This window comes from Polypterus senegalus, chromosome 6 (genome assembly GCF_016835505.1).
Source record: "Polypterus senegalus isolate Bchr_013 chromosome 6, ASM1683550v1, whole genome shotgun sequence".
Taxonomy (NCBI): domain Eukaryota; kingdom Metazoa; phylum Chordata; class Cladistia; order Polypteriformes; family Polypteridae; genus Polypterus; species Polypterus senegalus.
The window spans coordinates 19,085,741-19,229,919 of NC_053159.1; the positions used below are offsets into that span (position 1 = coordinate 19,085,741).

Genomic DNA, 144,179 nt, shown 5'->3' on the forward strand with positions numbered 1-144,179 from the left:
CTGTATACACATACATGAGTACCTATAGGCACACCATTAACACATCTAATTTCAGAAACCCCTTCAACATAGATTTCTAAATTCAAGTTCACAGAGTACAAATTCATTAAAAGCTGTTAAAAGTCTATTATATATAAATATAAAATGCTTATGAGCCCCACCTGTGTTATTTTATTCATAACAGCATACATTTTTTTTTTACTGTTTTATCTCTTTTTTTTTTTTTTGCTTTTTCTTAAAACACCTCTTGTGTAAGAGCGAAGGAAGACAAATTATGTACAATCTGTACATTTGAATGTATTATTAGGAGACACTTGGCAGGAATGAAAGGCAGGCGGCTCCGGGAGGCTAGAGCAGACCCTCTGACCGTGGCGTCCCCGACACCCCTGCCTTTCAGTTACACACGACAAGGTGACATGTCACCCTGCCACTGCTCCTGCTGGTTGTGGCTTATTACTTTCATATTAAGACTACAGTCTCACACACCGCTCTGCCTTTTGAGGAATCACAAGGAATGCTCAAGGCTTAGACTGCCCCCCCCCCCAAACAAAGCTTGTGGTCAGACATTTAAAGGAAGAACAACTTAAACACAAAAAAGGATTTACAGGGTAATAAGAGTGGGAAGCTGACGTTTAACTCATGGGAATGGAAACCCGCTGGGGCCGATGTGGTAAAAAGTGCCAAAATGGACGTCCTTGCTAAGCTTTATGATTCCATCTTTTTTTTTTTTTATCTCGGCTGGATTTCTTTCTTTTTTTTTTTTTTGTACCTCGCTGTTCAAACGAGGGCTCCAGTTCACAATTTTAAACTACGGCTGGAGAATTGAAATACGTGGTCATTAAATATTAGTCCAGACGCTGTCAATATAATTGCGGGTATTTCTTGATGCTTTGAATATTTTAATAGCTGTTTTCTCTTGATCGCTTTAGTTCCAAACAGTTATTACAACTGAACTAATGACGAGTGGTGAGCTCTTATTAGTCGAACGGCTTATATTCGGAAACACGGCCCTGAATGCTAATCAACACACCAAGTTAATAATGCATCAAGATTGTTTAAACGTATTTAATTTGAAGGCTAACTTTATTATCTACTGGATTCTTGTAAAACCTATTTCTTGAATCTTACAGTGTACGTTTATTTCGAAGGAATACTACACCCTAAAATGATATTTGTATATGTTACTTACCTCACGCGACTTGTATGGATAAGAAAAAAACAAACTTTTAATCTCACAGACAGGGAACGCGGGAACGCGCTTCGAAATTGAAGCCCCGCCTCTCGCGCTCATTCATTGGTCAGAAGTTCATTCAAAGCCTCGCTTTAGTGCCAGTGCGCTTCCTGTTTATGTCTGGCGCTTATTTTAAAATATTTTAGCAAACACTGCATGCGTTGTGAACATAAAAACGGATATCTGATGTGTGGATTATGCAACTCTAATAAATATTTACTATCATGGACGTTAATATATTTCTTGCTGTTTAACAGCTTTGGTCTACGTAAATGTCCCGTTCAATCACAAAAGTTATCCGCGTTCCATTAAAAACGTGAGATTAATTTTTTTTCTCAGCCATCACTACGAAACACTTAAGGTAAGTAACATTTAAACAATATATTTTTTTTTTTGAATGGTCACATAATTTTTAGTGGTGGTGCTTTTCACCTCTGGAGACGTGACTTCAAGTCCCGACTTATTTATTCACAGTATGTGTGGAGTTTGCATGTTCTTCCTTAGCTTCTCATCAGGTATTTCGCTTTTTATCCCCATTTCCCAATGATTTGACTGTTGGTGACTAAACTGTCTATGAGTGGGCATCTCGTCTAGAGGTGGTTCCAGCCTAGTCTCCAGTGTTGGCAAGACAGGCTCCTAAACTGAAACTAGAACAAGGTGTTACTGACAAAGCTGACAGTTTTATAGAAACACAGCTTGATGAGACATGCAGCTCTGTGGGTGTGAAGTCATAATACATTACAGAAGAGCTGAATGCTGCAGGTGTTCAAAAAGAAAAAAAAAATCAGTGTATTTACTGACAATCCACTCTTTCAGGTAAGATACTGGGCAGCCCAGACCATCAAAAAGTGCTCTGAAACCACCATATTGGAACGATTATTTTATTAGTGTATTTAGAGCTCATCATTTTGAGGTTTTATTATATGTTTTGTATTGTCATTCTTAATTCTTATTACTATTTTTGTTTATTTCCAATCCCGCTTTTTATTTTCTGAATTGCGAGGAGACAGAGCCTGTCCTGGCAGCATCAGAGGCAAGACAGGAACTGGGATGCCAGTCGATCTCTGGGTACAGTTACTGGCACACGGAAATCTTAAATTATCAATCAGTCCATTCATTTGTTACTAGCTCATGGGAAGTCAGGACCTATTACTGACTTAAATAATGGTCTACTAAATGAGGGTATTCAGTCTGTCCATCTCTTATCCCTTAGCTCAGCCAACAGGCAAAGCTCTCAATTTACCATTCGACTTAACGTTCTCACCCTCGCCTATCGCCACAAGTTTTGGGAACCTGATCACAGATAGAAGCGATGGAAATGAACTTCTTTCTTGGGTTGTCTAGTCTCAGCCTTAGAGATTGGATGAGGAGCGAAGACATTCGGGGGGAGCTCAAAGTAGAGCCGCTGCTTCTCCACATCGAAAGGAGACAGTGGAGGGTGTTTCAGGCATCTGATAAGGATGCCACCCTGTTGAGGTGTTTCAGGTGTGTGCAACCCGGGAGAAGACCTGGGGGGCACATCCAGAACACGCTGGCCTGGGAATGCCTCGGTATCCTCCTAATGGGGGAGGTGAAGGAGATGACGGGGAGAAGGGACGTCTGGGCATCTTTGCTTAGACTGCTACCCCTGCGACTAGAAAATGGATGGCAGGGTGAACAGTCTGACCACTCCACGTTCTCCTGGGGTGCAGACTTGGCAGCACACTTTTCAGGCTTGTTTTTGTATGTTGGAGGAAAAGCAAAGTAGCATGAGAAGAAGCCTCATGGACACAGAGAGAATATGCAGACCCCATAAGTGTGTTTTCAATTGATGCTCCTCTACTAATCATACCGAATTCTCTCATCATACTACCTCTTTCAATTAATGATTTTTCTTTCCACTTCCTTCCTTCCTTCCTTCCTTTCTTCACATATCCTCTTTTTCCCCCTTCTACTGACTTTATACTGACTGTAATTTGAGGCCTCAGTGATTAGTGTTCATTAGGAATGGTTCTATATTAATTGACTGAAGTGGTATAAAATACTTTTCTCTGCACCCAGGTAAAAATATAACACATACATCATCAAATTCTACATAAATTATTTACTAAATAAATTATTTACATTTGTTCATATATTTAAAAAATAACACAGATTCTTAGAATTGACCAGCTGAGCATTAGGGATGATTCATCTCCTACGAAATGAGTTGTGTTAGCGATGCCCAGCAGCCATTTATTAGTCTTGAGGGCATAAAGGCACCAAGTGGAAACCCATTTGCAGAAAAATGGAGGCACTTTATATCCAAAAAAAAGGGGGTGGGGTGGAAAAGGCCACCCACCAATTAAAGCATCAGTCCTGCATAAAAAAAAATAAAGTGTCGGAATGAGACACGGGGTGGCACAGGTGTCGGCTTTTCCATACCCCAGTTTGAGAAGACCCCCGTGCGTCGTGGGCATGCTTGTTCCAAGTTCCCAATCAGGAATGTTGGAGTCTTAAGTCTGGGAAAAAAAAGAGGATTTGTATCAACAACGAAGCGGCCTCCACTCGAAGATCAGATGCGGGTGTAGAGCAGGACTACAACTTCAAAAAAAAATAGAGCTCTTCTGCATGTCTCTCATTTTTATAGATAAATAGAAATATTCTGTTTCAAGTTTATAGGCAGTGCCATTGTAGGAGTTGGGCTGACTCAGTCCTCTCTGATCGGAAACAGCCAGTTTCTGTCTCTGGTCAGCCACCCTGAGGTATGAAGCAACTGGACCTGAACCTCCTGTCTGTTTTCCGAGCACTGGAATTGGGCGTACACTGGCAGCTACACTGCAAAGACACTCATAGTGCTCGTCTGGTCCTTGAGACTCACAATGCTGTAGATGATCCTTTTCAAGTGGCCAGGCAGTCGGACGCCCACATTCCGAACATCCCTGAAAGACACAAAGAAAGATCGGACTTACCATATAAGCTCAAACCAAGCCAAGCTGCTGGTTAGTGGGGAGGCACAATCAAACCCCAAGGCTCGTTGGTCAACAAACCAATATTATTTTTATTGTGCCTTTACTAGCAAACATTGTCATGAGGCGACTATGGGACTCCGAACACGAGATCTTGTGTGCTGCTAATCATGTTGTGACTGGAATGGGGGGCTCACCATCAAGGCTGCTTTGTAACAAAAGTTTGGAACGTTCATATTTTTATGAGTATGTAAAGAGCATGAAAAGTAACATTTTTCTCACTTTGTTTCTTTCACGTTTTCTTGCACATTTCCAGTGTCTTCTGCTCCTCTGCCCAAGTAACACAAGCAGAAATCTGCCCCAGTCTGTCCTTCATGTGGCTAGTAAAGACTGCTGGCTTGAGAGGTTCCCCTGCTTCCAGGCACTGGTTTTTCTGGGACCAGGACCCCTAGACAACACTTCAGGGGGCGTGCCCTGCCGTGATCTGGAGGTCCTTTCCCTGGCTGATGTGTAATTTCTTTTAGGTTTGTTCATTGTGTACTGCAGGGGTCTCAAACTCCAGTTCTGGAGGGCCGCAGTGGCTGCAGGTTTTCATTCTAACCCTTTTCTTAATCAGTGACCTGTTTGTGCTGCTAATTCACTTCTTACAGTAAAAGAGGAAGGCCATGCTGCACAACCCACAGCACCCCGTATTGGCTCCAACCCAATGACAGGAGCTAAATGAACATACTTACTCTGCCTTCATCTGCACCACCTGGTCCATAGACGTGATTCCGGCTGACAAGAAGTTCTCACAGTACTGGCTCATCTTGATCGACTCCAGCCACTCCGGCACTGACTTGAAGGGAGTTCCATCAGATCCGCTTGTGCTGGGAAGACGGATGGACACACTGCAGGTAGAGAGAAGTTGAGATGTTCAGGTTGGACATGGGAAGAACATATAAACTGCATGTAGCATTATCCCAATGTGAATACTGATCTTTTAATAATAATAATAATAATAATCAGATTGGATTCTCTTATCATGCTGACTCTTCTGATTGTTCATTCTCTCTCTCTCCCTCTCTTTTCTCACTTCTTTCCATCCAGATCCTCCATTTCCAGTCTCCATGTTTTAAGTTACAGTTTTCATGAGTGTAATTTGTTGACTTGGTGATAACAGACATCGTACACAATGCTATATTAACTGGCTGGCTGGTAAGTGTCGTGGTACACTTTTTTTTTTTTTTCAAAACTCACGGATAAAAAACATAACGCAATCATCACAAAATTCTATTGATTCTTTAGAATCAATTCTAAATATATTTATATGTATTGTCACACATGTGCGCATGGGAGGCAGTCTAAGGGCTTAGCTGAAGGTAAATCACAGAGACAGGGGTTGACGAACAGCTTTCTTCCTCTTTCCAAGACCTTCATAAGGGAAGACCAGCTAAAGCTCCTCCTATTTCCAGGGCCAAACCACACCTTCCAGCCACCTCACTTCCCCTCCTAATCCCGCCTCTTCCTGTCCTGCCAAGAAAATATAAAGAGCTGCCCTCCAATCACCAGTTCAGCCTATGTTCAATATGTTAATGACACAGTCATTGCTAGCAGTGGGTGTCAATAACTTTTAGCGGGGGGGTGGGGGGTGTCAATATAAGAGGTGGAATCCCCAAAACTCTATCTTTTCTCCTGTATTTTGTTCACGGTATGAATAGAGCCTGGGGCTATTGTTAGACAACCATGTGTGAGGCTCCACCCCCTCATACTCGTGCCTGGGAGGCCCCACTCCTTGTATGTCTGTATGGGAGGCCAAGGCCCCTTTATTGGTCTAGAATGCTCCACCTTCACCATTAAGCCTGTCTCTGAGTGTCCATCCTAAATATCTTCTTATTAGTCGCAAAGCTTCTTCTGATTTGCCTACTCGTGAGTGCAGTAACAGAGTTGTGCCCTCTTCAAAAGGCTACCCTAATCCAACTCTAAGGCCACACCACTTTACCAAATAAGTTCGAAGGCCTCATCCTTCCTCTCCCACGCTGGGAGGCTCCGCCCCCTCAGCTCCCCTGCGTATCACTTGAGGGCAGCGGCAGCAGCAGTTTAATGACTTTCATGAGTTAAATGGCCAGCGTAACAATAGTGTGAATGAATTCTAGACAGACAGACAGCTGGAAGGACACTGTTGGCTTTTAAGGGTCTGCCAAGTCCTCTCCTTATCTCCAAAACACTACCTTTCTAAGATTTCTTACCGTGGGTCAAAGTCAGCAATAGCTTTCAGTGAATCAGGATTCATCATGAGTTTTTCCAGGATGCTGACAATGTCGGGGAAGCGGGGCCGCTTGCTGCGATCTTGCCTCCAGCACTGCACCATAAGTTGATACACGGCTGACGGGCAGTCCATAGGAGCGGGTAGCCGGAAGGCCTCGTTTATCGCCTTCATCACCTGTGAATTGGCAGGAAGAGAAGAAGAAGCTCGGTCAGTTTGAGAGCAGCATGCAGTGAACCAAAAGGCAGAAAACCTGGAGGAATCAGTCACGCTTCCCTGTCAGTGTTCGTCTTTATCCTTGCAGACCTTCCTCATCCTCACCTGACCAGAATTTACTCTTTCCTAAGCTGTCAGCACACTAATAGAAGCATTAAAAACATTCTGTACGTAGAAGAGCTTGAGTGCCCACATTTGCAGGGTCATATTGTTACCCTCAAAGTCCACACAGCAAAGCAGCTCTGTGAAGCTGCTGGATGAAGAGTCACTAAGATGGCCGGCAGCTCACCTCATGGTTAGACATGTCCCAGTAGGGCCTCTCTCCATAACCCATCACTTCCCACATGACTATGCCGAAGCTCCAGACGTCGCTTGCCGAGGTGAACTTCCTGTAGGCTATGGCTTCTGGAGCTGTCCAGCGGATCGGAATCTTGCCTCCCTGTTTAAAGGAAAAACCAATGGAGTAAGAAAACGAGAGGAAAAGACAATGATGTCACCAGCTGATGTGAGGCTGGGGTGAAACAGAAGAGGAATAACATTTATGATACTGAGCACATTCAGCAAAGGCACAAAAATATCAGGCTACTGACTCGAGGAAATGGATAAGAAACTAGGCCGCTACTTGAGCAGCAGTGTGACCTCACGGGGAAAACTTGGACCACAGGGATGCAGGTTCAGTCACGCTGTGTGACCCTAGATAACCTGTCAGTGGTCCCACTGTGAAGATGGATTTATAGTTCTGCAGGTACAGCATAGCTCCTCCAAAAATGTGACAGTGCGACACGTTGACATGACCTCTGTGCAGCTCCCACGACTCCAACCTGCCAGTTTGAAAACTACGTATTTCCTGAAACGTGTTTCCATTTGTCTTCTACTAATCTGATGTACACATGGAGCAGATTGAGGAAAGATTTGCCGAGAAGTTAGAAAATATACACGTTTATATGATATCTCATCAAAGACAAACAGAGGACGGCCAGCTTGTGCGGTACGAAATGTCGGCTAACATCGGTTTGGAAATCGGAGAACGTAGGAAAAAGTGGAAAAGTGTGAGGGACGAATCTGGTCGCCTATAGAAGAAAATGTCTAGCAAGAGGAGCGGTGACCCTGGAAGGGTGCAAATTGCCTGCATTTGAGTGGATCTTTCACTTTTCTCGTCTGCTACAAACAGCAGCAACTAGCGTTCAGCATGGTGTGACGTGACCCAGAAGTATAAACTCCATTCAGCAGATTAGCCTAATGTGTAGAGGCATTGCTGGATGCGGGAGGATCAAATTGTGGAAATGTTTTATACTTAAAAGATGTTTTGAGTTGATAGTCTCCACAGAAAGGCCCTAAAGGTAAATAAAAGCTGTTCTCCTGCCCATGGAAATGTCATCTCAGATGCTGGGGAGCCTTCAAATCATCAGATTGAAAGATCCAGTCATCAGATCGGGTGGCCCAGCACAGACTCTCCTATAAAACGGTCAGGAGGGGGCGGGCGGCTAGTTGGTCAGGGTCTCCAGGACTCTGAGTGTGTCTGTTATCACTGATCGTGGACACCATTTTCTCCATTGATGCTGCCGGCTGACGTTTTTGGTTTCCTTTCCTCCACAGCAACATTCATGTCTCTGGTGACTCGTCCTATGAAGTCAGTAGACGGATTGGGAGAGCATGGGGGGTCGTGAGGTCACCAGTAAGGTGTGTGTGGCACTCCCGATATCTGTAAAAGCACCAAGGTCCAAGTCTTTAGAGTCCTGGTGCTTCCTGTCTTGCTATATGGTTGCGAGACATGGACGCTATCCAGTGACCTGAGACGAAGACTGGACTCTGTGAAAGAAAAATGAACTGCTGGCCAGCTACTAAGGGTTAAAAGGTGACAAAGCTGTTCTGCTCTAACAGCCAGTTATTCATACAGGGGTCTGTCATAAGACAGGGTGCAGTAAGCTGACCAAGGACAACTCTTTAGGAACGCATCTGTTAGACACAGGAAAGATGGCCTTTCCTCTTTAGAGCCCCTCTGACACGTACAACAAAACAGAAATGGTTGGATGATTTGTGCAATATAAGAAGAAATGCTTAGATAAACAATATTATGCTTATTGATAAGTAAAAGGGAAGTGGGGGGATATAAAGTCAATCAAAAAAGGAAATCTGTGCTCTTCTGCCTTGCAAAGCATGAATCCATGAATAGATTGAATTATTCCAGCCTTCCTCGGGGGTTTCTTCCACAACTCCTTCAGTACGGTGTCTCTTCGGAGAATCCTTGGGTACCGCTGGTTTGACTTTGTGTGGTTGGCCATGGAGTCCCACATGAGGCACAATACCTGCATTGTGAGGGAGCGTTAGTTATGGCACTACGGCCACATGGTGTCATTACCCGAGGATGATCCGGCTTGCAGGACCCTCATTGTTGAAGACCTGAGTGGCTGGACCAGGCCAAGGGGACACCCACAAAGCACCTGGTTGCGGTAGATAGAGGGTCATTTCCGGAGAGTGTGACTAGACCGTGTGTCTGCCTGGGGGGTTGCCAGCTGGGGTCCTGAGCTGTTTCGTTGTGTGGTGGGTGGGGCAGCACACCGTACCAGTGCGTGCTCCCCAACCAGACCTGACCTCCTCCATTGTCAACTGGCCATTCGTGTATAGACGTTGGTTTAGTTTCCATGTGTGTTAATCGGGTTCTACTTTGTTTTCTGCGTGTTTGCGTCTTTACGTGTTCTACTTCTGTATTTATTACATTGTGAAATTTAAAACTGCCATTTTACCTGAGAACTCTGTAAAGATCTCTATAAAAAAACGAACTGAATTGAATTGAACTGAACATGAAGTAAAGCAGAACACTTTAGCTGCAACATCCAGCCATTCTTCTTCTTCTTTTCAACCCCCAGAACGTGTTGCTAAAATTTAGAAAATATTGCTGTGCCTTATGCATAAAACTATTCTTGTAATGAATAATATTATTCACAGTGCAGGAAAGAGTCCCATTCAAGTCCTCATAAATGCAATCCTTATCTTTGTTATTTCAGTAGTGCGCTACCAGACTCTCCCCATCCTCTCCATAGAGAATTAAAGATTAGCAAAGATGGAGGTCAATGGAGATGGGCAGCCTCAGAAAAATACATGAATGCTGCCCTACGATGGATGCAATGTCGGCTGATTCCTGCTTTGAGTCTGATAAGCCCCGAACCTGAAAAAAACGTTTAAGAAAACGGATGAACGGATTCAATTTAAATTCTTTTAACTAGAAAAAAAGGAGTTTTTTTACAGTGCCGTTCTTCTATTTAATCAAAGAAGCATTGTGGCTTAGTAGAGGCTGGACTGTCAACCACAAAGATGTCACTGTCTGAGAGTGGGCAAGACCCTAATGTGGCTGTGCTCCAGGTGCAGGGAAGATTTGTGGATGACTCCGTATTTGTAAATCACTTTAGGAGCCACCAAACACCTACAAAATATATAAATGTGGCGATAAAAGTTAATGGCGCCAGCTTCCAGAGCTCATTCCAGCAACATCCGACGCCACGGAGGACCTGGCACTGGGTGGCATATCAGACCATCACAGCATCTCATCCACATGGACGTAGGACCACTTCAGACTTGCCAAATCTCTGTCTTTGGATGGCATCCTCGCGACTCCAGCAAACTTAACGTGAATGACTGTGAGCTGTGCTAAAGCTTATGTGTGTCCCTGCAGACATGAGGAGCACCGGGCTAAGGATTCAAAGCCAGACCACGGTGACCACTGCATGCTGCTTCTCCTTTAGTGGTAACACACTTTGAATGTAAAGTCACAGACTTAATTTGCTAACATGTCCTGTTTTCATATTGCCCCTTATTCTCATGAGTACTTGCTTTTGCTCATCAACACTTGATACATCACCACTCTCCTTTGTCGCAGTCAGCGAGTGGAACTACGTTATGGTGGCGCGTTTATACTCGGGCGCCGACAGCTACAGACGAGGTCTTGTGCACCCTGGTCTGTTTATAGTGCAACTGTTCAGTGTGTGACATTAACTTTATATATCGATCACGCAGATATTTCCTATTCTGCCTGCACAAACTTCATCTTGACCCAGAGTCTGGCCAATTTTTTGCCATTTGGCTTTCTCTGTGTGTGTTTAATGCTGAATTGTATAGGTCACGGGTGGGCAATGTTGGTCCTGGAGGGCTGCAGTGGCTGTAGGTTTTTGTTCCAACCCACCTTCTTAATGAGAAGTCAATTATTGCTGATGAAGAAACACTTACTGCTCAAGTGACATTTTGATGCTTCATTTTAGTGGTCTCGCTTGTCAAGGTTCCCCACCCTTAATTGCTTATTTCAGTCTTAATCAGCTGCATTCAGTGTTTTTAATGGCTCCTTATTAGCAATAAGATGTAAATGACAAAGCAGCCAGCAGTTCTCCTTTCTTTGTTTCCATTTACATCTGTGTGTGTTCATCATGCACTGTTTGATTTAATAAAACACTTAAAAGAAAAATGTGACAGACTGAAAATTACCCATTTAAGGCTTCAAATCATTTGGATGACATCCTTGGAAAGGAAAAAATCTACGATATAAGAAGCATTTCAGACTAACAAGCCATAAAATTAAATAAGGCCAGAGTTTGGCAAGGATTGGTTTCTAATTAAGTAACTGGGTTGGAATGAAAACATGCAGCCCACTGGGGCTCTCCAAGACCGAAATTGCCCACCCCGGTATAGGTGAATGTCTAGTGCATGCGCAGTTAACATGCACAGGACGGGACAGTCACACAATTCTGGAAACACACCATTGCCGGCTAGATGGCCCATGTACCCTGACTGCTGACGAAATGTATGTCACACGTATGCCTTAGTGGACCCTTGCAGCCACCCCATGGTCCTGTACGACTGTCTCCCTTACCTCAAGACTTCTGTCTTCATAAGCCAACACCTTATTATTTTCCAGTCCTATTCCTAATAAAGGATTAGGCTATACAGGTATAAGCAAAGTCTTATCATATCAAAATGAGGCCCAAGGCAGCACATATCCATCTCAGGACACCCGCCTGCACACTCTTGATCAGTTCAGGATTACCAATCAACCCTACCCACATGAAGCGACTATGCAGAGCTTAGACTGGACAGTTGCCCCAAAATCCCTGGAGAAGTAAGACAGGAGTGCCACCAGTGAGTCACATTTGACCGTCATTCCTTAGATTCGTTCAACTCAGGTACTTGCAGGCTAACAAATGCCACCAGTTTCTTAAAAATTCACCACAAATGTTCCTCCGTTCCCTGACTGGACACACAGACAAAGCTGTTGAGCTCTCCTAACGATTTCAGAACACGTCAAGGCTTCCAAGTTTATTCCTCCTATCAATCCCATTGTTTAGCTTAAGGCACAAGAACAAACTGAAGCAGACTCCATGAGAGCTCATCCTGTGCTGGTGAAACCAAATAATAATAAAAAAAAAAAAAAGTGTGCAGAATTTTGAAACCCATCCCACTTACAGTGGTGGTGTAGGTGCCCTCGGGGTCGTCCTCCAGCACCCGTGACAGCCCGAAGTCGGAGACCTTGCACTCGAGCTTGCTGTTGACCAGAATGTTACGGGCCGCCAGGTCCCGATGGACGTAGTTCATGTCAGACAGATACTTCATGCCCGATGCGATGCCGTGCAGCATGCCCACTAGCTGATAGGCCAGAATCTCTCCATCACGGCCCTAGGAAAGAGAAACAAAAAAAAAGTGTGTGAGCGTTCATTGAATGAATTGGACACGAAAGCAGCTGCTATTTCATCAATGTTCAATTCATGTTATTGTTGTTGAGCTCTCTCCACAGACTACTAATCACATGATGCATACACATAAAGACACAGATGTGTTACAAAAGACCAGCGACAAAGTGGTTTGAAACGGATTATAATAATAAAATCCAGCAATATCTGTTGATTCACCGATTGTGGAACTATTGAACCATGACATCCATGGTCAAAAATTAAAAGCAGAAAGAGTCGTTCTGTTGTGTCACTACAAGAAAGTCCTGTCTTCAGGTAAATAAAACACCAAAGGGTGCGTCCCATCCTGCCAATAACACTAGAATCACTGAAGCCTCTGATAAAACCCGTAATGCCAGGCCACGTTAAATTCCTTCGCACCTCCTCATCAACATCTTTTGTTTTGCAAATGTGTTGATCAGCACAAGCAGCCTGCTATCCTACCAAATCGCCGCAGCTCAACTCGGACAAAAAGTTCTCCTCGCTCAAGGCTCCTTATCTGCATGTGAGATGCCTAGAGTTGTATTGAGTAAATAATAGATCGTTATTTTTGAACACATGCACTTCGTGTTCCATGTCTACAACGATCTGTGGAAATGTAGGATGACAGGAAATGTGAGAAAGGCAAAAAATATCACGGTTATGCGTATGTGTATGATGTGATGAGGGCATTTGAGTTAAAGATATTCATGTTTTGGAAAAACAACACCACCCCACCCAGGCCAGTCAGGAAAAGGTGAACAGAAGAGGGCTGAGCACACATCCCTGGGTGGGCTGCAGTGCTGAGCATTGTGTTGTTGGAGATGTAGCACATAGCTAAAAGAGAAACTTTTTTCATGTTCTGCTAATAATTTATGTTAATCGGTTTTGAACTACTTTGTTTTCAGGTGTGCTGAAAACAACTCTGTGTTCTTTATGTGTATGCATTATGTAATTAGTCAATTGTACATTTTGTAATTGGGGTTTCCGGTGAACTTTTCAGCTTGCACTCATTGAAGAGCACTACAGACAAACAAGTGAACTGAGCTGATAGCAATTGAGTATCTGCTAAACCAGGGGTCCTCAATCACGGTCCTGGAGGGCCACAGTGGCTGCAAGTTTTTGCTCCAACCCAATTGCTTAATAAGAAACCCTTATTGCTCATAGTAACACTTCTGCTTCACTTCGTTGTCTCACTCGTTAAGATTGTGAACCCTTATTGCTTATTTTAGTCTTAAACTGTTTTTAATGGCTCCTAATTAGAAATAATATGCAAATGACAAAAAAAGAGACCAGCATTTCTCCATTTACTTTGTTACCATTTACACCCGTGCATATTTATCGTGCACTATTCAGTACTTAGAAGGAAAGTGAAGAAAAAAAAGTTAAGGACTGAGAATTACTTCTCTGTTTTAGCCTTCAAATCATTTGGATGATATCTGTCTATTATAAAAAAAAAATCTTTGACGGAGACAAGACATGATTTTCTCTGAGAGACACTTATATGTCCCGCAAGATGAGTCCACGCCTGGAGCTGGAAATAAAGGACAAAGAGTAGATGACAAAGTAGAACGTCGTAAAGAATTCAAAAAAGGCGCGATAGACATGCAGAGCATGATGGAAGTATGAAAATTCGAAAGTCTTAAAAAATGATAGTAAAGATCGCATTAGCGTTAACAAATGAAAACTTTTACTCTGTGAAATAATGGAACATCGAAAAGAGATCGAGTGTTGTTCGGGTTTAAACTTTAAGTCAGATCTTTGTAGATCGTCTAATTTGTGTTGCCAGCGAGAATTAAAAGATTCCAAAAACGTTAGCGCAGTATGAAGTCCCATGAGACTTTTAACATGAGATTCTTTCAAGTCACACCCTACTTACAACTATTTTTAAACAAGACCACGGTCATCTAACCTCTCAGTCGTGTGAATGCTTTTGTCAGACTCACTTCCTGCGCTCTCAGCTCTTATAAATTTTATCAGGATAATAATTCTATACATTCTAGATGACACGTCAATGACTACGTGAAGAAGAAAGAGCATAGACAAACCTTGGAAAAAGTTGGTTTATTTATTAGAGAGAAAGAAACGATATTCGCTCATGGGCAGTTATACGTTGCGTTGTTACGATGTAAGTCCAAACACGGAATCAAAATTCAACACGATCTGGAAGAATTGTTAATTCCAAATATTGTTTTTACTGAGGTTTTAAAGTGAATTTGAAAATAAGGCATATGTAACAATTCCCAAGAAAATAAGAATCTCTTGAAATTTTATATCTGGTTAACCAAACCCAGGGGTGGGCTAGCGAAGCGGGCGGGGGCAGAGCCCCATAGTCTTTAGAAAGGGGGAGAAAATCTAGGATATGAGAATTACCTAACATGGCAGAGTTCAAGCACTAACAAGCCATGAAGTTAATTAAGCCACTGGGTTAGAACAAAGACTTGCAGCCACTGCGACCTTCCAGGACTGTGATTGAGGACCCGTGTGCTAAACTAAGGCATTCAGGATTGTTTAAGTCAATAGGCTCACAAGAACTCCAAGAAGAAAATCAAGTGAGAACTCACCCGCAGATACTTGTCCAGTGCGCCATTCTCCATGTACTCGGTTATAATCATGGCATGTTTATCTGTGGGAAGATATGTCGTCTTTTTATTAGTATGTTAGGACACAGTCACTGGTTATCATCCTGTTTTTCCTTACCCCCATCCAGTAAACCACCCCTCCAAAGCAGTAACTCACCCGGTACCTCACACATCATTCTATCTATTCATTCCAAAGATCCCAAAACGCAATAAGGTGGCTCACAAAACCTTCATTACACCCCTGCTCAGGAAAGAAAGCCCACCAAAGAACCCCTGCCTCTGACCAAATTTAAAAAAGACAAAGCCGTAGTTACTTTTGGTGACGACGCCCTCCAGACGGATGATGTTCTGATGAGAAAACTGGCCCATGATGCTGGCCTCGCTCAGAAAGTCTTTGCGCTGCTTCTCCGTGTAGCCCGGCTTGAGTGTCTTGATGGCCACCGGCGTCTCCTTCTTTCCAGAGAGTTTCAAGATGCCCTTGTAGACCTCCCCAAATTCACCTGCAAGGAGAGGGACACACATGCATTGTGAGTAGGAGTGGGCCCTAGTTCAGGTTTGTGGGGGGAGCTTGATGACGTATCTGAGCGGTACACTAAGTAACAGCTGGCAGGTTAGGGAGGTGATTGACAGGGCAGCAAAAAGGAGGGGTGGGGTTCAGAGGGGGATATGGACCTCCTTACATGGCTCAGAGTCAGGGTGCACTCCCAGCCTCCTCTGACTCCTTTCTCAGCATACTGCTTGTCTTTACAAAAGGAAGTTATTTTGTTTATTTTATTAATAAAGCGCCTTTCACAGACAGAGTCACAAAGCGCTGCATACCATAGAAAACAATTAAAACACACAATTACAAACAGTAAAACAGAACAATTAACATTTAACAAAGGAACCATAATCGGAAGAGTCATACAGCTACCCATACGCTAACCTAAACAGGTGCCTTTTTTTAAATATACCAAGTGCATCTGCAGCCCGTAAAGCAATGTGATAAATCCAAAAGGTAAAGCGTGGGCCCGAGAGACCACCTGATATGAAAGCGAAGGCTGCTGGTGCTGCAGATCTCCCCTTTGTAACTGGAGATTGGACTTCCTTAGTAGAGAGACGGACCACAAACAGTCCGCGTCGGCAGTAACGTGTCCAACAACACAATGCTCAGCACTGCAGCCCACCCAGGGATGTGTGCTCAGCCCTCTTCTGTTCACCTATTCCTGATTGGCCTGGGTGGGGTGGTGTTGTTTTTCCTAAACATGGATATCTTTAACTCAAACGCCCTCATCACACCACACACATACGCATAACCCTGACAGGCAGCTGCTGGAGAAGGACGTCCTCTACATTTAAACCTACAGTACAACACCCACGTCATACCAGCCTGGAACAGACAGGCCTACAGGATGGATGGATGGATGCCGATTCTCCATTTATCTTGTCCTGGTGGTCCTCAGCTGGTGTTTTTCTAAACATGGATATCTTTAATTCAAAAGCCCTCATCACTCTAAACAGATACACATAATACAGACAGGCAGCTACAGGACAACCCCTACAGTTAAACCCACCATCATCCACATTATACCAGCCTTGGACAGACAGGCCAGCAGGAGGCGCCACCATCTCACCAACTCTGGCCACTGCTGTGACTTCAGCTTGAATCCCAAGTCTGGGTGTTCAGAGCTCTCTTAAATCGTTTGTCTTCATTAAAGGTGAGCGGCTCCTCTGATTTATTAGGCCCTCACCAAACACCCAGTGCCATGTGCTTGACACATTTAGCAGGCATATGGAGTTCAGGCCCTGAGCAGACCCTGCTGAAGTGCCAACTAGATGGCTGAAAATGTGTGGCTGCTTAACTCTTTACCTAATTTGAAGTCTTTTTCTTTGGGTGGGGGAATCCCGTTTATTAGTGTGAATTAGTGGAATGTCTGCGCGGCTGATTTGCTTTTCTCTTTTATTTAATCTGCTGCTGTGCACATCTGGAAGGACAGGATATGTAAAGCATCTGCTGCCACCTTTTAATGTGAGCTTTAATAACGGCGACGCACTCCACTTGCTTGTAATTTGCTCCTAGATTGTAATTAAGATAAGCGGCACATAACGGCTTTCATTTTTTTTCCTCAACCCCCCAAAGATCTCGTTCAGGCAGCTGTTTTTGACTTTTCTCTCCTCGTAAAAAGATTGGCCATAAAAGACCCATCTGAACGAGCGAGCGGCGCTTCTCAGGAAAAGATTTGTTCTCGGCCTTCTTTTTTTGTCTTCCTAAGCTTGCCAAGCGCTTGGGTGCAAAAGAAAAGCTCTGAGCGCGTCTTCCCAGCTGAGTCCCAATTCAATACCTCGGCTTGACACCAGTGTGGGAAAAAGGGGGAAAAAATGAGAAAAGGCCGAGACGAGAGAGGAGGCATCTGCTGGGCGGCTGGGTTCTTAGGTGCCGGCTGTCTGCTCTCCGTCTCTCCGCGGTGTGGCTTATGCAAATCCGGGTTTGTTCACTCGGCACCTCCACGCGATAGCCGCTATGTGCCAGTCTAGTTCAGGATTATGGGGAGCCTGCACCTATCAATCTGCCGTGCCATTGCTTTATACTGTATAGCGCCTTTCATGGTGTGGCCAAACAGTTTTGAGAAGGACACAAGTATGGGTTTTCACAAAGTATCTTTAGATCTTTTTGTCAGATGTTTCTATGGTATACTGACCTAGAATTACAAGCATTTCATACATTTCAAAGGCTTTTATTGACAATTCCATGAAGTTTATGCAAAGAGTCCATATTTGCAGTGTTGGCCCTTCTTACTTTTTCAAAACCTCTGCAATTCACCCTGGCATGCTGTCAATCAACTTCTGGGTCCAATCCTGACTGATGGCAGCCCATTCTTGCATCATCAGAATTGGTGGGTTGTTGTTTGTCCACCTGCCTCTTGAGGATTGACCACAACTTCTCAATGGGGAGCTTCCTGGCCATGGACATCAAATTTCAAAGTTTTGTTCCCTGAGCCACTTAGTTATTACTTTTGCCTTATGACACGGTGCTCCTTCATGCTGGAAAAGGCATTGTTAGTCACCAGACTATTCTTGGATGGGGGGGGGCAGAAATTGATCTCGGAGGATGTTTGGATCCCATTCTTTATTCTTTATAGACAGACGGACAGATACAGTAGATAGATAGATATGACAGGCACTATATGATAGATAGATAAGTGCACTATATGATAGATAGATAGATAGCTACATAGGAAAGGCACTATATGATAGATAGATAGATAGATAGATAGGAAAGGCACTATATAATAGATAAATAGATAGATAGGAAAGACACTATATGATAGATAGACAGATAGATAGGAAAGGCACTATATGATAGATGTGAAAGGCACTATATTACAGATAAAGAAACATTGCTTTTCTCATAGGGTCTTTCACAGTGATCATGCCCACAAAGGACCCTCGTCAAAGCAGCTCGTCCATCCTGATTTTCTCCAGTGCCAGTCCTGTCACCAAGCTGTCACTTCTTTCCCAGTCAGCACTAATCTTCATACCTGCCTCACCACTACGACTACTGCTGTAGTATGACTGGGATTTATTTTCTGGGATTATGTCCGCTAAGTCGTTTTCATTATTTTGGCTTCTGCTCATTTCAGTATTCGCGGATTCCAAAAATGATTAGTTTGAAACTACCAGTACACTTTACTAAAATTTAGCATCTTCTCTGTAATTTGTTATTTTCACACCATTTGTCAGGGTGCCCCCCAGACGGCCACCAGTCCATCACAGCACATCGCCTCACGCTAAGAACAGGGCAGTCTCACTCGTCAGTGACTTTGGGACGGCGCAGTTAAACCAAACGTCTTGCGGCAAAGCCTTATGTCAGGGCTCACGAATTTCAAACAGATTTTTGTTTTATTAGTTTTAAATGAGAGTTTTGATTTTTAAAATGTATCCCCTCTTCATGGGATATCAGTCACTCATAGGCAAAGAGGAGAGGAAAGGAAAGCCATGTCAGCCTGTCATCTCTCATCAGGGCTCTGCGGCCCCTCGCTTTCATAGCCGGCTGGATCAATGACCGGAGAGTCATGGGAATCACCTCTGAGGGTGAAGGGCCAAATTTGAAACCTCGACAAGTCAAGTGAAATCACAGAACCGCGCCATTAAGAGTGTATGCAAATAGCTCTCGTCTGATTGGCTGTCCAGCACTGTGGCACTTGTCCCTGTGCTGCCTTTCATTTTGTAGGCTACTGCTGGTCACTTAAAGGAACTCACCAGCTCCGATGACCTTCTGCTTGGTGACGTTGCTCGGATGGATCTCTCTGGTAAACTTCAAGATAGCCTGGTTGGGGTCTTCATAAGTGTGGGGGTCCACATAGAACTTCAGGGGCTTCAGTTGCTCTGTATAGAAGGAAGAAGGGAGGAAGATTAAAAGGAGGTTGATTGCTTGGGGGGCAAAAGTGGCACCCCACTGGGAATTTCACACATTTTTGCAGAATGGAGGATGAATGGCAAGTGGAGAGAAGAAGGGGGTAGCGGGAGTTCATTCCTATAGGTGAATCTCTTTTATCCTGTGCTTCTCAACCATGAAAATGACGGGATGTTGAAATCAAATCCCTTCCAGGTGCCAGCTGTACCGACCACGGGGGTTGGTGGGGGTTGGTGGGGGTCTGGGGGCTCGAGGGGGTGTTGAAGACTTTTTATCTGTTCTGGCTTTGTTGTTGTCAGCCTCACTCACACCTCCTTTCTGTTTGAATGAAGAATGTGGTCAGACTGGCCAAAGGTGTGGGGGGGGTTTGCGAAGTTGGCCCTGATGTGACCTGTCACCAGCCACTAACCTGTGTATAAATACAAAAAACAAAAACACCTCGGAGCAGACTGTGGGCATAGTAACCATTCATTTCCATTTAAAAAAAAAAAAAAAGACCCCCAGGTGAATGCTGAAGGGCAGGAATCTGATCGGACCCCTTATCTATTAACAAGGATGAAATTTGGAGGTCTTATTTATTCCCCCGTCTTCTCCAAACTGGGGTCCACCCACAAAAAAAAAGCACTCGCCTACCTCCCTCCCCCCAAGGAGCTGCTGGCGCTACACGACAAAGAAAGCTTTGAAGATGGGTGCCCACCCCGCCATCCCTCCTCCTCCTCCTCCTCCTGTCCCATGGAGTGAGATTACCATCTGTGACCTGTCAATCAGCCCACCGTTGAATGGATGACACTTCTCACCACTGGACGCCACACTCTCACGCTACTGAGGGGCTACTGGGACACAAAAGTGCTCACAAGTGGGTGACCCCTGAGTAAAGGCAGCTGCTGACCCCTGGAATGGCTGGATGATCATAATGATGGCTGCTCGAGTATCACAGGAGTGTCGGGATTCTTACCAGGGTTGAAATAAGTGTCCTCGACTCCTTGACGACCGTGGGGGCTTCTCTTTCTGTTCAAAGGAAAGAATCATATTAGAAAAAAAATAAATGGCTTCTGTTTAACTCTACAGCATGTCATGGCTAGCAGCCTTATAACATATGAGCAGCTTATTAATTCATACTTTTATATTAAAAAATAATACAATCATTTTACCTTTCGTGCTAAAAACACTTCGCGTACAGCAAAATAAAAATCTGAATTGGACGATATCCTGGACAAACAGTTACAGGAATATCTAGCAATTGGGAAAATGGATAACCACGAGGCTCTCTGTCCACACTTCTAAAAATATGGACAATGAGTCTCCATTGTCGCCTGTCGTCTGCAACCCCTCGAAAAGGAGACCCCAGAGCTGCAAATTCACGATTGCAACGTGGACGGGTGAAAGGAGACGTTTTTAAAAATGCAGGCTCTGATCACGCTCCGATTGGTCAGTGCATATTATGTAGCCCTTCCCTGATTGGCTCTCACTCATTATACAGAGTCTCATTCCCTGATTGCTCGCCCTTCACAGAAGAAACTCGAATTCCTGCAAAGTGGGCATCCAAGAGCAGCTTTTTCTGTTGGTTACCCGCATGCATACATCTTGTACAGCTGGAATGCTGCATGCATGTACAAAAGGACAATCATTTACCACTTGCAGTGATCGGTGGTCTTACCATCCTTTCAAGGATTGTCCCGCCGATGTGTGTACCTCCTGTGACGGTGAATGTCTGCATCATCTGCGTTTTTAGTTGTTTTAGCATGTAATGAGAACGACGTGGAAACGTTACGGTGGACGGAGATCGCGTCTGTATAAAAGTTACTGCTGCTGTTTGCTGAAGCTGGCATCCCAACCCAGGCTCCTGTCTGTCTGGAGTTGACATGTCCTCCTCACGTCTGGGAGGATCTTCTTCAGTACACACTTTCCTCCCAAACAGTGGGGCTTGCGACATAAATACATAAATAAGTTCTGCTCTCAATGCTACTGGGGGCAACTTGAGTGGGCCATCACCTAAGCAAACCCCTCACTGTTGATATTGGGGGCTTTTCTAGGATGGAACATTCTTACATTTTTTTCCATGTGTATCTATTTATGTCACTCTTGAACTCTCCATTCTTGTGGCTCTCAAACTCAGTCCTGAGGACCCCTGGTGGCTGCTGAGGTTGATGATCCAAGCTACAGAATCAGTGAGTCACCTGACTGCAAAGTGACATCATTTAATGGGCTCATTAATGTCTTGTCTATCTATCTATCAATTATCCTGCCGACTATACCAAAATTACTATATCTATCATATAGTGTCATATTTATCTGTCTATCTGTTATATAGTGCCTTTCATATCTATCTGTCTATCTATCTATCTATTATATCTATTATATTTTAAAGCACTTTGAGCTACTGTTTGTATGAAAATGTGCTATATAAATAAATGTTGTTGTTGTTGTATATCGTACCTCATATCTATCTATCTCTCTCTGTTGCCCCCTCCTTATCTGGATTGTTGATTTTTGTGCCCCATAATCTCTATTTTAGTCCCCCCACGTAGCTCACTCTGAAGTGTACATTTTGCCTTTCCTTACTAGCACACAGTCGTTTGTTCACCCAGCACATGACAACTCAATCTAAAGTGGCCCGCGTATGGCAGGGCTGTCTGCCGTGTGGCGTCCACTTCTGCGTATTTCACTTTAAGGCCTCTGAAGAGGAAGTAAAGGCGCCGTTCTGGGTTCAGCATACTTACCTTTACAAGGCGCTGTATAAATCCATGAGGAATGTCAGCACTGTGTAACTCGGACCTATCGAGTGTGTGTGTTTTTTTTCAAGTGTCTGTTTATTTTGTGTTTCTCCATCTGAGTCACAAAGTCCACATCCGCCAGCTGATAGGATTGCCCAGTCATGTTTGCTTTGCATTCTGCCAGTTTAGCCCCTCGGACTTTGACCACCACACACTGATATGCGCCGATTTATTAAAGGCAAATAAACATTCCCAGGAGGAGGTATAAGCCTTGAGTCAAGACATGAGATGACACACAGTAATAATCTTCTCTTGCCTTGTGGAATTTTAACTTTTTTTTTCGTTTTTAAATCTTTAACAGCAGAAGGACGTGAGGATGAAGGTGGTGGCATTGCGGGTGCATTGGCCAGTGCAATCAGTTGCTTTTAAAGCTAAAGCCAGAAATGTCAGAATGCTTTCTGTGAATTTGTAGGAGAGCCGAGTACAGAGAGCTGCGGGTGACCAGCAGGGAGGAATGTGGATGGCAGTGGTCACCTGCTTGGCCTACAACTCCACGCCACTCCCCAGCCTGCAGGCTCCAACAGAGTCACCACTGTCCGCAGTCAGCTGCGGGTGGGTGCTGTGGGTGAGTGGGGTTTCTCTTCCTCAGCCTGCCCGCCCACAAACAGCGGACTACATTGGACGACCCGCCAGTCACAGGAAGTGCCAAGGCGCTATATATCCGAACCCGTCACATTCGGGGGTCACCCCCACAAAGCTCCACGTCTTCAGACCCTAAGCGGAAATGAGCATTAGTGGGACATGCCAGTGAGCAGCAAGCCAGCTCTCATTGTTGGGACAGAAGTAATGTGCTTATTACAGAAAAATGTAAATTATATGGCTCAGCGTTCCCTGTCACAAAACAGCGCAAGGCATGCATCTGAAAAATGAGGAAGAATTTGAGCGGTCGAGTACAAAAAAAAAAATATATATATATATATAAAAACTACACCAACCTCCTCCTGAGGAACAGAAAGATTCCCACAAGCAGCAACATGGCAAGGCCACCGACGACAGCGCCAGCAACGATAGTCGAGTCGTTCTGAGTTTGCTTGTCGGCTGCAAAAGAGAACAGACAGGAGGAGTTAGGAGTAATGTCACCAAAAACGAGCAAGCAGACAGCCGGGTTTACATCATGACAATAATAACAATACATTTCATTGATATAGCGCCTTTCCAATGCTTAAGGCAGAAAGCGGCCCACGCCAGGGCCTTTTATAAACAGTGGAGCAGATGAGAAGGGGGGGCATACTGTGGGAGACACAGACGGGCAGAGCAGGACATGAGCCACTGAGATGGGCACCACCAACAGTTATGACCCTTCGTTTGCTTCATTTATACCAAGCAGGTCATATTTAGGGGGGGCACAGTAGTGTGGTGGTAGGGCTGCAGTCTCACGTCAAGGACACAGAGCTCTCCTGCATGGAGTTTGTCTGTTCTTGCCGTGCCCACAGGCACTTCTTCCAGAGGTTTTCCAGTTTTCTCCCACTGTAAAAAGACATGTGGGTCAGGTGGCATGTGTGCCTGAGCTCACCCTGTGATGGGCTGGCACCCTGATCAGAAACTGGTCCTGCCGTGTACCCGATGCTTGCAGGGGTAAGCTGAACCTGACCTGCAAACGGATCAGCGAAAATGAGAGGGACGGATGGGTGGTCAGGTGGAGTGAACAGGGGGGTCAAATATTAATGCCAGAGCAGACATCTAGCTACCTATATAGTGCCTTACACATCTATCACTCTATTACATAGTGCCTTTCATGTCTATCTGTCATCCTGCCAACTATACCAAATTAGTATTATCTATTTATCTATCTGTTATCCTGCAAACTATACTAAATTAGTATTATCTATCTATCTATTTATCTATTATCCTGCCAACTATACCAAATTAGTATTATCTATTTATCTATCTGTTATCCTGCAAACTATACTAAATTAGTATTATCTATCTATCTATTTATCTATTATCCTGCCAACTATACCAAATTAGTATTATCTATCTATATTATAAAGTGCCTTTCAAGTCTATCTATCTATCTATCGAACTGGCACCAGTATGTTATACAGAGCAGATGGCATCTGTGTCAAAGATGCCTGGTGAGCTAACAGAGGGTCTGACGTCAGTGGCAGGGCAGACATCTTTTAAGTAATTAACTGCAGTTCTGACATTGGTGGCTGTGCAGACGCCACAAATGCAGAGAAGTTGGCATTTTTATAACAAACAGGCATGGCGAACAAGCAGTGGGTTTAACATCAGCAGCTGCACAGACTGCTTTTCTACAAAGCGTGAGCCTGATGTGAGTGGCAGCACAGACAATGCCCATACCCAGCAGATAGCAATTATACAGTGCGGGCATGGTGATGCAAACTGCTGGCTGTGCCCAGTCTCTGGGGACCTGTTATGTGGATCAAGGGCACTTTTTTTTTACCTGATTTCTGTGGGGATGTCAACTCACCGTCTGCCAGGGTGCTGAACTCGTGCTCTGAGCTGTAGGTGCCAGGCCCCTCCGCGCTTACGGCCTGCACACGGAACACATACTTGGTGGACGGACTCAGGTTGGTAATGGTGACAGAATTCTGGTCACACCTCAGCACCGTGTAGCTCTTCTCATCCACCTGGAAGCAAAGGCGTATTTTTAAAACAAACTGATGATAGAGCTTAATAACTAACACTCACTAAGTCATTAGTTAATTATAAAGCAGATTCCAAGTCATGCTGTTATTAAGTCATGTGCTCCCTGAAGAGATGAACGTGTCATCGGCCTGCCACTGTAACAACACAGAGCCTGGTGGGGGAAAGGTCAGGAACATGACAGAAATGCAGAAGTGACCCCCAGCCTGATGGAAGTCAAAATACAGTTATGGAGCTATGAAGACAGGAGCTCTGGAGAACACTGGAAAACATTTGATGAGAACAGACAGTGAAACTCGACAGGCCTGTCCACTCAATTACTCCAAAATAACATCTAGTCAAGTTTTGAGGGTCCCTAAAGTCCGACTGTCTACCACACTACCTGGTCACTTATTCCATGTGTCAGTGGTTCCTAATGTTTGTGTGAAGTTTACCCTTAACAAGTTTCCAACTGTGTCCCCGTGTTCTTGATGAACTCATTTGAAAGTCACCGTCTCGATCCACTGGACTAATTCTCTTCATAATTTTAAACACTTCACTCAGGTCTCCTCTTTATCTTCTTTTTTTTAAACAGTAAAGGCTCAGCTCTTTTAATCTTTCCTCCTAACTCATCCTGTGTAGCCCTGGAATCAGCCTAGTTGCTCTTCTCTGGACTTTTTCTAGTGCTGTTATGTCCTTTTTGTAGGCTGGAGACCCCCAGTACTCCAGATGAGGCCTCACCAGTGTGTTATAAAGCTTGAGCAGACCCTCCTGTGACTTGTACTCCACACGTCAAGGCGCTATATAACCTGACATTCTGTTAGCCTTCTTCATGGCTTCTGAACACTGTCTGGCAGTTGATAGTGTTGAGTCCTCCATGACCCCTAAATCCTTCTGTACTTTCAATTGTCAGACCACCCATTGGGTTTTCACACCTCACATTTTGACTTCCTAAGTGTAATTCTTTACTATATCTGCCTCAGCCTGTCTGCTGTCCAAGTCCCTCTGTGATGACTCCACTGATTTTCGATTCTCTGCCAGTCCACCATGTCTTGGTATCATCTGTTAACTTAACCCGCTTGTTCTTTATATTGCTATCCAAACTGGTGACCCTTCAGCTCCTCGATGGCCATGGGGTCTTCTCTTTCTGTTCAAAGGAAGGAATCATTTTCTGTCTTCCTCACTAGCATGTCACGGTCTTATAACAGATGACTGTGGTAAGCTAATGTAGTAATCAATGTTTTAAAAAATGATACCATAATTTGATCAAAAAATGTTCACCCTAATCACGTTTAGCCTATTGTCACCCACGTGCACATGGGAGGCTCAAAAGAAGGTAATTCCCGGTCAGACCAGGGGGTGGCAGAGTGCAGCAATCCTTTCTCTTGACGTCACTTCCTGGCTCCGCCCCAGAAGACTTCACTTTCGGTTCCGCCTCCTAAGAAGTCGCAGCCCGATGGCCTAATTTCCTGTTCCTGTCCCAAGATCCCTCCTCTTCCTGCCGTTCAACTATATATCCGCCATGTTTACTGACCTGTTCAGTTCTGCTTTGGACTCTTGTCTCTAAAGACCCTTTTCTCATATTTTGCAGCCTAGTATACGGGAGGCTGCCCCCAAACCTCTTTGTGTACCACAGTGTATATAAAAAAAAAAAATGAATTGGACAATATACTTGAAAAGCAGTTAGCGACATGTCAGTCAGTTGGGTCGCAATGAGGGTCCGTACACACTACTTACAGTGCCGATGCTGGGCGTCGTTTTTGCCTTTTTGTCCTCATGACAATGCTGCACCGAGCAAAACGTAAAGTAGGTGGGCAAAAAGTGAGAGATCTGGAAAAGAAGAGTCTAACTGAGCTCTGATTGGTTTATCTGTGTTATGTAGGCTTTCCCTGATTGGCTCAACCTCTCATTCTTTGATTGGTCGCCCTTCATGGAAGGAAACCCCAAATTCCAACATGGCAGACCTGGAGGAGTTGTTGTGCTGCTTCTAAATTGGGTTTTGTTCATTCTGAATACTGCATACACGGCACAAAATGCAAATCATTTACCGGTCGCTACAGTCTGGTGATAAATGTCGTGTCCAACATTGGCGTTGGTGCCGCCTTGAAGGATTTTTTTGGCCAATGCCCACACGCCCAGTGCAGGCGGTCACCTGTGTTGGATGGGCATGTATTGATTTCATTGCAGTTCCGGTACCGCTACTGTGACACCAGAGCTAACCCCACGGTCTCAGGTCAGGCTGAAATAACGGCCAGCTCGAAAGGCACCACCCACCTTCTTGCGGTACATGACTTCATAATGGCCGCCACGGGCAAGGTGGCGATTGGACACCGGCCAGGATACAGTCAGGCTGGTCTTGCTACTCTCTTCTAGAGTCATGGAGGTCACCCTTGGAGGTTCTGTGTAAGATAAAGATGGGAGTCACTTCGGGTGGGAGAACATCGCCCTTGGGGGCCACCATTGCTCTAACCGCCACTCACCTGTCTGGTTGATGCTCACTGTGACGGAGGTCACTGCCCGCTGCGTACTGAGATGGGACACCCCATTTTGGGCCTCGATCCGGAAGGTGTAGTTGACGTGGGCTTCCAGGTCCCAAACCGTGACGGTGCAATCCTTGAGGTCCTTGGCCTGCGGCTCGAATCGCACGTTGGTTTCGCACGGCTGACAGGCTTCCCCCCTCGTCGTGCAGCGCTCGCAGGTCACGCTGTACCTGAGGTCGCGGCGACCGCCCGTGTTCAAAGGGGGCTGCCATGACAGCTGCAGTCGGGTGCCGGACACCAAAGTGAGAATGTCACGAGGGGCCGAAGGAGGTGCTGCAAGTCAAGGAGAATTCGAAAAGAAACAGAGAAAAATGAGTGTCTGAAAAAGTGATGACCACCCAGTCGGGAGGAGAAGGGATGGGGGGCCACTTGGTATAAATGGCAACAGAAGGTGTGAACCCCAGAAGACGACTTACCCGTACAGTCCTCAGTGAGAGGGTCGTCAGGCGCTCGATAGTAACTGTCCTCACAGAGGCAAGACGAGGAGCCTTTAGGGGACGGCTGTGTGTTCTTGGGACACTTCATGCAGCGGCCGTTTGACACATCGGGCTTGAAGAAGCCGCCATTACAAGCTGTAAGAGACAGAGAAAGCGAGACTGAGTGGTGCAGGGGGTCCGACCTGAATAAAGAAATGGCGGCCGAGAATGCAAATCACATTGTTTGGCTTCTCTGTGACATTCTGCTATATGAGCTGAGAACCCAAGGGGGCCCAATAGATAACTGCCATCGACCCACGCTCAGCGCCAAAGAGGGATGTAGAATGTAATATTAGAAAAGAACACAATATCAGGCAAATTAGCAATGCAAAGCTAGAAACAAAGTGAGTCACACTTAATATATACTTACTTATCAGTATGACAAGCATCCACAAAAACCACTAAATTACAAGTGCAAAGTACAACCATCTCCAAAGTTCTTCAACCGGATGCCATGGCCACTTAAGGGGCTCACTCACCGGGCACCTGCATCAGGACACGCCATTGTCACGTCACGGCCCCCAAAGTCAAGCCGTGTCTGCTTTGTTCTCTCATGTCACATATGACTGGCACGTCTAACACCCCCCCTAACTGAAGGTCCGCGTTTCTGTTTCGTGCGTCCCCAGTACAAGTGTTAGTGGAACAGGAAAAAAAATGGCTGGCGTTCACCCTGGGAGTCGCAACTTGACAGTGTCACCCTGTCACAGTCACTTATGGTCCTCTGCCATTAATAGCTTATTTCTAGCACAGGGACTTCATTTTACAGATGGGACATCTCCATCCATCCATCCATTTTCTAACCCACTGAATCCGAATACAGGGTCACGGGGGTCTGCTGGAGCCAATCCCAGCCAACACAGGGCACAAGGCAGGAACCAATCCTGGGCAGGGTGCCAACCCACTGCAGGACACACACAGACACACCCACACACCAAGCACACACTAGGGCCAATTTAGGATCACCAATCCACCTAACCTGCATGTCTTTGGATTGTGGGAGGAAACCGGAGCGCCCGGAGGAAACCCACGCAGACACGGGGAGAACATGCAAACTCCACGCAGGGAGGACCCGGGAAGCAAACCCAGGTATCCTAACTGCGAGGCAGCAGCGCTACCACTGTACATTATATTATATTATATTATATTATATTATATTATATTATATTATATTATATTATATTATATTATATTATATTATAATTGCAGAATAAGGCATAAGGTGTAAACCCACCTTGTAAGAGAACACACAGTGATAGTGAATTTGAACTCTGAAAAATATATATTATATTATATCATGTTATGTTATGTTATGACTGCAGAAACAAACTGCAAAATGTTTGTGTGTGTGACAGACTGGCATCCCATCCTGTGCTTGTTCTTGCTTTGTGCCCCACGACTGCTCCAGCTGCCCCGCGCCCCTGCCCTGCATTAGCAGGTTATGGAAGCGAATGGATGGACGTATATTATGTTCCACATTCCACCCCCTGTGTGACTGAGCTTATTCCAGTTCTGCAGTCATGATGGATCAGTGGCCTGGCACAAACTTTGGCACAAATCAGGAACATTGCCCATTTGCTGCAGGGCGCACGTTCTACTATCACCCATTCAGTTCAGGGTCCCGGAGCCGATCTGGCCAGCCCCAGACTGGGCAGTAGTTGACCCGTAGGGTTCGCCGACTTGCACATGCCCAGTTTGAAATCCCCAATTAACGTGACCTGCACATCTTCAGGGACGTGGGAGCAGACTTTCAGGAAGCACCTTGAGAATAATAAACGCTGTTAGGTTAGTAGGTGACAAGCTCTGAGGGTCCAGTGCAGGAGGCCCCCCGCTTCACCTTCTTCTGTTTTACGGCTACAGAATGCCAGCAGGGGGGATGTCGATTCATTTGCAGCGGGGCTCTGGACAGACGTGCCATTGTGCGGAGTGGCCCTTGCTCTAGGCCTTTGTCACCCCGACTCTGTGAAGCTGCGGCGCTCGCTCGGTTCCTCCCTCTTGTCTTGTAAATGAGTGCCGTCGCTCGCCTTTGTTTTTCTTTCCCTCGTCTACAAAGGGAACAGCGGGCCTTGTGAAGTTGAAGCAAAACGCTTTGTTTATCTCTCCCTAGGTTGTAACGAGCATGTTAATCCTTCTCCTCCTCCTACTCTTCCACTCAGTCCTCTGTTCTTCTGAAGACAAGGAATTAGACAAGTGGAGAACAGCCATTAATTAGCACAAGAAAGGCGGCCGTCATGCCTCAAAGCTGAGAGTGCCCCCTGAACATGGACCTGTCGAAATCCAGTCCTGGTGATGGCAGACTAGCCTCTCATCTCGCCGAGGCTGCCCTTTTGGCAGGTGAATAGCACCCAGGTGGCCACTCTATGCATGTATTGGGGGACTACAGTTTGTGTCCTGGCATGAGAACCACGCATCTGCAGAACAGTGCAGGGGGTGTGGGCACAGGAGCAAGATCCCATCATCACACACACACACTCAAACTCATCTCCCTACATACGCATGCCCACTCACGTCCATGCAAGTATGAAAAGCAGAGACACCTACAGAGCTTGTGCCCACACGCAGTCTTAACCTCCCATACTGGGATGTCCCCTCGCATGCCAGTCTCAAATCTGAATGTGCCCACCCACGTCGGCACATGCCCAGACTTACCCACGCACATAGAGGCAGGCCACCATTCTCAACACCGCCATCCGGGCTCACCCATTCATACATGTAAAAGACACGCACCTAAACAGACATGCCCACACGCCAACAATATCCACCCACAGAACAGCATTGGCGCCAACACACCCACAAAGAGGTCTCAAAACTCACGTAATCCAACCATTCAGGGGCTGCAATCAGGGTCCGTGCTACCATTTAGGTGAACTAGGCGGTCAAAGAGAGTGGCACAATTTGAGGGGGACAGCAGGGGTTATTAATCAATACAGGCCTATGAACATTCGGACTCAATCCAACTGTCCAATCATATTGTTTAAAATGATTTACCCCTACTAGCTGCGTTTGGTCTTAAAGTCTGACGGTAACGATAATAATAATAATAATAATAATCCTCAAACTGTAGCGTAGAAGACACAGACATCACAAAATGGAATGAAACAAACAAAACAGCAACAGGACGGCAGCTCTTGACAGACAATTTAATTGAGTCTGTCGTCGTCTCCCAAAGGGGCTTACGTTAAAAACTTGTGTTAAAACCTCTCTGCTGTTCACCACCAACTACGAGGTGTTGCTCTTGGCACGCTGAAGTAGTCCTCCATTGTCCATCGATTGCTGGAAAAAACTCTTCAGCAGTTGTCCACTGATTGGACAGTTATATTGGATTATTTGCATATATTATTGCAAGGAGAGAGGAAATAGGAATCATGGGTGAATGTTTAAAGATAATCATTAAACTTCCATTTCATTACATTTTGTGCTTGTTTTAAGCTTGCGGATTAATTTTATACATTTAAATGATAAGTATATGTTACAGAGATGCCTTATTAAGATTATTAAGTAAACTATTACCAACACTGTAAACTGTATGTTTAGATGGAGGTTTAAATAGTGAGCTATAGAGAGATCTTTTTACAGTTAATTGACAGTGTTTGACATATGTGAGTATTAATGCCTTTGAAAAATGTTAATAATCTCTACTTGTTTTTTGAAATGGACCCCCTCAAGCAAGTATTTTTCCTGCTATAAGTAATGAACCATTCCCATCGACATTCTCAAATTGTTAATTGATGGTTTGGTATCCAAACCGTCCATAATTCGCTCTCTGTGCCTCCAGGTTTCTATGTACAGGTCTGGCCATAATGACTCTGCTCAAAAGAAAGGGGCAGTGCCCCCATTTGCAGTTTCACCTTTGGCGGGAAAAATGCCCGAGCCAGCACTTATACACGTACATATATGCATGCCCACCTACACACACATAGGCACAGAGAATGCCCTTAGAAACAGAGTCTGGGTCAGAGAGAGCCGTGTGGTACGCCAGTGCTCACTCATGTACTTATCCATATGCCCGCCTGCACTATCACACACACACTCAAACAATATGTTCTCAGGGACATGCCCACACATTAACAGCCAGGCACAGTGGTGCCCAATCACACGCACACAAAAAGAGAGCCACATGTCGATATCCTTGCCAGTTCATTTGGAAGGAAGCCCACTAATGATTTCTACATTTCTACAAACAGGCCCACCACCTAGCTCTGCCCATTTATAAGCCCACCCCATAATGATAACTACAAGAGTTGTATCCATGGGTTAACAGGGCACGATGATGCCTGCTCTCGCAGAAAGCAACAGGCCTACACATCAATAAGCCTTCTCATTCATTCTCAGAAATGTCCAGGCACAGGTACTATTCATGGCAATGCCCACACACAGATTTCTACAAACAAGACCCACCATCCAATCCTGCCCAGTGATCAAATATTAAAATCATATTTCTCATATTCAAATATGGACACCCATACAGACATGTCCGCATATTAACATGACACGGTGATGCCCACTCACACACACAGAAAAAAAAGAGGCTCACACGTCAATATGCCATCCAGTTCATTTGGAGGGATGCCTACACTTGCGTACCAATCACGACAATATCCAATATGAGTACCAATTACGACAATGCCCACACATGAGTACTATTCACAATAATGCCCATACATGAGTACCAATCACAATCCCAGCGTTGTACCCAGGGTGGTCTTAACAGCATTATAGGCAAAGCAGTGCATTGTGGGCCCAGCATGCCCATATGTTAAGATGGCCCTGGTCGTACCAACTTTTTAATGCCATCAGCATTGAGCGCGTAGCTACTGATGCCCTGCTGCTTTCATTCCTGTAGCTGGATGTCCGGAGTGCGCTCTGCACCTGTCACACTACTATTGCCTTTTTCGAACATTTCAATCCACTCATAGATGACTCAACGAGAGGGAACTTCATCCCCATACTGGGCACACATGTGGCACACCTTCTGCCCACTAAAAGCGTATGACAGAACGCTGTTCCTCAGTTTCGCTGCCATCTTCACCACAGGGTGACAGCTTTGATACTAAACTGCAAGGGCTTGCCAAACAGAACTAGTCACATGACCCTCTCAGATACGACCAATAGCTGCTGCTCCTCCCGCCTTCTCTGTTTCCAACGACAATATAAAAGGGCGGAGACTTTTTGAATCTCCCTGGTAATCGATGATATCGAAAATAGGGGGCAACACATGCTGACGACAAACAGTGGATCGGGGGTCTTTTCAGCTCCAGAAACATCAGAAGCCCCAAAGAGATCAGCCGCCCTATAAAGACGAAGCTCTATGCCACAAATGTTAAGTTGATGACGCCATGCGGAGCAGAAACATGGAGGACTACAAAGCATGAAGAAGAAGATCCGAGGCTCCCTAAACCACAGTAAGCATCAAATCCTCTGAAGTCACAGCAGTGCTGGTGGGGAATGTACGGCTGACAATGTCACTAGGAAAGAGGAAGCAAGCGGACACCCCGAAACACCTGGAGGTGGGACCCTCATGGTGACACCAAGCTAACAGGACTCGGGTGAATGGCAGCATTGAACAATCAGAGCTTTTGGGGGGCTGCCATCGATGACTGATCCCCCAGAATGAAACCAAACAAAAAATATGCAAACAACCCCCCCGTCACCCCACTCACTCTCAAACACACAAACATCCACCCTCATTTCTATCTGCGTATGCCCACCAAAAATACCTGGGCAATACCCAGTCAGGCCCACTCAGCTTCTTACAGAGACGTGGGAATGGCCACACACATAAAGACTGGCACACAGCACCCGCAGCATGGTGATGTTCGCTCACACGCACAGTCCAAAGCAGACATGCCCACACAGCTCCGGCAGAGTTATGCCCACTCTCTCACACACACACATACACGCACGCACGCCCACACAGGCATGCCCATACAGAGCTCCATTAGAGTCATGCCCGCTCTCACACACACACACACACACACACACACACACACAGAGACTGGCCTTCATACAGTAGTGCAGCCTCCACATCCAAGCATGGCAATGCCCATTCATGCACAGTTCTTGCCCACGTAAGCCACTGGCCGCGTTGCCCTGCCCCCCCTCTTTGCCTAGTGCGGGTGCCGTCTGCGATCGCCCAAGAAGCCATACAGCAAAAGAGACACAGTAAAAACTTCAGAGTCGGTCTGCTCTCAGTCTCTGCCAGCTGCAGCTAATTTAGCCTGAAATGAAGAAACCGCAGGTGACGGGAAGAAGCCGTAAAGAAAGTGCCAACGAGGCCACAAAGGCAGCACTCAGGCTTCTAACATGCATTAAATTAAGGAACGGGCGTCTGATGCCGCCTCTCGTGATCCCAGCAGCCGCCACTCGAGTCGCCTCTCTGGGTTTCCAGGTGCCTGCCATATGCTAACGCCTAAAAACAAATGCGACACCAATGCACCACCCCGAGTATGACTTTAAAGCCATCACTCCACATGCCAATTCTTGATTCCATTTTCTTGTACCCAGATTACCATCCAAGTGCCCACCTGAGATCATAAAATGATTAAAAAAAAATGACCCCAATCTGGGTCTCTAACTAGCCACAAAGGCAAGCCTTGGCAGTGCCAGGCTGTACTGTGTAAACACACTCTATGCGGCTGAACAGCAGGGCGACACATGCCAGGGAGACAAGTGAAAGCTGCCAAGACAGCATTCCGCACTACAGACACATGGCAGACCACCCTGGCGCAGCGCAAATCCTCAAGGACAACTTGGAACAACAGCGTAATAGGAGTGCTTAATCTCTCTCATATTGATGCCAGGGTGCCCATGCCAGGAAGTGTATGTTTCCAAGGTAACTTTCTGATGCAGTGAAAAGTGAGCACCTCCATCTCTAATTGGGGGCAGCACCTTCATCCATAAGGGCATGGGGGTGGGGGGGTCCTGTCTTTACGCCATAATTTACGCCATCTTAAGATACGATTCCACTCCTTCATACAAGTCTTTCCATTTTTATTGTCCTCAAGGCAGGATGACAGAAGTTGTGAACTTCTCCTGGCATCACAGAGGAATGCCTTGTGTACAAGTGGCACCAAGCCCTAATGTTAGTGCAACGTGCCAACAGTAACGAGCGTCATCTCACCTCCGGGTATGCCCTGGCATTTGCAATGAGGAGACAACACTTCTATTCTTAGATGAAATTCTCCAAACAAACACTGGCACTTTTGCTTAGGGCAGCTGGCACTTCTCACGAAAGAATGGCGGACTCGATGGCCTCCTGACAGAATCCTCTGATGTCGTTCTCATGTTTTCTGGTACATGCTGCACCCTATTGTCATTTTTTTGGGGTAACACAATCTGTTTCTATCATTACTTTCGACCTTGGATTATCTAATAATATGGATCTTGATGCCATCTTGTTTTTCATGTGTGCTGTTAATTTGAGCAGCAGTTGTCACAACACACGCGATGCAACGTCACCCCGAAATGCTTGGCAGTGGTGACGGGATAAAAAGGTTGACATCGTGAATAAACTTTCGAGGCAACTCAGGCCCCTACTTCAGGCAAGATGAAGAAGGGCCCTAAGTTGCCTCGAAAGCTGGCATATTGTAACCTTTTTAGTGTCAATTTGCTGGACTTCTCGCCACCTCCATAATGGCTGACACGGTACAACACCCTCGTACTACGGATAAATCAAAGAAACTCTCAGAGCAATTGTGGTTGATGTCGAACTTGTCAAGGATGTCTAGTTTCTGGCTTTTGGACCGCTTGGACCTTCTTGGTTTTCATTTCTTGTTCTGGTCACCTCCACTCTTTTCCATCACCTGGCACTGATGCTGGCACTGTTTGTTAGGAATTGAGAAGAAAGCCCGGTTTCCTTTGGTATCATTGTACAATGTCCCCATGGCACTCTGGGGTGATGATCTGGGGACGGTCCTTCCCATTGGGCTCAGGATTGTCTTTATCTGCTCCCTGAGGAAATAGGGCTTGTCACCGTGGTTTATAAGTGGGCAACATGTGAGTGTGGTTCCTGTGCCATCTTTGCTCAGTAGTTGAGTTTTACTCTGTGTTGACAGCCATGCCACCTGCAGCTGAGCACGTTCAGGCCTGGCCAGTACTTGGGTGAGCGACCATCTGGGAAAAGCTTAGGTTGCTGCTGGAAGAGGAGTTGGTGAGGCCAGCAGGGGCGCTTAGCCTGTAGTCTGAATGTGGAACCCAATGCCCCAGTGTAGTGACAGGGGACACTGTGCTGTTTTCATGAACTGAGGTTCCTGTGGTCATGAAAGTTCCCTGGGCATCCTTTGTAAAGAGTAGGGTGGATCCCAGTGTCCTGACTAAATTTCCCACCATGGCCTAGTCATTCTGGCCCCCTACTCATCCCCTGTCTCTGATTGGCTAACTGTCTCTCACTCCTTCACCACCTAACAGCTAATGTGTGGTGAGCATACTGGCACAAAATGGCTGCCATCGCATCATCCAGGTGGGTGCTGCACATTAATGGTGGTTGAAGTGGCCCCCTACTCATAATTTAAGTAGTGAGAAAGGTGCTATATAAATGTAAGGAATTATTATTATTATTATGATATTAAAATGATTATTATTAGTTGTTATTATTATTACCATTATTATGATTATTATTAGTTATTATTATTATTAATTAGTTATTATCATTATTATTATGATTATTATTGTTAGTTATCCATCCATCCATTATCCAACCCGCTATATCCTAACACAGGGTCACAGGGTCTGCTGGAGCCAATCCCAGCCAACACAGGGCGCAGGCAGGAACAAACCCCGAGCAGGGTGCTAGCCCACTGCAGGGCATTATTATTCATTATTATTATTAATTAGTTATTATTATTAGTCATCGTTAATATCATTATTATTATGAATTATTAATTATTATGATTACATAATTCTGGGGTTCCCTTCATGCCAGCCTCATGCCAGTCATTCCCTCCTGCTGCCAGCTGGCTGGCCAGACCTCTGCTCTCAGGTCTCAGTATGAAAGTTGAATATCAGAAGACAGAGAGTCGCCAGCTGGGGTGACACTGAGTGACCCGACGCTGTCATCAGTGTAAACAGAAGCAGCTGAGCACTCCTAGGGCTGGTGGCACGAGGCCACCCCCCCACCCCACCCCTAGGCCAATCCATGTGGAGAGGAAGCAGACCCGTCCTTGCCTTCAGAACAAACCAGTTTGCCGGCTCTGCACAAAGATCTTATCACGCTGGGTGTGGCGCAGTCAGAGGAACTGGCGAGAGGCAAGGCAGCAGAAATGGGGAACAACTGGCAGCGGAGTCGATAAACACAAGAGGAAGAAGCCAGCAGTGAGCGGACACCAACAACAGCTAAGCTGCAGGGCTTCATTCCATTAGACCAGCCGCACCAAAGCCCAAAAACGTGTGCCAAACCACAATTCATTTGTGCCCGAGTGCAAAGGAAAGCCCAGGAGCACAAGGCACACTTAACACAAGTTGGCGTTTTGGTCCCAAATACAAATGAATTAAATAAAATATCAACTACTGATTTATGCCTTCCTGCAGTTGGCTCGCAACAGAATAAAATCCCGCATAAGCAGACGTCTCTGCGCGCCCGACGCCCGCAGACACCAGGCTGTCCAGGATGCAACAGGAACCTCCGGACTGCCTTCCTTCCTTGGCTGTAACGCAGCAGTAAGAATCGGAAAAAAAGGGGGCTTCCGGTGTTCGAGGGACCACAGAACAGGATGGAGTGGAGAGATTTGGGGGGGTCGGCATTAACAGACTGAGGCAGCTGGGCAGGCAGGCAGACTCAAGGAACACAATAAAAGCTTAAACGGACTGGCACGGACTGGCAGAGAGTAATTCAAGTACACACAGGCTGGCACGAGCATGGAAAAGGGAAGCAGAAATAAAGTAGACGAGAGACGGGCAGAGGAGGACAGGAAACATGAAAGTGCCACCTACTGCCAAACGGCGGGCCAAAAGAACACAACACATATGCCAGCTCTGAAGGGCTGGCATTGGCATCTCACATCAAACTACATAAGCAAATGGCTAGAAATGGAGCAGGGATTAAATCAGCTTTCTTTCTTTCTTTCTCTTTCTTTCCTTCTTATTAAATGACAATAGAGAAAGCACAATGTGTGATGCTATTTAATTAGCCAATCAATTACCATGCCAATCCATTCATTCACTCATTCATTCATTTCTTGGTTCATTCATTCATTCATTCATTCATTCATTCACAACCTACAGTTATGTTACACCCATCATTTATTCTCTGGTTTATAATACATATGTTTACATTTTATTTATTTTTATTTATTTGTTGCACCATTATTTACTATATGTTTTAAATATTGTTATAATGTGTTTGTTAACATTGTTTTGTTTGATTTAGTTTGTATATATTTTCTGTGTGTGTGTGTGTAATTTTGAATCCATTTCTTGCCTTCCGTGACTGGTACCTGAAGAGGCGGGGCCCCCTTTGGCAGTCCCAGAGCACAAGCGCCCCAAAATCTCTTCCAAAAAATGCCCACTTGAGGGGGAAAATCCCATTAAAAAACCCTAGTTAGATACCAAAAAGGGTCACGGAGAAACTTCCACCTTAATAAAAGGAGAAGTGTCCATCTGTCTGTGTGTCCAGCTGCTAGGTCTCTGTCATTCCAAAAGATGGCGCTTCACAAAACGTTCTTAGTAATAAACATTGTTTTTGTCATTCCAACAGATGGCGTGTCACAAACATTAATGCTGCTTTTAAGAATTCCAAACTGAGACAGATGCATTGCATTTGTCATTCCAACAGATGGCACTTCACAAATATTAATGCTGCTTTTAAGAATTCCAAACCAAATTGCATATAACAGAGACAGATGCACTGCACTGCACAAACCAAATAATAAATAGCTAGCTGTGATACCCATCTAAGACAGGCTGACATCTTAAGTAATCAACGCAGAACTCATTGTTAATGATTGCAGTGTACCATCTGTTAGAATGTACATTGTAATGCATGTACTAATAATATGCACTGCCCTTGTCATTCCAGCAGATGGCGCTTCACAAACATTCTTAGTTATAAAACGTATTGCATTTGTCATTCCAACAGATGGTGCTTCACAAACATTTGCAATAATGCATTTTATTACTATAAATGTTTGCGCTGCTAACAGATGGTACACTGCAATCATTAACAATGAGCTCTGCGTTGATTACTTAAGATGTCAGCCTGTCTTAGATGGGTATCACAGCTAGCTATTTATTATTTGGTTTACACCGCCTTTATTCATGGCGACTAACAACATTTGACATACTTGAAGATTAAGAGGAAGTCTACTGGGGACTGAAGCTAGAAAGTACTTTACTTCTTTACCCAAAGAATTGTCGGAATCTAAAAACAAAGTACTGGGACATGGAGCTCAAGCAGAAACCTTTGACGGCCTTGACAGCGTAGCGGGATGGACTGGACGGTCACCTGTCTCTCTTTCACAACACGATTACATGATCACAACATGATATTTAATGTGTTATAAGCCTATCAAAAAATCATATCATTAATTTGCTGATAAACCACAGGGAATGTATTTCATCTCTGTGGATAATATTAGATCAGTCAATGAATCAACCAATCACGTCAATCAGTCATTCATTCATTTCCTGTGTTTCTTAATTTCTTTACTCATTCACACGCTGTAGAAAAGGGTGTATATATCATTAACACATTCCTGCTTTCAATGTATTCATTCATGGACACAGTCATTCACAAACAACAGAGGGAGTGTGTCAAAGTGCCTCTCTTTTTGTGAACAGCCTCTCTTGATCTTCTAACATTTAACTTGACTTTATTTATTCCCATTCATTTATTTATATGATACAAAGAGAAACTGTAAATAAGAAAGGCGCTATACAACAGATAGATAGATAGATAGATAGATAGATAGATAGATAGATAGATATGAAAGGCACTATATAATAGATAGATAGATAGATAGGAAAGGCACTATATAATAGATAGATAGATAGATAGATAGATAGATAGATAGATAGATAGATAGATAGATAGATAGATAGATAGATAGATATGTAAGGCACTATATAAGTGATAGATAGATAAATATCTCCTATTTGTTACTCCTAACCTGCCTGGCTGTTCCCACTTTGCGTATCCCACCCCCCTGCACTCCCCTAACCCCCATTTTAAGTGACAGTGTTGGGCATTCATGTCGGAGGCCTTAGTCGTCTTGCCGAGCAGGGAGCTGAGAGGGCCCCTCGCCGGTTACGCTTCTCATGTAGCACATCTAAAAGCCAAAGCCAAGCGATGTCTTACGCAAATCAATATTTCATGTCGCTGGAGCCGATTAAGGCGAGCGCAGCCCCTCTGTTTCACATTAAAAGCGGCTTACCAAAAATGCTACTGTAGCAAAAAAGGGGAGTGGGCGAGTGCTGCTGCAGATGTCGGGGAGGACGCCACGGTGCTTTGTGATTCGTTTCCCACAGGGCTGTGTCTCCACAGATCTCATAAAGGAGTCGCTGCTTTTTATCCCTTTTTCTTTCATTTTTTTTTTAGAAATCTTCTGGAGTCTTCTCTTCTTTTTCTACCCATCTGACCCCGATGTATGCCGCTGTATATTTGTAGTGGTGGTGCTGGTTGGTGCAGGGCATTCAGGTGTCAGCTGGGGGCACTGAGGGCCAAGATGAGGTCTTGGCGCTGCTATTTCTCTAAATGAGCTTCAGTCTGACTGCAGACATGAGGCTGACAATCACTTAATTAATTATGCTAATTTGTTGTGGCCAATGAGGAGTCGGCTTTGCTTTCAGCCCTTTCCCATAATGCACTCTGTGTTCATTATTAGTCTAATAATGTGCTTGATAAAGTTATAATCGACACCACAATGCACTGAGTTTATATACTGTATATATATATATATATATATATATATATATATATATATATTTACATATTTACAGTATATGAACTCAATACATATAATGTTTTTATTTTTTGGAATTTCCAGTCACATAACAGCTCAGGCCTTTTGGGACCCCAAGTCAAATAGGATTAAAGGGATGCAAAAGCTCCTGCTATAGCACAAGGCGTGGGAAAGCAGCGTCCATTTGAAAATAAACCAGTGGACGTGTGCTTGCGGGAGAGATCTTGGCCGGAGAAAGCCCCCAGAGGAAGCCGGGAGATCTCGCTGTTTATTTGTCGGAATGCCGCAGAGAGCCCCGGCTACATCTGTGGTATGGAGCTGGACTTGTGCCCATCAGGCCTGAGGCATGCATTTGATATTCCAGATTAGACTCATTAGTAGTTTGGATTTCCAGTCAATGGTAGCCTGACTTTCGGTGCTACTGTCTCCGGGCACGAGAGACTCGGGTTCAATGCCAAGCTTGGGGTCTGTTGCCGTGGTGTGCAGCTTGCACATTCTCTCCATGCCATTGTAGGTTTTACCCCAAAGACATTAGTTAAGGTGGCTTGGGGCGAGTCAGGGTGGCCAATAATAGATGGGCACCTTGTCCAGGACTGGCAATGCCAGGGCATTTGGAAAATGCATAGATGATTGAATGCCTGGCAGTCCTGCCTGGGTGAGCCAAGCCAACATGAACACAGACAGCAAATGAAAGCGCAGGGCAGAGGCAGGCGGCCCGCCCGGGGGTCCGGGGTAAAGGCCAATCACTTGTCATGCAGATCAGGGGCAGCTGTCAGCAGGAGGGGCTGCAATGAACACAGTTGGAAGGCTTTCATTCGATCGTTAGGCTCACCAGGCCTCCAGCAGAAAGCACGGACCCCCAAATCAAATACCCTCACACCTCTGGATTGTTTTCAAATGAGTGCCCTCAGGGCTCTGTTGGGACTTCTTTGATTTTAAATGAATATGTTCACGTTTTTCTCCTAAAATATTCCATTCATCCACTTTTTTTTTTTTTTGCTTTAACTCACGTATTCGGTCCGAGTCAGTGCCTGTCTCTGGGCACAAGGTGGGATGCCACACTGCATGGTCAGCTCAGGTCACACAGAGCCGAGTAGGTGTTGGCATTTGAAATCATGCTCGGATCATTGGTGCTAATTGCATTAAAGTCATTTGCATTATATGAGGGTACAATCTGAAAACAACACGGGAATGGCAATGGATAACAGCTGGCGCAGCACATGGCATTTGCAGTGGCTTATGGGTAGTCCAGACACGCCCCGCACGGCACTCTGTCGTTAGCCTAGTTGAAGCCACAGTCCAATGAACATGGACGCTGTGCTGCGGGATTGCACCCTGGTTGAACAGCGTGCTGATTTTTGGGGGGCTTGGGGGGGATCAGTAAGTTGTTTGGGTACCCCAAGTCATTCTGCACTTCGCTATGGCGTGTGCAGTCCCACAGCTGTGATATCCCAATCCGAATCGGTCTCCGCTCATAAAGACATTTGCCATCTCGACGTGGGCTTGTTGATGGTGGACACCCTCGAGCTGCGTTGGTCTCACTTGTTCTTCTACCCATTGTAAGAGACGGCCGGGATGCCCCTGCGGTGGAAAGATTTGCCAGGACACTGCCTCCCCCAAAACACTAGATGCCAGCTCCCCTGGAGTGTAACGGTGCCCCGGATTGCTGCAGGGCGTCTTGGGACTTGGAGTTGGGTTGCTCAGCCCTGTTGGGCACCGTGGGTGCTGGCAGAAGGAGCTGTGACAGGACCTGAGGAGCCATGCCTCATGCATAGCCCGGAAGTACTACCAAGTCACGTGGACGGGAGTCCTGAAATACTTCCGGGCTGATTAAAGAACTTGAACTCTCCGTCTGACCCATAAGTGCTAGCAAGGTCACATGGACGGAAGAGTACCCCGATACCTAATGACAGTCAAGGTGCCGTTGTCCAGCCGGTAGACGTCTGTGCGTCCCTCCATGGATATGCCTCCCAAAACCACCAAACCGGACATGCTGAACGATGTTATGGGCAGCATAACATTCTCCACGGCTTCTCCAGACCCTTTCACATCTGTCACATGTGCTCAGTGAATCTGCTGTCATCTGTGAAAAGCACAGGGTGCCACTGGTGGACCTGCCAATTCTGGTATTCTATGGCAAATGCCAGTCGAGTTCCACGGGGCCCACTAGAGGACATAGTCATGCCCCCAGGCCACCCTCCTGAAGTCTGTGTCTGATTGTTTGCTCAGAGACATTAACACCAGTGGCCTGCCTGCTGGAGGTCATCTTGTAGGCTCTGCCAGTGCTCATCCTGTTCCTCCTCACTCAAAGGAGCAGATACCAGTGGGTCCTGCTGATGGGTTAAGGACCTTCTACGAGGGGCCCTGCCCAGCTCTCCTACAGTAACTGGCTGTCTCCTGGACTCTCCTCCATGCCCCTGAGACTGTGCTGGGAGACACAGCAAACCTTCTGGCAATGACAGGCACGCAATGATGTGCCATCCTGGAGAAGTTGGACTACCTGTGCCAGCTCTGTAGGGTCCAGGTATGGCCTCATGCTACCAGTAGTGACACTGACTGTAGCCAAATGCAAAAATGAGTGAAAAAACAGACGAGGAGGGAAAAATGTCAGCGGCCTCCCTCCATCTGTTAAACCATTCATTCCTGTTTTGGGGGTCGTCTCATTGTTGCCCCTCTGGGGCACCAAAGCAGCTCATTCATTGACTTGATTCTCTACTCTCGTTACAAAGTGTGCCTTTAGTTTTTTTGAGCAGCATATCTAAAGGACTGTTGGAGACCCCGCAAGTGAGCCGGAGTTGGGAGGGAGAGGACAGAGCTTGCTGGGATGTGTGGAGGAGAGATTTGCGATTTAATTGTGATTATTAGTGTATTTATTTGACTGTTTATTGGCGGCGGCGGTGCTTGAGGAGCACTGAACAAAAAGAAGAAAATGAGAAAAACGTCTCGGTGCTTTCAACACGTGTTCTCAGTGTCTGTGTGTCGGGTTAAGCGCCGGTATAGCGCCATCTAGTGTTACACCAGTCATGATGGCGACCTGCCGTTTTCACTGCCAGCATCCTGCAGCAGGCCTCACCCCTTCTGCCCACAGAGATCTCATGAGGGCGCGTTGTTTAACAAAGCTGCCATCCCCCGGCGGAGCGTCCGTGTTCATTTGACGGTGGCTTCAATCAGACTAACGGCACAGCACCGTGCTATGTGTGGGCTTCAATTACCCATAAGCCACTGCAAACAGGTTGCGTTGCGTCAGCTTCTATCTGTCGCGGTTACCACGTAAGTTTGTAATTGCCTTCACTTTTCGATTTGCCCTCACATCGTTACTCATTTTATGAACAGTTTACATTAGAGTGTAACGTTGGTATTTTTCAGTGCCCTATGTAGGAATTTGTCCCAAGAAACTGTGTCGGAAAGTTAAGCATTTTCTATTAATTTATAAAATACTGTACATCTTGCCCGTAATGGTGCTTTACAATGGAGGCAACGGGGCACCACCAGAAAATAAGCCACCCGCCAAGCCCGTGGTTATGCCAGTGTCCTCCTGGGCAAGTCTGAATGGGCCTGACGTGCAGGAGTGTGAGTGTGCCCGGCCAGAGAGTGCCAGCCTGTTCAAGTTCTTTCTTGTCAGAGCCGCCTTCAGCTTCCCACAATTCCAAAAATGAACGGACAATGATTTAATAATAATAATAATAATAATTCTTTACATTTATATAGTGCTTTACATGGTGAGTGGGGAGCCACTTCAACTACAGCACCCACCTGGATGAGGCGACGGCAGCCATTTTGGCACCAGTATGCTCAACACCCATGAGCTGTTAGGTGGTGAAGTGGTGAGAGAGAGTTAGCCAGTTAGAGACAGGGGATGATTATGGGGGGTTAGAATGCCCAAGTCATGGTGGGATACACCCTACTTTACAAAAGATGCCCAGGAATCTTTTAAGACCACAGAGAGAGTCAGGACGTCTCAGCTGGAGGACGGCGGTGCCAGTTTTACAGCACAGTGTGCCCGTCACTGCACTGGGACATTGGGTTCCACACATCCACCCAGGGGTAAGCGTCACCAAATTCTCTTCTAGTAACAATCCCAGCTTTTCCCATCCAAGTGCTGGCCGGGCCTGAATGTGCTGAACTGCAGGTGGGTGACCATTTCTGAAGTGTAGGTGGCATGGCCGGTTGGCCCCTTAGTCCAAAGAAATGCATTTCATGTAACATAAAAACGTTATGTATATCCGCCTGTCTCTGGTGTCTGATTCACGGTCATAATGGCCTCTCCCAGCGGCACTAGCTTGAAGGCAGGACCCCGTCCCGTCCTATGAAGTCCTTCACACACACAGCGCTCATGCTACTTGCTTGTTCTTGGGATGCTGGTAGACAAGCTAAACATGGGCCCTGATTTGAAGCTGCATGGCAGCAGCACTAATCCCTGTGCCATTATAACATGTATAATTTATACTTTACATGGCAATGCCAAATAAACTGGACATTGGCACATCCCCACACAAGGCTTTTAGATGGTAGACATTAACGCTCAGCCCTCCACTTGAGCTTAAACAGAAGCGGTGAGTGACCAGGACATCCTTGTCTCTGTTCCATCGGGTGCTCACCTTGCCCAGATAGGTGCCAGGCAGCAGCGTAAAGTTTTTTCAACTTTAGCATTCACCCTCCTCTGAGGCTGGCAGCCCCCCGCGTCTGGCCTCTATCCTGTCAGATCAGACATTATGCCAATCCACACTTGAGCCCCAAAGCCAGCTGACTGGAAACCCCCCTCCCCACTGAAGTGGGTGGGGAGCGCACAGAGGGGTCCGCACAAAGGCTGCCTGAACTCCATCTCCGGCTGGGATTAGAAGTACTGGAGGGGCTCTTCATGCGAGTACACCTGCCAATAACAGCACATGGCCCGCCTGAACACAAGCAGGGGATTTACTGGCATCCTGTGCTCGGCGAGGCCGGCCGCGCGGCTTTGTTGGCAGCACGGCGGCACAGAAAAACACCCCGGCTGATTAAACTCGCCTCTTAAAAAAGCCTCATTAAAAAGGGCGCAGCAGCTTCGTGCCCACCGTCGCCAAGACTAACAGCACCACTAGGGGATAATTAAATGAGGTACGGCAATCCCCGGGCGGAGACCTCTGCCATCCCAGCAAGCCCTGTGCTCCTCATTCCCAGCATTCCCGAATCAGAGATAGCCGGAGTACAGCTGTCCTTTCCCACGAGCAGGTGGAGGCCCAGGATCAGGCCTTGACTTGCACCACCACCGCAGGAATTCCAGTCCAGAGGCGGGGAAGCGACGTGTCATCAAATATCTGCTCTTTTTTCTTTTTTTAATCTCTCTTTCTTTCTTTCTCTTTAAGTTATTTATTTTTAATCATCGCCTTTCCCTCATTAATCACCACCTCTGCGCTGGATTTCCTTCCCAAAATTCCCCTCATGTTACTCAACAGGTAGAAACTGACAAGGTTGCTATGGCGACAGAGACACACACACACACACACACCCCTCCCCTTAACGATCCTATTGGCCGGGTGAGCAGAACTGACCTTCATGTTGTCAGATAAGCACGCCAGCTGATATGGCCAGTAGGACCCTGCTGCCTGTCTGCTCCTAACACCGTTCTGTGGAGCTGCTCCTCACGCAATGTCACCTTCCAAGTATTTGCTCGCCTGTCACACCCTGCTTTGTCTGAAGGTAGCCGCCTGAGGGAACGTGTGAGACGAGGGCCAGGTGTTGTGCCACACTTCTCTGAGGGGGCAATCCAGACAGAAACTAAAATGGGCAAAGTCCGAGTGTGTATGGGCAGAGCTGTGTGCCCTGCAGTACTGAGCACCTGGCCACCAATGGCAGGTTAAGGACCAGGACAGGCTGTGTTGTCTTCCATATCTGTGCCAAGGACTGGGAATTTCAGGGTGCTCGTCAATATGTGGGAGTTAGCCACCTGACTGATGGAGGGCTATTGAGATAGTCGTCCGTCTGCCAAGGGTCTCCCATCTTAGCAGAGGCTCTGTTCATGTGACCACTGGCTTCTTGGTCACCTCCCTGACCACCGGCCCTTATTGCCCAGTTACTCAGTTTGACTGGGTGGCCAACTCTTAAGAAGATCCCCGGTGGTTCCAAACTTTTTCACTTTCACAATCATTGAGACCACCGTGCTCAAAGCTTTAGAAATGGTTTGACCCCCCCCCACCCTGATCTGTGCCCCACCACAGAGGTCTGCAGAGGGGGTGCTTGGACTTCATGGTTTGGTTTCTGTCTTGACGTGCAGTGAGAGTGTAGGACCTTCTCTATACGATGACAACGTCCAATCAGTTCAGTTTGCCACCGGTGGACTTCAGTCAAGTTCTAGAAACATCTCAAGGAGAATCTAAGCAAGCAGGAGGCACCTCAGCACATGTTGAAAGGGTCTGAACGCCTATAGGAATGAGAGATCTCAAAATGTGCAACTCACTTCTGGGTTATTAAGTGAAGATTGATGGGCAAAAATGGCAAAATGATCCATTTAAAATGAAACCTACAACATAATTAAGTAGGCAAAATGTGAAGGGGTCTGGAAATGTTCTGAATCCACTCTGTATATAGCACACACAAATATATAAATATATAAGAATATATAAATATCCACCCTAATAAAAGGACAGGTGTCTGTGCATCCTTCCAGTTGCTATGTCTCTGTTATATGCAATTTGGAATGAAATTCATAAAACCAGTCTGTTTGTGATGTGCCATCTGTTGGAATTAAAAAACGCAATGAATTTTATTACTACAGATGTTTGTGATGCATCATTGGATAGGACTGGTGAGCTTTGTTTTTTTTTTTTACTTTTCTATTTTTATTTTTATTTTTTTATTTTTATATACTTTGTTAATCCTTGAGGGGAAATTGTCTTTTTACATGACCCTTGGAGGTCAGAGCACAGGGTCAGCCATTATACAACCGCCCCTGGAGCAATTTTCAGGGTAAAAGCCTTGCCCAAGGGCCCAACAGCAGTAACAGAATTTGAACCGACAACCTTCCAAATCCTCAGCCTCAGAGCCACCAGTCCAGGCTGAAAGGTCTGTTCTCATCCACATTGTCCTACTGTTCTAAAGTTAAAATCTGTTGGGATGACAAAGACATAGAAACTGGATGGGCACACAGATACACAGACACCTATACTTATATTAAGGTGGATGTTGGAGATGTGCCACCTGTTGGAATGGAAAACACAAAGCATTTTATTATAACATGCATTACAAAATACATTCCAATAATATGGTGCACTTCAAACATTAGGACTGAGGTCTACTTTGATTACTTAGTCGCTAGCACAGCTAGTCTGTAGTAATAAAATGCACTGTATTTGTCGATCCAACACATGGAGCATCACAAACATTTGAAATAAAATCCATTGCATTTTTCGTTCCAACAGATGGTGCATCACAAACATTTGCAGTAATAAAATGAATTGCATTTTTCGTTCCAACAGATGGTGCATCACAAACCTTTGTAGCACCACAGTACATACAGTCCATACACAGTGCTGACTTTGCTGTAATGATTCTCCATAACTTTGTGTTTTTTCTTTTTTTCTTTCCCCCTATTTAGTTGTATACGTGTGTCATACGTTACCCTGGGATTCTACAACAGCAGATATCATGCTGTGCCACTCTGTGTCAGCGTGTTACTGTTTCTGGAACATTCTAGGTTAGCATGCATTTCTCTCTGTGTCAGTTCAACGCCTTTTGTATTTCAGCTGCTTTTGTTCTCTTCCTATTTGGAGGGCCGGCTCTAAACGTTGCCCGTGATTTTGTGGGAGCCTGCAAATGCTTCTGGCAGCGGCTCGTATGCACTTTGGGGATGTTTGTAATACTTTGTGCCATTAAGTGAACAATGGGAACAAATTACAGGCTTGGAGGGTATTTGAGGCAAGCCTGCTTTGTAGGGTCCATGGAGGAATTCGGGGGTCGCCCACTGAACAATTGGGCTGTGCTCCAGGCAGCTCTTTTGAGTGTCCTGTAATTAACGCCAGGGCTCACAGAGCAACGTGCCGCAGCCACAGCAGCAGGGTTTCATTAAACCCAAAAGATAAGCCAGGCGGCCGAGGGGACGGCAGCGGCACGATCCCTTTTAATTTGGAAACTTGTAATTAGTGAGGAGCGATGATTAGCACTTTACAGAGGGGACGCTGGGCAGCGCTGGCAGGGTTTACAGACTGGCAGGGATTGTGGCCCTCAAGGAGGAAAGAAAATGAACCCAAGTTCAGGCTCTGAACACCTGACTGTGTGTATGTGTGTGTGTGTGTGTGAGTGAGTGTGAATGTGTGTGTGTTTTATTGCATTCGTTGCCCACCGTGTGGAGGTCCTGACAGACTCTTTGTTAACAGCTGCCTTCAGGTGTTTGAACGGAGGGGCCGAACACTCCAGGTGTTTTCCAAGGTGTGGCCGACATTATGCTAGGAATGAGCTGCCCTTCACCCTGTACCTCTTCCTGTTGGCCACCCATCCCACTGCCAAGAGAATACAAGCTGACCACCTGGCCGGGTCCCTCTAAATGGTTTGCGAATCCTCCGGATTAGCATTTTTCCTCGTTGTTGCATTCCAGCCTCAGCGTCATGGAGACGGCGTGCTACCCCAGCCCTTCACTGAAGCGCAGGTCCCTTCAAGTGAAAGAGGAAGCAGAGAGGGACGCCGGGTCAACGCCCTTTCACCCAAGATAAATACCACCTTCGCTGTCTCCTTCCCGTCATCCACCCTGCTTCAATTCCTTTCCGTCAATTCCACCCTGGCCTTTGAAGCTGAGGGTCACCACCTTCTTACACACACACTTCTGTTCACAATGGTGATGAGTCTCTCACGTAGAAAGGCTCAGATTTCTTATTTGTGATTTGTAATTTAAAGGGCACTTTTGAGGACCCACAGATCTGAGATCCATCCCTGGGTGCAGAACCAATCTGCCATGACGGGAGCCCAGCGAGGACGTGCCGAGACGCACTTTGGCAATTTCAAGTTGCAATTAACCGTCTTCAGGATGGAGGGTGTGAGCGCGAGTGTGAGAGACTGGCATCTGGCAGGCCGTCAAAGTGTTTAACGACTTCATTCGACTCGTCTTCATGGTGTTTCAGTGAGTCAATGTCACATATCAGAGCCCTGAAGTATCATTTGGGGAAGACGGGAAGCAACTCTGTGATAGCAATAGAGGACTTTGTGAGTGGGGTGGGCTGCTGTGAAAGGCACTATATAATAAATAGATAGATAGATAGATAGATAGATAGATAGATAGATAGATAGATAGATAGATAGATAGATAGATAGATAGATAGAAATTTTGGTATAGTTGGTAGGATAATATAGGATGTTATATAGTTCCTTTCATATCTATCTATCTATTTATCTATCTATTATATAGTGCCTTTCATACTCTATATATCTATCTATAGATTATCCTGCCAACTATGCCAAAATTACTATTATCTATCTATCTATCTGTTATACAGTGCCTTTCCTATCTATCTATCTATTATATAGTGCCTTTCATATCTATCTATCTTATTATATAGTGTCTTTCATAGCTAGCTATCTATCCATTATGTATTGCCTTTCATACTATATCTATCTATCTTTCTATCTATAGATTATCCTGCCGACTATACCAAAATTACTATCATCTATCTATCTGTTATACAGTGTCTTTCACATCTATCTATCTATCCCTCCATCTTGTTATTTAGTTCCCAGTCTATAGCATATTGGGCACATGGCAGCAATGCACCGTGAATGGCGGGCCGCTGGGTTTTTTAAGGCGTCCCCGCCCCCCCCATTCTATTCTATTTGCTCACTAATCCCCCTTGAGCCCTCACAATGAATGTCATCTTCTTCTGTCGACCTGCCTGACGAGGTCAGAGTTCTACTGCTGAACCTGTCAAACTGAGACATGGGAGTCAGGAACAGGCGAGTCAGAGGGCTTCAGAGAACTGAGCAGGGTGAGGTCAGGATTCCAGCGACACAACAAAAACTTCCCGTGGAAGTGAGGGGACCCCCATGCAGACCGGTGGTCAAGGCGGTGCGGGGGGACGAGCAGAGTGACCGGTAATTGGATCGCGTTCCCCGCCCATTAGCATCGGCCATTGCTCATGGCATTGTTCAACCCGACATTCCTATCACTCTTCATTTAGTTATTTTTTTTTTCTTGCCCGGAACAATGAGAATAACTTTCGGATGTATCACTTCCTAAGAAGGTGGGTGACTCACTGAAGAATGTCATCTTTGTTCCAAGTGCTTTCGTTTCTGAGATGATCAGTAGAAATGAAAGAAGGTGACCTTCTTCATTACCTTCCTCATGCGGGACCCTTAGGGCTGTAAGCTGTATAAACAACCGCAGTCCCCAGAAACGGTCGATGCCAGCAGCAATTAATGGGGTTAAAAAAAGAAAGGAAGGCACACGGCATGCCGGCCAGCCGATGCTGATTTTCCATACAGGATGTGCCTGATTTCACGCCAGTGCCACTCCATTATAAATAATCAAAGCAGAAGATTCAAGTACATCAGAAAATGGAAAGTGTGAACACAGAGGCACAAAAGGAGCAATGAACTCGGGCATCAACAAGAACAACAAGGCGGCAATGAGCAGGAACACACCCGGCATATAAAAGTGATGGCAGGCTGTAGCGACAAGCGAGCCACCCATCGGGTCACTGCCAGTCAGAGACCCACGTTCAGTCAGAGTACTAACAGGACCGTCAGAGCCTGTGACAGAAACGGTGCAGCCACACACATCCACACGAGACCCTCCAAAAGAAGAGATGACACTGTGACAGAGCGAGTGAGCGGGCATAAAGGAGGGCATCAGGCATTACAACAAAACATGAAATGGCACCCACAGTGGCGCAAGACATACAAAATATGGACGTCCTGGCAGAGACCCTGCTAACGAGCAAATGCTGAATATTTGGAAAATCTCTATGGAGGAACATGGAGGACAAAATTAAATAAATAAATAAATGTATATGTGACAATAAATAAATAAAAACACAACAATATGTGAGCATAAATACTGAACTGTGCCATAAAATACGCCTTGGCTGTGTACTTCTGTATGTGTGGTGTAGTGTAAGGCTTTGGACTTCAAACACCGAGGGGTGACTTCAAATCCCACTACTGACACCAACTGACCCCGAGAACGTCACGTCACCTCACCTGCCTGTGCTACAAAAAATCGTAAGTCTCATTGGATAAAAGTGTCACCCGGATAATCAGTCAAACTCATTAAGTCATTCCTTCATTTCACTGACACCGCCAGCCACATGAAATAGAGCCATCAAATGAAAATGGCCATTTCAGAGCCATCGAAGCTGGGGGGGGGCGGGCTCTAGTGTGTGCTCTGCTTTGATTGGTGATCTGCCGGGAGACACTTAGCACAGACCTATCAGCCACAGGGTCCCCAAGTCAAGCAAGTTTGGTATAGTCGGCAGGATAATGAATAGATAGATAGATAGATAGATAGATATGAAAGGAACTATATAATAGATAGATAGATAGATAGATAGATAGATAGATAGATAGATAGATAGATAGATAGATAGATAGATGTAAAAGGCACTATATAATAGATAGATAGATAGATAGATAGATAGATAGATAGATAGATAGATAGATAGATAGATAGATAGATAGATAGGAAAGGCACTATATAATAGATTGCGTTCTGAAGGCGCCATATTTAAGGCCCTTAGTTTTCTTGTACGCTTTGCCATCCCCTCATCCCTTCGTCTTCCTCAGGGGGTCCTGTCACCCAAAGCTCCTCACAGTTCTTTCCCCACAGTTTATTCTGTAGCTTTGGAAACCATCAGCTCACCACAAAACCTCAAACCTCACAGACAGAAGAAGAAGATCTTACTGTTTACAAAATGAAAAGCAAAATGAAATGAAACAGATCAGGGCCGCTGGAATTGGTTCACGCCAGCCTGCCAACGTTGCCCCCTGCGTTTTTCCTTCAAACAGATTTTGCCAGGGCTTAAAATATTTTCTGCAGCCCTTTGTATACGCGGGGAGCTCAACTTCCAAGGCCTGCACGTGTCAGTGGCCCAGGGCCTGCCTGACCCCCTCGTGCCATTACCGTAAGCTGACGGCTGGCAGACACTCGGGAGGCCCCCGCTGCGCGGGCGCAGGTGCAGGAGGAGTTTTGCTCTCGGCATTCCTCTCCGCTGTGGTAACCGGGGAGGCTCCCGCATTAAATCTCTCAGGAATGTTCTGACAGCGGCCACCTTATTGCTCCACTGCCACTCTAACACTGGGGTCTATTGTTCCTGAGTAAACACTCGTCAGATGGGCATTCAGAGGGGCCAAGTGAGCCCAAGCCCGAACAATGAGACTGCACTCATTTTTCCAAAGACACACAGACTGGTTTGGAGAGGAAGCTGTGCACCTCTAGGATTTTAGTAGCGTTGTGTCGGGGGGATCATGGGGTCCGGGTGACACGAAGTTGTGTGCATTGATCAAGCTGGCGCCACTATAAAGTGGCAACATGAATGCAGTTCCTCTCACTTTATTCTTATATACTGTAGTGCCCACCCCAGCAGAGCCGCTTAGAGCCCTGCAGTTTCTCTGAGCTCCTTCGGACCCCCTTTAACATATTGTTCTGTTTACCACTGGTAAGTTCACATTTTTAGTTGACATTATAATTATTTGTTGTTTATTCCCAGTCCCCTCCCACCTCCATTTGTAAGCAATTAGGCGAGTGTGTGTCACATGATCAGACTTTGTTCTTATATTTCTGCAGGGCACTGGCATCACCACATCTTAGCGAATCTTCATCTTTGTCCAAATGTGTGGGAATGGTGGGTAAGTGGGACCGCACTTGACCCCGACTAGTAAGTGCAGGGCACATCGAACGACTATTTGGTGATCATTTAAAATGAGTGTGACCCTCCCTGTTACTGAGCCGGAAATATTGAATCACATATGGGGGCACAGTAAGCCTTAGGCACTGCAGAGGCTGGCAGACCTCATATAAAGTGGCAGTCCCTGGGTGGACGGGTACTGTGTGTTTGAAAAGCGGAGATCCTGGAGTCCCTATAAGGGAACAATTGAGCTAAAGGCCCTGTCATGCCACACGACTTCTCCAGCAGATCTCCATTTAAATAATCTTAGCAAGGAGAAGGCAACTACAGAGAAACCCTGGGAGAAAACAACATGAACACCAGCAAGTGCTCGGTGGGACGCCATTAGGGGCAACACGTGACCAGCTAGGGGCTACTTGTGACATTTGAAGGGCTTTACTGACCACCTCATGTAATTCTGATACTGAATCAGAAATACGTCCATCATGAGATTAAATGGCCACTCATTGTCAGGGTCACATGAGGGTGGGGGTGGTATTGTTTGGGGGGTGATGGGGGGGGTGCTTATGAGTGGTAAGGGGAACTGAGGGCAAACCGTCAAGATGAGAGGCACTTTATTCTCTCAGTTCTGAATACAGTGGGAACAAACAGAATAGGCGGCCCACCATATGGCTGGGGTCATTTCTCAGGCTCAGCGCTCTTTATAGACTGGACGGGGGGCCTTTGACCATTCTGCATGTGGTTAGATTGAAAGTGGAATTTTTATATTATATTACCTTGTAGTATATTATTTACTCATCCATTTTCAAAGGTGCTTAATGTAGTCTTGTGTGCTGAGGAGCTGAAGACTAACCTGGCAAAACTGGGCACAAGGAAGGAGCCAGTGCAGGAATGGGCACCAGTGTAACGTACGGATGAATAACGGCATTCTATTCAAGCCACCCAGCCACTTGCTTATACAGGGTGAGCAAAATGATGTTAACATTTGAATGGCGGAAACAATTTATGCACAAAACAAACTTCATATGTGCAAAATGATTTACAGGAATATCTGAACCTGCTCACCGTCAAGTTCAGCACACGGACCACATGTGGCACAAAAACGGTATACAAGTAAATACACAGCCGTGCCACTAGTGTTAGCATCATTTTCACTCACCCTGTATATTATTTTATTTTTCTTTTTTAGAATTCTTTTATGAGTTTAAGGAAGGTTGTTGTTATTGTTTGTTATAATATTTCTTGAACTTCTGTAATATCAAAATTTCCCTATGAGGACAAATAAAGTTCTGTCTATCTACTGTATATAGCATATAGTGCCTTTCATATCTGTAAATCTATATGCTGTATAGTGCCTTTCATTTCTGTCATTCTATGAATTATACAGTATATTGTCTACCTCCTTCTCTCTCCCTATGGTTCTAGCCTTATTATATTATATTATATTATATTATATTATATTATATTATATTATATTATATTATCCATCCATTTTCCAACCCACTGAATCCGAACACAGGGTCACGGGGGTCTGCTAGAGCCAATCCCAGCCAACACAGGGCACAAGGCAGGAACCAATCCCGGGCAGGGTGCCAACCGACCGCATTATATTATATTATATTATATTATATTATATTATATTATATTATATTATATTATATTATATTATATTATATTATATTATATTATATTATATTATATCATAATGTTCTCAAATCCTCTTAATACAGATTCAGAGGACACTGGGGTCCATCCCAGCAGCAGGAAACTAGCAGCTCATCATAGATATATTCTATTCTATTCTATTCTATTCTATTCTATAGTGCCTTTCATATCTATCATCTATCTATTATATATGGCTCTTCTCTGTCTCTCTGTCTGCCTCATATTGTGTTATACATAACAGGGCGTTCTCAAATCCTCTTAGTGCAGAGTAACAGGACGCCATGGCACATCCCAGCAGCACTTGGTGTAAGGTGGCAAACTACCATTCTATCACAGACATATGATATATTATATTATATTATATTATATTATATTAACCATCCATTTTCCAAACCCGTTTATCCAGAGCAGGGTCGCGATGTCTACACTCCATTTTCTATTCACTGGTTCGGTGCAGGCAGATCTCCCGCTGGCAGCCCTGCCCTAAAAGCCGGCACCAGCCCAGGGTGGCACACTCATGGGTCTGTAAGTTTACTGTGTCAATCCTGTGACATGTACAGCTAAATTCTTCCTTGCACGTGCTAATCAGCACCCAAAGCTAATGCTGTGCATGGCGGATATTCGAAAGACCCGAGTGCCCGTGTCACGTTTGTCATACAGGTGGCGACTGAGCCGGAGGGCGGCAGCGTCAAAGCCGTGAATCGAGTTCTCCACCAGCTGATGAACTTTGTACTTTCCACTCCCTCCTGTGGGTTATGGTTTGCTTTGTGAGATATTAATAATAACCCCAGCATTACCGTATGACCCACAGATGAATTATTAAAGCAAACACAAATAAGTAAAACAGAAAATATCAAAGATGCACACACACAAGAAGTGCACATGAAAAGGAAATTCTTTGAGAAAGTCAAACGCAGCCTTATTCATTACTGGTTCATTAAATGGAGGACAGAATAATGTGCCCGTCTGCTAAGCCCACTTTCTCTATGACTATGTTGTGAGGTGCCAGTTCCTAACTCAGCACTGCTGGGCATCACACAAGAACCAGGTCACAAGAGGGTGCCCACCTACAGTACCACAGGGTACACTAACAGCAGCCTAACCACATGTTTGTGGAGTGTGGACGTTAATCCACATGAACACAGGGAGAGCACGCCAGCCCAACGCTGATGCCATCTTACTTAGGGAATGATCCAGAGTCTTAGTGTCGAAAATGTGGCGCCCACCCTCAGACAGCTGATTATGAGACAAGCATTTACAAAAAGTCACAGCCACAATGGCCACACTGGGGGTATTTGAACAGTCCACGTGGTCCTATTTTTGACGCGGATGGAGGGTGGTGTTACTTCCTTTTATTCTGTCGGGGGGGCCGGAACTGTCAAATTATGCTTTCCTGCTGCCAATTCTTTCCATTTGGTTAGTGGGGGGCAGGACAGAAAGGGGTAATTTCCTTTCCACATTTTGCCCTTCTTTCTTTCTTTTTGCTGATTTCAACTTCCTCTTTAAGGAAAAGCAATATTTATAAAAGGAATGCGCAACAACACCGAAACTGAGACGAGGAGGAAATGGAAAGCCAGCGGAGGGGCAGATAAAGGAGCAGATGGGCGTTTGTAGGGCCGCTTCTTCATTGTCAATCCCTGTGGACTTCACGCTGTAGATCTGCAAATCGGTGGAATTATTTATTAATCCAAAGAAACGTTCAAACCTGTGGCACCACAGCACGGAGGTTGGAGTCTGAGGGACGCGTTCATGTGCCGTTTTGGACTCAGCAGAGAGGACGAGTCTTCAGTGTCAAAGTGAAAGTACGTCTCAGCCAAGTGGTCTCCACAACTGACAAACTCAAAACACTAAAGCCTTCATTGCACAGGCATTCACTCATATGATGACACCAGATTTCAGCCCCGGGGTCCCACGTTGTGTTCTGCTCCACTTTCTCCCTAAGCCCACCCAGCCTTTTTATATCAAAATTACATTGAGGAACGAGTATATGAGCGGAGTTTGGGATTTCACGCACTGTGGCGCCTGCCCTGATCGAGGGTCTCAGAATCGTCACTCTGTCTGGGACACACCAGAGAGGAAGACCACATTGGTGTCACTCGCTGATTTGGGAGCTGTTTGGCTACGCTTGATATGTAAATACAAGCACCAGAGCAGGGACATGACACCCAGTACACCCCCTGCCACATTTGAGGACAAGTGACACCACCCCAAAATGACACTCTGGGCGGCGTTTGGTGTTTTCTGATACTAGTGCTAACGCTTTACCACAAATTAATAATAATATTTAAAGTAGTAGGAGAAGAAGATGAAGAAGAAGTAGAAGAAGAAGGTGATGAAGTATAAGAAGAAGAAAGAATAGAAGAAGATGAAGATGGAATAGAAGATGATGAAGAAGAAAGAATAGAAGAAGAAGCAAAAGATGAAGAAGGAGTAGAAGAAGAAGAAGAAGAAAGAGTAGAAGATGAAATAGAAGGAGGAGTAGAAGATGTAGAAGAAGAAGGAGAAGGAGCAGAAGATGGAGTAAAAGAAGAAGGGCATTGCGCTTTTAGTTGCCACTTCACAACCACATCAAGAATGACACTCTAATTATCACTAAGATGGGAAGACCAAGACACACACTGAATGACAGTGAAGCTCCATGTTTGCTTAACAATGAATGACCGACAGCCGCTCTTCCAGAAGAGTCACCTTCTCGCTGTTATGGCCACAGGAGACGCCTCGTAAAGTTACTGGACAAAGCCCTGGCTATCCATGCGCTGTTTCTGAGGTCGCGTTCTCTCTTCTATTGTAGTTTTCTCGATCATCTTTGAGTTGCGCGACACGTCCCTCTGCGTGATCTCTGTTTCTCTAACACCCTGGTAGTCTCTGCCTGCCTTTTTGAACCCTCCTGGGCTTGTAATGAGTAACATGAGTGCCCCATGGGGTTTGTGGAATGCAGAGCAATGCAGTGTTCTTGTATGATATTCGGCTGTCAATCATCCATCCAGCCCCGCCTATCCTCAGGGTAACACGCCAGTTACTGCAGTACAGTGTGCATCCCGTGACCATCAGTGCGTTCAGAGAGTGCTATCGCCTACAATTCCCACACCTGGTGCAGTGATCATCGTCTGTGTGCTGATTTGCACGAATGCACCTTGCCTTAACGTTACCTCACATGGAGTGGTGGAGAAATGGATGACTCCGCCTTTTACCTTGCAAGTCGTAACGACCGCTCAACGTTTGGTGCATAATTCGAGAAAACGGTTGTTTGCACCGCACACCAAAGCTGCATTTTCCCCCTGTAGCCAAACACTCATAAACGTTAACAGCACTTTCATTTCTGCTGACAACGCTTGGGTTCTTGGCGAAGATGGCGTGATCATGTCACGTTAAAGATTGGTTATAAATATCAGTCCATCTCTGTCAAACTGTTTGTTGTTGTCCAGACTTTCTCAGCCTGGACGCCATCTTCAAGGAGCTCCTAGTGAGTCAAGGCAGCTCATGAGCTCTCCTAAGTCCTGGTAAAGTTTCCTAAATTAGAAAAATTGATCAAGTGATGTTACGCCAACCCGTAGGAGAAGGACCACATTGGCATCACTCTGAGATGCCTGCCCCATTCTCCTAAATACGAGCCCAGATCTATAAGTTGAAGGTAAGCTATGGATATAGAAATACACTGACTGGATGTTGCGAGGTGCCAGATCCTAACTCAGCACTGCTGGGCATCACACAAGAACCAAGTCACGAGAGGGTGCCCACCTACAGTACCACAGCGTATATCACAGCCTACCCACATGTTTGAGGAGTGTGGACGTTAATCCACATGAACACAGGTAGAGCACGCCAGCCCAACGCTGATGCCATCTTACTTAGGGAATGATCCAGAGTCTTAGTGTTGAAAACATGGTGCCCACAGTGCCCACCCTCAGACAGCAGATTACGAGAAAAGCATTTACAAAAAGACACAGCTGCAATGGTCACGGCAGCTCGTGAGCTCTCCTAAGTCCTAGTAAAGTTTCCAAAATTAGGAAAATTGATCAAGTGCTGTTACACCAACCCATAGAAAAAGGACCACATTGGCATCACTCTGAGATGTCTGCCCCGCTCTCCTAAATATGAGCCCAGATCTACAAGGTGAAGGTAAGCTATGAATACAGAAACACACATGGGACTGGAAGCCATGAACCACAGCAGGATCTCTACTCCACCAAGTTTCGGAGGTCTACCATCTCATTCCTGACTTTCTGCTTTGCTCATGTCAAGCTTCACCCCCAAACATCTCCATACCAACTGGTTATACAGGACTACAGACGACGGAAAACATGCATTTGCACAGCTTAGTTCTTACCTTGGCAGCTGCTGTTCCCCATCTCAAAGCCCGGCTTGCACTGGCACTGGCCAATAGGCACCAGCCAATCCCCATCGGTGTTGCAGTGCATCTTGGGAGTGTCGCTGCTCACAGCGTTCTCCACGCAGGTGCCGCGGACCTCCGTCAGTGACTGCGAATCCATTCCAGCGACGGTCTCTGGAAAGACGGCCAAGTTGCGGATGGTGCCGGGACACATCTTGTAGTAGACACGCACGGAGAGCAGCGCAATGCAGCCCCCGATGTCCTGGAAGGCCAAGTAGAAGCCCTTTTTGGTCAGCGGCCACACCATGCGCATCTCCGTGTTGGGATGTTCTTCACCCTTGGTGGTGATGGCATCGGGGGCTATGGTGGCGACTTTGCGGAAGTGGCGCTTTTGAAAGTGCGTCCCATAATCCACATCCGATTCCATGTAGTAGAGGTTGAAGGTCTCCTTGCAGGACACCGAGCCACCCGGGAAAGAGTTGCAGTCTCGTACGATGAAGCGCATCTCGATGAAGATGCGAGAGGCGTCCTTGCGCTGGATGAAGTTGGTGCGCAGCCAGTTGTCTTGGTCCCCTTCTTGGACGTTGCAGACGGAGTAGATGTACATCATTGAGCCGTTGATCACGTTCTGAAGGAGGTCCCACTGAAACAGAAAAAGGAGCAAATTCATAAACATTCATCGATGAAGAAGAAGAAGAAGAAGAAGAAGAAGAAGAACAGTCCAAAATGCTACACTGAATTGTTGGTTTGCAAAAGAGCGGGCTCTTAAATAATTCAACAATGGACACAATGAATACAAATAATAATAATAATTAGTTACATTTGCTTAACATAGGGAGAGGGGAGCCACTAATATGCAGCACCCACCTGGATGATGTGACGGCAGCCATTTTGTGCCAGTATGCTCACCACACATTAGCTGTTAGGTGGTGAAGGAGTGGGAGACAGTTAGCCAATTAGAGACAGGGGATGAGTAGGGGGCCGGAATAACTAGGCCATGGTGGGCAATTTAGCCAGGACATCGAGAAACACCCTACTGTTGCTCAGGGGTCTTTAATGAATACAGAGAGTCAGGACCTCAGTTTTACGTCTCAGCCGAAGGACAGCAGTGCCAGTTTTACAGGACAGTGTCCCCCATAACTGCACTGGGACATTGGGTTCCACATACACACCACAGGGTTAAGCGCCCCCTGCTGCAACCTTCAATTTCCTCTTCCAGCAGCAACCCCAGCTTTTCCCAGCTGGTCTCCCATCCAACTGCTGGCCGGGCCTGAATGTGCTCAGCTGCAGGTGGGTGACCTCTTCGGAAGTGCAGGCGGCATGGCGCCAGGGCAGTACGGAGACCTCTGACAAGACAAACGAGTCACAAACCGAAGCTGCTCGACTGAGCACTTAGCATGAAAGGTCCAGATTGGGGTTAGGAATCTCGAGAGTCCCAAAACTGGCCACTAGGAGGGGGAATTCACTGCCAAACCCCAGCAAGTAATAAGAGCAAAAACATGGACATTATTGAAATGTGAAAGCTCCTTGGGAAAGAAAGGGGGTTTGACATCAACCCCCAAAAAAAACCTCTGGTGGACATTTCTGAGTCATTTTTGGACCTTTTTGTATTTTTTGCTGTGAATGACTCACAAAAATGTTTAAAGATTCTCTAGTGTGGAGAAACCAGAAGTGAGCAGCAGGAAAACAGAAAATAAAACTCCAGGTGGCGCTCTGGTCCAGACGTTTAGAACCAGAAGAGGAGAGCAGGACGATCCCACGTCACGCTCGCCTCTCGAGTGGTGTAGCCGGGTAAGGACAGGAAAATGGCGGACAATCTCACTCCGTTCTACAAAGCCCGACAGCTCCACCTCAGGGTCAGATCTGGATGAAGATTTCGTGCTTTCTGACTCCTCTGAAGCAGCCGTAACTATCATGGCTGTCTAGTCAAGTCGGTGGGCACCGTTCTGCTAAGATGGCCGACGGGTGGTTGTGTGTCCGAGCACTTTGGGTTTCACCGCCTGTCTCTGTATTGCAGGTTTCGAGTGTCTCACTCTCTCACTCTCACACACACACACTCACACACTCCATCTGTCTTTGTAACGTACGTGTGAACGAGTGGCCGTGAAATTCCTTCGAGTCCGTCCCTGTCGTGTCTCCACGAACTTGGTGTGAATTGACGGATGCACTTGCAGGTTCAGACATGTTTGCCCGCATTCCTCTGCCCTCCTGACGGTCGCCTGTGAAGACGCCACCCACCAAAGTGCGCGCCGGTGCTATGAGAGCAGACACATTCCACATGCTGACCCGATACTCCGTCTGCGGCCTGCTTCGACTTTTTCTCTTTTTTTATTTATTTATCGTGAGGGTCTTTAGGCTGTGGTCGGTCGGCTCGCTTTTACAAAACTCGGGTCAACTTTGATCCGTCTTTGCTTTCCCAATTCTCTGTTTACTTTCTTTTTCAATGGTTGCTTAAGATAAGGAGACTGCCAGTCATGTTTGTTGAAGTTCCATTATGGTGTTGGCTCCCTGCCCTTTATTTTATTTTTGTACTGTTTGCAAATTGCAGGATGACATCAGATCCGCGGTTCTCGACAGCTTCCTCCTTATTTGACCACTGGCTAACAGATTCATTGTCTTCATTGACTGGCTGTGGGTCGCCCTGTGGGTTTTGAACTTGTATCTTAATGGGGAAATGCCATCCAGCCGGGTGGGAGTCGCTAGCATGGACATCGGCCTCAATCGTCACGACACAATAACCTAAGGCTTCAAATACCCGTCCATCCATCTACTGAGCTGTCAGTCCAGTCCAGAGCCGTCCTGGTCCTTATCTCAGTAGGATCAACGTGGAAGAAGTTCAAAGAGTGGCTTGTTTGCTGATCATAACTGTGCAGCCTTCTTTATATACTCTTTACACAGCAGGGTTAGGATGTTTAATCATTTATATTCAAATGTTTGAGTGGTCAGTCAATTAGGCAATCACGGTACGCCATTATCTGTAATAACGATGACATGTCTATGGAGTTTAATTAGGACCAACACTAATTCTTTAGTGACTTTATAATCAACATCGGATAGAGAAATGGACAGCAAACAGTAACAGCTGTAGACGTGTTCTTTTATGGAACACTATGGGGTCTGAGCACAGGGTCAGCCATTGTACAGCACCCCCAGAGCAATGTTCACATTAAGGGCCTTCCTCAAGTGCCCACCGGAGTAGGATCCCTTCTGGAAGTAACAGGATTTGAACTGGCAACCCTTCAGATACCAGCGCAGATCCTTAGCCTCAGAGCCACCACTCCGCCATTGTCTGGCAAAAATACGAGACAGACTCGGAAACAGGAACCTGCTTTGCTGGGCCTGCAGCAGCGAACCTTCATAATTGATTAACTAACGAGAAAGGTGCCCTGACAAACCCGCTCGAGGAAATGGCGGCAGCCGGCAAGTGTGTTGCCTCACCTTTCTCGACTCCTGCACAATTCTCACGGTTTGACTGCTTCAAGGTGAGGCCTGATTTCAATGGGGAGTTTAAAGTCATGAATTGGGTAGACATAAGGCCAGCGAGAGGAATAAACGAGGATGTACGATATCTGTCATAATATAGTGCCTTTCACATCTCCAGTATCTGTCATTCTATCTATCTATTTATTTATCTGTCTCTCTGTTATATAATGCCTTTCACATCACTATATCTGTTATATAGTGCCTTTCACATTTATCTGTCATTCTATCTATCTATGTGTAATATAGTGCCTTTCACATCGCTCTATCTATTTATCTATCATATAGTGTCTTTTACATCGCTCTATCTATTTATCTATCTGTTATATAGTGCCTTTCACATCACTGTATCATTCTATCTATCTGTGTATACAGTTTAATCGCCTCTTGAGTCCCCGATGGCTCCACACACACACACGTGTACACACATTTTAGAAGTGAAGCACACATCGAGTTCCAAAGTAAAGGAAACGGCCATTTTTTTTTTTTTTACACAAATGGAGAGGCTGCGAGATGAAATAGAGACCCGGCGCAGAGGATGAGGGAGGAGTTGCTTCATCCTTTGCGCCCCACCAGGAAAGCGCGAGGTCAGACTCACAGCTGCTGCCCCCCACGCCCCCCACCAGTGCTGAGAGATGGACGTCAGCCTTACCCCCTTCTCGTATGGACTCGCTAGCCAGCCCAGCTCTCCTCTGGCGGCCTCCATGTCCAGCAGCACCTCTGCAAAAACAAAAAAGGGAGAACTTGTTAAGAATGTCTGACTGGTCGGACCTCATTCACCTCAGTCATCCCACCCTGCCGGGGGTCCCTAAGAGTATCCCTTCAGCTCCTGGTTATGCTGATTGTTTGCCCACAACTCCAGGTATGTATGTTTCAAAGTGCACTATGGAGCTGCTCAGTGGGCAGGGCACAGGGGGCACTCTGCCGAGGTATTCTTGACGACATCAGAAGAGGGTCTTTGTCTTCCAATCCAGATGCCATGCTTAGAGTAGCAGAGCAAACAGCTGGTGGCGTTCCATAATACATAATACAGCAGCACCCTTTATATTGCTTGGCAAAGGCCGCGGTGTAAACAGGCAATAAAACAGGGGTGGTCTGACACTAAGGCAGGCGTGTGCCAGGCAGCCAGGATTGAATCCCACTGTTACACAATTTCCTTAAGACTCGCCAACTGCTGCTATGGCCGCATGAGCTTTTCTGTGGTACGTTCTGAAAGGCCGATCTTCCCAAAGCTAACCTTTAACGCAAGAAAGGCAGTCCCTCCTTCCCTCGGCTCAAGGGGGCTTCTGCTGGCTTGCTAAGTGGGGCACTCTTTCAAAATATTATGGAGGGGGGGCTCCCCCTGACCAGGTGAAATGAAGCCAAGCCCAGTGAAAAAAGGCAGAATGAGACACCAGGCCATCAGAGGGCACAACAACACACTGGGTCGGTAGGGGGGCACCAAGTGGCCTTTAATAATAATTTTAGCTCATTTGAATATTCCGGCCATATTTACACTGTGACTGTGACACCTACAGGTGTGATTGAGGTGACACTTTATTTTATTGCCTCACTTCCTTCCCTCATTTGGCCTCTCTGTCCATGCAGGCTGCTTCTCCTTTCCTGTAAACAACATGTCCAGTCTTGCCCAAGCAGACCACCAAGAACCACCGACTGACACCCCCCACGTCCACCACCCCGCCGTCTTTTTTTTTTTTTAAGCTTCACGCCAGAAACATCTCCATGAGCCTTCAGCCCCAACACCACATAGAGAGCTTGTCACCCACGCAAACCTCGCCTGAATCATCTCAGGGTGAATTCTTTAACGCTTACGCGGACATGTCTCATTCTGAGTATAAAACAGTCAGGAGAACAGCAGAGATCTGACACCCGAGGGGAGACCATGGCGTCCATCAGGCCCCTTTGTTTAGCTGATAGCCAAACTGTCCCAACACCTCCTCTTGATTCTTCTTTAAGGTCGTTGAGGTTTCTGCATCACCTCCATGTCTCGGTAGTTTGCTCAGACTCCACACCACGCTTTGAGTAAAAGGGGGCTTCCTGCCATCGGTCCTTCAGCCGTCCCATCCAAGGCTGCTAGTAGCTTCTGACTCCTAAGATACTCCAGTGAACTGAGCAGCTCTAAGAACTGTGAAGGACTAGGGGGGCCATTGGAGGGGCAGAATATTAAGTCAGCTCAAAATTGGTGTGGATGTGTATGTGAGTGTGCCCAGCAATGGACGGGCATCCCAACCAGGCGTGTGTTTACCTTGAACCAAATAGTAATGGAACAGTCTTGGAATAATATTTAGATTTCATTTGTATAGCCCCCTTCTCTAAGATACATGCAGCTGGCTTATAGTGATGGACTTCTGGGCTCTCCTCCAGACACATCGGCTACCCCCAAAAATGTTCTGCTAGCGGGATAAGTGCCAGGCCCCCCACAAGAGTCGATAAGCAAGTCTGATAATATAATATAATATAATATAATAATGGCACAGTGCTGCAGTGGTGGCAATGCCGCCTTGCAAAAAGGAGAAAAGGGTTCACATGCCAGGTGTTCCCTTTGTCAGGTTTGCATATTCTCCCTGTGGGTTTCCTCCCACAACCCTAAGGCATTCAGGTGAGGTGAACTGGCAATGCTACATTGGTCTGTGATGTGTGTGTGTGTGTGTGTATCGCCCTGTGACGGACTGGCACTCTGTCTGGGGTTTGTTCCTACCTTGTGCCCTATGCTAGCTGGGTTAGGCTCCAGCATGAATTAAGAGAGTTGGAAACTAATATAATATAATATAATATAATATAATATAATATAATATAATATAATATACAGTATGAATTTCCCATTGGGGACAAAAACAGATAGATAGATAGGAAAGGCACTATATAACAGATAGAGAGATAGATAGAACTTTATATCTACTTATCTATTATATAGTGCCTTTCATATCAATCTATTTATCTATAATATAATATAACATAACATTAGGGTGGCATAGTGCTGCAGAGGTGGCAGTGCTGCCTTGTAACCAGGACACCAGGGTTCCCATCCCAGGCATTCCCTTATTGAGTTTCCTCCGGGTGCTCCAGTCTCCTGCCACCATCCAAAGACATGAAGGTCAGGTGGACTGGCAATGATACTGGCATGAGGGACGCATTAGGTGGCAGGATCCATGGGCAGTGCTTCCAGTATGGTCACCGACAGGGTCCCAAGTTCACTAAAGTGCACTACCCTCTCTTCTTCTTTTTCTACAGATCAACAGAAGGGAAACCCAGACCAACCAGCACGAGCTTCCGTCACCCTCTGTACAGACACAGAGGACATTGACAGACCTAGAAAACCCGAGCTCCGCGCGTGGCATTGCATGAGCCCCCTTAAAATGAGGAAGCCGTTGGTATTTCCCAGAGCTCTTGTCTTCTGTTCTTGGTTATTTCTGAAGCTCTAAATGAATGAAGCTTCTTTCTAAACCTTCAGAGACCCAAAAATGGCTTCCTTATGGCAAGAGCCACTTTGACACCCCATGAAGCATTTAAACTCTAAACAAATGAAATTGGTGTCACATTTAGCCGTGGTGGTACCCCTTGAAGAGCAAGTCCTCTTTTTAAAGTGCCTTTCATGCTCACACACTTCACAGGTACACACACCCCTGTCATGCCCGGGTGCTTCATCCTAGCCTGATGGCCTGGCATCGGCTCAGAACGAGTCAGCAGACCTGCAGGAGGTGCCACCAGTGCCGCTACCAGCAGCCTCTCTGCCTGCTCCGCTCTTAAGGTGTGCTTGGGGGGTCCAGCTCACATATTTCCTGTGAATGAGCTGCTGATTTTATCCACAGGAAGATGAGAATCCAACAAAACAAAAAGAAAGACGCAGACAATTCCATTTCTCACATCCTGTCAGGCAGCCTGGCCGCGACACAGCACTGTTAGTGGAGTGCGAGTCGACGGGACATCACAGCAACGTGCGGGATATGCAGGACCACAAATCTCATTACAATTAAAAAGGAACCTGAAATAAACATTTGAATAAGAGGGGCACTAACAACGGGTAGCAGGCCGGTCAGCATGGCCACCTCACGGCTCCAGAACTGGAGGCTCATTGCCGGCGTTGGGTTTCCTCCTGGCACTTTGGTGTTCCTCCCACGTCCCCGAGATGCCTGTGTGTGTCAGATTAGCCATTGACTCTGAAGGCCATGTCACATTTTCCATCATAATCATAGCAGGTCAAGACCCGGTCGTGTAACATGACAGGCCCAGCCATTCGCTCCAAACGTGTTTGGTGTTGTCCTTAGTCATTGTGTGAATGAAAGGTGACAGTCAATGCAGTGACAAGGAACACGGACGTCACAAACTGATGAGACGTTCGTCTGTCTGATATCTCGTGTTTTATGTAAAAGAGACTGCGGCTGAGCCCACCATAGCTGTTAACCCTTCGTACAGCGCCGGCTCCATCAGGCCGCATATTATTGGCTGTCAGAAGAAGGGACGAGTGTGAGTGTTGGTGGCAGGCAGGCCATCACGCTGTCACTAAATGTCACCTCTTCACTCATTTAAATTGACCTGGCCTGGTAACAAGTTCAGCAAGTCTGACGGAGGTCCCACAATGTGACATGGGCTTAAGCTGGCCCAGTGTGACCATAGGAGTGCCAGTGCCTTGTACCCACACTCCTCTTGGCAGAGGAGCCACCAGCTGTATCCGATCTAGATGTTCGCCCCCCCTTTGCTTTCCTTCAGGGACCCCAGCCAAAGGTGTCTACGTCTGATCACGCGTCACCTCGAAACTGACCTGGCGTGCGTCTGATTGCGGATGACCCGTCCTGCCCACTAATTTGACTCCTGATTTTGTACTTAAAACAATATGCCCCCTCACCACCCCCCACCGCCCAACAATGACAGGTTTTTTTTGGATACCATGTCGTTTGTAGTGATGGGCAGCACAAGGAGTTTTAGTGAAGAACAGAGATAACAATGGTGACCAATGCTGGACGACGACAACAACTGGCAAGTCACATAATCCACAGGTCACGCCACCCAGCTGTATGCTCACGATGTCCCCAAACACACACACACGTATTTTAATAATTGTTAAATTAACAACTTCTGAGAATGGAATGCGCTCAGACGCCAATGAGCATTTGAACTGCAGACCCCTCACTCGACGTTCCATTCACATCCGCAGCGGGGTCACTTAGTGCCACCGGTGAATTGGCCTTCTGCTACAAACTGCAACATGGCACATCCTCAACAGACATTTGTAACCGTTTTTATACTTTTGGATTGTACAGGCCTGACTCCTGGGGGGGTCTTTAGCTGTATTCAGGGCCAGTGCCACCCTTAAGGTGAATTAGGCGTTCGCTTATGGCAGCCACACGGGTTAGCTACCGAACAGTCGGTTGGCACACTAATACAATGTGTAAAATAACCTGGCACTGCCGTAATCAAATATCAAGCCCCCCAATTTTTTGGGACCCCAACACTCTATTTCAGGCCTGCCACTCTGGTGTGGAGTTCAGTCTGAGGTGTTAGGACATCAAACAAGAGACACGTCACAAGCCGTCACATTCAGGGGTGTCCATTTCTACAGCGCCCACTAACACCATTGTATAACAGTGGGGGTGGACGGGTGGGCGTTTTGGGACGTGCCTTGACAGGTCGACGTACAGAGAAACATAACTCGAGGTGAGTGGTGTTGACGTGAGGGGCTTTAAAAGGAAGGGTCGCAGTGATCACCGCCCGCTTTAAACGCGCAGATTTACTGTGTTTAGGATACGGGGTCTTGGGACGGAGTAGGGAGGGATTACGACCTTTAGGGGTCCTCAGAAGATTTTGGTGCCCCCATATATACCTAATTCAACAATAATAAAAAATAATTTTTCAAAATGAAACCAAACTTATTGCAAGATGGAAAGTGATGTTTGTTGCTGTATACTTCCACTCTCTTTACATAGGAAAAGTTTTCTCTTACTTGTTCTGACGGCAAAGTCTTTGAGCAGACCCTCAAAACTAACCTTACGTAACAAGTCAGCTTCTGTACTTAGTTGAGATCTGGCATCCCGCCTGCCTAGTTACGGAGTCGATTTGTTGGGTATTTTTCATATTCATCTTCTGAGAACAAGTGCACTTGGCTGAGCAGTCTGCGACCATTAAGGTTAAAAAGACACGAAAGCAAATGTGTACATTTAGAAAGGCACACTCGACATTGTCTCCTGCGATTATTTTATAAAGTTCAGCGTTAAGGAACGAAGAAGAGGACGGTCACGTGAGCCTCGGTGCCCGTGCGCCACTTTCTAATCTCGTTGTATTCCCGATATTAATATTTATCATTAACCTCTACTATTACTCCTTTATTTATTATTGTATATATCTATAGATTTACTGTTTTCGAGATTTTAGGATGGGGAGGGGGATTAACCTGTCTAATCTGTCAAAAGATTTTGGTGCCCCCATATATACCTAATTCAACAATAATAAACCGTAAAATAAAAACTAAAAAAATAATCTTCTTCTATAATACTCTACCGTGGCTGTTCGTTTGTCTGTCCAGGATTTTAAATCACCCGTAGCTCACAAACCGTTTGAACTATTGACCTGAAACTTGGTACACATATACTACGTGACGTCTACTATCCGCTTTCGGGGTGATGACGGACCTCCAAGGTTATTCCTCTTTTTTATTTTTATTTTATTGTAGAAACAAATCTCGGCAGCGCAGCAGGGCGGCCATGTGGCGCATGCGTACGGGCGCCGTTCTCGTCCCTACCACCCTCGCCGGCACTTCCTCTACCTCTTCATATCTTAAATCGTTGGGTTTAAACACGTCAGTGAAAAATTAAAGAACACGTACTAAGTGATTGAAACACAAACACTGACTTAATTAACTTTAACGCGAAAAGATGCCGACGGAAGAAGAGAAGCAGCGGGCCGCTAGGGTGGAGAAAAGCAGAGCTGCCCAGGAAACAGCAAGCGCATCAACCTCTCAGCAAACAAATGATAAACGCACAGACAAAGAGGATGAAAAGTAGGAATGCTCAAGTCAAATGTATTCCGTGCAGTGCGCCGTTACTGGTATATATATATATATATATATATATATATATATATATATATATATATATATATATATATATTTCCCATTTAATGTGAATGGGGTCACTTTTCTGCACCACTTGCAGTTTCGCACTGTAAGGCCCCTAAAAGCCGGCAATGGAGCATTTCTGTGGTGCCCCCCAACCACCCCCTTCTCTCGATGCCCTAAGCACGTGCTTATTTTGCATAATGGTTAATCCTGCGCTGCATGAGTCGGGGTCTGCATTGCCTTAACTGGGAACTTTAATGTGCCCCTGTCGTGTGCCCGAGTGTGTTCGCTATCGACTGGCATCCCATTCAGGTCTGACGGAGTACAAATGGGTTCGGGAGAAAAAAAAAAAGAAGAGCTGGAAATATTTTGCTCATGCGGGACGTTAATTTCGAATAATCACGCGCCGGTAATCTGGTTCACTTCCTATAGCCTCCTTCACATTAAAATGCAATGCTCAGTCTAGTGAGACCACGCGAGGCAATTCCTACTCGGTCAGAAACTCCCGTTAGGTTCAGACGCGAAGCGGACTGTGCAGACAGGTGGGATCGGACTGGGCAGGATGGGGGGCTATTCCACTGGGGTCCGATTAAGAGCCGACAGTCCACCCGCCGGACCTCGAGGGGCTCCAGTTATAAGGCGGTGTGCGCAAACTCGAACAGCGCAGGACCAGCGGCAGACCCCCTAACATAAAAAAATAAAAAAAGGGCTAAGAATGCACCTGATTGAAAAAAAAGGTGAATCTCTATTATACTGCGCTTAAACACAGCTGGTAACATCTGATACGCGCAATTTAATCGATTCAAATAATCGCTCGTGTCGACAGCATTGCAACTCGAAACGTACACGAGGCTTCTTGTATCCCGCTAATAATAAAGGTGGCAGGGTGACTCTTCAGAGCGATGCCATAGGGGAACCAACCACTCGAAGGTTCCAGAAAAAGCCATTATTTATTTATATGCGTAACCGGATATATAAAAAGACACGAATGGACGCTAAAAGACTGGTGAAATCCCAAACGTCAGGTCTTGTTGATCGGTTACATTCTGACTACTGAAGGTTTCTGTTTCATCCACGTATAAGGAACCTCTTCAAACCTTAAAGAGCCGACTTTTAATGCAAAGAAGCCTTCAGAATGAGATGGTTATTTGGCCAACTATGGAACGGGCATGTCAAGTGCCGTTTAAGGACCAGCGGAATAACATTCACGGGATACAGAAAATAAATGGGGCTCTTCAGAGTGGTGCCATTTGGGAGACATGTTTTACTCCCAAAAGAATCCCCCATCTGAAGTTTCCAGAAAGATCCATCATTTATTTAGAGACGTAACGGTCTGTTAGTATCAGCCTACTGTCCATTCAGGACCTTGAAAGTTAGGAGACCTGGGTTCGCTTCCCGGGTCCTCCCTGCGTGGAGTTTGCATGTTCTCCCCGTGTCTGCGTGGGTTTCCTCCCACAATCCAAAGACATGCAGGTTGGGTGGATTGGCTATTCTAAAATTGGCCCTAGTGTGTGCTTGGTGTGTTTGTGTGTGTCCTGCCCAGGATTGGATCCTGCCTTGTGCCCTGTGTTGGCTGGGATTGGCTCCGGCAGACCCCCGTGACCCTGTATTTGGATTCAGCGGGTTAGAAAATGGATGGATGGATAATAATAATAATAATAATAATAATAATAATAATAAGCAAATAATAATAATAGACAATGTTAGTCTGATGTAACACAGATGGACAAATCGAAGGAAACTAACTACATGATGTTTTTGAAACTTTTACAACGCGTCATGGTGCGGAATAGCTATAAACTGCGAACGGCAGTTTTATTAGGCCCATGTTTCCATTCATAAACCCTCTACAATTTAACAGGAAGAGTATAATTGGAACTTTTACTTTACAGTGCGACATGTTAGCCCTGTTAAGTAAAAAAATAATATTTTCAACATCTTGAGCTGCTTTCTGAATGCTGATGGGAATATTAAATCTTTAAAGCGTCAAAAACAGAGCGAATGGATAGATAGATATGAAAGGCACTATAAGATAGATAGATAGATAGATAGATAGATAGATAGATATGAAAGGCACTATATAATAGATAGATAGATAGATATGAAAGGCACTATAGATAGATAGATAGATAGATAGATATGAAAGGCACTATATAATCGATAGATAGATAGATAGATAGATAGATAGATAGATAGATAGATAGATAGATAGATAGATAGAGGGAAATGCAGTATAGGACATAAAAAGCCACATATAGGACTTCGCGCATCTCATTTTTACATTTTTTATCGTAATAATTATAGGCCGACTTTGAACATGTAAGACACAATTATTTTTATTTCTTTTGTTTTTCCACTTGTAGCATCGGCAGGCGAAGTGTCCTGCAGCTCAGGGTAACATTGTGACAATTTGAACCGACAACTTCCAGGTTTGAAGTCCAAAGCTCTGACCACCACGCCACACTTTACAAAGTCATCAGCTAAATAATAAGTAATGCGAGTGACTGTATATAGGAATCTATCACCGCCGGCACGCCCCAGAGTGTCTCTGTATACCTTAAACTGAGACTCCGTTGTTCAAAACCCAACTCATTTTGCGGATATGCTCAAATGCTAATACAGTACAAACTTCTCTCCCTCTTTAAACTTAAACGCTTGATCAGCGCGGTTCAGGTGGCAGGCCTGGACGCCCATGTCGCTCGCTGTTCATTCCCATCACAAGTGGCCCCAGGACAGTAACCGTCTCTGGTGGGGTCGCATGGCTCCCTCGAGCAAATCACCCACATTCACTCACGCCGTGTCAAGTTCACGCGGTCAGTTAATCCACGAATCTGTCTCTGCGTGGTAGGGAATTGTCGCTAAGAATAAAACACTACAAATAAATATCTACAATGAAATCGTCCCTTTAGGAAAACGAGCATTGATCCAAGAAATCTGATCTGCCGACGATCCCATAATTGATTTCTAAAGAACAGTTTCCTGGGGGACTGCAGGCTGTGACTCAGCAGACTTTAATCACAATACTTTAACACACCCTGTCAATATACATCAATGATTCCGAGCTATGTTAACTATTCCAAACATTCCGCAAGTGACAACAAAATCAAAAAAACTGAGGTTAAGATGCCATATTGACACACTTTTGGGTTAAATCCCCCGTCGGATATTTACAGGGACTGACACATAGAAAATCCAATATGAATGTACAGCACTTCAATAAAACTGCCACTTCTTATCGTTATAACCTTCCATTTATAATCCACGCGTCACTGACACAACATGAATGGGAAACGGCACCCCACCCACATCCCACGTCTACACACAGACAAACTTGGTGCGACGTTCACCGTAGCGATCGCTGTCACCAGGACCACAAAGCTGCCACCACCCGGCACACTCGGGCGACATGCACTTCCTTTCAGTCGGGTTCACTCCAGTAAGGGTTAAGGTGAATCACTTTTTATACCTGCAGGCTTATGAAAATCTCCCACGCAACACCTTGCCTTTCATCTGCAGCGTCTCCGTGTACAATTCGCCACTGTACTAACCCGATTTCTCAGTTTCCCACGCTATAATTAATCTGCACTTATTAGACCAGCCTTGAGAATTACAGAGCGAGGCTGTCCGGTTGTGGAATCCATGCCTTTCCTCTCTCAAAAGTGGAATTTGTTGTACTTCTGATGGGGCAGATCCGTTTAAGAGAGATCACATTAAAGAGTCACTTGTGCATGCCACCGACTCGTGCGCCATGACCTCCCCCAGCAAAACTCGGCTTTTAGCAGGAAAAACGGTCAGCCATTACTTTGATTTTTTTTTTCAGGAAAGAGCGTAAAAAAGACACTTGTAAATTTTCGTCCTCGACTATGAACAGCAAATCTGCGAGATCGTCATTCGAAGAGTTTCTCAAAGAGGAAATTTGCCCAAATGCGTCAGTCCAAGCCATGCGCTTCGGCCACTAGTACACTTTCAATCCCAGTCCCCGACTCAAAAGCAAACAAATCGGCTTTAAATTATAAATATTAAAAAAAAAAACGGATGACTTACCTTCTTTTGCCTGGTGGCTAATAAATACATAGTTAATAAATACAGTAAAAAATAAAATCCTTCTGTTTGCTCTGATATCCATTTTTTAATCCTTTTTCGCTTCCCGGCCGCGCCACACGTAACAGACCTGCTAACTAAAAGTTTTCTTCAACTGAGCTCCCCATTCATGGGACGGGCGCGACATTAAGCCCCGCCCCAAGCCCCGGCTTACCCTATATGGTGCTGCACTGGGCGGAGGAGCAATGTGGGTGTGCCCAACGTTAGTCTTGAGCCCGAGGAGAAAAAGATGAAAGGAAAGGTAAAGGAGGACGTTTGCCAAAAGAGGTTTACACTCCTTCACACTGCGCCTTTCAGATGAAAACATTTGCATTTATTTGACAGACTACTTCAATCCAAAGCGAGCCACAAATCACACGTGAATGAAGAAATGCCAGCCATACAAGTGCAAACTAAGTCAAAACATCAATCACGATTAAGTACGACTTAAGAAGTTGGCTCGCGTGCTGCGGAATGCTAGGAAAATGTAGTTTATATAGCGCCTCCCTGCAGTGCTCAACATCTCAGCGCACAATCACATAGAAAAAGAACTGGAGCGTTGGTGGGACTCTCACCGTAAATCAGAAATGGGACTGAACTGGAAAAGTTGCCTTTACTGGTCATTTTAGGCTGACCTTTGTAATAAAACTATATTCGTAGGTCTCGTCCCGCGATCCACAGACTCAGCTGTTCCCAGTCAAAGTAGAATCCATAAAATCTGTAAATATTAAGCCAAATCCATGCAATTCAAGTCGACTGTATCCACGAACTATACGTACAATAAAAGAAATAAAACAAGCGTGAGAAGTGTAGAATTAAGGCGAATTTTGAGAAAAGTGTTGTATGTGTGTGTGCTAGACCATCAATTGTGTTGTCTGTTAGGCTTTCTCTGAATTTATTGTCTTAATCTTTATTAGTTTTTTGGTTTGTACTATGCTATATACTACCTGCCGTTCTTTCTTATATTCTTATGTAAGTGCCTTGAGCATGGGAAAGGCGCTATATAAATAAAATTTATTATCATTACTATTAAAACTATATTAAAAATGCAAAATAAAAGTTAAATGTCTGTAATACGGAAATAAAAATATATAGCCGTGCAGTGCCGATGGAACGGCACTATGTCAGCCTACGGTCACTTCTATTGTCTGATTATTTGTTTAATACATGTTGCATGTTCATATCCTTCCATAATTATTTTTATTAAATTCGTGTGTATGTTTAGTGGTATATATTGATACTGATATTGCCCTGTCTGCTGTGTCGTGATATTGTCACTTTTTTTTTTTAAGTTGTCGCACCAGTGGGACTATTGACACATACTTTGTTGTAAAATATGAAATTGAATTGAAGTAGAAATAAAATTGGATTTTAAAGAAAAAATACATATAATTATTATATTGTCAGTTTAACAAACCGAGTACCGAAGTCATCTGTTTTTACGGCGCCTTTCCGCTGCCAAGCCAACTGCGGCTAATTACAGTTTATGACGAGCGCGTCCTCCTGCTGTCTGTCAGGAACGCAAAGTCTAACAAGAGAAGTCCGACATGTCACATTTAAATAACGTCTCATTTGCTCCGTGCCGGGCTTACCAAAGCACGAAGTTGCCGAAAGATTTCGAGAAACGACAGCGCGACGCGTGTACGGAAAAGTTCAGAAACTCAGACGCCCCTGCAGATGAACCCAACTCGGGGCTCGCTGTACTGGAGACGAAGTGGTACCAGCGCTTCGCAAGGACAAATACTACTCTATTTCATTTTTAATTCTTAACATTATGTTGACGATTCTAAGCTGGACCAGTATGAGGTGTGTGTGTGTGTGCACCCTGCCATGGTCTGGTACCCCGTCCATGCGGCGACGCCCGCTCTCTAACGGTTCTGTATTGGCTTTTTACTATACGGGTTGTGTGGTTACACCGTCCAACAATTCTTTGACAAAGAACCATTTCTCCCTGAGGGTCTCTTTGTATGTTAAAGTGGTCCTTTGGGCTCTGAAGGGGTTCGTATGTGTTCCCATGGTCATTTCTATCTATCTATCTATCTATCTATCTATCTATCTATCTATCTATCTATCTATCTAAACAGGCATCTTTAATATATAATAGGCGACCTATGGCAGGATACGAACAGATCAAAAAAAACTGAGCTTAGCCAGTGTGATTACATGGAGCAAAGGTCCTTTAATAATTAGGAAGCCATAGTTAATCAATCATTTATCCACCACTCTATTCATTTTCGAACCCGCTTAAGGTGTCTTGGGGATGATGGAACCTCTCCTAGCAAGCACTGGGCCCAAAGTAGGAACAATCCAGGGCGCCAGACCTTCACAAGACGGGGACACGCACACGCACACGCACACGCACACACACACACACACACACATACAGTCTCCCACAATTATCAGCTCAAATACACATAACTGGCATATCATGGGGACTGCGCACCTCTAAGAAGCCCATATGGCTGCTTATGGAGGCTGTTACGATCTAACGGGTATAGAACCTTCATATGGACTGTTCTTTTCGGAGCCATTGACTCTCTCTGATTAAGTGCACTTATTCTATTTTTAAGATTGTATCTCCGTTATCTTATTACATTACTGGCGAGCTCAACTGGGCCAGTCTGAGGGGCGCCTGTGTACCCCTTGGAGGTCTGGCACCCCGTCCATACAGCGCCCAGTTCTGTCTCGGTCGACTCTGAAGTTGAAAAATCGAAATGTTGTCCCTGTTGTTGTACACGTAGAGTACGTGCAGTCATAATGATTAGTTATTTATTTAATTTTTATGTTGTGCTAATAATGCTTATGCCATATTGCATTGTCATCTTTATTACTATGTAAACCATGGGAACTGTTCAAAGCGCTATATAAAATAAAGATTGGATCATCCATTATCCATTATACAACCCGCTATATCCTAACACAGGGTCATGGGGGTCTACTGGAGCCAATCCCAGCCAACACTGGGCGCAAGGCAGGAACAAATCCAAGACAGTGCGCCAGCCCACCACAGGGCACACACAAACACACTCATTTTACTTTTTTTGTTTTGTATTTTTTTAATTATAAAGGTAGAGGGGGGATGACCCTTCATATATAAGGCAGGGAACAGGCAGATTTTAGCGTAGTGGTCAAGTCTTTGGACTGTAAACCTTGAAGGTTGTGGGTTCAAATCCCACTAGTGACACAGTGTGACCCTGAGCAAGTCACTTCATACCTCAAAGCGGAAAAACGAAAGAAATGGATTCAACTGAATCGTAAATGTTGTTAAGTGGGTTTGGATAAAGACGGGGGTCCGGAGAGTCTAGTCGTGATGATGGGGGACTTGCTGTAATTTTCAGGAGGCACTATTGTGCTGATTGGTCGTGTTGTGTGCCGTCTCACTTCAAACACTGCCCAGTACCTCCAACAGCAAAACGCAGATTCACCAGTGCGAAGTAGCGGCGAGTCTTTAAGCGCTGGGCACAGGGCGGCCTGGGGGCGCAACGCTTAGCTCGGAGTCATGTCGGCTTGTCAAGTCCTTCTCGCCTGTACAGTATGAAGAGAGACAGATAGAGAAGGCATTCTCGTTCCAAACTACTGCAGGACATTTTGGTTTTAGGGTTGCCATTAATCACAAAGCATTTCACGACTAATTAAGCGCACGCACGCATCGTTTATCCACTGAAAGCAGCAGAAAAGACGACACAACCTGCTCTTACAAAATGAATTGGAACCTGTAATGAAGAGCAATAATGAAAATATCGCTGTAATTAAGAAAACTCGTAGCCTGCTCTGCCTTAATGGCTCTTTCCTCTATCAAAGCCGCCACAAGATTAAAGGTTTTCAATTGCTATAGGCATCACACAAAGTGCCGATTGGAAGAGCTCTTTAACATTTAAATAAGCGATTAACATCATGATTTATTATTGTTATGCTTTTTTTTTCAGATATCCTTTCGCAACTGAAATCCGTCAAGGCCCGAGATAAAGAACAGAACTGTTCTATCTGATTCAGCGAAGAAGTCTGATATTGGAGCCGAGGCTTAACACCAGTGTGCGCCTGCACCCGAGCGCTGGGTGGCGCCGCCCTGCCGGTCACGTAGTTCTTTATTTTACAAGCACATGTCAGAAAGCGTGTATCTATCTATTATATAGTGCCTTTCATATCTATCTATCTATCTATCTATCTATCTATCTATCTATCTATCTATCTATCTATCTATCTATTATATAGTGCCTTTCATATCAATCTATCTATCATATAGTGCCTTTCATATCTATCTATCTATCTATCTATCTATCTATCTATCTATCTATCTATCTATCATATAGTGCCTTTCATATCTATCTATCTATCTATCTATCTATCTATCTATCTATCTATCTATCTATCTATCTATCTATCATATAGTGCCTTTCATATCTATCTATCTATCTATCTATCTATCTATCTATCTATCTATCTATCTATCTATCTATCTATCTATTATATAGTGCCTTTCATATCTATCTATCTATCTATCTATCTATCTATCTATCATATAGTGCCTTTCATATCTATCTATCTATCTATCTATCTATCTATCTATCTATTATATAGTGCCTTTCATATCTATCTATCTATCTATCTATCTATCTATCTATCTATCTATCTATCTATCTATCTATCTATCATTTAGTGCCTTTCACATCTATCTATCACATGTCAGAAAGCGTGTAAAGATCAGGAGGTGAACAAGAAGACTCACCCGGCAAACAGAAACTATCTATCTATCTATCTATCTATCTATCTATCTATCTATCTATCTATCTATCTATCTATCTATCTATTATATAGTGCCTTTCATATCTATCTATCTATCTATCTATCTATCTATCTATCTATCTATCTATCTATCTATCTATCTAAAGTGTTCTCCTGTATTAAATGAATTCCCACCTACAGATGTCCTTCCTTAGTTAGATTTGCATGGCGGGTTGACTGAACTCTGCAGACTGGCTGATGCCAGCGTGAATGGCCGTGTCCAAAGATGGAGTGGCCGCATTGTCCTTCCTGTTTATTTCTCTATCTATTAATAATTAATTAATGACATTACCTTTATTTACTAGTTTCTAACCTACTCTAAGCACTTTATATGGTCAGCTGCTGAGCCCCTTCAAGTACCACCAAAGGATGAAGTGACGTCAGCTATTCTTGCGCCAGTGCACCCACCGCCCACACATGAGCTACCCGATTAGCCAGTTAGTGAGTGGGGGATGTCCAGGTCATGATGGGCACTTTAGCCAGGACATCGGGGGGACACCCTACTCTTTTTGAACGATGCCCACGTTTGAAGCCCCCCTTGTTGTGTGACTTGTATCAGCTAGGAATCGTCACTCACTTGTATTTTGCTCTGAGGTCTTCATTTGTGGTGATCAATTGTGTACCCTTGTCCTGTAACGCTTCTTCCTAAACAGCCCCCCAGAATGATGTTTGCTTGATCACTTTGACCACTTTTGTAAGTCGCTTTGGATGAAAGTTTCTGCTAAGCAAATCAATGGAAAAGCAAAGAACGCAAATCAGCCCGGAGTCCTGTGGGTTGTTGCCACACCGCTGTTATAAAACCCAGACTTTGTCAAAGATTGATCCTTATTGATTTGCTATGTGCCTTCTGATAACGCTTTATCTAAGTAATGCTGTATAACGTAAAGATTGTTACTGGGCAGCACGGTGGCGCAGTGCTTAGTGTGGCTGCATCACAACTCCAGGTCATGTTGGACTTCATTCACCGTCTGTGTGACGTCTGCCTTGTCCGTATTCTGCAGGGTCTTCAGTTTCTCCAACTATTGCTCACTAAACGGACTGGAAACTCTAAACTGGACTGGTGTGGGTGAGTGTGCCATCTCAGGTCTTGCAGCTGTACATCCTGCAAAGAAGCGGATTCAGAGAACAGAAGATCATTTGGGTTAGAAGAGCTTAATTAACGTTAATTTGACCTGATTGAGCTGTGAGGGGTGGCACGGTGGTCCGGTGGCAGTGCCGCATCTCAACAAGGAGATCCGCATGTTCTCCCCATGTCCCTTTGGGTTTCCCTGCGGGTGCTCCAGTTTCCAATCATAGTCCAAAGACATGTGGGTGAGGTGGACTAGCAGTGCTAAATTAGCCCATGTGGCACCCTGTCCAAGTGTTGTGCCCGGTGCTTGCCAGGGTCCTGAGGTTTGGGAAATGAAAGAATACAATGCCTGAGAGGGAAATAAAATGGTCAAAGGCATCCAAGACCCTGAACTTCTTCTCTTGCCCTCTCTGCTCGCTCCTCGACTTTCTGAACCTGTGAACTTTTGCCCCACTGCTCCGTTTTTTTCCAAACCTGGAAATCTGTAACTAAATTAACCCGCGGAGTCTGGAATTTGCCCCAGCGCGGCTCTGCTCAGTCTCACTTGCGGCTGATTAGTCTCAGGAGTTTGGGTTCCACTCCCAGTCTTCTGTTATTCATCAAAGAGGGGCTATGGGGGGTTCAAAAACACATCATAACCCCACAAGCGCAATTTACGATAAAGTGGGCACCTCTGAGCCTTAAGCTCAGGTTGTAATGCTTGCTGCGCAGAATTCAAGTGTGCTGTGATTTTTTGGAGGTTGCTTCCTTTATCTTTCGATGCTTCCTTATTTGTGACTTGACTGTTCGGCCTAGTGCCCTTCTGCCATCCAGCTGGCACTATGTTCACGGTGAGCATGAACTGGAGTGAGAAATCTGAAGAAGTCTCTATAGCCTTGAAGGACCTTCAGGATGTTCCAGCAGGACTGGCAATGATTTTGATGTCCGTCTTACCAGGGCCAGCTCATCTAATCCTAAAAAATGAAGGGCAGCCCACGATGATAGGGGGGCATGAAGTGTGGCAGGCCGATTGTTTGTGAGTGTTTGAGGGAATGACAACACCTCAGACACACGTTGGAGTATGGGGTCCGTATGCAGTGTAACTGGCCCCTGGGTCACCAATGTCACTCAGCCAGATGGCTGGCCATCCTTACAATCCCCTGGGTAGACCAACGGTTAAGACCACCGGTGAGGACAAGGAGCAGCAGCAGCAGCAGCTCGTGCCACAAAGGCCCAACGGCGCCTTCTGAAGTTTCACTTCAGCTTTAAAGCCTCAATTAACTGACTGAACGATTTGTTAAAAGGGGCAGATTGGGTGTCTGTGCTTAGAAAGCTGTGGACGTGAAGGACACAACAGGAGGATGTGGAAGGACGAAAATGGAGGCCTGAAAGTGTAAGCCGTGTGAGTGGGAGTGTGAGTGAGAGTGCAAGTGGGAGTGTGAGTGTGTGAGTGTGTGTGAGTGTGTGTGAGTGGGAGTGCGTGTGTGAGTGGGAGTGAGAGTGTGAGTGTGAGTGGGAGTGTGAGTGTGTGTGTGTGTGTGAGTGCGTGTGTGTGAGTGAGAGTGCAAGTGGGAGTGTGTGTGTGAGTGTGTGAGTGGGAGTGTGAGTGTGTGTGTGAGTGGGAGTGTGAGTGGGAGTGGGAGTGTGTGTGGGAGTGTGAGTGGGAGTGTGTGTGTGAGTGGGAGTGGGAGTGTGTGAGTGAGTGGGAGTGTGTGTGTGTGTGAGTGTGAGTGGGAGTGCAAGTGGGAGTGTGTGTGGGAGTGGGAGTGTGTGTGTGTGTGTGAGTGGAAGTGAGAGTGTGAGTGTGTGTGTGAGTGGGAGTGAGAATGTGAGTGGGTGTGTTAGTATGTGTGTGAGTGTGAGTGGGAGTGGGAATGGTCTTGTATGGGGGGGGTTATAAGCAGACATGCGAACAGGACCTGACAGGGGCCTGCAAGGAGCGGCTCTCTTACCTTTCAGATTCCCACTTTAGGTCTGAATTGTGTTTCTTTTGTTTAACTTATTATTGTCACTTGTGTCATTTGCTTTATGTGTCATTATATTCATTTTGTGTGTAAGTTCACCTACACGCTGGTTCCACAGTCACCATGTGTGTCACACGGTTGGAAACAGAGCGGTACTTTATATGTATACTTATATCTGTGTAATTTCTTTTTTGACCGGGACGGAGGTTATTAGCATAAATGGGATTGGCTCCAGCAGACCCCGTGACCCTGTGTTAGGATATAGAGGGTTGGATAATGGATGGATGGATGGGTTATACATATTTGTTGCTGGGTATCCCTCAACAAAGTGTATTTAAATAAAAAAAAAGTCTTCAGAATTATTGTATTTTATTCAAGAACGCTGTAATAGCCTAATATAAGGCACGTGAAATTGAAAAAAGTAAACTCAGGTCATTTATTTTCACTCCTTAAAAAACACAAAATGAACTGAATATGAACGAGTTCAAGATTGAAATGGTGAACTATGAACGTGAAGGGATTCATTTTAATCTGTGTGAACTGAACTTCGAGCTCGTTCATGAGAGGTGTGAACTTGCACAACACTGACGGTGTCTCCCATCTTGTATTTATAATTAACGTTCCTTTGGCCCGCGTGTAACACTTCGCACTTTTCTACATTAAACTCCATTTTCCGAGTTCTTTTTGCTGTCTCCTCTGTGTCTGTCATCCCTCCAGTTTTTGCAGATATCACAAGTTTATTCGGTACTGTACATCAGAATCAATGGCACAATTCCCAGAAGCCTCATTTCTAAAATGCCGTGTAAACCCTTACTCCGATTCGAGAAACCGGGCTAACCGAGGTAGATCTGTCCGCGAATAACCCGATTACTTGGCCATGTAATTCCTTTAGGCGGGTTACTGTTAAGCATTTTGTAGTCTGCGCATGTCTGTTGCACTCTGCAGGTTTACTTCGCACATGCGCTTTCAGCAGTCTCGGGTAGAAGCGTCCACAAAATACACGCACAGGGGGATAAGTGTTCAGGCGATTTCTTTATTTCTTCTCCTGGCTGAAATTTCTCAATATATCAGAAATTTGTCTGAACATCCGGTGCTAAACACGGCAGCACAATATCGAGAGGAGCAGAGTAACACGTTAAAAGTGACGACCATGACGCAGATTACTGATTACTTTATAAAGTAACGCTTATCTTACAGAAGTGAAACTCCCTCTTACTATTGAAGCAGCGCTGGGTGGACGTCGAGAAGCACTCGTCACGTACCGGTGGGCCTCTCCTCTACAAGGCTCAGTCGTACAGCAAAGCGCAAAAGAGTAATCCGGTAACAGAATGCGACACATAAAGCAGCGATTTGACTAAACTTATTTATAAAACACAAGAAGGTGATCATCGGCGTCGCGCATTGGCGGTTTATGATGACGACCTCAGATTAAAGACATCGTGGCGTTCTGTCAAAGGAGAACTCCAGAAGAGATTACTTGCGCGTGTAAACGCTGATTATTAATTAAGAAATTCAGGTTTTTGCCTTAATCCGGTTTGGTGTGTACATATAAACGCACTCACTGTCAATACAATACAATTTATTATTCGTCGAGTCCAAAATCACACAAGGAGAGCTGCAATGGGCTTTAACAGACCCTAACACTTTGACAGCCCCCAGCCTTTACTCTCTAAGAAGACAACGAAAAAACCCTTTTAGGAAAAAAAAAAAATGGAAGAAACCTTGGGAAAGGCAGTTCAAAGAGAGGCCCCTTTCCAGGTAGGGTGGGTGTCAAAAAAGGTAGTAAATACAATACAATACACAGAACAAAACACAAGGAATCCTCAATACAATATAATAATGCAATAGAAATATTACAAGTACAGAGTAGAATTTAACCGTAGATGATATCACATAATAGGATTTGGATTTGTTTAGAGTCCTGGAGACCTCAGCCATCAAGCTGCCTCCCCCTATTGGCCATTCCAATGAAAGGAGCCCTCTACCTGACGATTCCTACAATCCTCCATTAGGGATGACTTTATCTTAGGCAGGCAGAACAACTTGGCAGGTGGGCTGTGGCACCAACAGAATAGGTGAGGGTTAGTAACAAATTCTAGCTCTTATGTTGCTTATGTCCATCCATCCATTATCCAACCTGCTATATCCTAACTATAGGGTCACGGGGGTCTGCTGGAGCCAATCCCAGCCAACACAGGGTGCAAGCCCACTGCAGTGTTCCTTATGTTTTAGTGCTAATGACTAACAACAGAGATGCAGTCTGTGCAGTTAATCAGCCGCTCTAGTCAGGGTGTGCTAAACTGAAGTGGTGAGTCTTCAGCCGGGATTTAAAACCTGAGACCGAAGGGGCATCTCTTATAGTAGTAGGCAGACCACTCCACAGTTTAGGTGCTCTGTAACTAAAAGCTCGACCTCCCACTGTTATTTTATTAATCCTTGGAATCAAAAGCAGACCGGCATCTTGAGATCTTAATGTGTGCTCTGCTTTGTAAGTCATGATAAGTTCAGAGAAGTAAGATGGACCTTGGCCATTTAATGCTTTATATGTTAAAAGGAGGATTTTGAAATCTGCCCTAAACTTAACCGGGAGCCAGTGTAATGATTTAAGAACTGGAGTTATGTGTTTGTACTTTCTTGTTCTTGTAATAATTCTTGCAGCAGCATTTTGGATTAACTGAAGGCTGTATAAAGAATAATTTGAACATCCAGTGAACACCGCATTGCAGTAGTCAGTCCTACTAGAAATCAGTCAGTCAGTCATTATCCAACCCACTATATCCTAACAGAGGGTCACAGGGGTCAACTGGAGTCAATCCCAGTCAGCACAGGACGCAAGGCAGGAACAAACCCCGGGCAGGGCGCCAGTCCACCGCAGTCCAACTAGAAATAAATGCATAAATTAATTGTTTATTTAGAAAGCGACTTAATTTCCCAACATTTTTAAGATGGAAGAAACCTGATTTGGACAACTTTGTAATATCCGCTTTAAATTTGATGCTAGAGTTAAAGATAACTCCGAGACTGCGGGCTGATTCAGTAAAATTAATGGGGATTCCAACTGAGTTAAATGAAGACAGAATATCGTTGTGATCAGCGTCACTCCCTCCAATAATGAACATCTTGGTGTTTAAAGACAGTCCCTTGCGGTTCATTGAATGCACTTGTGATATCGGTGAGTTCTCTTTTTTGATTAATTCTGTTCTTTTGTGGTTTTTCTTTCTTTCTTTCTTTCTTTCTTTCTTTCTTTCTTTCTTTCTTTATTTATTTTTGGCCCTCCCTTCTGTTCACAGTTCATAATCTAACACAGCGAGCATAAAGGAGACGCTTTCCATGGCGCTTGTAGTGTTGCTTACCTCTATTCTTGGAAATCATGTTTTCTGAAGTTTGAATGCAAACGCAAGATGCCAGTTACTCGTCTGTCACATTAGTTTCAGATGACAGTAAATTCTGTCACCGGACGCGTCATCAGCCCTTCAAGGATTTCTTTCCCCCCAATAACGTTTATGTCCAGTGTAGGCGAACGTCGATGTTTGGTCGTGTTAGTAAATATATGGAGTTTGATTACTGCCCAATGTTCATATCCGAGCGCCACTCGCTTTGTAAGCTCAATTACGTTTTGTGCCCCTTTCGTAAGTGCGAGTTACATTTTGAGTGACGTGCTGTTTTGTGTTTAGCAGTGTTCCTGTGTGACATCACTGCCATAATTTACATAAGTGGGGTCTCTCTCTGCTCTGTAGAGAATTTCTGATTGTGAAATGTCACTAATTTCGATGTTATGGGGGGACTGTATTGAATACCTCATCTGTAGCAAAAAACTAAAAACTCCAGCTGCCGAATTGTGATGCTGCTGGTTTTCTGCGGCCGGACCCTTCTGAAATTCTAAGACACGCGGTGAACTAGGCGCAGTCCTGTTTGGAGGCGGAGAAGGAGGTGTGCCTCATGATTGGCTGGTTCGCATTGAATATTCCCATTGGCTAGATGAACAAAGTTTCTCCCTTACTGCTTTCGCCCTCCAATAATGTTGGCAGTGATGCCACTGCAGTAAGTCACATGACACTCGCCAAGCACGCCACTCCCGCTCAAAACGTAACTCGCACTTACAGAAGGGGCTCAACACGTCACTTGTGGTGTTTGCAGTTATCAAATTCCATAAAAATACTTTCGTGGATGGAGAACCTTGCAGTTTGAGAAGGCCGTTTATGAAGTGTAGCAGTGCGGACAGAGCCAGCGAACACGGACTTACCCACCTTGATAATGAAACATGCATGGCGCTAATACCGGTCCATAGGCAGCGCTTAAGTTTTATGTGTTAGTCTCGTCTCCTGACGTGAAGGTTGACTTTCATTCTGCACTTCTGTCTTCAGTCCTCCCATTCGGCTTGATGCCTTTCAAAGACCCCCCTCTCTAAGATGGAAGCCAATCCTGGCTTAGTGGGCCCGAAGCGTTGTGATGGAACAGGCCGGGGCACAGACTGAAAAAAGGTAACAAAAAATGAAAAAGCCCTCAGTCGGGATCCTGTTGTTTATGCTTGGAAGTGACATCCTGGATGCTTTCGTCAGGATGGTTGAGAATACTTTGGGCCTTCCTGTTGTGAATCTGATAACCCTGATTGGAAGGCTGCCAGCTCTCCATAGGGGTCCTTCACAAAGTACTTTAAATTCCTCAAGAGAAAAAAGCAAAACATCTTAAGTTCTACCTAGCTCCTCTTTTCCCGGTGTTTATTTTATCCTAACAGGATGCCGTATGGGCCGTGTGTTCGTGTACGCGGTGTGATGGGCGCTGGCACCAAAACAACCAACAAAAGAGCAGAACTCGTCACCAAAGGGGGCTGAAGGCCTCGGGCGTAAAACTGGAATACGACGGGTGCTTTAATGACATGCAGTGCGGATCATGTGACAGTTTTAAGGGGGTGGCCACCACCCCAGTGACACAGTGGGCTTCAGACCTGGACTCATACGTACAAACAGGAGCAGGGGGTCTGCCTTTTCTGTTAAATGACATGAAGTTATGCGCTTTAGTAAACTCCAAAAAATGAGATGTGTCAATTCATTCAGCCCATTTGGAGCACTGGGTGGGGTGGATGGGAGTTGCCCCTCTTTGTCTAGAGCAGGTAGTCAGTATTACTGGACTCAGAGAAACCGCTCAGTGTCCAGAGCACTCATACTGGCGGTCCTATACTGTGGAGTTTAAGGAGCGGACACCCCTTAGTGTACAGAGCATGCACACCTTTACTTTCATTGATGGTGCCCAGTGGGTACCAGTGCCAATTCATTATTGTCAGTTTGAATACCAGGGGGTGCCCCTTGATGTCTGGAGTGCACACCCTTTTACTTTCATTAAGGGCACCCACTCATTATTATCAGAGTTGGACATCTGGGGGTCCCCCTCGGTGTGTGCAGCACACGAACATTCAGATATTCAAATGTACCTAATTCAGCCCACCTGGAGCTCTGGGTGGGGCCCTGTGTACATACCATGTATAACACGGCTATCATACTTCTACGGCTCTGGTTGTCCTCGTTGGCTGGAGTGTATGCCCTTTATCTTTCATTAGTGGTGCCCACTCAATATCATCAGAGCTTGACGATATGATGTGACAGGTCCACGTCAGTGTCTGGAGCACGCACAAATAGAGCCTGGACTTTTATGAGCACACACCCCTTGGTGTATGAGCGGGTACACCTTTACTTTCATTCACGGTGCCCCAGCGCCAACTCACTATCATCAGAGTCTGAAGACCAAAGGGTGTCACTTGGTTGTCTGGAGTGCTCACTGTGGTGTTATGGGTCCACAGCTCGTTGAGAAAAGGCCAGTCATTTTAAATAATCACCGTACCCGAGGCGGCTTCGTGAGGGGTTGTTGTGCGAGCAGCGGGGCGTGTCGTCGATGTGGGCGTTTCTCACCGTGTGCACAGGTGAGGAACTGCCCACATTCGTGATTGCTCCCGTGGCTAATGCTACAGCTGTGATGGCCCCTCACGTTTTAAAAAGAAGCGCGAGTCGGTTGTGGGAGGTGTAAAACGATCGGAGAGAAAAAGGAAAGGAAAGGAAAGAGGACGGAGGTTACAGGGAGCGAGGAACCATGCGGTGCAGGAGAGACAGACACGTGGAGCGTGTGTGTGGTGAGCGCGATCGAGCGCTCATGGGCAGCTGCAAGGAAGCTGGGTGTTAGGCCGACACCCAGGCGCTTGAGTTGAGGTTGCTCCCGCTGAGCGACCATGTAGCGGGAGTGATCAGGTGAAAGCGACGGGCCGCAGAGAAGCCGCGGAAAGGCAGCGGAAGTCGGGAGACTTGGTGGTTGGAATCCCCAACGTGAGCGACCTGGCCGTTGGTGGAAACCAAGTTCTCCGAGGCTGGGATGAGTGCCATACCGGAGCCAGGGTTCGGGAGGTCTCCAGTCTCATGCGTGTGTTTCAGGAGGGCAGCTGCAGAGAGCGTCTTGCCTGCTGCTTGGCCCAAACGGGATAAGCAGGTGAGACGCTAATAAACGATGCACTGGATTTGTTGTTTTAAAGAACTGCTTCCTAGAGAAGATTTTAACCTCTGGTTTTTAAAGGATTGTTTTTTGTCTAGTGTTTTAACCTCCACGTTCTTTTTATGGATTATTTATTTAATGAACATTGAAACTGCACTATTTATGGAACACTGTTTTTGTTGCCTGTTTTTAATAAAAGCACTTTTGCACTTTCTACCTTCCCCTTGCTCAGTAATTTGCCTCCATTGACTAGCTCACTCGGTTACATTATCGACGGTGTTGGGTTCAAGTGCTTCAAACATCAAAGGGAGCGTGGAGCCAGAACCCACATCGTCACACTCACCCTTTTACGTTCATTAATGGCACCCACTCATTTTCATCAGAGTTTGACAACTGGGGGTTCCCCTCAGTGTGTGCAGCACACACACACCTTCAGAAATGCAAATGGTGCCCCTTTGTGTATATATCGTGTATAACATTGTCATCATACTTCTACAACCTGGGTTTGGCTCCCCTCATTGTCTGGAGTGCATGGCCTTTATCGTTCATTAGTGGTGCCCACTCACTATCATCAGAGCTTGATGACGTGATGTGACAGGTCCATGTCAGTGTCTGGGGCACACACAAATGGAGCCTGGACTTTTAGGAGAGCACACCCCTTGCTCACTTTTACTTTCATAAATGGTGCCCACTCAATTTAATGATGGGGGGGGGGTTAATGCGCACATTCAGAAACACAAATGGTGCCCCTTTCTGCACATACTGCAGCATTGTAGGTGGTCCCAATCAGTGTCTACTATGATTAATTACTTGCTGTAATGTAAAATAGTTAGGTCTATTATGCATTATAATGTAACAATTCCCATAAAAATAACAATCTGTTTAAATTGTACATCCACATCCCCATAAGTGAGCGGCAGAGCCGTGAAGTGGCTGGTGCATAACGCACACAAGGAGGCTGGCAAGCGAAGCAAGGGGGCACATTTATATATGTGTGTGTGTGTGTGTATTGTGACCAGTAGGGGCATTGCAGCACCCCAAACACAACCACACAACACAAGTCCCAGGTTCAGATAAAATAAGTTCATTAACTAAAGTACCTTACAACAAGGATCTAATATGTCGTGTATCCACAGATATTCTCTTCTGCTCTCTTTCTTATTCCTCCACTCCTCTCAGGCGAGTGTCATCCAGCTCTTCTCCCAGGAGTACATCCAGTGCTAGGGCATAGCCCAGTGGAAGCACTTCCAGCTTGAGTGGAAGTCCGCAAAAGCAGGGAACACAAACCCTCACAGCACCCTCTGGCAGCACCTCCAGAATCTAACAAGGCTTCCACCATGGGACTACAATTCCCAGCATGCCTTGTGGGTGTCTACACATATAGGGATGCTTCAGCCTAATGTATCAGGGAAGCATGTAGCCCTCACCAGTTGTCTCCCCCCATTCCTTCTATCACACTGGACCCCCCAAGCTGGGTGTTGTTCTTTGATTTGACCCTGCTGGGACACCCACATACTCAGGTCAACATTGGCATCTTCTGCCATCTTCCTGGCTAGGGTACGCAACACCTTGTCTTTCCTCTTGAGCACCCAATAGGCTGAACTCCAGTCCAGGTAAGGAACCTTGCCCAGCAAGTGGGGTCATTCTTAACAGCATTTATATAACATCATATTTAAATATAAATTACAATACCAGAAGTCCATCACATGGTCTAATATTTTACCACAACCTTTATTATATTACATTCTATTATATTGTTTTGTATTGTATTGTATTGTATTGTATTCTATTCTATTCTATTCTATTCTATTCTATTATATTATATTATATTATATTATATTATATTTTATGCTGCATTCTCACATGTCCTCACAAGGCCTTTATTTTATTACCATCATGGTGCGGCTGGGAGAGGCTCCAGCCGCACCTGACCCTGAATCGCATTCAGGTGGTCTCAGGGTGTTTTGTTCTGCATGTTAACATTTTGTAATGGCAGACTGAACATTTATTCTGCATCACGGCCCCAGCGCTGTGTGTGGAGTTTTCACTTTTTGCTCTCTGTGTGCTACGTGCCCCTCGCCTGTCCCATTAAAGGATAGGCCGACCCACCACATGCAAATGAGTTAGCGTGTGCAAGTTACATGTATGTCGATTTTTCACGCAGGAGATGCAATCGCTTGGGAGTTGGATGGCGCATTCAGGTGTGTGTAGGAGCAAACGGAGATCAGAGGACGGAAGAAGCAGACAACAGGAAGGAGAAGGACCCTGACGCTGATGCCATCTGATGTTATCTGTAGGGTTTCATTTGCAGACTTCAACGGAGACGTGTTATTTATTATGGCTGTTATAATGGAACCTAAAGAGCCTGTCAGTGTCTCGTTATGAGTTGAGACAAATCCATGAAGTGTAAGCTTTGGCTGTCAAGGACTATACCCCACGAGCATAGGGGGCCCCCTGCTAATCTATGTATGTGTAGGTAGGAGGCCATTGGGCTTATAATGCTGTTAAGATGCCCCTGCCCTGCCCAGTTCTCCATTCATGGATGCCCACTGATGGTCATCACTCTTTCTTTAGGGTTTTTGAACCCACAACTAGTCTAACTTTGCAGATTTTCAAGCAATCCAAAGTCTGAAACTCGTCAAGCAGATGTCACCCACCCGCCTGCCCACCTGCCCTCCACTGTGCTGAAGCTCCAAGTGAAAATGTTGATGTTGAACTCGAGGTGACTTCTCTTGTGCAACTGTGCAGGGTGGGCTACACAAGGGATAAGCTGAGCACTGGCAGTTAAAAATTAACCTGGATCCATTCCGGGGTTTTTCCAATTGGATTGCTTTACTTTATTATTATTATTATTATTATTATTATTATTACTGTTGTTTTAGGAGCCTTTTGTTTTAGGTACTTAGCTGTCCCAGAGTTACTCGTTGAGCAATAATTATGAGGCAAATCCCTGCTGGTAAAGATGCTCCCTATGAGCCAAAATGAAGCACAAAGGCAGGCAGGATAATTAAAAGTAAAGGCTTCATGGAAAAAGGATCAGAAAATATGAAAGCCAAGCTGATCCTTTATTTGTGTCTGTTTAATTCACTTGACGCATGAGCACCAGACGAAGAAAAAGAGCAAAACTCCCGCCATGGCGGCCCTCACATCCTGCATAAGCAGTTATAAATAATAAAGAAGTGAATGAGTGAGTGAGGGAGGGAGGGAGGGAGTGAATGAGTGAGTGAGTGAGTGAGTGAGGGAGTGAGGAAGTGAGGGAGGGAGTGAGTGAGGAAGTGAATGAGGGAGTGAGTGAGTGAGTGAGGGAGTGAATGAGTGAGTGAGGGAGGGAGTGAGGGAGTGAGTATTATTATTATTGTTGTTGTTGTTGTTGTTAATACTAATGATAATAATAATACAACAATAATAATAATAACATGATACAATAACAACAACAATAATAATAATAATAATAATGATAATAATATAAATAATACAACAATAATAATAACAATGATGATAATAATAATACAACAACATAACATAAATAATACAACAACAATCATAATAAAAATAATTATGATAATAATAACACAACAACAACTACAATTATAATAATTATAATAATTTGATTTCTTCATCTTTTCTTTTTTTTTAGTAGAGCGCCTTCCACAGGGCTGCAATCACCAGCAATAACTCAGTCCAGTCCAGTCCTCTCCTCTCCTCTTCTCTTCTCTTCCCTCCTCTTCTCTCCTCTTCTCTTCTCTTCTCTCCTCTCCTCTTCTCTTCTCTTCCCTCCTCTTCTCTCCTCTTCTCTCCTCTCCTCTTCTCTCCTCTTCTCTCCTCTCCTCTTCTCTCCTCTCCTCTTCTCTTCTCTTCTCTTCTCTTCTCTTCCCTCCTCTTCTCTCTCTTCTCTCCCTCCTCTTCTCTTCTCTCCTCTCCTCTTCTCTCCTCTTCTCTTCTCTTCTCTTCTCTTCTCTTCTCTTCTCTCCTCTTCTCTTCTCTCCTCTCCTCTTCTCTTCTCTTCTCTTCGGCAGCTCTGTCTCTCCGCCTCTCCGAATGGCCCCTTTTATATTATCTTCTGGCATCACTTCATGGTGTGGCAGAACTGCTGCAGTCCAGAGCTCCGCAATCGTCCAAGCGCCCTCTCATGTATTGCCTCGCTCCCGGTCTTCTCATCCTCCAGGCGCCCATCACAGAGTTCATCACCTTCATATAAACTTTAATAAAATGCAACTTTAATGAAATGCCTTTGCTGTTTCACTGTTTGTATATTTCCACTTCGCCTTTCCTGTTCCTAATACTCTTCATCCCCTCCTCGACTGCGTTCTAAAATATTAAAGGAGTCTCTTTGGGTCATCCTTCACCATTTTTCTGCAATACTTCCTCCCAACTGCCTTCTGACGTTCCTAATATCCTTTCCGACCGTTGCTCTCATATGACCGACACGTAAAACTGGAATTTCTTTTCTGCTTCCGAATTTCGGGATGAGCTTGTCCTGCATTGCGCGCCAATCGCTTTTTAGACCTGACCCACTGTCTCCTCAGCTGTCTCCACGCTTATCCCGAATGACCTTAGTGAGGATTTAGCACAGCCGCTCCGAGTTTAGCCCTTTTTGAAATGAAATGTAACGGTTTGAGTTTTTAAATCTGCGCTCTGTTCAAACGATGTGAAATGTTTTATTCAAAGGTCAGTAGATCAGTGACGTGCGGTGAGGTTCACGGCTGGTGAGGCGCTGACTCCTTCAGCGTCCGTCAGATTTAAAAATAAATGAAGCCACAAGAGCAGCTTATTGACCATTCAGTTGGCACAATGACTTCTGGTTATGTTTCATATCTCATCAGCACTCTTTACACACACACTGAAAAAAGTATAACCTCCATTCAACTCGAAATAATTAAGGTAATGATTCACACTTCATATTTTCAATCTGAACCAGTATAATTCTTTTTATCTTATTGAACCCACGATTTTTAAGCTGAGGCACATCATTTCGAGTGATTGAATGTAATTCACTTGTTTCATACTGAAGTAAATCTATTTTTTAAGTTGTTACAATTTAAAATGATTTGTTGATCGTAACTTGTTTTTATGCTATTAGAAATATTATGAACATAACACATTCCAATGCTGTACTTTTTACATTTATTTAAAAATCTAGTGCAGATACTCAAGCATTTGGCAGTGTAAATCTTAAATATACAACAAAAAATTATTAAATGTTTCTACAGCTTTCTTGAAAGTTTGTTTTACTACGAGCTCTTAAAATTAACAGTTGAGAAACAGGGCTACTTACCAGAAATCCTCCGTTATAAAAGTCTGCTGCTGAAAATGACCAGACCTGTTGTGGGATATGGCAGGCCATTCATCCCGGCCAATACCCCCAGGCCGCCAGATGTAGCCCTCCCTGCAGCATGGAGGTGCCCCGAATGCCAGCAGGGAGTCCTGGACAATGGAGTGTTTATTCACAGCCCTGCTGGATACCATGGGGGCCGCCAGAGGACGCTACAGGGAGGATCAAAGACTATCTGCCCTACAACTCGGAAGTACGTCCCAGTCACGTGGACAGATGAAATGACGTACTTCCGGGTTGAATCTGACCCGGAAGTGTTGCCAGTCACATGGAGAGAGAGAGAGAGAGAGAGAGAAACACTTCTGGGTCAAGGACTTTAAAAGGATGATGGGAAATCGCAGCGTTGAGCTGAGTTGGGAGGAAGGGAACAACGCGTCTGGGAGAGGAGGATTGATTATTGTTATTGGTTATTGTATTGATTTCTGAGTATAGTGGAGTGGAGGGTGCTTTGTGCACTGTATTGTCCAAATAAAAATAATTATTGGACTTTTACCTGGTGTCTGGAGTCTGATCTGAGGGTTCCAGGGGACGACAGCGCCCCCTATCTGTCACACTGTATAGCCACGTCCACTCCACTCAGGAAAGTGTTCTTCTTTTTTGGCAGTTGGAAAGTCAGCACGCTGGAAAGTTCGACCGGAAGAAAATACAAACACAGCACACAAACAACCTAAAATATTAGGATAACTGAAATAGGATTTTTACGTTTATTCCCTCCACCATAACTTACTTTGGTACAAACATTTTTTTTTTACTTTGATTAAGATCTGAAACCAAATTTTTCAAGCGACAACACTAAATGACTAATCTTAAGTTGCTTGAAAGAGAAAATTTATGTTGAATGAAGAACATCAATGTTATACCTTTTACAGTGTCAGGCGCATATTTGGCTGAGAAAGAACGTTACATTTATGGCAGCGAGAGAGAGCGCATTTACTCCTCGCCCGCCATGTGTCCTAAATTTACCGTTGCAATTCCACGATTCATACTCATTGAATACAAATGAAAGTATAGAATGGTGTACAACAAAAACGGATTTCAATTTTGACCTTAATTGAAATATTTAGTTGTTTTGAAAAGCTGAAAAATTAATTCTGATGCTTTAATTAATTTTAATGCTGGCTATTCAACAAAATGATAGTAAGAAAAACAAAGGAATATTTTATTTAAGGTCCAACTTTAATTTTTAAATATTGGATTGTTTTTTTCTTAGTCTGATCCCATTTTTTATAAAATTGAAAACCGTTTATTTAGCTGTATCTTTATTTGTAAATGAAGTCCATGCGCCTATCCTTCTCCACGAAAATCTCTGTCACTTTCTTATTAAAGTCCCTCCTTATTGTCCTTTAGTTTTAAACGTCTTCCATTTTGGCAGTCAGTTGGAACAAAAAATTAAAATAAACGGACCGGGGCAGTGCACTTGACTTTCTGATATCGCTAACTTATTGGCTCCTCTGTGTAGAAGAACAGCAGCAGCAACGAGCACCAGTTAGGCTCACACGCGCCCCCTTCAGGGCAGCACAGTACTGCCTGCCTCACCTTGTGCCTTTTCACTGCAGTTTTATGACTAAATATGTCACACACATTCATTAAAGATATTAGCCAGACTGTGATAAGTCAGAGTGTATAATAAACGTGTCTGCAGACATTATATTGGCGACATACAGAGAGAGAGCAACAGACACGCACCAAAAACAGGCAGTGTGTGAGGGAGAGCGCAGTCTGAGGTGAGGCGAGGCTCATCGCTGCCGCACCTCACCTTTCTCCTCTTGTATTTGATCAGGAAACGCACAAATTCAGCAATTCTGACAATAAAAATGGTCAAAACTATTGGAATCATACAGAAAACAAATTTATAGCACAGACCAGTGGACACATTTATTTTATGTTATCATTATTAGTTTTTTTACTTTTCATGATGACCTCGCCTGCCTCCCTTGACTGCACGTCCCTGGCTAGATCATAATTGTTCGACCCCATCTATCCCCCCCCCGAGTCCCAGCCTTATTATTACAGACTGTGTTAAAGAACAGTCACTGATTACGTCTAAAAACTCCAGTAAGACAAGTTTTGTTAATGCTTGGGTAGTTAAAGACCCCACCATAGCTATCATATCCCCCTTTAAACTGTCTTTTTTAATGCTATTGTGTGCATTAGGGGGTCTGTAACACACTCCTAATACGAGGCCGCAGTCTCTGATGTGGTTCAGTGAAATCCAAACATCTTCACAAAGCCCCGGCTCAGCACCTAACTGAAGAAAAGTCACATTCAAATTTGACATCCATGGTGGCGACTCCCCCAACGTTTCAGTTCTGCCTCTTTCCAAAATAGCGTGCGCTGTTCTCCTGTCCATATTTTCTATTTACCCAAGGTTTCTGTTATTCCTACCATATCATTAGTAGCTGTGCCACCCATCTAAAAAACCTGAAAATCTAAATAATCAACGTAGACCTCAGTGTTAATGTTTGCAGCGCACCATGCCATGCATGTGCCTCTCTTATACGCCATTTGATATGAAACTCGTATTAGCAGTGCTGTTTGTGATGCACCGTCTGTTGGAATGACAGAGGCATAGCAAGCAGACATCACACAGACAGACACACAGACTCCTATCCTTTCATTAAGGTGGCTTATGTGCGACTACATAAACTATAAGTCCAACTCACTTATTCTTTTCATTATTTCTTTTCTCACTTTGCACACAATGCATTGGCCTTTTTCTTCGTGAACTTGAAGTTCATAAACCTGAGGCTCACTGATAAGAGACACATTCGGTCTGTCAGTCAATGAAGAAAGTCGCCTAGCAGCAATGAAAAGTCGTCCGTCTGGAAGGGCCGGTGTGAGAAAGGTGTCACATACACAGTCACTGATGGGCCCTCGTCAAGGTGCCTCATGACACCCCCAGGTCTGCCCACGGAAACAAAGGAGAGGCACGCAGTTTAGCAGGGCAAATGAAGCCAGCTTGGGCCGGAGTTTGAGATCGGCGGAAAAAGGCTGCTGTGCGTCGTGTAGTGTGTGTGTGTGTGTGAGTGCGGGGGTTGGGGGCGTGGTGTGTGTGGGGGGTGTGGTGTGTGTGTGTGTGTGTATGTGTGCGTGTGTGTGAGTGAGTGTGGGGGGGTGTGTGTGTGTGTGGGGGGGTGTATGTGTATGTGTGTGGGGGGGTGATGTGTGGTGTGTGTGTGCGTGAGTGGGGGGTGTGTCGTGTGTGTATGTGTGTGTGTGTGACATTCACAAGGATGCAGCGCTCATCAGAGGGATCAATCAATCTATCTGTTACATAGTGCCTTACACATCTATCTATCTATCTATCTATCTATCTATCTATCTATCTATCTATCTATCTATCTATTATATAGTGCCTTTCCTATCTATCTATCTATCTATCTATCTACCTATCTATCTATCTATCTATCTATCTATCTATCTATCTATCTATCTATCTATCTATTATATAGTGCCTTTCCTATCTATCTATCTATCTATCTATCTATCTATCTATCTATCTATCTATCTATCTATCTATCTATTATATAGTGCCTTTCCTATCTATCTATCTATCTATCTATCTATCTATCTATCTATCTATCTATCTATCTATCTATTATATAGTGCCTTTCCTATCTATCTATCTATCTATCTATCTATCTATCTATCTATCTGTCTATCTATCTGTCTATCTATCTATCTACTACAGTGGTGCTTGAAAGTTTGTGAACCCTTTAGAATTTTCTATATTTCTGTATAAATAAAACCTAAAACATCATCAGATTTTCACTCAAGTCCTAAAAGTAGATAACCAGAGTAACCAGTTAAACAAATGAGAAGAAAATATTATACTTGGTCATTTATTTATTAAGGAAAATGATCAAATATTACAGTCAAAAGTGGCAAAAGTATGTGAACCTTTGCTTTCAGTACCTGGTGTGTCCCCCCTTTGCAGCAATAACTGCGACTAAACGTTTCTGGTAACTTCTGATCATTCCTGCACACCAGCTTGGAGGTATTACAGCCCATTCCTCCATACAGAACAGCTTCAACTCTGGGATGTTGGTGGGTTTCCTCACATTAACTGCTCGCTTCAGGTCCTTCCAAAACATTTTGATTGGATTAAGGTCAGGACTTTGACTTGGCCATTCCAAAACATTCACTTTATTCTTCTTTAGCCATTCTTTGGTAGAACGACTTGTGTGCTTAGGGTCGTTGTCTTGCTGCATGACCCACCTTCTCTTGAGATTCAGTTCATGGACAGATGTCCTGACATTTTCCTTTAGGTAGGTGATACCACCCCAGGCCGAGAGGGGGTGCTGCCGCTAACCATCGTGTCATTCCCTTACTCCAGTAAGGGCCATTGACTCCGCCCAGTGAGGTCCACTGACTCCGCCCCTTTTCCGGCACCCTGGGCTTTTAAAAGGCTGAGCACCTGGAAGGCGGCGTCACGTGGACGTGAGGTGACCTGAGCGAATATGAAATTGTGGAAAGAGCCTGATTAATGGCGGGCACACACTCTATCGTATGTTTCTTTTGTTTAAAGAACTGAAAGTAAACAGGGAAGGCAGGTTGGGCACCCTGGAAATTCTCCAGTCTTCCTCGGATGACCACAATATAGCCATGGGTGCCTCTGATGTGTCAATTCACCGTGGAGTCCATCGCCTCATATCTCTACATCCCGTAATTTATCAATAAGTTTCGGTTTATTCCTTACCCTCGGCATTAACCAGCAGGAGGAGGTCCGTCTGTCTGCTGACATTTGGTGGCTTCTGTCCTTCAGAGGTTCTCAGTTTGGTCAGCAGCTCAAAGCATTTCACAGGACGGGTGAACTTAACAGGAAGACAGAAAGCAGACAGCAATGTGGAATGCACGTGGGACACCAACAGTACGGTAAGATCAGGGTGGGCACCGGGAGGGTCGAGAAGGGTCAGCGTGAAGTGGGTGTGAATGTCTGACATCTGAGCTCCTGAATGTCACTTCTGTGGAGCACAGTATCTGTGAGGAGGAGCACCTTGTGGGTCCTTGGAGACCTTGTGGGGTCTCACACACACGCACACACGGCTCCCTGTAATCAGGCCTCTCTGAGTGCACCAAGCCGGCATGTTTTTTTTTATGGTTTCTACCATCCTGTTGTCCCGAATTCCCAGATTTCAGCTCTCGTGACCCAAGCTTGGATCCTGAGGTCTCCCAACGGACCGAATGTGAAGTTCCCTCCTCCCCCTGGTCGGGTAAGCCCACCTTATCCTGATTATTTCCAGGGGCTCATTTGGGACCACGTGAATGAGCTCCATGACTGCGTGTCCCGGGTGTGAATGCCAGTTGTTGTGCGCCGGCAATGCCTGCCAAGCCCGCACGTCATTGTATATGCAGCGTGATTCCTTTTCCGCACTCTGAGGCGCAGCATAATCGTGTCCCCCTCCTGACAGATTTCACAGCTTATTTACATGCTAATTTTGTGCCACTACGAAACATATTATGGCCTCCAGCGAACCAAAAAAAAAGAAAAGCTTCCAGTCAAGTGGCTTTTAATTGCGGAATCCAGCAAAGGCAATTAGAATGGAAGCCAAGACACCTCGGCGCACCTCCTGCTGCTCTCAGGGTGAGCTCAATAAAGGCGCCCCGGGGGGCTCCGCCAGCCTGCTGACACTCTTCACAGGTACGGACCCCCCCCCTCCCAGCCGTCGTATTGAACGTCAGGTGTCACCTCACGTGTGGCAGCTGCAGATGCTGACGATGATGCCAGGGGCAGACCCCGGGTACAAGTGGTGCACAAGCATTCAGGACCCTACTGGAGACCTCATGAGGTTACCAGGTACACACACACACACACACACACACACAAAGCTTACTCTAATCAGGCCTGTCTGAGCACACAAAGCCGGCACGTCCCCCCCCCCACCTTCACTTTGGGCTCCCCCTATTGTGTTGTACATTTCAGTGTACGCGGGTATGTCTGCCAGTTGTGCCCATCGATCTGCACTCATGACAAAGTGAAAAGGCGTCTTCAGAAAAGTTTCCAAATTTTCCAAAGAATCAAAATTGTTTCTGTTTGTGTTCAGACCCCTAATTCAGCACTTTGTGGAAGTCCCTTCTGGTGGCAAGTCCAGCTTTAGGTCTCTACAAGCTTGGCACGCCTGAATTTGGCCAGTTGATCCCATTCTTCCTGGCTGATCCAGTCAACTGGATGGGACGCATCCGTAAAATGGCCTTCTTCAGGTGTCCCTCCATGCACGTTCTGTGGGGCTCAGGTCTGGGGTTTGTCCCCAAAGCTACTGCAGTGTTGTCCTGGCTGTATACTTTGGGTGGCAGATGTGCTCCAGTCTGAGGCGGCATGCAGTCAAGGACCCCTCTGTATCTGGCTGCTGTCATCCTTCCCTTAATTCTGAGCAGTCTGCCTGTCCCTGCTGCTGAGAGGCACCTCCATAGCATGATGATGCCTCCATAGAGATGGCATTAGGCGGGTGACGAGCAGTGCCAGCAGACTCTGTGCTTGGAGTTTTGCCCAAAAAGTTCAATTTTGTAACCCTGCTGTCCTTTAAAATGTCCTGTGCCTTTTATACAAGAGTGCCTTCCATCTTGCTGCTCCACCATAAACACCTGAGGATGGAGTCCTGCTGAGATGGCTGTCCTTCCAACAGGTTCTCTCATGTCAGCAGAGGACTTCTGAAGCTCCGTTAGTCTGAGAATTGCATTCTTGGTTGCCTCCCTGACCGCGGCCTTTCTGGGTGGGACGGCCAGTGGGAATTGTGGGGTCTCCTCTACACAGGCGTGTATGCTTTTCTAAATGACGTTCAATCAGCCATCCACAGGTGAACTCCATTCAAGTTCCAGAAAGGTCTGAAGGAGAATCTGAAGGCACCTGAGCACAACATGGAGCACCACAGCCAGGGGTCTGAATACTGAGAGGAATGAGGAGGCTGAGGTCACTTGGAGCTGCCATCTGCATGGTGGTGTGCTGAGGAATGGCGGTCTCTGGGGTCATGCTGAACCCGCTGGAGGGAACAGAGGAGTCGCTTAGCTAGCTGCTCACCATTCTGGACATCGACCCTCCTCATCCTCAGCGGCCAAATGGAGGAGTACCCTCAGACAGAGACCACCGCATCACTGCAAGGAGCACCATGTCAGGACATTTCTGAAATTAGGGATACAATGAGAATGGTGCTGGGGTGGTCTGGATGACATGACGCTACGTGTTAATACACTGTGCCAATGACGCGCATCCTGTGCTATGAGGCTCTGAATGTTAACATCTTTGCTAATTTAACACTGCAAAATCCATCAAGATTACCAAAGATAATAATGATTAATTTTAATACAGAGAATTTATTATATAGCGCCTTACATCTATCTATCTATCTATCTATCTATCTATCTATCTATCTATCTATCTATCTATCTATTATATAGTGCCTTTCATATCTCTCTCTCTCTCTCTCTCTCTCTATCTATCTATCTATTATATAGTGCCTTTCACATCTATCTATCTATCTATCTATCTATCTATCTATCTATCTATCTGGTGGGATTTCTCAGTTGTGATCCATGAGAAGTCTTATTTTCCTCTTTATTTTTGAAGATGACCAGCAACTCCTTTGGACATGTAAGGTAACTCCTGCGCTCTCTTCAGGTTATCAGTTCATGTCAGTCTGCCGCTCTTTCCGCAGTTCCACAGCACTCTGTTATTCTTCTCTTTGGCAGAGGAGACGGCAGTTGATTCTTTGGTCTTCTCCTTCAGTGGCCAGTGGTCACTCAGCGGTCAGCTCCACTAATGATTACCCTAATCAGTTGCCCACAACACAAAGCCTTAAGCCCCTGCAGTAGCTGAATTAGTTTACAACCCTGCTGTGTCAGCAGGACCAACAGGAGCAGCAGTGCCATCCTGGCTGTGACCCTCCAACGAGGTCTGTCGATTGCTTTTCAGCACTGTGTGTTATCTTAATGTCGGTGTGATGCTTTGTAAACATTCCAGATATCCTCTCGCAGAGGAGCAAAGCCTTTAGGTTCAGTTTACTTAAAGAGAATCCACAGAAGCATCAAGCTGATTAGCCTGGCAGTGCTGAAGCCACACGGCATGGAAGACAAGCCTCCGAGCTCAGCCCTTCAGCCTTCAGTTTACTCCTGATGAACGTCCAAGTATCAAAAACTGGAGCTGAGAAAAAAGCCAGGAGGAGGGTATGATGTGGTGAGGGACTGACTGAATACACAACAAAAAGTGAGCTGTGAGGGCGAGCACAGAGTGGCACCATTTACACACAGCAAAGAAGACGTGGATGTGAATATCAGGAGAGAACAGCAGCCAGCGTATGTGAAGGAAATGGGGGTGGGATGGTGAATTATTAACAAGGATTATTATTATTATTAACCAGCATAACGCTGTCTGAAATTAGCTTTAGGATTGGGGTAAGTTGCCTTGATGGCAAGGGGATGCTAAAGGAAAGAGAGATAACAATGTGGGGGTGCAGAAAAAAGAAGAGCCCACCACAAGTGGGGCATCTGTGGTAACAGGTGGGTACAGAGGGTGAGGGCACCAGAAAAGCAGGGGGGAACCCACTGGGTAGTGACAGATAAATGAGTGTAGCCCCTTTATAGATAGATAGATAGATAGATAGATAGATAGATAGATAGATAGATATGAAAGGCACTATATAATAGATAGATAGATAGATAGATAGATAGATAGATAGATAGATAGATAGATAGATAGATAGATAGATAGATAGATAGATATGAAAGGAACTATATAACAGATAGATAGATAGATAGATAGATAGATATGAAAGGCACTATATAATAGATAGATAGATAGATAGATAGATAGATAGATAGATAGATAGATAGATAGATAGATAGATAGATAGATAGATAGATAGATAGAAAGGCACTATAATCGATAGATAGATAGACAGATAGATAGATAGATAGATAGACACATACAAACCTTTTCAGAGCCCAGAGGACCACTTTCACATACAAAGAGACCCTCGGAGAGCCCAGTATTGCAGAACCGTTAGAGTGCGATGGGTACTGCATGGACCACAAGTTAGCTATTCTGTGGTGAAGGCGTGAGAGAGATAGTTAGCTAATAAAGGACAGGGGATGATCTGGGGGTCAGAATGGGCGAGTTTGTGGTGGGCACACCTTCCTCTTTTCCTGGTCATATCTGATGAGTTGCTCGGTGAATTTCTGCTCTTCAGAATTGTACCTGACCTGCAGTTTGTTTCGAGGTTTTCTCTAGTGGTGCCCTGTGCCCTTGTCCTGCAACGCTTGTGCCCAAACTGTCCCTCCAGCCTGCTGCTTACTTGATTCTGTTGACCTTTTTTCTAAGTCGCTTTGGATTAAAGTGGCCACTAAACAAATAAATAGAAATGTAAAGGACACAAATCAGCCAGGAACCCTACTTCCTGCTTCAGCTCCACTCCGTTGTTGCCACACCGCTACTCTTCTGAAAGGATCACCAGAAACCCTTTTTGACCACAGAGAATTAGGTCTCGTCTGAGGGATGGCACCATTTCTTGTTACTGATGGTGCACTGGGATCCACATAGGTTAAGCGTCCCCTGCTGGCTTCACCAACACCTTGTCCAGCAGCAAACCAAAGCTTTTCCTAGTTGGACTCCCACCCAAGAACTGGCCAGGGCAGAACTGGCTTGGCTTCAGGTGGACTACCTGCTGCAATGGATGGCATGCAGTGACTGGCACAGGTAGGGAGGCCAGTATAATGGAAGGACAGGGGGAGACAATTCATTCAGGACATTTTCTCCCCAAGATGTTAGGTGGCAGCCTCCCTGGTTTAAGATTCCGTTGTGGTCCTGCAGAGCATGCTGGAACTTGTAGTCCCATGATGTAGCGCTGTGGGGTTTAGGGTGCTGACAGGTGGTGCTGATGGGATTATAAATCTCTACTTTGTGGGACCTCAATGACAGCTAAGCATGCGATGGATACTGTGGCCGGTTCAAGTCGGAGATAAGTTGGGACACCAGCAGGGGTCGTCCTGTTTGGGGTCCTTAAACATCCATAACTAAAAGATGTCACAGCACAAAAGCCTACAGCAATGAGGGTCCTTGAGCAGTCAGCTGAATCCCCCACCTTCTTATATCGTGTCAGCAGGAAGAGGCGGGGCTAAGTGCGCTCACTGGGCGGTTTCTCTGAACTGCGGGGAGAAAAGGAGAAGAGGCGGTTAGCAATGGCGCCCCCTCTCACCCAGGTGATTAAAAATCCTTACTTTGTCGGACTTCTGATTGGCCTGGAAGTGCTTCCATCAGCACCGAAAGTACTCCGGGGTCCAAGATGAAACGGACTGCTCCTCCCACATCTGGGCGAGTTGGAGTTGGGTGGACGTGGACAAACCTCACCTGGAGGAGTGGAAGGAGAAAGAGAGAAGGAATTGTGTTGATATAAGTCCTTGTTGCTGCCTTTTTATAAGGTAATTGATTTAAATAAACCTTTTATTTTACCAGAACTGGTGTCTGTGACGTTGTGTCTGGGGTTCAGGGTGCTGCAACGCCCCCTACTGGTCACACTTTAGTTTCGAAGGAGGAGGTCAGGACCATACGCTGAGGTTTAGGTCCTGCAAGAACGCATCTGTGACTCATTCACTCTTAGATAACAAAGATGTCCTTTAGGTCTTCATGTCACGTATCAAACAGCAGCAGATCAGGGATCCATGTCTGTGCTGGGTGGAGGACTGACCTGCTGCTAAAATGACTTGTCAATATGGAGGATTCACCGGTCCTTAAGATCAAGTGACACGTGTCTCACTTAAGCCACCTCAGACCACTCCAAAGTGATGTCCAGCTAGTGGGTCACATTGCAGAGATGAAGATCCCCTTCCCTGATGCCTTGTAAGCGTTCTGAAGACCCAAAGAAGTGTCTGTGGTGGTCTTGTTCCCCTAAGACTAAATGAGTAATCGGTGCACTGTTTCGGCACCACAACTAAAGTGTCACCGTGACCTGGTGGGACTGCGGGCTGGAAACGCGCTGGTGAAGGGGTTTGTGCTGCCCCCACTTCCGCTCATTGGTGACAGTCATGTCACGTTATTTTCTAACCCACTTAACCCTCTGCACTCGGCCCCATTGTTTAAATCCGCCGGCGGGACTGAGCCGTAAGGATCGCTCATTTGCTCATTGTTACAGTTAAGGTGGCGCGTTTTGCTGTTAAAATGCCATTTTGCATACCCCAAGGACACAATGCAAATATTTTTCTTTCTCCTCCCTCAAGATGGCCATATTGTTGCATCCCAGCATCATGTGTCCCCAAACAAAAACCCCTGTCTTGGCTTTTTCGAACGTCCTGATTCAACTGTGTACAATCTGATGGATTGAGAGGGGCTGTTACGGCTTCCCATTGACACCACCTACCATTTTCTGTGTTTTCCACTTTTTATCTTTGGGAATTATTAATATTATTTTTTTTTTGTACAGACTTTTTTGAATCTCACAGCTATCGGAGTTCTAATCTGAGTACACAGTATACACTCTCTATGCTCTTTAAAATGACACATATGCCAGGGGTCTTCAACGACGGTTAAGCATGCTACGGATACTGTGGTCGGCTCAGGCCGGAGAAAAGTTGGGATACCAGCCGGGGTCGTCCCGTTTATTACAGGTTTATAACTCAAAGAAATGGCCTTTTGGGGTCCTTAAACATCCATAACTAAAAGACATCACAGCACAAAAGCCTACAGCAATGAGGGTCCTTGAGCAGTCAGTCAGTCAGTCATTATCCAACCCGCTATATCCCAACTACAGGGTCACGGGGGTCTGCTGGAGCCAATCCCAGCCAACACAGGGCGCAAGGCAGGAACAAATCCCAGGCAGGGCGCCAGCCCACCGCAGGGCACACACCCACACACCAAGCACACACTAAGGACATACACCAATGCACCTAACCTGCATGTCTCTGGACTGTGGGAGGAAACTGGAGTAGCCGGAGGAAACCCACGCAGACACGGGTCCGTCAGTCAGTCATTTTCTAACCCGCTAAGTCCTGAACAGGGTTGCGGGGGTCTTCTGGGGCCTATCCTAGTTAGCACAGAGCACAAGGCAGGGAAAAAAACCTGGGCAGGCGACCATTTCATCAGAGGATGATCAGTGATGGCCCGTCAGCCAGTCATTTTCTAACCCACCTAGTCCTTAACAGGGTCGTGGGGGTCTTCTGAGGCCTATCCCAGTTAGCAAAGGGTGAAAGGAAGGGACAAACCCAGGACAGGCCACCAGTCCACCAGAGGACAATCAGTGAAGGTCAGTCAGTTAGTCAGACATTTTCTAACCCGCCTAGTCCTTAACAGAGTTGGGGGGGTCTTCTGGGGCCTATCCCAGCTAGCATAGAGCACAAGGCAGGGAACAAACTCTGGGGTGGCCATTCAGTCCATCAGAGGACGACCAGTGATGGTGAATCTAAGAAATGAGCAAATAAACTTTGGAGCACATTTTGGAAGAGCCGAGACCCCTATATGATTCGTGCCGTGTGCTGCCTCCACAGGCTCTTGTGAGCGCAGTGCACTGAATAAAAACTTTGAGAACCTTTTCAGCACTAAGTACGTGTCTCCAGCATTCGTGGGGGGCAAGTGCAGGCTTTTAGGGGTGCAGGTGACCCCTCCACCGCCATAGCTGTGTATCCGAGGAGAGCTCTGAGATTTGTTTTGTGTTCGTTTCATTTGCAGTCCACAGGCTGTGCTGATCCCCCCGTCACTCAGCGCTGCCCCCATCCCTTCCTTTCCACCGCATGGCTATTGTTGATGGATTTCCATGGCAGGACTAGCTGGGGGTCAGCATTTGGTGCTTGGCTGATCATCAATGCAATCCGCTGCTTTTTTACGGCTTTGCCGGGCCTGTCCCATTTGTTCTGCTGAGTGTATGTGAGTGTATGTGTGTGTGTGTGTGTGTGAGTGTGTGTGACTGTGTGTGTGTGTGCGTGAGTGAGTGAGAGTGTGTGTGTGTGAGTGTGTGTGTGTGACTGTGTGTGTGTGTGTGTGTGTGTGAGTGTGTGTGACTGTGTGTGTGTGTGATGTGTGTGTGTGTGAGTGTGTGTGTGTGTGTGTGGTGTGTGTGTGTGTGTGTGTGTGTGTGTGTGTGTGTGTGTGTGTGAGTGTGTGTGTGTGAGTGTGTGTGTGAGTGTGTGTGTGTGTGTGTGTGTGAGTGAGTGTGTGTGTGTGTGAGTGTGTGTGTGTGTGTGTGCGTGAGTGTGTGCGTGTGTGAGTGTGTGTGTGCTTGTGTGTGTGTGTGTGTGTGTGTGTGTGTGTGAGTGTGTGTGTGCGTGTGTGTGTCTGTGAGTGAGTGAGTGTGTGTGTGTGAGTGTGTGTGTGTGTGTGAGTGTATGTGTGTGCGTGAGTGAGTGAGTGTGTGTGTGAGTGAGTGTGTGTCTGTGTGCGCACGTGCGTCTTAACTCTCCAGTAACAAACCGAGCCAAACAGACTGGCCTATTGTTGCCGGCATCTCTCAATCTGCATAGCAAAGGGAGACAAGTGTTTGGGAGAGCCATCAATGCATAACTCACAGCTGGGCGAGTGTGGGGAATGAGCTGGAGGGGATGCGGTGGGGGTGGGGGTGGGCTGCCCCCCTCCGGCTGACGCTTCGCCTGAATTTCTTTCTTTTCTGCCCCATGTGCTGGATGTTTGGCGGGCTTTGCATATTTCATGGACTACGGTTGGATAAGCACAGGCAGCAGAGGGGCTTTTAAGCCAATTGCTGTTGTAAAGCCAACTGTAACTTGTGCCTCCTCCCCCTCCTCCCTCCCCACGGCCCCCCAACCCCAATTACTTATTAATGGTAAGTGAACTCAAAGGCATAAAATGTCCAGAAAGAGAGTCAATTACCTCCTCTGGTTTTGAATTATCGGAACTTGGGTCCCATTCTTTGTTAAATGGTGCAACTCAAACCACCAACACCAGCAAAACCAAGGAGCTGGTGGTGGATTTTAGGAGGCCCAGGCCCCTCATGGACCCCGTGATCATCAGAGGTGACTGTGTGCAGAGGGTACAGACCTATAAATACCTGGTGATGATAAATTAGACTGGACTGCCAATACTGATGCTCTGTGTAAGAAAGGTCAGAGACGACTATACTTCATTAGAAGGTTGGCGTCCTTCAATATCTGCAATAAGATGCTGCAGATGTTCTACCAGACGGTTGTGGCGAGTGCCCTCTTCTACGCGGTGGTGTGCTGGGGAGGCAGCATAAAGAAGAGGGACGCCTCACGCCTGGACAAACTGGTGAGGAAGGCAGGCTCTATTGTGGGCACGGAGCTGGAAAGTTTGAAATCCGTGGCATAGCGACGGGCACTGAGCAGACTCCTGTCAATCATGGAGAATCCACTGCATCCACAGAACAGGATCATCTCCAGACAGAGGAGCAGCTTCAGCGACAGACTGCTGTCACCGTCCTGCTCCACTGACAGACTGAGGAGACCAACTCGACTCTTCAATTCCACCCGGGGGGGTAAACGTTAACATTATACAAAGTGATTGTTTGTTATACCTGCATTGTTATCACTCTTTAATTTAATATTGTTTTTATCAGTATGCAGCTGCTGGAGTAGGTGAATTTCCCCTTGGGATTAATAAAGTATCTATCTATCTATCTATCTATCTATCTATCTATCTATCTATCTATCTATCTATCTATCTATCTATCTATCTATCTATCTATCTATCTATCTATCTATCTATCTATTATAGTGCCTTTCCTATCTATCTATCTATTTATTGTGGAGGTCTGCCGGCTTCCCATGCCGGTCCTCACCCCCAGGCCGCCAGGAGGAGCTCTCCCGACAGCAGGGTCTTGCCCCAAGGTCCAGCAGGGACTTATGGACTTTGTAGTGTTTATACACAGCCCTGCTGGATACCTTGGGGACCACCAGGAGTCGCTGTGGGGGCTTATGGGCTCTGTGGTGCCGTACGACCTGGGAGTGCGTCACGGTCACGTGACGGGAAGAAATGTCATGCTCCCGGGTTGAAGTGGTGGATTGATTGCCCTGACCCGGAAGGAATAAGGAACTGCGGACTGCTGGGACAGGAACAACACCGTCGTCAGGGGCTATAAATGGACGAAGGCTCAGTCCAGACGCTGAGCTGAGCTGGGAGGTAGAGGAGCAAGTGTCTGGGCGAGGAGGAGAGTATTGTGTTTATTGGGATTGTGAATTACTTGTTTATGAGTAGTGTGGAGGGTGCTTGGTGCACATTTGTGTTAAAAGAAAATAAAAGGTCTTGGACTTTTACCTGGTGTTTGGAGTCATCCCTGAGGGTTCAAGGGAGCACTAGCGCCCCCTACTGCCACCCAAGCCACAATGTACCAGACCCTTACGGCTCTCCCTGCAGGTGGTGGGCACACAGTAGGACGGACCCATGTTGCTCCTTCGGGACTCGGTCCCATGTGTCAAGGCTTCACCACTAGGTGCTGATGAGCCCAATATGTCAGGCTCCAGGGAAGGACCCCGGCCTCTGATTAGACCGTCCAACTTGGTCAGTCCTTCACGTTAGACCAATTTACCTTGGGTGACCCTACCAGACAACATGAGTCCTAGGATCGCTGGATCACACAATCCCCTCCACCATGATAAGGTGACGGTCGATTCACATAGGGGTACATCGAAAGGAGCCAATTGAGGTGGTCCCTGTCATCGCTGGCCTCTCCCAGTTCCCCATTGCCTCCTCTTTCAAAATGAATGGATGAAGTGGACGCGGCAGAATGGCCGCACACTCGGAGACAGGATCCTTCAGTTCCAGCTGCTGGAAGCCAAGTCATTTTCGAAGGGTGGGCATTTGAGGTTCTGTTTACAGGAAGGCACGCGAGGAACCAGCAGGCATGAGAGCTTTTGGGATAAAAGGACAAGCAGCCTTCTGTGTCTCGGGCCACCTGTCTACACAGCCGGGCCTCGGCAGCTGTAACTTGAGACCTGAATGAGCCTGCAAGCCAGCCAGGCGCGAGGAAATCCAAAGGCTGTAATCCTCAGCAGCCAGTGGAGGAGGCACACAGCGCTGGCTCACTCGCTAGCTGCTGCCATGCATGCCAGGCCCTCCCTCGTCCCTGTGCTAAGACCGGAAACATCTGTGCTGAGGTGGCTCGCTCTTCAGAGCACACAGTGAGGATGAGGAAGGAGTAAGCAAGGGCAAAGAATATCTGCTCACTCACTGTTTCCCAGAAGCTCCAAAAATATTTCTTTAAGCTGCTCGGCGACTTGGGGGGCCACAAAGAAAGACACTAAAGAGGTCCTGCGTCCAGCAGATGCTTCGGGAGCAAGCTCAGGCGCCAGGACTCACCTTGGAATGAGACGTCATGCCAGAAAACCTCTTGGAGTGACAAACATTTATTTCAGAATTCCACGACACACACTTCTATCGGTCGATCCATACAGTTCGGAACTGCCAGTACCAGAGAAGACCACCAATCAATCAGCTGTTAACTAATGTCCACAAAAAGTGCTTAACCTTTGAACGTATGGAAGTGTGATACGTTTAATGTGCCTACTTATTGTTATTATCCATCTTTTGAAGTGGAAATTAACATCAAGTCCAGTGATGTGAAAAAGTAAGTACACCCCATGAAATCATACACTCACCGGCCACTTTATTAGGTACACCCGTTCAACTGCCTGTTAACGCAAATATCTAATCAGCCAATCACATGGCAGCAACTCAATGCATTTTCGGCCTGTAGACATTGTCAAGACCACCTGCTGAAGTTCAAACCGAGCATCAGAATGGGCAAGACGGGGGATTGAAGTCAACGTGGCCTGGTTGTTGGTGCCAGACGGGCTGCTCTGAGTATTTGAGAATCTGGGATTTCACACACAACCATCTCAAGGGTTTACAGTGAATGGTGAAAAAGAAGGGAAAACATCCAATGACTGGCAGTTGTCGGGGTGGAAATGCCTTGTTGATGCCAGAGGTCAGAGGAGAATGGCCAGACTGGGTCAAGCAGCAAGAAAGGCAACAGTAACTCAAATAACCACTCGTAACAACCAAGGTATGCCGAAGAGCATCTCTGTGAACGCACAATACGTTGAACCTTGACATACTGTAGGTGGGCTACAGCAGCAGGAGACCACACTGAGTGCCACTCTAGTCTGAGGCTACAATTCACACTGGCTCATCAAAATTGGACAGTAGAAGACTGGAAAAACGTTGCCTGGTCTGATGAGTCTCAATTTTTGCTGCAACATTCAGACGGCAGGGTCAGAATTTGGTGTCAACAACATGAAAGCACGGATCCATCCTGCCTTGTATCGACGGTTCAAGCTGGTGGTGGTGGTGTAATGGTATGGGGGATATTTTCTTGGCACACTTAGGACCCCCTTAGTACCACCTGAGTACCATTTCAATGCTACGGCCTACCTGAGTATTGTTGCTGACCCTTTATGATCGCAGTGTGCCCATCTTCTGATGGCTCTTCCAGCAGGATAACGTGCCACGTCACAAAGCTCAAATCATCTCAAACTGGTTTCTTGAACATGACAATGAGTTCACTGGACTCTAATAGCCTCCACGGTCACCAGAGCTCAATCCAGTAGACCACCTTTGGCATGTGGTGGAACAGGAGATTGGCATCATGGATGCGCAGCCGACAAATCTGCAGCAACTGTGTGATGCTATCACGTCAATATGGACCACAATCCCTGAGGAGTGTTTCCAGCACCTTGATGAGTCTGTGCCATGAAGAATTACAACAGTTCTGAAGGTAAAAAGGGGGTCCAACCGGGTACTAGCAAGGTGTACCTAATAAAGTGGCAAGTGACAGCATGTGGATATAATCGAGATGTGATCTTCATATAAACAGCACCTACAGATAAATAAATGAAATTGGACTTTGCAATAATTTATTCAACAAAAAATGGAAAAAGTGAGTCCACCCTTGGCTCTTAAAGCTGGTGTGGCCCCCTCAAGTTGACGTTTCCTTTAAATGTTTACCGCACTCTGACATCAGCTGGCAGAGATTTCTTCCATCTCCTTGCATGCAGAATTCTGTCCAGCTGGGTGATGTCACAGGGGTCTCGTGTTTCAAACCCCAAGCTCAAAACCTATGCTTTAACTTGTCCATTCCAGAACCGTCCATTTCCTTCTGTTCAGCCATCCAATCCTTGGAGGTCCACTTTCGGGTTAAGCTTCAGTCCTCTGATAGGTGGTCTCATACTACCCAGCATCATCAAGCTCACCACTGACAACACTGCGATTGACTTCATCGGCGACAGCAGTGAGGTAAGGGACCTAACTGTACGTTGCCATAACAACAACCTCTCCATAATTGTCAGCTATGGACGATTGGGGGGGGGTTTGGAGTACCAGCTGGGTCACCCCCTTTTCCAACCAAACGTAAAAACATTTCAACAAAAAAGAACACTCGACGGGGTTTACAGTACTGAAACAAATTGAAATAAATTAAAAGGGGTCTTGGGCTCTCTCTAGAGGGAATCAATGGGGTCCTCTGGGGGAGCTCACAGTTCAGGTCCGATCTGAGACATCGTTCTCCTGTGGAGGGGGTCCGTTCTTTTATAATTGGGACGGAGTCAGTTGCCCTCAGTTTGTGACAGAACAACAACAACATTTATTTATATAGCACATTTTCATACAGACAGTAGCTCAAAGTGCTATACATAATGAAGAATAGAAAATTAAGAGACACAGTAAGAAAAGAAAATAAGTTGACATTAATTAACATAGAATAAGAGTAAGGTCCGATGGCCAGGGGGGACAGAAAACAAAAAAAAAACTCCAGATGGCTGGAGAAAAAAAAATAAAAAAACAGAAGACACATGTATGTGAGCGACTGCACCTTCTGTCGCCCCGGGCGGTGGTATAGCTCACTTCTGATGGTCCTGCAAGGTGGTCCTTTAAAAAAACAAAGGAGGTGGTCACCATTGACTTCAGAAAGAACAAAGGCAGTCCTGCTCCACTCCATGTCAATGGCTTTCCTAGCAGCTTCAGGTCCCTTTCGTGGTCTGTCAAACTCAAAGAGGCTCAGCAAAGGGTCTTCTTCCTGACGGGGGGCTAAAGAGCCGAAAAACAGGTGAGCTTCTACTGCAGCACTGTTGATGGTATCCTGACGGGATAGAGTGTCACCTTACCTGCCAAGACTTGCAAACCCCTCCAAAGCTCCAGCAGACCCCTATGACCCTGTTCAGGACTAAGCAGGTTATGATGACTGCTATGAATATTTATGATTATTTTGTATCTGCGGTGGGGTGGCACCCTGCCCGGGGTTTGTTTCCTGCCTTGCGCCCTGTGTTGGCTCGGATTGGTTCCAGCAGACCCCTGTGACCCTGTAGTTAGGACATAGCGGATTTGATAATGGATGGATGGATGGATTATTTTGTAATTTTATATTTTTAAATAAATATTATTTATTTGTGTATTATTTTGACATTACGTTGCAGGGTCCTGTTTGTCCTTTGACATTAAAGAGACTTTTCTGTTGATCAGAGTCCCCTGTGACTCTGCGCTGTAGAACAATAAAATGTGGTGTGGAGACCGGCCCAGACACAGACAGGCGGACATGTTCATTTCACCCACAAACACGTTTATTTACAAATATATAAGTCACAAAGTGCACCACAAATCAACAAAGTCCCCAAAATCCTGGTCACACAATGCCTTACTTCTTCAGGCCGCCTCCTTGCCTCCTTTCTTCCAGCTCAGTCCACTCCGCTCCCGACTCTCGCGCCGAATGAAGGGAGGCGGCCCCTTTTATCCGCACCCGGATGAGCTCCCGGTGCTCCCTGGCAATCTCCCGCCGACACGCCCCAGTGTGACGGAAGTGCCGGCTGTTCTCCCGGAAGCTGTCCAGGTGTCCCTGCTTCTCTTCCCCCCAGCACTTCCTGGTGTGGCGGAAGTGCTGAGGTCCAGGGTTCCCAAGGCATTGGGGCGCCCCCTGCCGGTGACCACGGGCCCCTACAGGGTTGGGCTTCCAAGCCCTCTACCCGTGGCCCCCAATGCAACCAGGATGGCAGCCCCCACGTGATCCAGGGTGGGCGTAGACCCTCTTCCAGTCCCTCAAGGCGTCCCGGCCGGGTCGTTGCCCCGGCATCCCTGACAGTGGACATGGCCATGGGGGGGTGAATAATTTTTATGGGGACTGTCATTTGGAATCACTGATTAATCTGTCCTCCGTGTCTTTAGGAATTTGGAAGGAGAATTACCTGGCGTGGGAAGAATTCAAAAAGTCTGCTACCCAGCATGAGGTTCGAATCAAAGCAGGGGATCCATTATATTCAAGATTTGGAGGGGCCTGTTAAAGCCCATTGCAGCACTCCTTGTATGATTTTGAGCTATACAAAAAATAAATTGTCATGTATTGTATTGAAAAGATAGAGTCTGTCCCAAGACGGAGGAGTTTCCGGTTTTGGGCAGGAGGAGGCGGGTCCAGGTGGACAGACACGGAAAGTGACATCAGAGGTATCCCAGCTGTCAATCAACTGGTCTGCAGAGGGAGGAGGAGGAGAGAGAGGCATTAGGACACAGCGCCATCCCCTGGAGTGGCGGTAGAATTGCAGTCACTAGGGCCCTTTAGCTGTCCCCTATGCGTATCCACGTGACAGTATCCATCATTTGTTCATGATCACAAATCGAATGCATTTATTAAAATTGTGAATATCATTAGAAGATGGTCCTACCAGACCCCTGCCTTCGACCGCCACCCAATTCACAATGCACCAGACTCTTATGGCTCCCCCTGCATCTAACTAATCTCAATGAACGCTTGCTTGGAGGTTCACCTTTTGGGTGCCCATGACATATGCAGTACCACCCCAGGATGAGAGGTGGCACTGCCCTCATTGGTCTTGTCTCCTATTTCCCCACACAGTGCCCAATAAGGTGAACAGAGCCAGCGAAGCCCCACCTCCTTCCATCTTCAGAGCAGGCGTTCCCCAGGAGGTGGTCTTGCATTTTAGACCCGAGCGTCAGAGCTCCCCCCAAAAAAACCTGACCCTTAGGGCAGCTGCCTATGGTGGTTTGTGTCTGAGTGCCGCCTGTTGATTTATTTTATTTTCCCGCTTGTATTAAATGGGGTCGGCACCATTGGACTCATTCTGCCTTCGTCACCCGTGCCACACGGGTAAATGTCAGTCCGCCCACTTCAATCAGTGACTTTTCAGGCTGCCAATGAGCAACAGGAAAAATACGAAGGCCCCCCCCTCAGTTCAGTTATTTGTTACTCCTTATGACTGGTAACAGCTGATTGATTCAGAGTGTGTAAAGCGTGTCCCTTCAAGTGTGACAGTTACACAAAAAAGCGTGACAGCAGTGCCCGCCGACAACTGCGTAGGCTCCTGTGTGGATATAAATGTCCTCAAACGAGGAGGTGCCCCTGCTACTTTTCTTTCTTTTCTTTTTGCCGTTCACCTGTTCACCCCCCCCACATCCTTTCATCCCATCCAGCCTCCTATCCCACCCATGTAGCTGGCATGAGCCCCATCTGTAGGAAATCCTCATCCTTCCTGAGCTGCTTGGCAGGGCCTAAGCCGTCTCTAGGAAAGTCCCAGTTCAGTGGTTAATCAGCTTCCTTAGAAATCGTTTCCGACTTGAAATCCCTCCATGTGAGAGCCGCAGGTTATCACGGGTTGTTGTGGCACAGGAAGACCGGAACTTCAGGCCGCGCACTTTAGGAAGCATCTGCTTCATCCCTGGTCCTGTGGCTGGAAGAGGCAGGGCACACGCGAAGGGAGGTCACCTTGAAGGCCTGGCAGCTGAATGCGACTTGAAGAGGGGGCGCTGGCATCAAAAGAGAGAGCTCTGTGGAGTACCTGACATCAAGACACTATGGAGCCCTGCCACTGCTCATCTGGGTAATATGGACCCCTTTTAATGACCTCTAGGTTAGTGACAAGCAATCACAATAGGCTCGCCAGAGAGAGAAGGGCAGGCCACTCTGAAATGGCCAGAAGAAACAGTGGATTGAGTGCATGCACTTCTCTCTATGGGGGGGTCACTCCTTATGAACCCCTTCCAAAATAGGTCAAGACCACTACAAAGTAAATCCCTCCAGAAGCCTCTAGCAATGGACACCTACATTCATACAGGCCTCTCCCAAGAAGCCCTTCGAATTCACATAGCTGAACACCACCAAGAGCAATCGCAGAGGGTGCTCAGTCTCAGGGTGCCCACACTGCCAAACTGGCACTGGCCTCTCGTTGGAAAGCCCCCTTTTCTGTTTCGGTTGGCTGCTGGAAATCTCCTTTTGATAATCTTGTAGCGGTCCAGTGCCGCTCAGATTCACATCGCCGAAGGGGCGGTGAGTTATTAATTTTTTCGGTGGGCATTCCAGGAACTTGGCTTTGGCCTTGGCCCGACCCGCACCCATTCACGGACTGAGACACGATACAAACAAATGAATAATTAATACATTGAATGGGAAATCAAATACAAACAAGCAAGAAACAGAAATCCCTCCCTTTCCCCTTCGGCGATACAATTTTACCACAACAATCGACCACAACTATAGACACTCACGACAATGTCCTTAACGCAGCAGAAATGGATGAATGGGCATGGAGTGAGGGCAGCAGTCACGATCCTAAAAACAGAAACCATAAGAACTTAATTAAAAGGTCCTACCGGTAGACCTTAGAGGTGAGGGGTGAGATTAGCCTTGAAAACACACGACGACTAATCCACCGCTCTTCACATGACAGGCGGGCAGAAGACACTCCATCTGTCCTGGCGAGACGCGATCCTGGGTATGATGATATTTCACAGGGGTTATTTTAGATGGGCCAAACGGGTAAACAGAAGCACAGACCTCCTCTTGCTGCTTCGCCGGCTCCTTTTCAAGTTTCCCCGCTGGCCCTTCTTGTCTCCAGCAGCCCCTGTGCCTGTTTCTGACATTCAATGAAGGCTGCTGGGAATTGGAGTCCTTCCAGCTGGTAGCATAGCTACAATCTAATTCTTCTTGAGCTCTCGGAATTCAGGATTAATGGAGGGATCTGGTCCCCACATCAGGGAATGATCACCAAGCTTGCAGGTGATTGGTTATCTGGTGATTGGGAATGTTGGATCAGTACTGAAATTTTGACTTTGGGATCGACACCAGCTTTTGTAACTCAGTACCGGGAACAAAACGGTTTCTGAAGGATGTAATGGATAACTCCAAAAAACCCCGTCTTACTCCAGCATCCCACACAATTACTCATCTACCTGGTGCACCGCGCCATCGTGCCACTTCGTCCTCGATAGCCATGAAGCAATAAGAGAGGTAAACTGGGGACCATGAAGTCCCAAATGTGTCAAAGCAAGAATTTGCCCTTAAAAGTCCTGATCACAGAAGCAGCCACGAAGTCCCGATTGCGTCAATGGGAATGGGGGTCCCCCATGAAGTCTTAATCACACTGAAGCTACAGTTTACCCAGTGAAGTCCCAATAAGATCAAAGCTATTGGCTTGATGACATCAACCTAAAATCCCCCATGAAGACCCAATCACATCGAAGCAGTAATCTCAGTGTGAAGTCCTGATTGGCGTTGATGTTATTCACGACCGTGAAGTCCCACTCATGTCGACACAATAAGAAGCAGGGGAGGGCTTCTCCCATGATGTCCCACTCGCATCAAAGCAATAATCTCCCCCAGTGAAGTCCCAATCCCGTTAAAGTAAAAATTCCGAAATTCCCATTGCGTCAAAGCGTGTAGCTTCGTGCCGTGAAGTCTACGATGTGGCTGCTTTTCCACAACTGCCATAGCAAGTGTCAAGGAAAGGGGTGAGGGTGGGGGGTGTAGAGGGGGCGGGGCAATGAACGGTAAGCTGAACTTCTGAGACCGAAAAGTCCGACATGTTGGTGCCGTATGGTTCTCAAATTTGGGTTTTTTTACTACACCACGTAAACCCAGTGAGTAGTGATGATGGAACTCGTCCTCCTTGATGTCTGTGGACCACTGTCCTTCTTGATTAGTCTCCATTTAGTCACTTGTCCATTTATTTTTAATATGTTACTTATATTGGAAGAAGGGTTCTAAGGATAGAGCTGCCAGGTAAGAGGAACAGAGGAAGGCCTAAGAGAAGTTTTATGGATGTGGTGAGAGAAGACATGCAGGTGATGGGTGTGAAAGAACAAGATGGAGAGGACAGGAAGATATGGAAGAAGATGATCTGCTGTGGCGACCCCTAACAAGAGCAGCTGAAAGAAGAAGAAGAAGAAGAAGAAGAAGGTAGGGATGGAGCTACCAGGTAAGAGGAACAGAGGAAGGCCTAAGAGGAAGTTTATGGATGTGGTGAGAGAGGACATGCAGGTGATGGGTGTGAAAGAACAAGATGGAGAGGACAGGAAGATATGGAAGAAGATGATCTGCTGTGGCGACCCCTAACAAGAGCAGCTGAAAGAAGAAGAAAGGGGGGGGTGGGGGGTATCTAGATAAATAAAACTGTGATGCCCGTCCTTTGAATTCTGTGACTCTGTTTGATGTTATTTTTCCATTTTGAACGCTAAGGACCTCATTTCAGCCCTCAGCTCACGTCCCGTCTGCTTGTTTTTCTGTTTGACGTATTCGTCAATCACACAAAAACAGCCGAAGCGACTTTCACAAAATTTGACATGATGGTCCAACCTAAACTACGAACTGTACGACAAACATTTCACCGGAAAGGAGATTTGTAATGCAGAGCCAAGTCACAAACCGTCCAAAATTCCAAAATGTCGATCATAATGCAGATTTGCATGTTTAATAAAGCCGAATTCGTTTAAATTCCAGGCTAGAAATTCAACTGGGACCAAGAGAGCAATGGGGATATGTGTCGTTTACGAAATGGCTGTTTCAAAGTTTCTGAAATTTTGCAGGCATATTAGAGCTGAAACAACTTAAAGGATATTAGAACATGAGAACAATCTGGAGGAGGAGAGGCCATCCAGCCCAACAAAGCTCACCAGTCCTGTCCACTTATTTCATCCAAAAAAACATCAAGTTGAGTTCTGAAAGTCCCTAACGTCTTACTGCCCACCACACTACTTGGTCGCTTATTCCACGTGTCTATCGTTCTTTGTGTAAAGAAAAACTTCCTGATGTTTGTGTGAAATTTACCATTCAGAAGTTTCCAGCTGTGTCCCCGTGTTCCTGATGAACTCATTTTAAAGTTTCGATCCACTGGACTAATTCCCTTCATAATTTTAAACACCAGGCAGGTCACTTCTTCATCTTCTTTTGCTTAAACTGAACAGGCTCAGCTCCTTCAATTTCTCCTCATAGTTTATACTTCTTAGTCCTAAATCAGCCTTGTCGCTGTTCTCTGGACCTTCTTCTAGCACTGTTATGTCCTTTTTGTAACCTGGAGACCAAAACTGCACCCAGTACTCCAGATGAGGTCTCACCAGTGTGTTATAAAGGTTGAGCAGACCCTCCTGTGACTTGTACTGCACACATCAAGGCGCTATATAACCTGACATTCTGTTAGCCTTCTTCATGGCTTCTGAACACTGCTGGGAAGCTGATAGCTTAGAGTCCACTGTGACTCCTAAATCCTTTTCATAAGGTGGACTTTTGATTTTCAGACATTACAACATTAAACATTAATACAATCTGGATGGGAACAGGCCATTCAACCCAACAAAGCTCACCAGTTCTGTCCTTTTAGTTCTTCTAAAATAACATCAAGTCAGGTATTGAAAGTCCCTAAAGTCTTACTGTATACCACACTACTCGATTGCTTATTCCAAGTGTCTATCGTTCTTTGTGTAAAGAAAAACTTCATAATGTGCAAAATTTCCCCTTGTTTCCAACTGTGTCCCCGTGTTCTTGATGAACTCATTTTCAAGTCACCATCTCGATCCACTGGACTAATTCCCTTCATAATTTTAAACACTTCACTCAGGTCTCCTTTTCATCTTCTTTAAAGGCTCAGCTCTTTTAATCTTTCCTCTTAACTCATCTCCTGTAGCCCTCTAATCAGCCTTGTCGCTCATCTCTGGACCTTTTCTAGTGCTGTTATGTCCTTTTTGTAGGCTGGAGACCCCCAGTACTCCAGATGAGGCCTCACCAGTGTGTTATAAAGCCTTAGCAGACCCTCCTGTGACTTGTACTCCACACATCAAGGCGCTATATAACCTGACATTCTGTTAGCCTTCTTCATGGCTTCTGCACACTGTTTGGCAGTTGATGGTGTTGAGTCCTCTACGACTCCTAAATTCTTCTCATGAGGCGTACGTTCGATTTTTCGACCTCCCATTGGTATGTTTGGGATTTTTTTAAATCAGTAGGTTTTTAAGATTAGGTATCCACTCTGATCAGTTATTAATAGTTTTCATGTTATAGAAAATATGATAAACTTTTTTAACATGATAAAACACGGTGACAAACCATTGATTGCTATTCCTTTTAATCCCGTTTATTACTGTTATTAACATACGTAGTTAATGGAGCGGCTCTTAATAGCTGCTTTATCATGGATACCTAAACTCAAGTGTCAGCGTTATTTCTTGTTCGTTGCCCAACCAGAAATATGCCAGCTTTCACGACTAGGCAGGCCCCTCCTTCAGGCAGGATGCAATCTTAATTATGGCAAATATTAGTTGGCGACATGAAATTGTGTCCCAAAGTGAAGCATATTTTATAAATTTTAAAAAGTAACCGCCTCACTCTTTTGCATTTTATATTGGAGTTAATGGGTATTGGAGTCCCAATGAGGTAGAAACTTAAAAAGTTCCTAAGTGCACAAAATGCCCACTTAAGTGGGGTGGGGGGCATCAAACCTAGGCTAGCAACAAAGAATCATCATAAATAAATTAAAAAGATTTATTTACTCCCTGAAGAGCATAAAAGGCCCAGCAGCGGATTACTGGAAAGGCAAAAAGTGGCCCACAAGCCACAAATGTGAAGTCAGAAGCAGAGGGTGAGCTCCTGACCTCCAGCGAATACCACAGAGCCCCCCATTAATGATGTCACGTCATTTGCAGTGACCCCTCAGGTATTACTACAGTGTACCAAATGCCACAAAAAAATCACAAAAGATGTCCACCAACACCAGCGCATTCAATGAACTGCAAGGGACTGGGGGCTCGTCTCAGGCTTTACGAGCCAGGAGGGCAGTGCCAGGCAGGTGGGCCAGAATACACGAAAAGAACAAATCCTCAAGTTGTGAGAGGGGAGACCTTGATGGAGCAGTAAGGAAGATGACAGATGGGTTCTAGAGAAGGACTAATGGGTGTTGGTAAACCTGGAGTAAGACCTCCACAGACCCCCGGGTGTCATACTGACTGTGTTATTGCCCTTTCCCACTCCCTCTCTTGGCTTTGGCACACAGGAAATTCGATTGTTTCATCAAATGGGTGGTCTCCCTTGGAGATCAAGGGGTGAGGTTTTGAGTGAAAAGTTTTGGTGAAAAGGCCCCCTTACCTTGACTATAGATCTGCCCCCTCGGTGCCGGAGACCCAGTGTGATTAGCGAGCCCATACAGAGTCGTGTAGACCCCTCACAGTGGGGGTCCAACAACAATATAGAGCTCAATCAAAGGAGTCCCCATAACGATACAGACCAGTCTGACCAGGGTCCCCAGGGTACTCAACGCCTCAGGGCATTCTTGACCAACTGACCAATGTGCCCCTGACTGCAGCAGTCTGTCACAAAGCCCCCCACCAACCCCAAGTAACTCAAAGGGGCTCAGCACACCTGCTTCCTCCCAATTAAACAATTAAACAATAAACAACAATTCCATTAAGCAATCAGACCATGGGGGCCATAAAGCACAGTGCCTGCTGTGCGCTGCCTGACCCTCAAACCCCCCCAGCCCTGCCCAGCCCCCTCTGACCGAAGACTAAGACTAAGGTTTAGGGCTATAACTGGAATTTGGCTGAGACAGCAAAGTTAACCCACCACCTGAGGGGCTGAGGGGTCTGAGAAAGTTGTCATTAATCCAAAGGGCAGGGAAGAGGGAGGCAGGCAGAAATGTGCTGAGCACCCAGACACACACACACACACACACACACTTACACACCTATACACACCTACACACACATACCACACACACACATCTACACACACATACATCTACACACACACACACATACCACACACCCCTACACGCGCACACACACCTACACACATACACACACACACACACTTACACACCTATACACACCTATACACACCTACACACACACGCAGACACACACACACACATACCACACCCCTACACACATGCACACACACATACACCTACACACACACGCACACACACACACACACACACGTACACACACACACACACCTACACACATACACACGCACACACATACCACACCCCTACACACATGCACAGACACACACACACACATACCACACACACACGCACACACATACCACACCCCTACACACATGCACACACACATACATCTACACACACACCCCTACACACACACACACACATGACAGACACACCACACACATACACCTGGTGCTCCAGATGTAGGACCCATTTGGCCTCTGACAGCCATTAAGGTTCCACGTCTGCAGTGCCAGTTGTGACCAGCAGGGTTTCGTTGAGCCCGAGGTCCTGTCCTGTGACGACGGCTCACAACGTAAAGGGAGCAAAGGAACAGAGTGATGTCTGCCATCTTACAGTCAGTGACACCAGGTGTCCTCCTGTCTACTTAGAGATAGAAAAGCAGACAGGGGTCATCAGAGAGATGGAAACCATCAAACACTCGGGTTTTGTATCTTGAAGGTTGATGATCAGGTGTGGAATGAATACACATGGAGCAGACGGAGAATTCTGCGTCGACATTTCAAACTCAGCATATGAAACAGAAGGTAGAGTGTGCAACCTCGGATTCTTGGAAAGTCACTGGTAACGTACAGAGTGATTGAATCAGAACAGGCTGAACCAGAAATCCTACTCTCCACAGAAATCGAAAGCTTCAGTGGCTTTAAGAAAGTAGCAGCTCTGCTCCGGTTGTTCACCAAAGCAGATAGCAGAGTAGGCTCACCTCTCAAGATACTCCAACAGCATGGCCTCAAAACAGAGAGCCAAACTCTTGAGCAGCACAAACTGAATTCCAGAGCATAAGAGAGTCCCAGACATCAAAAGACTGACATCCAGGTCTAGAAAGAACTCAAACATGACATCAAGTGAATTCCAGAGAAACCGGATCGGGACAACAATCTAGTCTGGAATGGTAAAACGATCTGTCTCTGTTCTGACCTGTAGGGGGCATCTCATACCCCAGAAACAACCACACAGACACAGTCCCAGGTTCAAATGACCATTTACTTGTAGGGAAAAAAAAATACCTGACACAGCTTCTTCATATCTTCTTCCTCCATTCCTCCCAGGCGACCATTGAGTTCCTCCTCTCACGACCCCAAGTCCCAAAGCAAGATGACGTGAGGCGGCTCCTTTAATGCTGGACCCGGTAGAACCTCCATGTGCCGTAATGTTGTACCCAGGAAGCACCACACATAACCCCTAAAAAACAAAGGAGTCCTATCCTGGCAGCACCCCCTGGCAGCCCCTCAGGGACCCAACAGGGCTCTGCCTTTCAGAACTACACTTGTTATGGAGCCCTGTGTGTGTGTGTCCGAATCATAGCGAGGCAGAGAAGCACTGCCACCGTCACACTGACCTTGGCCACCAGTGTCCCTCTGCACATCCATTACATCAGAACTGGCAAAGAGACAAGGAGCCATCCTAGTTGGGATGGTCATCAAGCCATGCCAGCCTCCCATAATGCCAGGTAGTGTCAATCATATGGTGATTTCCTGTTATATAGTGCCTTTCACATCTATCTATCTATCTACATATTATATAGTGCCTTTCACATCTATCTATCTATCTATCTATTATATAGTGCCTTTCATATCTATCTATCTATCTATCTATCTATCTATCTATCTATCTATCTATCTATCTATCTATTATATAGTGCCTTTCATATCTATCTATTATATAGTGCCTTTTATATCTATCTATTATATAGTGCCTTTTATATCTATTATATAGTGCCTTTCATATCTATCTATCTATCTATCTATCTATCTATCTATCTATCTATCTATCTATCTATCTATCTATTATATAGTCCCTTTCATATCTATCTATCTATCTATCTATCTATCTAGACCTCCAAATCTGATTTGGATTTAAGCAGCAGAGACCCTCCAGATGAAGGTCTGATGTGTCATTTTTCTGTGACACCAGGACAGGATAGCTGGACGATGGCAGGTGGTGACGCCAGATAAGGTCAGTAAGGTAAGCGCAGATCGCAGGCGTTTGTGTAACCAGATCAAGGTAACCAAACAGTTTCCTATCAGAGTCAGATCTGCAATGGCCCACCACACGTGGCCTGCCGTGGTGTTTGAGATTTTCAAAAGCCCACGTGTGTTTTCTGCCCTAATTAAGTCAACATGTCAGCCATGCCAGCCGCCATGGTTCTGCAGTGCTGGCTCTGCACCAGGCTGCCTGGAGTCATCTCGTGTGGCGTGACTTGCCAAGCCCAGACTTGACTCCGTGGCTCAGCGCCAGGTCTGCGTGTCACCACTAATCTGGCAGCCAGCATTCTCCAGTAATTTGTGATTATGTCAGGAGAGCTTCTTTAAGATAAATCGCTGTCTAGTTGCCGTCTCTCTGTTTCTTTCTTTAGGGCACACATGGGATGAGATGCAAAGCAGTAGACATGTGACACTTAGCCTGTGCCCCCCTGGGGTGTGCAGTTCCCCCCCCCACTCAGGTGTTTCCAGCACTGTTAAAGGCGTCACCACGTTTATAACTTACAGCCTATAATTACAGTTCAGGCCACCTGCAAGAATGGAATTTCTATTATCTTTCACTGTGTTGCAATTTCCAGTTAGGGGGGAGTGATGGGCTTGTGGGGGGGTGTTATGGGTGTGTCTGTGTTAGAAACTGCATGATGTCACAGCGAAGCAATGCAGGCCAGGAGAGAACAATCAGACACGTCAAGGGGTCCATTAAAGCTTGAAAAAGAGAGGCAGCTCAAGGTGGGGGCGCATGAAGATTTACAAACGGGACCACCACCGCCATTTATATTTCAGTCTTGACCTGCGTATCCAGTTTGGGGTTTGGGGGGGCCGCTGGCACTTCTCACTGCAACTCTGGGGGTAAAGTAAGTACCAAGTGTGGATGGGAGGCCAGCCCACCCAAAGCAGCCAGGTGGGGTGTGGTGTGCTGGGAGATTTCGAGAGTGGTCCCGAGTGTCCGGTGGCTCCATTGCTTTCAAACCAACTTGTGTTCTGATCTCGCCGCTCTGTGATGCTGGTGGCTGTGGGGGGCGTTACAGTGCAGTTTTGGTCACGTTGCAGACATTGAGCTTAAATCTTTTCAGGTCATTTTTTCTCCTCATCAAGCGACACTTAAAATCCCAGAATGACAAAGCAAAAACGGGATTTTAGGAATTTTTGGGGGAATTTATTTTTAACAATCAAAAACTGAAACGTCCCACTCAGACGAGTATTCTGAGCCTTTGCTGTGACACTTGACGTCTGGCTGAGGTGCGTCCCACTCTATTGATCGGCTTTCTGGAGTCCACCAGGGGTCCATTCAATTCAATTGAATTGATTAGGAAAGGCACACACACTAAACTCCTGGTCTCCCCCCCTCGGAGGGGGTCCTACAGCGGGGCCATGACAGCTCAGAGGGGCTGCCTGCAGAGTTTAGGCCGCGTTCCGTTTATTTCCAACACCAGATATCGGAGCTGGGAGTGACGTCACACCCGAGTGCACCGCGTTCCAGAAAAAAACAATACGGACCCCTCCAGGAAAATGTCTGCTGTGTTTGCTCTTTTGGAAAATGGGAAAAATACTGGAGGACGCATTCTGTGGTATTTTGTGCGTCCAAGTGGGACACGTCCACAGATAGAATGTGACACGCATGGACAATATGACTCTGAAGCTTTCACTTCTGTGCAGCCATCTTGGAATTTTGAAGTCGGGGTTGGCGAGCAGGAAGTTCAACTTGTTGGGGGATACGACATTCCAGTGGAAATGTCCAACTGACAGCTCACCGGGATTGAGTCGAGGAACAGATCTGAGGGAAGGCTCAGAGAAAATTCTGCAGCACTGGAGCACGGTGGTCTCCATAACTCCTAAGTTGGAATACGTTTGGCACAACCACAAGTCCTCCGCCCCCCGCCCCAAAGCTGGTGGTCCAGCCAAACTGAGCAGACAGGCGAGGAGGGTCTTAGTAAGAGAGGTGACCAAGACCCTGGTGGAGCTTGAGAGGACCTGTGCGGAGATGAAGAGCAACCATCATCACGATAAACTCTCCACTAACCTGAGGGTCCCAGTTAACACCTGGCAGCCCATCGGAGTCGGATTCCGGAAGATTGCCCCCCGTTATTGCCAAAGGGGATCCTATTCTGCTGGGCCCTTAACCTTCAATTGCTCCCTTGGGCTGTACAATGGCTGACCCTGCACTCTGACCCCCTGGGGTATGCGACAAACTAACAAATTTGTAATGCAAGAAATTGTATAAAGTGGAATAAACAATTCAAATAAATTAATAAATGGACTCTCAGACTGGGAAAATTGGGTCCTGTGGTTTGGTGAAGCCAAGACTGAACTCAGGGGGTCACATCTAAAGGAGACGAAGCCCCCTCTTCACCTGTGCCATATGCAGTAACTCCAAAGAGTGAAGTGTGGTGGGGGGCAACATCTTGCTGTGGAGCTCCTTCTGGATGAGGCGTTGGTGAGGCAAGCAGGGGGCACTTAGCCGGTGGTCTCAATGTGGAACCCAATGTCCCAGTGCAGTGACAGGTGGGCTGTAAAAATGGCGCCATCCTTCACATGAGACGTAAACCCGACGTCATGACTCTCTGTGGTCATTAAAGATTCTTGAGCGTCCTTCATAAAGAGTAAGGTGTATCCCGATGTCGAGACTAAACTGCCCACCACAGCCTGGCCAATCTGGCCCCCTAATCTTCCCCTGCCTCCAATTGGCTAACTGCCTCTCACCACTTTTTCACCTAACAGCTAATGTGCAACATGGCGCAAAAATGTCTGTCATTGCATCATCCAGGTGGGCGCTGCACATTAGTGGTGGCTCACTGTGAGAAAGGCGCTATATAAATGTAAAGAATTATTATTAGTAGTAGTATTATAGCTAACCAGAGCAAATTGCAGAGATTCCCTTCCTCCAGAGCTTTCTAAGACCACCAACATGGCCGATGATTCACCTTCCAACAGGACGAGGACCCTAAGCATAACGCAAACAGAACCCAGGAGGGGCTGAGGCACAGCACTGGGAATGCTCTGAAGTGGCCCAGCCCGAGCCTGCACTTAAACGTCTCTGAGGGACCCTGAAAGCAGCTGAGCACTGAAGGTCTTCATCCCCCCCCTGACAGAGCCTGAGAAAAGAAAGAAGAAAGAAAGATAAAAAAACGTCAAACAATCCGCAAAGCCAAATAACGCGAAGTTTGGCAGCTGGAATCACCGCCAAAGGGGCTGCACCAAAGTCCTGAGTGACACATTTCTCAGCCAATCCGACGCCACTTGAGGGCGGGGCTCAAAGGAGGGGCGGTACTTTTGAACTGCATTGATCAGAGGTGCTCTCGTTAGTCCGGTCCAGCAGACAGAGAGCTTCTGATTACGATAAAGCGTCAACAGTCGAAGTCTCCTAAACACAACTATTAGACATCTAAACGTGTGTCGCGTATGTCCGAAGAGCACATCGAACCTTTTAAAAATAAACACAACCTGACGCAGGCGAAAAACCTTTCCGTAGAATCAGATTACGCGTGGTAAAGGTGAACGACGTGAAACTGCGGCTGCTCTCTATAGAAAAGATACATTCTGACGACAGTGTAGGAATCGATGGGAGGCTGAAAGAACTGGCGGCTACGTTTGAGATAATAAGAATGGCAAAATATTCATTCACTGTACACGATGTGTCACAGGAGGTGAGAAGGACTGCCATTAAGAGATCTGATAACAAAGAGAGAGCACTCACAACGCCACCAGTGGAAGCACAATGAGGCTGCCAGGCGTCTATCTCACAGTACATCTAATGGAATAACGACAGAAAGTTAACTGTACTGTCAAATTGGAAGTGCAAACATCCCATGATGAAATAGACGCAGCGTTTTAACACGTCCTATATCATGTCACACAGTGGGACACCTTCAGGGACCATCCAGGGTATGCAATAACCCCGCCAGTACGAGAGGTGGCGTTGCCACTACCAGTGCTGTCCTTTAAATCCTCTACAACAGCGAAAACACGCCCCTTGAGGGTAACTAACCCCGCCCCTTCCTGCCTGAGAGCTATAAGAACCCACCGCTGCCCGCGTCTCATTTAGGAAGAGCCACTTTAGAAAGAGGCACAAGGGCTACTTATGTCAGGCGTTGTTCACTCACGTGCCTATTTGCCATTGCAGCTACTGTCTCAGCTACTGTCATTCTAACAAATGGTGGATAGAACAGCTGCACCATCTGTTCTAAAGACAAATGCAATTCATAGGTCTCTGTTATATGCCATTTGGAATGGGATTCGTAAAATGCAGTGTTAATTTTTGTGACGCACCACCTGTTGCAATGATAAAAGCAATTAATGTATCTATGTTATTTGGTATGGGATTCATGAAAGTAGTGTTAATGTTTTTCATGCACCATCTCTTGGACTGACAAACGTAATTATATACATCTCTCTTATATGCCATTTGGTATGGGATTTGTAAAAGCAGTGTTAAAGTTTATAATGAGCCATTAGTTGGTATGTCAAATGAAATTATATAAATCTATGTTATATGCCATTTGGTATGGGATTCGTGAAAGCAGTGTTAATACTTCTGATGCACCATCTGTTGAAAGGACAAATACAATCATATACATCTCTGTTATATGCCATTTGGTATGGGATTTGTAAAAAGCAGTGTTAATGTTTGTGATGTGCCATCTGTCAGAATGACAAATGTAATAATGCATTGTATTTCTTTACTGTCACAACATATTTATGATATTATGTTTTTGGTTTTATTTATTTAGTTTCCATCCATCCATTATCCAATCTGCTATATCCTAATTACAGGGTCACGGGGTCTGCTGGAGCCAATCCCAGCCAACACAGTTTATTTATTTCGTCCCAAATGTTCCTCCACACCTCTGAGAAGTGTCCTCGTCACCTGCGCTCTGGTGATGTCACGGGCAGGGCGGGATTTAGATGACAAGAGGCCCTAGGCTATTCCACTTATGAGGCCCTTTCACCTCCCATTTTTAAGTTTGTAAATTACATGAGAGATAATAAAATACATAATTACTGTGATATATATCAATATGTTAATAATATAATCATGAAAATATAAAATAAAGCACGTAATATACATTTTAAAATATACAAATTAAAACTACCTAGAATTCCGTGAAATGAAGATATTGTCACAAAAGATTTTTCGATAGTCTTTAAACACTTCACTAAAGTATTGAACCTACTGAACTCAAAAGGCGAGAATCAAATGATCGTGTATGCAATCCTCAAATAAGAATCTTTTCTAATAACATTAACACGTGTTTCATATTATCGAAGTAACACGAATATAACCGAACGCCGGGATATCAATAGGTCTGTTCGTTTGTCTGTTCCAATCTACACTGATCTGCACTTTATTTATGCCAGAACAAACCAGAGCTTAGTAGCATAAGGCACGTCAATATTTGCCATAGCAATCAGTGAACGTATGAACTATACTTTGGTGCAATCTAGAATATACAAACGAACAGACCCAATGAGCCTGACGCGTTGATCTTAACCAATACATTTTTATGTTTGTTTATTAGTCATATGCGTAGAGTTTCTCCTTATTTCCGGCTCAGTGTTTTAGTGTTCACTGTTTTTAGAATATTGTAGTGTCATTTTAATTTTGCTAACAATTTGAATGTAGGCCCCTCTTGATCTTGAGGCCCTAGGCTGAAGCCTAGTTAGCCTATCGCCTGGTCACGGGCCTCCTGCGGCTGTACGTGCGGCTCCTCCACACTGTTTACTAAACACCCGCATCCAGGCTGAAGCTGGCCACACACACCAGCCGCGTCACACCGGTGACAAGGGTGACATTAAAGGAGAAATTCCACAGTGTTACTTCAGTCGTGAGCCAGCATGAAACAACGAGGAACAAATTCATTCAGTGTCTCTTAAGACGGAGAAGAAGAAAAGATGAGAGCTCATCGTTTAACCACAACTCCACCATCCAAGGCACAGCGGGACCCCCTCATGTAAGGGCAGCTGGTGGAAGGGTTCAAGAGCGGCTGCTGCCCTGGGGCATAAAACCTGACTAGGCAATTGGTCAAACGATTTATCAAATAACACACATCAATGAATGCTATAAAAATAAATCAAAATGGCTCCAGTCCTTCAGAACGTATTGATCTGTGGAGCCGTCAGGCCAGACGAGTGAAGAAATGTGCGGCTCTTTACAAATCTGTCGTCACCATCATCATCTGAGGGGGATTCCAGCAACACAAATGCACACCTGGGAGCTTGAAAGGCCGTCTGAAGCTCACCTGAGACCCCTCCATGGGGGTCCATGGGGGTCCACAGTGGGTACATCGCTCCAAAGCGATGACTTCAAATGCCAGCCCCTCGCTAGCCAGTGGAAAGTTGCAGACTTTAACTGGTAATAAAGTGGATTGTTAGACAGGAGCTCCCCATTCCTCCTTTAAGCCCCCCAGTCCTGTCACCGTTTAGATGAATTTTACAAACATCTCCTTGTGCCGTGGAGCTCCCGTGTCTTTCTTTACATCACATGTATTGGGGGGGGGTCTGTATGTTCCCCCTTTGGTATTGTGCGTTACTCCAAGTGCGTCGTTACTGTGTCTGTGAAGCTTAAGGGTTCTCCGGTGTCACTCCCAGGGTCCCCTCTTTAAATATGTCACTGGTCACTTTTCTTCTTTTTTAGGTTTTCCCCTTTTAATTTACAGCCCAGAGATTTTTTTTCTTTTGTGTGACAAAGTAAGTGCACCCCATGTAATGTGTTTTTTTTCTTTTATAACATCTGTAGACAAATCGAGATTTGATCTTCATTTAAATTGATATTAAGAAATAAAAGAAGGAAAATTGACTTTGGAATAATTTATTCAACAAAAAAATTAAAAGTAAGCCCACCTTTGCCTCTAATAGCTGATTGTGCCCCCTTGAGTCTCCGTTTTCCTTAAAACCTGAAAAAAGACATTCCTCCTGATGCTCCATGCAGGATTCTTTCAGCTGGGTGATATTTGAGGGGTGTCTTGCGTCCCACCCATAGTCTTCTGATGGGATCCAGATCGAGGCTTGGACCTGGCCATTCTAGGACCCTCCGTTACTTTCTTTTTTTCTTAACTGGTGTGTTTAGGGTCATCATCATATTGCAAGGTCCACTTTCAGCTGAACTTCAGTCTTCTGACAGATGGCCTCATGTAATCCTCGAGGACCCTCAGATATAGTGAAGGCCTCATAGTGAAGTCTATGACGGTGACACACTCAGGTCCTGATGCAGTAAAGAGAGGAAGAGGAGGCCGGGAGCACACACTGATAATGTTCATTGCCATACCCGCCTCAGGACCCCAAATTAGGACCCTCAGCACTACACTACTTCAAATGGAGTGGAACATGGTGAGGATTTTTCACAATGGCTGGAGTGTCAATCCTGCCACCAACTAAGCTGGAGGACCTGCAGGTTAACGTCATTCCCAAGACGGAGCCATCACAGGTTAAGGGCCTTTCACTCGAGGGCAGACTTCTGGCGTCTACTGGATTCTGATTGCCAGCGCAGATCCCCAGCCTCAGAGCCAACACTCCATCATAAAAAAGACCGCCATGCTTTACTGTTGCTGTCAGGGTCTTCTGGTTTTCACCAAACGTGGTCAAGTAACAATCCTCAAGTCTCGTTTACGTCTGATAATCCACTTTAATAAACACAAACGCAGATGTGGAAAAGCTAAAGGCCACCTCTGCATGTGTCACTACCTCAGAACGCCATTAGAGGGGACCTTGTCTGATGCCCTCACTCAGACGTGCACTTTGGTTTGCTCTTGAAGTGTGTGTGCTGAACTCACTGAGGCCTTCAGAAAGAAGGTTCCAGATGCCACGAGGCTAGAAATTGATGTAAAAAGATCTTCAAACATTTAGAAATCAGCCATGACACAGTCCAGAAGGTGATCTCCAAGTCGAGCAAAATTCAAGCCGTATGCCAGCTTCTCCAGCTCAGCAAGGTCAGCCTGAGAGCACAATACAAAGTCTCTAAGACCACCAGAACTTCATCACGGGACCCCAGGGTCACTCTGACCACTCTTCATACCAAAGCACTCGAGTCTACCGTTAGAAAGTCACATCTACATGGGGGGAGTGCCAGGAGGAGACAAAGAACAAAAGGGCCTGACTAAAGATTACCCACCAACACCTGGGCAAGGACCAGGGTGCCCTGGCACCTCATCAAGGCTCGACGTCTGCCCAGCACTGCTGGAATACACACTGGAGACATGTGAGTTAGAAGAGAGGCAGACATGAAAGGCACTATATAGATAAATAAGTGAGTATGGCATTGTACAGTGGATTTAGACTTAAGACAATTACACCACAATTACAGTCAAAGAGGCAGATCTGAAAGGCACTATATAATAGAAAGAGGGAAATGAAAGGCTCTGTAAAACAAAAAGATTAAATTCTTATACAGGCCTTTATTTAGAATTATATTACAATTACAGTCCGATAGATATGAAAGGCACCATATAATAAATAGGCATTAAATAAACCTTTGTATTCAATTATCATTCAATTACAGTCATATATATAAATAGATATTAAAGGCACTATATAATGAATTTAGATTTTAAACAGACCTTTATTTACAATCAGAATCAGAGTCAGAGAGATAGATGTGAAAGGTACTATATGATAGATAGATAGATAGATAGATAGATAGATAGATAGATAGATAGATAGATAGATAGATAGATAGATATGAAAGGCACTATATAATAGATAGATAGATATGAAAGGCATTATATAATAGATAGATAGATAGATAGATAGATAGATAGATAGATAGATAGATAGATAGATAGATATGAAAGACACTATATAATAGATAGATAGATAGACAGATAGATATTAAAGGCACTATATGATAGATAGATAGATAGATAGATAGATAGATATGAAAGGCATTATATAATAGATAGATAGATAGATAGATAGATAGATAGATAGATAGATAGATAGATGTGAAAGGCGCTATATAATATCTGTCTGCGTCGAGTCTGCATGTTCTCCCCCTGTCGGCCTGTCCCAGTATTCCGTCCACATCCCAAAGATGTTTGTGTTAAGTTGGTTGGTGACCCTCGGCTGAGTGTGGCTGGGTGTGTGAGTGAAGGTGCCCAGCAGTAGGCTGGCATCACATCCATTGTAGTCTTGTTCGTAATGCTGCCAGGATACTTTTGTCCTGCACAGCCCTGGACTGGATTAAGTGAGTTCAATAATTAATATTTAAATTAATTCAAACATGTAAACAGACAGTTGTGTCAGTGTGTGTGTATGTGTGTGTATGTGTGTGTATTTGTGTGTGTGTGTCCGCCATGTGCACTTGCCCGGGTTTCCCTATTGTTTCTTCATGCTGGCGCTATATGTGTGCCCATGCCCACATGTGGGCTGGTCTCGGGGGCCGAGGGGGCACTGAGGATGATCTGTCATAAAGGGAGCACCAGACAGCATCAAAGAGCGGCTCAATCATCAGTCTGTGCAGCTCAACGAGAACAAAGTCAAAGGCCTTCAGATCTCATGGGCATATCAAAGCGAGCTCTGTGTGTTGGGGGGTCTGAGACTCTCAAAGTTGGGGGTGATCAGTCTCCCTGTCTCCCCCTAGTGGCCGAGTGCCACTGTGTAGAAATGGCACTTTTCTTAGCACCTTATTGCCAGGTGGCCCAGATAGAACCAATGACAGTGACAAATTCTGCAACTGGCTGTCAAGTCGTATTAAGCCTGAAACAGAAGTAAACATCGAGATTCATTAACTGGCGTCTTTTGATTTTGTCCTCGTGACTTTGGCCACCTGGATGAAGTTTATTTATTTTTTTTTTTCTCAACTGCACTGTTGCCCACCCAGATCCTCATATGGTTCCATTCTTTAATGCCTTCAGATCTGCTGCCCCCCCATGTCAGCTTTTATTTATTAGTCAGACTTGTGACCAACAGCCCGACGCTTGGCACATTTAAGCCCACCTTATATAACGTCTTTACTTCATGAAGAGATTGAAATGTGCGCCCCCCACTCCTAGACTCCCTCATCTGTAATGATACTAAGCAGTCAAGAATCAAAATTTCTGAGCTTTGAATCCATCCATCCATCATTCAACCCGCTATATCCTACCTACAGGGTCATGGGGGTCTGCTGGAGCCAATCCCGGCCAACACAGGGCGCAAGGCAGGAAACAAACCTGCCTTGGAAAATTAAGAATAGTGGAACTTTCTAGACCCCCACACTGATTACAGTTCTGGGTCAGCTGTCTGACCGCACTGTCCTAAATGTGAAGGGGGGTGCCAGTCCATTACATGGCACTATTTGTCTCACACACACACACTGGACAGGGCCAGTAAACAACAATGAGTGGACTTTGTGGTGGGCACACAGGAAAGTGTCAGTGTGGGGAGGGGGGCCCTTCCTCCATGTGCAGTGGATTCAGAGAGCATTCAGACCCCCTTCACTTTCTGCACACTTTATTGTGTTGTAGATTTCATTTTAAATGGACACATTTGCCACTGTTTGCCCATCAATCTACCCTCAATAACCCGTAATGACAAAGTGAATGTCATCAGAAAGGTTTATAGATTTATTGAAAGTCAAAAAGTGAAATCTGCCATTTCTAGAAGTAGTCAGACCCCCTAATTCGGCTCCGTGTGGGAGCCCCTCTGGCTTCATTTCAGCTTTGTTGAGTCTCTACAAGCTTTGCACCCCTGCATTTGGGCACTTACAGTAATCCCAGTCTTCCTGGCAGATCCTCTCATGCGCCATTAGATCGAATGGGAAGCGTCTTGTCACACTTGTGGACCCCTCTCAGGGGTGTCATGCCACTTTGGGTCCAGAGGGGGCGCTGCTGCTAACATTTCCCCCTCTTGTTCTAACCTCAACACAGAGAAGACGCCCAGTGAGGGCAACTGACTCCGCCCCTTCAATCCCTGAGCTATAACTCCCGCTGCTGACGGGTGAAGGGGTTCAGTCTTGGCTTCCCAAGAACTTTGCTATTCCATAGCCTGATGGCGGTCTTCTGTAGAAACTTTTTTGTCGCCGTGCATAGCGGACCCTCATTTTTGTTTGTTCTAAAGTGAATATTTTGTTGAATTTAAACGGGGAGAGCAGTTTCCAGTAGCGACTCGCAATCCCTTTACTCGACCACAAGTCTGCAAACTGCCATCTTCAGGTCTGTCCACAGATCGGGTTTGAGTCTGGGACACGCAAGGACACTGAGGGACGTGTCCCAAAGCCACTCCAGCGTTGTCTTGGCAGTTTGCTTGGTGTGTTTGTCATGCTGCAATGTGAGGTGGCGGGCACTCTGGAGCAGGTTTTCTCTGCAGTTGGCCGCATTCACCTTTCAAGTCTCCCTGTCCTTGTCGCTGAGAAGGCCCCCCATCCATAGCATTGTAGGCCCCCACCTTCGATGACAAAACCCAGTCTATGCCCGCCAAACACAAGAGCGGGAAACATTGTGCCGCATCAAACTACTGGGCGCATTGCACTGTTAAAAGCATGATCTCTGTTAAAGAACTAAGGGGGCTCTGGGGGGCTTAATCCAGACTTGAGTACTGGAATGCTATCATTAAAGTTGTTTTGTCATGGATCCAACATCCCGGGTTCAAATTCCATGACGATGTTTGGAACGTGGGGTTGTAACATGTTTGGGGGTGTTTCTGTGTTCAAGGGGTGGTCCTGCCTTGTGTGATTCAGGCCCCTTACCATGACCCTGGTCTGAATTAACCGACACGACACACTGCTACACAGTTGGCAGACATGTAGATGGCACCCAGAGGCAGGCTGCAGTAGGCGGCTTCAGGATTTGGTGACACCTTACAATCAGGGCTGGCACTCACTTTGGGCACAGGTCATAACCCTACAAACAGCTGGTTGGCACACCAATATGCTTGGCCTATGGTGCAAAATAACCTAGCACTGGCACAGCTTACAATATGGTGACTTTAGAGATGCTGGCACTAGTCACATATTGCTGTGTGACACCAACAGAATGCTTGTCACCCAGCCATGGCTGGCAATCCTGTAGGACACCCCAGGCACTGCCAGGTGTCACTGGGGTTTTATAAGTCTTATTATTTACTTATTTGGCTGACCCCTTCATCCGAGGCGACTTACCACACTTGAGACACACTTGCTTTACATTTCTTTTGTTCTTCCAGTTTGAACACAGGCAGACGAGGTGACATCCTCGTGGTCACACATGGTGTCAGAAGTGGGATTTGAACCCATCATCCTTGGGGTCCTCGCTACGCCACACTGCCCGCATTATTAAGACCAAACAAAGCATTGGGTGCTAAAAGACAGACACGCTGAAGGAGCCCACGTGTTAAAGTGATACCCCTTAGTTTATAGAGCGCCTTTAAGGGTCGACAACACCTGGAAGAGATTCACATAAATAATAACAATAATAACAATAATAATAACAATAATAATCAAAATAATAATAATAATAATAATAATAATAACAATAATAATCAAAATAATTATAATAATAATAACAATAATAATCAAAATAATAATAATAATAATAATAATAATAATCAAAATAATTATAATTATAATAATAACAATAATAATCAAAATAATAATAATAATAACAATAATAATAATCAAAATAATAATAATAACAATAATAATAACAATAATAATCAAAATAATTATAATAATAATAATAACAATAATAATCATAATAATAATAATAATAATAATAATAATAATAATAATAATAATAATAATAATAATAATAATAATGCATTTTATTTATATAGCACCTTCAAGAGTCGACAACACCCAGAAGAGATTCACATAAATAATAACAATAATAATAATCAAAATAATAATAATAATCCATCCATCCATTTTCTAACCCGCTGAATCCGAATACAGGGTCACGGGGGTCTGCCGGAGCCAATCCCAGCCAACACAGGGCACAAGGCAGGAACCAATCCTGGGCAGGGTGCCAACCCACTGCAGGACACACACAAACACACCCACACACCCAGCACACACTAGGACCAATTTAGAATCGCCAATCCACCAAACCTGCATGTCTTTGGATTGTGGGAGGAAACCCACGCAGACATGGGGAGAACATGCAAACTCCACGCAGGGAGGACCCGGGAAGCGAACCCGGATCTCCTAACTGCGAGGCAGCAGCGCTACCACTGCGCCACCGTGCCGCCCATAATAATAATAATAACAATAATAATCATAATAATAATAATAATAATGCATTTCATTTATACAGCACCTTTAAGGGTCAACAATAATAACAATATTAATAATAATAATAATAATGCTATTTTATTTATATAGCGCCTTTAAGGGTCAACATCACACTAAAGAGATTCACATAAATAATAATAATAATATTAACAATGCTTGCAATTTTATTTATATAGCACCTTTAAGGGTCAACAATAACAATAATAATAATAATAATAATAATAATGCTATTTTATTTATATAGTGCCTTTCAGGGTCAACATCACCCTAAGGAGATTCACATAAACAGTAACAATCGTAATACATTTTATTTCTATAGTGCCTTTTCCAGGCTCATTCCCATTGACCTGGACGAGGCCTTCACTAAAATGGCCGGCCTGCTGAACTGACAGTTTGGACTCCATGGTGGGATCGTCTCGTTTTATCCGCATGGCCAGACTGTCGCTGGTCAATAACACAAACAAATGGCCGGAGCCACTGGATCTCACAGAAGTTGGAAAAATCACAAGCACACCTTTGGAAAATCAGCGTAAAGGAAGTCGTAGTCACACACACACCCCCTCCTGCACCCCCCCTCACGTCACAGTGAGCTTTACGGGAAGTCCAGCTGTGCGAGCAGCAATGACGAGATGAGGTGGCCCTGCTGCGGATGTTTAACGGCAGCAATCACAAGGAGATGAATGGCCCGTTTGCTGTGACTCCCTGCCTGTCACCCAGCTGCTAGTTAGGCCATTACGAGGGTATCAGAGTGTACGTGTGTGTGGTGTGTGTGGTGTGTGTGTGTTTGTCAAGCTTGTGTGACTCTCATCTCCTGCCTGGAAGTTTGCTCTGCCACTTCAATAAAGCCTCACTGGTGTTTACACAGCATGTGGGGACATCCTGCCTGTCTGTGTTATTGCCCCTCGAGACCACCTCCTGAGGAGAATGAAAAAAAAAAAGAAGAAGAAGAGCAACAAAGCGTATTGTGGCCGCAGTCAGCAGGTGCCAGCAGCTGGTGAGTAAGGTGCCTGTCACAGAGCTGCCGCCAGTTTTTGTCCTCCTCCGTGTCACATGGTTGAAGAAAAGAAATTTTGGAGTTCTGACCATCAGCACCAGCCAACCTTAACGTCACTCTCACCGGCCCCCCTCGTTGGTGTAAGAACTGGGAGGGCTGGTGTGTCTCATGTACAGAACACAGTAAAGTTTTTACTTGAATGCCCAACCAACACGCAAGGCAGCATCACCCTCCGGTGCCCTGATGAACAAACACGTATTAAAATACAGAACTTAATTTAATTTCAAAGATCAGGACATCTTAAGACATCTCTGTTGTGCCCTGTGAAGTGCCACTTTGTCACTAGGATCAGCACCCAGAGCACTTGGGGACATTCTTAATCAGCAGCAGCGTTCTGAGGTGCAAATTAAGGGTGTAGACTAGGAGGTGCAAGGTATAGGGTACGGGGGTTATGGGATAGGGGATATGGCCTAGGGTGAACAAGGGGGGTGTACAGCATGGGGATTGTATGGCATAGCAGGCAGAAGGGTCACGTTTGGCATAGGGCATGGAGGGAGAGTGTATGGTGTAGGGTGCCATTGGGGAGTGTATGGCAGGGGATTGTATGGCAAAAGGGTAAAGGAAGGAGTGCATGGTGTAGGAAGGAGAAGGGGAGTGCAGGGCAGATAGGGGCAAGCAGGGGAGAATATGGCATGGGGCAGAATGGCAATGTATGGCAAGAGGATTGTATGGCATATGGAACAAAGGGATGTAGGCTCACATAGTCTATGGCATGGGGTGTAAAAGGGGAGTGTATGGTGGGGGCATTGTGTGATACAGGGTGCAACAGGGGAGTGAATGGCATAGGGTGTATAATGGCAATGTCTGGTGTAGGATGTAGAAGGGGAGTATATGGTGGGGGAATGTGTGGCGCAGGGTAAAGAATGGGAATGCATGGCACAAGGAATGCATGGTATTGGGTGCAGAAAGGAATGTATGGTGTAATGAGTATATGGGAAATTTATGGTGTAGCGCGTAGAAGGTGGAATGTATGATGGGGATTGTGTGGCATTAGGTTACAACGGCATATTGTGTGGCATAGGGAGCTGAAGCGGAGTGTATGGCATAAGGTGCAGTGTTGTGTGAAGTTCCCAACGGCCATTCTTGAGTCAAAGTAGAGATTCTCTTCTGGAAAACTACAGAAGTAGAAGCGGGGATTAGGGTGCAGGAGGGAAGGTGCAGGGAGCAGAGCCGGGTAAGCAGCCGGGCATTTAAGGTGGCAGAGTGCAGTTTGCAATATGAAAAGTGGAGGTAGCGGATGAAGACCCAATGCTCCATGACCGAGGTGTATAACATCGTAACACCCTTTGGTTTTCAGGAGGCTAGATTACTGCAATGAGCTCCAAACTGGCCCACCTCAGAACGACATCAGTCAGTCGCAGTGAGTTCAGAATCAACCAGATAAACGTCAGTCTGAGCGCATCACGCCAGGCTTAGCGTCACTACATTGGTTACCCGTGTCCTTTTGAACTGACCATAATGGTATATAAAGCTTTAAACAGTCTTACTCCTGCTGTTATTTTGGAGTGCCTCGCTGTACAGAGTCTGCACACTTTAATTAACGGCGCCGCACACTCAGCACCATCACAGTTCAGAGACCTTGAAGGTCTCTGTCGGAGTGCAAGCCCCTTTGTGCTTATAACGTGGACTATAAGGATCATGTGCCCCTTGGTGTATGGACCCTGGCACACTTTTACTTTAATAAACGGAACCCATTGGCTAACATCACACACTCAGTATCATCAGAGTTTGTCCCCCTTGGTGTTCAGAGTGCACGTCTCCCTTAACTTTCATAAATGGCTCCCCTCGTATGATGGCACCCTGGTCGCCTAATGGATTGACCGGCTCTGCCGTTCACTCAGCACAATACCTTGCAGTTCTTAACAGTCACCCAATCTAGAAGATCCATCCACTGTTCTGCATATCGAGTTTGTCGCCATCACATGAGCCTCCATTTCTGCCTTTCATCCACACTTTTCGGCCAGCATTTTTAACCCCTGAAAATGGAGACCCCCCATACCCCCCCAACTCCCCCACAGAACTGCATACTTGTGAACACGCCGACCTCGGAGCAGCAATGTGGATGGGTGTAAACAGAGACTCTGATAACACTCTGAATGGTTTGTGTTTATTATGCAGCCTTTCACTGATTGGCTCCTGCTGATTACATCATCTCGTTCCCTGATTGGTCAGCCATCACATAGGAAAGCCGAATTCCAGCCTAGTGGACATGGAGGAGTTGCCTTCCTGCTTACCTGCACGCATCTACTGTAAATGTAATTTTGTACAGTTTGAAAGTGGCACACGTGAGTATAAAGCAAACCACTAACCGGTTGTGATAGTTCTGTGAATAATCCCATGGCTGGCACTGTTACCCTTCATTCCAGGATTTTTAGAACCGATGCCCAACCTGCTACATCAAATACGTTTTTAGTGTGGACAGAGGTGTGAAAATGCCAGCATGGATGGCATGGCTTGAAGTAGTGTGAATGTAGGCTAAGTCTTATTCTGGGTCTTGGGGTCCTGCAGGCTTCACAGAAGAAGCCCCAGCTGTAGTGGTGACCAGTTAAAGCCGAACTCGTCCATGTTGACTCACAGGGCATCGACCAAGCAGATGGCACGTCTTTGAGAAGAACTGCAAGTCAACCACAGAAACCCACCTGCCCACATATTTAGGGGTCTCTACATACTGAAGAGCACCTCTTGCACAGATAGCCACCTCTACTGGTCAAACTTGCACAAGAAAAGAGAAATTGGGGGAAACTAGTAGCTCTTCCATGACCTGCTTGAGGGTCTCAAAGCCCCTGATTCTGTCTTTATAGAGCCCGTGTGCCTGGACAGTAGAATCTCAAAGCTGTTCCAATCTTCTTCATTCACCCTGAAGTAGCCCCTCTTGCACATTTGCAAAATTGCTTCAGTTGATGGCATCACACCGGAGGGGCACATACCGGCAGGTGGCAACGTTACCAGCCGCCTCACTATGCTAGCTCCGAAATGAGCAAACCAGCTCAGACGATCACGCCATTTGACAAACTTAATGCGCTGCCAACTACGCTAAGCCCTCCCAAAACAAAACAAAATCCTCCCAGCTGGCCTGCCAGGGATGGCTACAGTGCCATGTTGGGGCGCTTCGCATCCCTCACGCTGCTAAGGCAAATGGACAGGAGGAAGGAAGGGAATTTTTTTTTCTCCCTCCACCCACTACACGGGAGGTTCCCAGAGGAACAATGGCACCTTTCTCTAGCCGTATCATGGCGGTGGGTGACTTCAACTCGGAGGAATGCGCTGCGAAACCTCTCGGTAACAGTCACCCTCTGAGACACCGTCAGATAACAGATGATCATCCAGAAGTGTGCTGTCACCAGGCCAGAAGGAAGATCCCATGGCTTTGGGCTGCACTGTAATAAGATTTTAAAGCGTTTTTCTTTTCTTTAATAGCCAGTATCTTATCATTGTCACCACCCTCACATGTCACCTCTGCCATTTCCACAGTGCTACGACTAACACAGGCGGGGTGTCAGGGGTCACACAAGGACACATAGAAGACCATCACTGAAAAGATGAACGTGTTACAACACAGAGCCTGGGGGAGTGGGGTGTCTGGAACACGACAGAGATGAAGAAGAGACCACCAGTCTGATGGAAGTCATAATACATTTATGGAGGTATGAAGAGCAGAACACTGGAAAACATTTGATGAGAACAGACAATAAAACTGTTACTGTTACTCCAAAATAACATTAAGTGGAGTTTTGAGGGTCCCTAAAGTCTTACTGTCCACCACACTACTTGGTAGAAGAGACTGAACATGTGCCGTGTGGCCCCGTGCATGCGCATTTCACCAGAAGACACACACACGGACACTGGACGCACACAAGGGTTTTATTAAAGAGGACATATATATATATATAGCGATCATCTGAGGCTCAAACAAGAATAAATGTCCCCTTTTACTTAACTGTATGAACAAAAACGACACTCGATGGTGTAAAATGGAAAGGAAAACTGCGGCCACTGAAATAACATGACTAGTACAATAATGGCTGTTATGACTGCTCATCAGATGACTGAGGTGCTCCTTTGCTATGGTCACTTGGGAAAGAAGTGACACCTCCTTCCGGATGGTCATGTTTTAATGGGACTTTAAGGGACAGAGTCTGTTATACCATGGAGTAAGAAGAAGACAAGACAGTTAGTGGCAGCGCCCCCTCTTGGCCTGGGGTGATACCACTTATCTGAGAATAACGTAGAGTTTGACCCTCTGACATGGATGTGTGACAATATATAATAATAATAATAATAATGATAATTCATTGCATGTGTGTATTACATTCTTAGTTCTGAATCACAATCTGATTATTTAGGAGGTTACCTACCAGATAACACCTGACGAGCTCCTATATGGGCATAATACATGTCGTGTACTCATTATATTATGTGGCAGATATTCTATCATATATATACAGTATATATATAAATATATACACACACACGCACACACACATATATATTGCAATGTGCATGAATATAGGGGACAAATTAAGGGCTCCGGTAATTGTAATTCCCCACCGCTCCAGAGGTTGGCGCTGTACTTTAATGTCTTCTCTTCTCCTCCCTCTGCAGACGGGATGATTGACAGCTGTATCATCTCTGACATCACATCCGGTGTCCGTCCGTCTAGACCCGCCTCTTCCTGCCAGACGGACTCCTGACTCTGACATTTGGCCATTTTATAAACAGATCACTTTGCAGTTGCCTATTTTATTCCCTCACCACATTTATAAGAATTTCATTTACAAAGTCAAACCATTTACATCTGTAAGTATCAGACTTAGTTTCCAGACACCGCAGATAACGCACAACAGCCGTTGCTCGCCACGCTTCATGGGAATAGTAAACGGATACCTCAGAAAATCAAGACTGTATGTTCTTTCAACATTCCTGGTTGGTTCGGGTTTTGGGGATGAATCTTGTGAGGTCGATCCAGAGCCCTGCTGCCCCCCGCCACCCCCATCTTCAAATGACTCCCAACAGATGAATGTGTGACAGTAAAGCTGTGATGCCACACCACATTCCCAGGCTATACCGGGGGTTTCCTCCTAACACTCATAGCTCCAGGTTAAAGTGAACTTCTGCCCCCCCATTATAGTTATGGAGGGCCTTGTAATGTGCTACTTGATGCTCTGCTGCGGAGGACTCCCCAATTCCTGAATAATACAAATAAAACTTCAACAAGTTATGAAAACGGACTCGCCCTACATAATCGGTCCTCATGGAGTGACACTAAGCCCCCCTTCCCCACTAAGCCCCCTAACCAATGCTGAATGTTACAGTGAGAAGTTCCAGTAAAGTTATGTGCCTTTCCTTCATTCCACATTTGATTCCCAACAGATCAAAGTGAACTTATGAATGTCGGCTCGGTTACAGTTAAAGCTTTGATGTCATCGTCACATTCTTTTGGGTGCCTACTCTGCCGTCCTCAGATGTGAGAAGCTGAGTGTCAGCGGAGACGAAGTGCTGTTGACAACCCCAAGCCTGGGAATCGCACGCCTGCCACACCTGCTGACTCACCTCAGAATTATGAAAGCCACCAAAAGCGGCTTTGTGGTGTCCTGGTAACGCAAACAGAGAGGAAAACCGCACTGCGCCGTTAAGTTCCTGCCTAATCTGTAAATGGGGAGAGGACTGGGAGCGGCGACGGATTACGTGTCACAATGCTTGTCTTGTATTTCACTGGAAGGTGACGGTAATTGAGAGCTTGTAAGGAAGCAGACGTGGCCGCCATCCGTCGGCTCCATGGGGATGAAGCTTCTCCCAGAGGCAGCTCAGGGCACCTGTCTGTTAAAGCCAACTGCAGCAAGACATCTGAGTGAACATTAGAGCGGCACATTCTGCCCGTCCATCTCATTGCCCAAGAAAACACATCAAGGTGTCACGTCTTCCCCTGGCTGGGCTTCACATTCCACTTTTAGGTCTCTTTGGTTCATCTGATTTTAGTTTGTGTGTAGAAGCTGCCTTTGTTATGTTCCATGTTACTTGTGGGTGGTTCCCCAAGAGGCGGGGCCACCAGCCAATCTCCGCCCCCATAAACCCAGAGGTTCTCCCACAGTTCCTGTTTCAAACTTGCTAAAGGAATTGCTGAGTTTTCTTGTCTTTCTTGTGAATTCTGTTCAATTTTGATTTTTTTCATGGACGTTTATTAATCTGGAGGTCAGGTATTTAGTTGGTATTTGATAGACTGTAATAACCCCTGAGGGG

At 45.8% G+C, this 144,179-nt stretch overlaps 1 protein-coding gene across 1 annotated transcript; it reads right to left on the reverse strand.

Moving 5' to 3' along the window:
* Positions 1-751: 751 nt before the first annotated feature.
* On the reverse strand, positions 752-74,059 carry epha2b (eph receptor A2 b). The gene is made up of 17 exons (XM_039755482.1): positions 73,921-74,059; positions 63,481-63,548; positions 59,346-59,991; positions 27,604-27,759; positions 27,128-27,460; positions 26,922-27,046; positions 24,493-24,652; positions 22,994-23,096; positions 20,240-20,292; positions 19,131-19,256; positions 15,206-15,391; positions 14,874-14,935; positions 12,068-12,277; positions 6,909-7,058; positions 6,387-6,580; positions 4,893-5,048; positions 752-4,131 (listed from the first exon to the last, which is right to left on the reverse strand). Exons 1-17 carry the CDS (start codon positions 74,000-74,002, stop codon positions 4,023-4,025), a joined length of 2,919 nt encoding a protein of 972 aa, XP_039611416.1. The 5' UTR covers positions 74,003-74,059; the 3' UTR covers positions 752-4,022.
* Between the last annotated feature and the right edge of the window lie 70,120 nt (positions 74,060-144,179).

Excerpts from the sequence above, each read along its gene's own strand:
- epha2b (XM_039755482.1), bottom strand. The coding sequence starts at position 74,002 with ATGGATATCAGAGCAAACAGAAGGATTTTATTTTTTACTGTATTTATT. Across the intron at positions 23,097-24,492 it reads GTTCAGCACCCTGGCAGACG|CCGACAAGCAAACTCAGAAC; the intron begins GTGAGTTGACAT and ends TCTCTTTTGCAG. Across the intron at positions 19,257-20,239 it reads GGACACTTATTTCAACCCTG|AGCAACTGAAGCCCCTGAAG; the intron begins GTAAGAATCCCG and ends CCTTCTATACAG.